The sequence below is a fragment of the Spermophilus citellus genome, assembly GCF_964194105.1.
Source record: "Spermophilus citellus genome assembly, chromosome: 6".
Classification (NCBI taxonomy): domain Eukaryota; kingdom Metazoa; phylum Chordata; class Mammalia; order Rodentia; family Sciuridae; genus Spermophilus; species Spermophilus citellus.
Genome location: NC_138187.1, coordinates 164,658,710 through 164,799,905, shown reverse-complemented (window position 1 = coordinate 164,799,905; position 141,196 = coordinate 164,658,710). Strand labels below are relative to the sequence as shown.

Genomic DNA, 141,196 nt, shown 5'->3' with positions numbered 1-141,196 from the left:
AGGAGACGTGCGATCAGGGGTATCGTCAAAAGAAAATTGTCCTGAATCTCAGTGATTCGTCCTGAGAGGCCGTCTCCGTCTCCTCGGGCTGCTAAGTTCTGAGAACACCGACCCAGCAGGAACTGGGAGGCCACAGAAAGACACGCTCCCAAGCCAACGTGGATCGGTCTAGAGTGTGGCCACCCTGAATTCCACGTTCTCCTTTAACCAGTGCAAATGATCAAAGCCAGCAATATCTGCAAAAGTCCTCACCATGATTCATCTTCCTCAAGAAAGAATCCAACCCACCATGGTAGGCTACACAATGAAAGAAATCAAACTCTCATCAAATTGTTGCCTAAAGGCCAAAGAAAAACAGGCTCCAGAGGCTGTTCCCCAGATCTTCCAGCGTGATCCACACCCGGGGGGTCCCCGGGGGCCTGGAGAGAACCCCTTCCCTCCGCCTGCTCCTGTGCCCAGCCGCTCACTCCGCTCCCCCCACGACTCCTGCCTGACCACGGTGAAGCCCCAGGAACTGCTGTATCCTGCTTGTGGTGCTAGTCACAGACTAGTTAATACCCGCAGAACTTTATACCCCACAAAGTGAATTTTACCATAAGTTTAAGAAAATAGAATTAAAAAAAATCTACCGCATGAAAACTTCATTGGAATTATAAACTGGGATCCATGGTCAACCTCCTTTTAGATCAGTGCACTTAATTAAAAATTCCTCTGAATTCAAAGAGGACACTCAGACCCAAACAGCCAAACCTAAAGTGCATTCTGCTGCCAAAATCCAGATGAATCCACAAAGATTGCCAGAGAGAGCTGCACCCCTGGTTCTGTCTCCATGGGTGCTCAAAGTGCAACCCAAGGCAGCTCTGGCAACCAACCCCTGGAGCATGTTCTAGAATCTCCAGTCCACAGTACCTTGCACTGAGGCTGACCCCCTCCACCAGAGAAATCATCAAGGTGGGAAAGACTACACAACCCTGCAGCCTTCAAAACATTCCCCAAGACTTGCGAACTTGAGGCCCTGGGGGACGGCCTGGTTTGTAACCAGGAGCTGTGTTCTAGCTTTGGTCAGGGGAGGGGAGTTTAGGAGAAGCAAGTACAGAGTGTCTGGGAGAGGGTGAACGGTGCTCCTGTGTCCCAAGGAGAAGCCATCGACAGCAGCGACACCCACTATTAGAAACGTGAGGGCTCCCTGGCCTGGGGAAGGTCCTCGAACAGAAAGAGGAACAGGAAACCTCTGGGGTTCAGACAGTCCTGGGCTCTGGACTGTGGGTCCTCAAGGCCCAGAGAATTCTGAGACTGTCACTAGCCACAAGTAAACAAAGTGCTGTCTGTCGATGTTCTCTGTGATTCGGTCTGTCTACAACACGGGGCTGAGAGCCTGCGGGCAGTACTGTCCCCTTGGGGCAGGCTGCCACTAAGCAGGCCATGCTGCCCAGCTGGATGTGGCTTGATGTAAGATCAAGAGACACCACTGAAAAACAGCCAGATCTAGGCCCTCTGTGCCAGGATCCCTGCTGTTCTCCAGCTGTGATCATTTCAGGAAACTCCTGCTGAAGCCACAGCTGCTCCCTGGTCCCATCCACCTACGACCTACCGCCCTCTCTACCCTCAGCTCCCGATGGTGCCCTGGGCCGTCCACCAAGGACAGGTCCACTCTCCCTCCCATGGGTAGGACACACACATTCACTTCAGAGGTGCGTTTGGCTGCTTCTCAGACGTCTGCTTTAATACGGATCTTGTGAAATTCTTATGCAACCTTCTGGGAGCCAGTCGATATCTTCTTAGGTCTCACTGCAGTATCTTCTCATCAACGGGAGAAAATGAGGATAAAGATGCATGAACCCGTCATGGCTGAAACGTCTCGAGATCTTTCACCTGACTGACTTGAGTCAATCAAGACCAACTCTGCCCCCTTCTGCAACACCTGACGCCTCCCATTGGGACTGGTCCTTAGGGGCGAGGCCAGGCTCCTCACCACCGTCCTGTGGCTTCCTGGGTGGTCCCGATGCTTCAGTTAGCATGGGTGCCTCCTCTCTGGGGAGGGGGGTAGAATGGAAGAAGCCACTTCAGGTCAGCATTAGCATCTCTTCCCGTCCCAAGATCCTGGGACGCTTTCACAGGTGCTAGCCAGCCTGTGTCCTGATGGCAAAAACAGGAGCTGTTGTGACTTCTGTTGGAGCCCCTGCATGCCCTGGAGCCCCAGGACAAAAGGTGATGATAAACAGGACTTTGTGAGGAAGTCAAATGCCCAGGTGGGTCCTGCTCCAGGCTGCAACCCTGCCCTCTGTCGCTCTGACGGAGGAGGGTCAACTCAAGTACTTTATTTATTTATATTTGCTGTGCTGGGGATCAAACATGGGACACTCACATGTGCTAGGCCAGCACTCTGCCGCTGAGCTAAATGAACTCTGGTAGGCACCACGTGTATGCACTGTGTGTATGCCAGGCTGCTGGGCATCCAGGGACTTGAAGGCTCCTAGGACCAGGGACTGCCTGTGTCAACTGGGACTAGTTCAGCAGCATGTGGGGGAAAGCCTAGAATAACTGAGACTCAAACACAAGAAATGTCGTTCTCCTGCACAAAAGGGATCTGTGGGGACCAAGTCTGTGTCCACGTGAGATCCACGGGGACCGAGACTCCCTCCAGGTTCCTGCTGTGCCTTCCCCAGGGTGTGGCTCCCACACCAATGGCTCAGAACGATCACAACAGTCTAGATGCTGCATAAACTCCAGGCCCCGGGAAGGAGAGGGAACAGGCACCCTGCTCTGCCAGCTGGTTACCGCTAAAGAGCCCCTTGGGGCCCCAGGCAAATGCTCACCTAGACTTTAAGGAGTCAAGGGGCATGGGAAGTGGGTAGGCTGAAGGGGGTGCACTGCTGCCCTCCACGACACAGGAGTTCTGTTGTTGGAATGAGAGGGACGCGGCTGGGTGGACGGCCTGCAGCCGGGGCCACATGTCCCACCCATCCTGTGGAGGAGGTCCTCAAGGGCTGCTGGTTTGACCGTCAGCCACAGGTGACCTGCTTACAAGTGGCTTTGCTTTTTGCATGGGTAAGAGGGCATCTCCACCATGGCAGATAAGAGGGCTGCTCCCAACTCTGTGAATTAGGAATTGCCAAAAGATAGTCTTCTCTTGATACTAAGGCTCTGCGTGAAAATGAAAACACGTCCCTTCAGTTTTCAGAACCATGACGTCTGGGTTTGATTAGAGATGGAACTCATGTCAGTGAATCTCCCGCACAGGGTCACATGGATGGAGACGGTGGCATCTGAGAGTGGGCCAGGGCAGGCTCCCCCCCACCCCCGGGCTACCTATCGCCCACTCTCTCCAGAGGGAGGCCGACTCTGACGTTCCCTCAGCTGAAGAAAGGTGGTCTGTGGACCATCTTCTTGTCCAGTCCCCATGTTGATAAAAATTCCTTGTCAGTAAGGCAAGGAAATGAGGGGCCAAGGGACTTCCTAATTCCAGAGGCAGACAGAGGTAAGACTAAAAATAGGGTCTCAACTCAGCAGAGCCAAACGACTGGGGGGCGGAGGACACCTACACTGCCAACCCAAAGCTGGAAATTCTGAACATCCTGAGTGCGTCTGCACGGATTCAGTTACCCACGAAGTCGGTTGTCTTTTTCTTACTGTGGTACTGAGGGTCACCCAGGGCTGGCAAAGATTCTCTGCATCTGGCCCAGCCTGAGCCTGGTGAGATCTATGAAGTCTCTAGGTTCACTCGACTGCTCGTTGGAAGCTGCTTGCTGATCAGGAACACACGGTGAGGGGAATAGGAAAGACCCTGAGGCACCCCAGGACGGTCTCCTCCCCAGGACATATCAGAGAACAGAGATGAAGTCCGTGACTGAGGGCTCACAGGAGTATCTCTGACGAGAGCTTGAGGCTTGCCCACACCCAGAGGATCAGCTTAAATTCCTCTACCCTCTCTGTCCTCCCTTTAGAGCTGGAACATGCAGGACCCGGAGATGCTCAGTGAAGTGCCCAGTGTGGCTCAGCGAATCCCAGGAGACATGTGCAGACCCCTCCAGAGGCTGTTGGTCACCTCCATCTGTTGACCAGGACTGTGATCCCCTCAAACAGGATGGAATGCAACGGGAGTGGGTCTGGTGTGCGTGAGCACACAGCGCCACGCAGGCCGCGTCCGCTCCCTTCCACCTAAGGGTTCCTGGGGCCAAAGAACTCTGAAAAAGTCAGACTGGGTCTATCAAAGGACATCCTGAAGTGACTTACACTCTGACTTTTATTCCTGCCAAGAGCCAAGTGATTAAGCTGTACAGGACCAAAATTCCAAAATACCCGTGTCTGTGTCCAGTGGGGTGCGCCGGGGCGGAGCCTACTCCAGCTCACCCCCCAGAGGTCCCAGCTGCCACCTCCTCAGCACAGGAGACAGCTGTGGTGGCTCTGAGGGGGAGGGCCAGGCGGGCACGGGCGGTGCAGGCAGGCTCGGCTCTGCCACCGAAGGAGCCTCACCGTGGTTGGCCTGCCTCGGTCTCAGCCTGGGCCTGGTTTACCTGCAGGCCATAGATGGGGTCAGTCTCACTTACGCTGCCCTCTAAAGGAGCGAGCTTTAGAAGCAGTTAAAACTAAGGAAAGAATCGGGTGATCCCACCCTCCCGCAGGTCAGCAGTAACCGTCTGAATGTTAAAATGTAAGTGCAAGATACTATGAAGGAGTCTAGGTAGACATGCGACTCCCATGTACGTGACCCTCCGAACTTCAGATGTTGGGACTGCGACCCCAATGTGACAGTGTGAAAAAGTGGAACTCCAGGGCTGGGGTGTGGTCAGTGGTAGCGCTCGCCTAGCACGTGTGAGGCACTGGGCGCGATCCTCAGCACCACATATAAATAAGTAAAGGTTCATGGAAAACTTAGGGAAAAAAAGTGGGACTTCCAGAGAGGTTCAGTTATGAATGGGATTGGGAACCTTTTGAGAAGTTTGGAGGCGCCAGCTAAGCCTTCTCCCCTCAGTCCATTCACCCCGTGAGGACTCAGTCTGCATCCACCCAGAGGTCACAGCCAGAGGTGCCATCTTGGAAGCCAAGTGCAGCCCTCACTAGACACCAAAACTGCCAGAGCCTTGTCCTGAGCTTCCCGCTCCAGAGCTGTGCAAAATAGAGACCTGCTCTTTATAACTGCCCAGCCCCAGGTGTTGTGTTGCAGTAGCACTAGGAGGAAGTCAGAGAAGAGAGCACTGGATAAAGTCGAAATGAGAAAATAACTCACTTAAAATGCAGTAGAACTTTATTTCTCAAAGTCTTTAGATGCCGTAGGAGGCCTAACTCAACCTGGGTCTCCTCGGTAACAGGTGTTAAGACCTACGTAGCCATGGGACAAAAGCTCTGAAGGTGCCCAAGTAGACAGACCACTTTTGCTGTAGACTCCCTTTGGGGTTTTTGTTGTTGTTCTTGTTCACACACACACACACACACACACACACACACACGTGTCGGGGAGCACCAGTCTTCCTCCCCTCGGCGGGGAAATAGTCCTCATTCTTAAGCTGTAGCAGCCGCCATCCCCAGCTGGGCACCATGTTGGCGGGGGCACGAGGGCAGAGCGGCTGGACGGGCATCCCCCCGCTCCTTAGTATGAAGTGCACTGTGTTTCCGTGTCTGCTCTTGGCCCCAAGCCCGTCCTTCCTCCGGCACCCCTGATGGCACTCATGGCTCCTGAGAAGCCGCCTGCAGTGAGGCGTTCACGTGGACAGAGAGGGAGGGGCGGCAGGAGGAGAGGCTGGGGCTCGGGAGGGCAGCGCGGGGAAGCCCGACTCCCGTGTGGTCTCTTCCTCTGGAACTGGCCAGGCTTCCTGTGGGCACCAGGACTGCGAGCCCCAATCTGGTGGCCTCTCGGTCCTGTTCATTCACTCTGCCCCACAGCACCCTGTCCGGCCACCACGCCGGGAAGTGGTTCACCACCCTGTGAAACACACGAGCTGGTCTCCATGCTGCTGGGTTACAGGCTGGGGTCAGCGTGGGGAGGAGCCCTGCAGAACCCAGGAGGGCAGCCAAAATCAGGCTGCTTCGGTTACCCGGCAGCTGGGTGGTCCGGCCACCCGTCCCCACAAGGCAACCCCTCCCTGCAAGGCTCAGGGAAGACCCCCAGGACTCAAGCCCAGTTGGCTCTGAGAGCAGGGAGAGTAGTGATACTGTCACACTGCCCGCTGGTCACCATGCCAACAGCAGGTCAGGGGTCAGCAGCGCGGAGAGGAGAGCACTGTGGACCACCACTCAGCAACTCAGGTTAGAATGAGATCGCGGCACACGCTGGAGACGGCGGGCCCTGTGCTTGGAGCTCTTCTGCTGTGCCCCTTCTGTCCAGCTCGCTGCGGCCCTGGGGACCTGGCAGCCCCACCAACACAGGCCGGGCCCAGGCAGCCCCGCTCCTTCCACCTGAGCCTCACACTAGGGCTTCCAGGCTCCAGATGGTGATCATGACTGTTAAAAAGCAGCCATTATGCCTGTTAATGAGGATAATAAAACCAAATGATTCCTAAGCACTGGAAACATATGGAGTGCCCTCAAAACACAGATTTACCCGGCATTATCAGGAAATGAAGTTTTCCACGTCAGTGAATATTCTGGAAAATTAGGGCCCACCTCTTTAGCTTCCATTTTTCCTAAAGATATTAACCATTTGGATGGAACTGTGTGTCCCATACATAACACGTTTTTCCATCTTGATGAACAGTTTGATAAATGCAAAAACTTTATTTTTTTCTGGATGTCTCCTTATCAACCATGAGGTGGCGGCTCCTCCAGAACACATTTGGGTCCTCACTAGGATCAGAGCCACTTGGCTGGGCGTGGTCTGCTACATGAGGGCTCCTGCACTCTACAGTAAGCTCCTTAAGCAAGAGCCAGGGCTTGTGGCTGTGTGACCTTGTGTATCTGAGCCCTTGCCCCTCAGCAGGCGGCCCTGGGAACAGCCCGTCCGCAGGCCCGGGAGCCTCTCAGGAGGCGCCTCTCTGGCCCACCCCAGGCCCACTGTGAGCTTCAGTCTAGATCTCACCTGCAGCTCCAGCGTGGCCTCTGCAGCGTAAGAGAAGCACTGCCCTCCAGCAGAGCTGGTCAGCAGGCCCCTGGCCAGCAGACCCCTGGCCACTGACATCCTGATCACCTGAAGAGTTCTTAGGTGTGCAGGACTCAGGGAGAGAACCCCACAAAGCTGCTGGTCCCACTCTGGGGTAACTGTGGTATGTACCGACCCTAGCAGAGGGCCCAGCTCTGGGCTGGCTCGTGGGACACTCTAAGTCCTGGTTAAGTGGGATGGAATGGTCATCCTGTCTCCTTCCTCATGAGCAAGCTGAACGGAGTTAGTCCTTTCATCCAAGTCGATAAAATTCCCATCCTAATGCAGTGGTTGAGGCCTCTGCCTTACTAGGTGGAAACGCCAGACACAGAAGTCCATGAACCACATGATGCATTGACCTGAGATGTCCTGTAGGGACATGCCCACATGACCAGCCTTCCAGGGACTGTAGGGGGCAGAACTGGGCAGCAGCTGCCAGTGGGCGTGGGGCTTGTTTTCAGGGCAGGGGAAGCGAAGCGTGGATTTGGTACACAGCCTCGAAAACATGCTAATGCCCTGAACAGCCTGTCGGGGATGGAGTCTAACCACGTGAATCTGACTCCGTTCTAGCACAGCCCTGGGATCCCCGTCAGGCCTCCTGAACTCAGTCCTCCTCCTGCCACATGGGAGCCTCGGACCCCCGGCAAGTCAGGACCTCTTCAAGACAAAACTCCTCTGTGAAGAGGATGCATGGTGTCTACTTGTGCGTTTATTATGAGATTTAAGGGGATTAGCAAAAAAAATGTCTATGGTAGGGCAAAACCTACCACCCCAAAGTATGACAGAGGAGACAGAGCATTCCACCCTAAAATCAACCTCCTCCGTATAGTGACTGTCTCCAGCTGGTTATTTTGAGAAACTGCAGACAAAGGAGCAGCTTGGCAAAGCTGCCCTTTTGTAAAGGAAGTCTTCCTGGGAAAGACGTGTACCAAGAAGAGTTTCTAAGCCTTGCTCTTTGGGCTGGAGGTGCAGGAGACCAGAGGGTGGGAGGTCAGAGAGACCTTGCTCCTGAGACCTTCCAGTGTCCCTCAGCCCAAAGTGCTCAACACCTTGGGGTATCAGCTCTGAGCCCCAACATGGCTCATTTGGAATCCAACAGTTTTCAAACTTGAAAATGCAGAAGTATCACTTTGCAAGCTTGATAAAATGAATGCCCCTTAGGTGTTCGGATTTGCAAGTCTGGGGTGAGGCTTCAGAATCCGCATTTTTAATAAGCTTAGCATTCTGATGACAGATGGCCTGGACATGACACTAGGAGAAAAACTGTCTGAAACTGGCAAACTAGGAAGAGAGTTAAACAATCTTTTAAGAATTACATGTTATTTTCCCACTTAGGATGTCGGAAACAAAGAACATTGCTCCTATCCTTACACCAAAAAAATACATAAAGCTGGACAATCTGAGCTTTCATGAGTCCCCCATAGAGCTGAGGCTGAAGGGCAACCCAGGGAGCCAAGACCTAAAACACAGCACCCCCACGGAGACAAAGGCACAGACACGTGGTCACCAGGGCAGAGGCCACCAGCCCCAGAGAGGAAAAATTCAGCTACAACTTTTAACAGATTGCTAAGGGCACAGCTCAGGCCAGGAAGAGACCATCAATCAAACTAGATGGAGACAAGTACCCAACTAGCAAGAGACTACCAAGCCACAGCACAGAGTTTGACACCCTCTCACGGGCTTTTTTCCATGGACCTCATTGGGTACACACAGGGCAGATGAGGAGCAAGTTGCAGCCCAGGCACTGCAGGCCTTGGGAAGAGGAGCCATGGCCGTGACAGATGCAGGGAGCAGCACTGGGTCCTGTCCTCCATCTCTCCTACAGAGAAAGACCTTGAAGTGTTGGTGGAGAACAGACACCCTCACTCCCGAGTGCGAGTGAAAGAGACATTGCAACTGAGAGAAGGGGGAGTGGAGGTGGCAAGTCTGCAGCCCGGGAAGAAGCAGGGATGTCCTCCAAGCCTCAGCCCAGAGCTAAGCTGAAAGGCAGCCACTGAGACCCAGAAGGACAATAGGCCGCCACAAGAAGGCTCACCCCGCTCTCTCCAGCACTAGGCCACAGCGAGCATCTGTGGACGGGTAACAGTGGTCTTCTGCTGAGACGTGTGAGGGCAGGGGAGACCCTGCTGCGGCATGGTGCACAGCCAGGCCTGAAGCAGAGGCCAGCAAGTCAGCACCGGTCCAAACACAAGAGGAACTTGAACCTGTGGATTTGCAAGTCTGGGGTGAGGCTTCAGAATCCGCATTGAGGATGACCACAGCCACAGAAACCCCCAAACTGGTTCAGCTCCCAAGTAGGTTGACTCATCCCCCACATTAAAATCCAGGAATAAGAAAACATGACGATTCTAGGCATAGCCACTATTTAACTCAGTCCCTACTGCCCTACATAAGATATTTGACTTTTGCAAAAAAAAAAAAAAAATGTAAGGTGTATAAAAAAAAAACTCACACAACAACAACAAGGAAAAAAATAACAGTGCTGAGATGTAAAGCAATGAGCACAACCAGTCACACAGCAGCAGTGGATAATGCATTCATCAGGCTCCTTAGACTTGAAATTGTCGAGGAAAGTTAAGACAGACCAATAGAAATTACCCAAACTGAAACCCAAACATAAAGGAGCAGGCGAACAGAACCAGAGAGCACAGCTCCAGGCGCCTGGGGCTGTGCTAGTTTAATGCCTACAGTGGAGTTTCAGAAAGAGCAGGAGCCAAAGGGGAAAATGAAGCAATGATGCATCTACGCTCCCCTTCCTTCACTCCACAGTGGGTGCTCTCTGCTGCTTCTCTAACTAGGTATCCAGTGTCATTTTTGTCTGCCTAATAAAACGCCTGGCACTTGGTAGGTGCAAGTCTTGTGGCAAGATTGCTGTTTCCATCCTGTTGTCTGATGAGGTTGAAAGCTCCCTCATTTTTACTGTTTTCTGGTTATATAATTCTGCGTGGACAGTAAGTGTGCACTCCATTGTCTTCTGGCCTGCATGGTTTCCAGCAAGAAGTCTGCCATATCTGTCACCTTGGATGGTCTTTTTCCTCCACTCGTCTTCCAGGATACCTCGTGTCTTTGCCTTTCAGTGGCTTGAGTGTGTGTGTGTGTGTGTGTGTGTGTGTGTGTGTGTGTGTACCTACCTTGCTTAGTGTTTTCTCAGTCCCTTGGATCAGTAGTTTAGTGTCTTAGCTTTGAACCTATCTTTGGCTTATATTAGGATATAATGTTTAGGCTGAGAACTGAAGAATAAGAAAATCTGAGTCAAGAAGGAAAGGGTTAGAAGTGTTTCAGAGAAGAGGGCCTAGGAGATGGAGGAACAGCATGATGAATAGCACGATGACAGATCCTCCCCTCTAGGCAAATTAAAAAGACCATCATAGCTGAGTAAAAAGCAAGTGGGAAGGCGAAGTACATAAGGTTGGTCAGACGGAGGACACATTTTAGAGGACTTAAGTTACAAACACTTAGCACTTATCCTTAAGGGTTCATCAAGGGTTTTTAAGCTCAAAAATGGGATTTAAATCTGACAAAACCAGATTTAAATTCTTAACTTGATAATTCACAATGATCATTCAGCCTGCTGGGCAGAGAACGTGCCGAGTATGTTCTAGAAATCAGGTCTACACATTTCCTTGGACACTCTCAAGCCGTGGCTCCTCTCCTCCACCTTCCTCCCTCCACAGATTGTCATCTAGTACGTACCTAGGCTGCCCAGGACTTACCCATGATGTGGCCCTTTCCTTTGATCAACAGTCATCACATAGCTAACTCTATTTCCAAGCCTTCCTGCTGTTAGATGTGGCCATGTGCCTGAGTTCTGGCCAAAATGAACAGGAAATAAACTTCTATTGTTTTGCATCACTAAGGTTTAAGGATACTTAGTCAGAGAACCTATCTTACCCTGAAAAATATACAGAGCAACCAACCATATAAAAATTAAACTTTTTTTCACTAAATTCCTTCAATTGACAATTGCATAAAAATATATTTTATAGGACTGCTGTGGATTTTATAAATAGGTTAAGAAAGATAAGTAAAAGTTTGCAAATTCTCCAACTCACACAACATGAATGGCCACACACTACCAATCTACCTCTACAGCGTTCCTGTCAAAATTCCTGGGACTCATGCTCATAATTAAGCATGATATGGAACAATGGAAAGTTCCTTGCATTTGTAGTAGGAAGACCAGTATTATTCTTTCTGAAATGCTACTGACCAGCCTTGTGGCCTTAGAAAACTTATTATTATTTTGATGTCCCTTTTATCTATAACAGGGAAGATAATAATGCCAGTCTTCAGGGACAAAGGATTATACAGAATGTGGCAATATCTGTGTGGTAAAGGGCTGCATGCACCAATGATTTTCCCTTCCCCTTACCCTCACCCTTTGCTAGGTGATTGGAACTTCATCAGCAAATGGAGTGAAGTGCATCTCCCCAAGCCTGGATGCTGAATGCAGCTACGTGACTTTCCTTGGCCAGCACATGAAGCCCTGGTGTTTCTGCTTGCTCTCTTAGGCCTCGTCCTCTTCCACCACCAGGAGAACACAGTTGAGTTAGCTCGATGAAAGATAAGAGATGCACAGGTCAGAGCTGAGTTTCCTAGGGCACTGAGTCAAGGCCATCCCAGGTCACCTGATAGATAGCCAACCCCCAGATATGTGAGCCCAGGCAAGGTCAGCAAAGCCACCTAACCAACCTCTGGACACAGGGGCAACAAACACATACTGTTGCACGCCACTGAGAGTCCGTGCTGTTTGTTACGCAGCATGATTTTTGTTGGTGTATTGCAGTTGTACGTGATGACAGGGCTCATTGCTACCTATTCATAGATGCACACGATATGACCATAAGATCTGCGCGATGCCATCCCCAGAATTTCCCCTTTCTTCCCCCTCCTCCCTTCCCTGGCCCCTTTCCTCTATGCTCTTCATTTTCATGAGATCCCCCACCCCCGCTTTCTTTTCCTTTTCCCTCTCTAGCTCCACATCTGAAAGGAAACATACAGCCCTTGACTTTCTGAGTTTGACTTATTTCATTTAACATCATGTTTTCAAGTTTCATCTATTTTCCTGCAAGTGAAATGATTTCATTCTTCTTTATGGCTGAATGGAAGAACTCTGTGGCATATATATCTCACATTTTCTTTATCCAGTCACCCACTGATGGACCCCTAGGTTGGTTCCAGGGTTCGACTACTGTGAATTATGCTGCTGTAAACACGGTATGCACGTTTCACTTACTATGACAACTTTAATCCTGTAGAATACCGAGGAGTGTTACAGCTGGGTCATGCAGAGATTCCATTCCTGGTCTTTTGAGGAACCTCCATTCTGATTTCCATAGTGACTGCACTAATTTACAATCCCACCAAGATTGTGTAAGTCTTCCTCTTTCCCCACATCCTCTTCAGCATTCCTTAGTGTCTGTATTCTTGATGACTGCCATTCCAGCTTGTATGAGGTGAAATCTCAATGTAGTTTTGATCTGCATTTCTCTAGTCGCAAATGATGTTGAACATTTTTTTATACATTTGTTGGCCACTTGTATTTCTTCTTTTGAGAAGTGTCTGTTTAATCCTTTTGCCCATTTAATAATTGGGCTATTTGGGTTTGGGGGTGTTAAGTGTTTTGAATTCTTTATTTATTCTGATATTAATCCTCTATATAGCATTATTTTGACAATACTGGGTTGCTGTAAACTATAAAGGACTAGACAAATGTAAGTTATTAAAACCCAGGAGAGACCTAGATGGAGATACACCGAGGAATCCCTTGGTCTAGGGTGTAGCAGGCCTTGAGAAAGAGCTCATTGCATCCTCTTCCAGAGGGTCCCAGGATCACAGAGCTGGAAAGGCCTTGGACATGCCCGGTCTAGCAGGGTACAAACACTCTTCTTTGTGCAGCCACATCCTCCTGTCTGTCTGTGCAGGCAGACGTGTGCTTTCTGGCACTTCCACACTCCAGGGGTCATAGAGGACCTCACCTTAGATCCTGCCCCCTCTCTCACAGTCCCTGGGCAGATAACCCAGGGGCTGGATCCCCCGTCCCCGATGGGCTGCGTCTAGGCCATGCTCTGATGGTGCTGGGGTCTGCAGTTTTCCAGGATCTTCCACGTCAGCCCTGCTCACAAGCTAGGTGCTGCCAACGCCATGTCACTCGCCGTCCTTCCCTGGGTGTCAGGCCCCCCAGGACTTCCTCTCTGGGCCGAGGGGCCCGTCCACACACACTCGTGGATAAGCGTCCTACTGCAATTCCCAGGATCAGAAGGCCACAGGAATAGGCCGGAAGGGAGAGTGGGCCAGAAGGGAGAGCGGGCCGGAAGGGAGAGCAGGCCGGAAGGGAGAGCGGGCCGGAAGGGAGAGCAGGCCGGAAGGGAGAGCAAGCCGGAAGGGAGAGCGGGCCGGCTGCGTTCATCCTCTGAGGAAGGAAGACTCACCCAGCTTGGTCAGGCTCTGAACGGCCTCACACGGTTCCTGCTGGAGGAAGGCTTTCTGTTCTTCTTAACAATGAGGCAACCTGAACAGACCTTCTCTTCCCTAAAAGGAATCAGGAGTGTTTATTCTGCGTCCTGAATGGTGTGTTCACCTTGGCAGCTGGGGAGCTTTTCTTCGTCTCTGCCCAGGGGAGGCAGGAGGCAGAGTGCCTGTCTAGAGAACTGACAGATGAGACACGGCACCATGCAGAACCGTCACTTCTGTCACATTTCTCCCCTTAACTTTTTGCAGCAATTAAGGTTTCCATGAGCCTCCCACTCCTTTTCAAATCCTGCTCGTGAGGCAGTTGTAATTAAATCTCCTGACTCCCAGGCTGCTGTGTGACATGACTTTCTCTTAGGAAAGTTGCTAAGTTCCCCGACTCTTCCTGGCTCAGACCCGAAGGTCAACAAGTCGCCTCCTCTGTCTCTTCTCCTGCTAAGTTCAGGGAGCGCAGCTGCCCCTCCAGAGGCCTTCCCTGGCCCCAACCCCGCCCCACTGGGTGCCCCGTCTTCCCTGCGCCCACCGTCCTGCGGTCAGAACACCCTGAGCCCTCCCGAGCTGGGCCTGGGGGCACAGAGGAGCCTCCTCCCCAGGAGCACAAGTGGCAGCTTCCACCCCCGCCGCAACCCTGGTCTCCCGGGGAGCGCCGCCTCCTCCCTGCCCGACAGCAGCACCAGGAGGCAGGACGCCCCGGTTCACCCCAAGACAGCAACTGGGAACCTCTGAAGTCTTCACCCCATCTGAGGAGGAAGCACGGCCCCTGATACGGCCGCCCTGGTGCCACGAGACCCAAGCAGCCAGGCGTGAGGCACCAAGTCTGCCTCACAGTGCACCAGCACCCGGTGAACCAGAGACCGTGCCACAGAGGGGCGTGCAGCCTGGGGAGGCGCTGGGCAGGGGTCGGGGCGGCCAGCAGCGGGTCTGGAGGGAGCAGGAGCTTGGAGGGAGAGGCGCAGGCGCAGCGCTTCCAGAGCACAGGTGAGCAAAGGTGGAACTGCAGCCTCCTCGGACCTGGACCCAGGCCGGCAGAGGAGCGGGGACGGTTCCCAAGCCTGACCTCCACACTTCTCCCCACAGCAAGCGCCATCACCTCTGGGCGCCCGACCTGAGCAGGGAGCCTGAGCTCAGGGAACCTGCACCAGGCCGCGCCCCTCAGCCCTCCAGAGACCAGACCAACTCCTGGCCAGCGAAGCCGTCCCCCAGCCTGGACCTCCTGCACCCCAGCCTTCATGCAGGTGCACCCTGTGGTCACCTCTGTGCTGAACCCCGGTCACTCAGAGACTGAGGGGACGGAATTCCCAGCGTGGAAGAAGGCGGGCCGCTGGTGGCTTCCCCCACGGCCCCAGCTCCTCCGCGTCCCAGAGGTGTTCTTCCTCCAGGTCCTCACACATGGACCTGCTGCCACCCCTCCTGCCCGGCGCCCTGTGTCAAGCTGGCAGCAGGAAACAGACAGGAAGGACAAGTCTGCACCCACGTGGCTTCAGGGACGGAAGGTCAAGTCGGAGCACCTTGGATTCGATGTCCCACCTTGGGCTACTCTCCCCTCGTGGCCAAGAGTGGCTTCTGCACATCCCTCTGACAAGAAGCAAGCTGCTGCGGTCTTCTCATCTAGGTGAAGAGTTGACCGGTGGCCACCCACCATCGAGCGCCCAGCTAGCCCCTGGGAGCATGCTGTGACCCAGCCTCTGGGCAGCCTCCAAAACAACGCAGAGCCTGGTGGCCCACCCCCCAGGCCAGCCCAGTGCCTCCCACCTTTAAATAACCCAAGACCCACCTCCCAGGGACCCCTCTCGACTTCCGAGGGGAGCGTGTCCCCTCCTACCAGGCCCTGCCTCCTCACACACCGCCCACCACTCCCCTGACCCCCTCCCAGCCCCAGTAGGGCACCAGGCTCCTTCTGCCCCTCACCCTGAAACTGGGTCTCAATAGCCGCCTCCTAACTCCTCTGTGGGTCACGGGGCTTCTGCCAGCGCACTCAGCCTCGCCTTGTGGGGACTGGGGAACGGGCCCTGTGGGCAGCTTCCTCTGCAGACGAGACGAGACGAGACTACCCTGAAGGAGCCGCTGTCCACCAGCACAGTGCGGGAGCCCAGCTCCCCGTCAGGGTGGCCCAGCGCTGGCTACAACCCGCGCCCCGCACTCTCAGTCTCTGCCGACTGCTCCTAGTGCTGTCCGCTGCCCTGAGAGTGCTGCTGTGTGGCTGTGCACCATGTTGTTCAGAAAACAGCAGCAAGGCGAGGTCTGCAGGTACCCCCGGCAGGGCCACGCTTTTCTCCAATGCTTCCAAACGGCAGCTGGTAGGACCTGCGGCTGCAGAACCCACGGTACCAACTGCACCTCCCACTGGGCCACGTGGTGATGACTCTAAGGAGCCACGTGTCCAGGGCACTGATAAAGGGAATCCATGGTCACACTTTTTCCTCCCACGTAACTCCGAAGCAGACTTACGTTTTCCTGTCTTAATAGGAAAATGGAGGCCAAGAGAGGCTGAATAACTTGCCTCCACTCAAGTAATAAACAGCACCAGGAAAATTACTTGGGAACAATTCCATGTAGATGTTTCACCTGACACCATAAGACAAATAAATCGCAGATGAATTAAAGGTCAAACATTTAAAAATTAACAAAAAAAAAAAAAAAAAAAAAAAACAGAGCTAAACGTTCTTCCTGGTCTGTAAATAGGGGAGGATTTTTTAGGAATAAAAGCACTGGAGGAAATTCTACAACAACCCCCAAAAATTAGCGCATTGGTCCATGTAAAAATAGGGAACTTTTATATGTCATGAAGCCAGATAAAAAGCCAACAGCAGCCCGACAGAAAGTTGCTAAGAAACAACTGCAGACGCCATGCAAACACCTATTGTGTGTCTGTCTTAGAGTAGGAGGAGATTTCAATGAACAGACAACTTGCAGGACGTCGACACAATTTCCTAATAAACATTTCTAAGAGTCAGCTTTTGAAAGAATCAAAGACGTGCAAAATGAACACTTGAACCTGTCTATGTGATTGCAATGGTGGTTCTCGGTGCAGGGAGGGTGGTGAAGTGGACACGGTCAGCACACAGCAGAAAGCATGAGCCATTGAGACCCACCGTCAGGAGCCGTGAGAACACCCAGACAGGTGATCAAGACGCTCCATCTGAACCCACACTGCAGAAGCCGCCAGGGACACTCAAAGATGACACTGCTATGTTCCTCAGTGATATTTTAAGTAGCAATTTGCTCAATGCGACATTCTATCATAGCCATATAATAAGGAAGCAGGTCGGGCAGGACAGCTTCCTTTTTATCTCCCTGATACACGGGACCCAGGTGGGGACGATGACACTCAAGTCTCTGCAGTCCTGACCCGGGCCATGCACCCTGATCTAGACACCCTGTCACTCCTGGATACGGGCTGACACGTGCCTCAGGGATCCTGAGTCCAACACACTCGGGCCAGAGCTTGGCTATCTCCTCCCCTGAAGGGGGAGGAAGGTCCAGGGGCTGGGACCCAAAGCGTAGGACAATTTTGATCCCTTTCCCCCACCTCCTACGTTCCAGAGGCCTTTGCCCCAACACAAACCTACGTCCCTTCGCTGGATCAAGGTGCGGCCCTGCCCCCTCATTGTGGCCACACAACAGACAGAGGGTGGTTTTAAACCACAGATGGCTACCATCCCCCGCTCGACTGTCCAGTGGCTTCCTACACCCCGAGAGCAAACCCAAACTCCTGGCCACAGCTGCAGGGCCCACAGGCCTGTCCCCTGCCTGCCTCCTCCCGGCTACACCCACTGGCTCTGCCCCAGCCACCCGGGCCCCCTTCCTGTCCTGCCGACTTACTGTCCACCTCCCCACCCAGGGCCTTTGACAACACTGCCCACGTCACGGTCACTCCAGCATGTCCCTGGTGGCCTTCCCCGCGCACACGCACCTCAAGCCTGCTGTTTTCTCCCCTGTCACAGAAGGCTGAGGGCTCAGGCCTGGCTTGGCTCCTCCACAGCTGGATCCTCAGCCCAGAGCAAGCAGAGCTGGCTCTCAGGAGGCAATCGAATATTTGTCGAGATGATTGATGGATGTATGTGCATCACAGAGCAATCTCCAAGATATACTGCTGCATAAAACCACGTGCAGATGGCGCCCAGAACACCTCTGGAGCCCGCGGAGGAGCTCTACCCAGCAATCGCCTCTGGGAATGGAGAACAATGGGCGCAAGAGGCGGATGTCACTTTCAGTGACAGGTTTTTTTTTATCATTGAGTTATTTCCATGAGCATGAATTACTTTTCAATTAAAAGAAGTCTTCTGCCTGGTCCCCTGTGTTGCTCTGATTGCCCCATCAACTGGCCCCATTGGCCTGGACCGTAAAACCCAGGCCTCCCGGCTGCCCTCCAGCCCCGTGAGCTTCTCCCGGTCTCTGAATGGTGCCCTCGGTCCCCTCTGGGGGCATGGAGCTGCACTGCTTGATGGCTCCAGGAACAGAGGCTCTTCTGTGGAAAGACACTTCCACTCCCCCCAACAACGCTGGGAGCTGGGCTGTGTCCTGCTCGCGTCCCCTGCTCACCCTGGGGCCACCGCTATCCCAGCCTCCAGGAAGCCAGTTCCAGATCCCCTCCCCGGGCCACTGGCTGGAGGGTGCTCTCTGTCCAGGACAGCTGGACGGCTCCCGCAGGGGTCAAGGCTGTGTCCTGCCCACTGCTGGCCTGGCCCGGCTCCGTGGACCCAGAGACCCAAAGGCAGTGTCTCTTCTCTCGGATGAGGACGGGCCACAGGTGAGGTTCTGAAGCACCGTCCCAGGCCCTGAACCCCACCAGTCACCCGCCCCTTCGCCTCTGGTTTTGAGAGGGGGAGGGGGAGGATGAGTTCACAGTGGGGTCTCTGAGAGGAGGCAGCTCTCCTGGCCCAGGCAAGCATGCTCAGGTGCGCACGTGCGACTCTTGGGGACACCCCAGGGCTGTCCTCAGACACTGGCACACCTTGATGGGCTCATAAGTCTCCACACTCCAGAATCAGGTGTACCCCAAGTCCACTGCGAAACCTTCTCCTTAAGCAAAGAGTGGGTTGGTAAGGACAAAAGTAGACATCAAATGATCCGATGAAGTGACTCTTCTCCTCCGTAATGCGTGACCACAGAAGAATGTCTGAGACACGAGGGGGTCCCTTCCTCAGGTGTCACACCCCCCCTTTCCTAGTCCAAATGAGAGGCAGGACTGGGGAGCCAGAGGTCTGAGGGGGAGTGAGGCAGGAGGCAGCCCTAGGTGTGGCCCTCCCAAGTCCCCAGAGTTCCATATCAGCAGGTGACACTCTCAGGAGGGTGTCTCTGGTGTCCACAGGCTGCGTCCTGACCTCCTCCAGTGGAGGGTCCAGAGACCTCGCTGCTGGTCTTGCTGAATGCTAGCAGGTGTTCAGAAGCACAGGTCAGAAGCACAGTCGGGGCAGCTTCTTTCTGAGAGACGGCTGAGCCAGGCAGCTTCAGAACTCTTCTGGAGGGGCTACAACCTCCGAGGGTCTCCACTACCTGTTAGAAACATTCCAACTCACCCACCAAGTGGCATCTGTGACAGCAACTGCTGTTTCTTTGGGAAAGCGTATTATTATTTTATTTTGTATTGTCGTCACGTATTTTAGGAATGACTCAGAACCACCATGAATTCAAAGAAAAGAGCTCCTTTCATTGAACACATTCTCGTCTCCAGGCACCGGGCTCACCAAGTGGCTTGAGCTTCTCACTCAATGCCCAAGCCAACCTCGGTGACACACTATGGTCACCCCCAGTCTACAGAAAGTAAACTGAGGAGAAGTTCAGCAGGCTGCCATGTCCCCTTCCAGGAAGCCACCACCAGCCACCAGGTCATGTCACCTGCCAGCATTTAGTACTGACGAGGTGCTGCTGCCATCAGGAAGGAAGCAGTTTTTGTAGACTCTAACTTCCAGCCTTCTGCTGTTAACCTTAGAGGTAGCCACGAACCCTCCATTTAGCTTTATATACTGCAGCCAGGTACCTGAAGAAAATCATCCTTCGATATGGAATTGCACAACTTTTGCACTTCATTCTTTGTAGGGCTGGGGATCAACCCCAGAGCCTCCCACACGCTAGGCAAGTGCTCTATCACTGAGCTATACTCCAGCGGCAAACTGCAGAACTTTACAGGCATCACCACGGATAAGACAAGACAATTGTTCCCTTAAAAAATCGTTATGGTGGGCAGGGGTTGTGGCTCAGTGGTATAGGGCTCACCTAGCACGTGCAAGGCCCTGGGTTCAATCCTCAGTACCACATAAAAGTAAATAAATAAAATAAAGGTATTGTGTCAAGCTACAACTAAAAATATTGATATATTTCTAAAAATAAAGTTTATTAAAAAATCATTATGGTATCACAAAGCATACTAACAGCCAAAGTGACATTGTTAACTTCATTTCTTCAACAGGAGGGATTCAGGAGCTGCAGGACCTAGTATGTAAATACGCAAATTAGTCAAGCCAGGTGCCTGCCCTCAAGGAGCCCAGCCAGGGGAGAAAGGCACAGCCAGGGGCACTGTGAGGAGAATGTCATGAAGGTACAAGGTCTGAGGACGCTTAGGGGCTCGGCAGGAGGAACCCCAGGATCTCACCCCCAAGTGGGTCTTACAGGGTGAGCAGGAGCTCGGAGAAGGAGGAGGCTGGGGTAACCCGAGTGACCCCAGAGCTCTCAGGCACCGACACAGTGGGCGTGGAGGGGAGCTGGGGTTCAGACCCGGAAGACTGGAGGACCCCGTGTCAACAAGGCTGCACACCCCCAGACCAGGGCAATGGGGAGCCAGTACAGGATCCTGGCAAAGAGCAGCACCATCGACACACTCCCCGATGAGGGGCCCCTCTGGAGCCGCAGCCGTCCACAGATTAATAGGTGCCTGGGTCTAGCAGATCTGAGTGCTCTGAATATTTAATTAAATGAATTTCCTAAACACAAAAAGCATGATACATTTTAATGTGCTCCTCTCTCCTTCTCTATGGCAACTAATCTTAATTATCTCTGAACGCTGAGCTCAAGAAGAAATCTCGCCAGCTCATCTTCAGAGAGAGCAAGTCAAGGGTTTACTTGGAGTATTAAATGTGCATTTTTATAGGTTTAGGGCTTAATTAAATAGCACGGAATCCATGTGCAGGTTATTGAAAGTGTAAGTACCTGGAATGATGGGAAAATATTTAGAAAATTGCCATGTTGAAGCGGTTTAATTAAAGAAGAGGAGAGTCCGTGGAAACTCACGTGGCCCCCACTCTGTTACCTGCAGGGAACGAGGCTTCAGAGCATCTCGGCACCAGGAAGTCAGCAAGGAAGCCACCCACACCTACCCCTCGTCCTCTCCCTCCTCACCCCGTGGCACACAGACTCTCTCCTACCACCGACACCAGCACCGTGACCCAGTTCTGCCTGTGTGGCATTCATGACCCCGAGTTCTTGCCTGGGCCTCAAGTTTCCTAATGCCTCTGGGGGGCTGCTAGACCCAGGCACCTATTAATCTGTGGACGGCTGTGGCTCCAGAGGGGCCCCTCATCGGGGAGTGTGTCGATGGTGCTGCTCTTTGCCAGGATCCTGTACTGGCTCCCCATTGCCCTGGTCTGGGGGTGCGCAGCCTGGTTGACACGGGGTCCTCCAGTCATCCCAAAGCACGATAAGTCGGGGTGACCCCCAGGAGAGGGGCAAATGAAATAGGGGAACCATTCTATTCAAGCAAGCAAAAGGGGCAAAGCTGCAGAACGTGGATCCAGGAGGTAGGTCCTGAGCTCACCAGCAACCACGGGGCACCTTCTCCTCACCGAGCTGCCTCTTACCGGGCCCCAGCTGCACCAACCGTTCAGAGGAAGAAACTGAGGGTCAGAGAAACTCATTCACTTCAAGACCAAGCATCCACCAACTCCCCAAGGGGAACTTGAAGTGAGGCAAAATAAACCACGGGGAGAGGTGAAGACCGAGCCACTGAAGGCTGAGCACAAGCTTCGGAGACCATGTGTCACGCAAGAAGCCCCTGTGTCACACAGACCCCAGTGAGGGCACCCCGCACCCCAAAGGCAGGCAGTCTAGCAGAGCAGGGTGTTTCCCAAGCCCACCTTCTCCCCAGAAGTGAGAAAGGCCCCACTGCCCGACCCCCACCAAGGTACCCCAGGGCCGGGGCGTGTGCTGGGAGGGTGCTGCGGACTCTCGGGCTGGCTGAGACCCTGCTCCCAGCCACTCCTGCTGGGGACGGGCCGAGAGACATCTACACCAGGATGACCCCGGCCAGCCACTGGCCCTCCTAGAAGTCAGTCAGAGACCCCAGACACAACCCCACCTGTCCCGCAAGGCCTGCTTCCTCAGCACCAGCTCCCGCCGCGGCCCAGGCCAGCAGCCGGGCCACTGCTGCCCCCCAGGCCACCGTGCCCCTCCCTCCACCACCCAGTCAGGCGACGGACACCTTGGTGCCTTTCTACCTCCAAAGACACTGAGCTGAGCACTTTCTGTACCTGGGCAGAAAAGCCCTAAGGAGGACCCTTCCACCATCCCCTCCACTTTGCATTGAAGAAAGTGAGACAGAGAGGTTAAGAAACTTTGCTAAGGTTGTCCAGCCTAGCAAGAGCCCTGATTTCAGAGACAAGCTGCATGTGAACCCATGCACTCAAACATGCACTGTGTGCCTCCGGCCCAAGGTCACTGCGCCAAGGCCTCTTTCCCACTCCTCCTGGCTCTGTCCCAGGCCCAGCCCCCCACCAGGACCTGCTCTGCATGCAGCAGGGCTGCGCTGGGCTTGGTCGGGTGGGTGGATGGGGGGCAAGCAGGGCTGTGAGGGCCAGGGAGGTGGGCGGTGGGGCTTTGTCCGGCGCGGCGTCTGAGCCTGAGGAAGGGTGTCGTTGAGCCGTGCAGCCCCGTGGGGAGCCCGCTCAGGTGGCAGGGCCGGAAGTCGGGCTGGGCACCAGGCGCAGGGTGGGAGTGGGGCGACAGGCAGGCTGCGCAGCAGACATTACCTCACCGCACAGCGAGACTGGAACTCAGCTAATGGTCCTGTTACCAGGGCAACAGCCGCAGCACCCATCCCAGGAAGCCCCTGCGGAGCGTTCTCCACGGCAGCACTAGAGGCAGCACTAGAGGCAGCACTAGAGGCTCTGAGGTGCGAGAGGGTGAAGGCTGCTGCCAGGCGAGGGGCGCTGCCCAGCACTGCCCAGGACAGCCTGACCTGCGCCCTCTCAGCCAGCTCTCCAGGGAGGGAGGCAGCCGGGGCCACTGAGGCCCATGACAGACTGTGGATGCTCAGGCCAGTCTGAGACACTAGCGGTGCTGGGGCCCCCACGTTGCATCACAGACTCATGGAGACTCGTGCAGGACGGCACGCATTTACCCAGAAGCCAACACACGCTCGCCTCCCTCCGTCCTGCCAGGACCCTCAGGATGAGCTAGGCCTGTCGTCCAACTGACCACTCTGAGTTGCCCAAAGGAGCAGCCCCCCAGAGGCATTAGGAAACTTGAGGCTCAGGCAAGAGGAACACAGGGTCTCACCTTCCAAACCAATGCCGGGCCAGCCCGTCCCTCCCTGGTGGAGCAGCCTGGCCAGCTGGCCAGCACCTGTATTGAAAGCCCTCACCTCTGCACCTCGCGTTTTCTCCAGACCCTTTCCATGAGATTGCCAAAGCAGAGAGGAAACAGGACTCAGTTTCCCTCGGTCTCCTCTGTGACCTCGCCAGCCCGCAAAACACAGATACAGGTTTCACTGCCTCCAAATTTGCGTTTAGACTACTGCTTGAGGAAGAGTGGGAGATGGGCAGCTGTCCCTGCTCACAGACAGACTTCCGCAGAGCACTGTGCACCCCTGGGCTTTGCTCTGCTTGTGCCAGTTTGCCCAGTGGGCACAGAGCACCCTGACTTCTTGGAAGGACTCCCTCCCAGCAGGAGTGACTTGGGGGGGGTCTGAGGCCCCCCCAGGCCTTGGAGGCCGACTGTGGCTGGCTCTAGCGTTCCTTTGCTGAGTGAGCTTAGGCACTGCTTTGCCTGTTGGTTTATTCTCCCTGCAAAAGGAAGAAATTTATACTGAACAACCTCAAAGCTCAGTGTAAGCATGTCAAGGCTGGAAAGCATCAGAAGCCTCTGAAAGACAAGGAGCCCCAATATGTAGACGATTGCATTAAAACAGTGGCCCGACCCCATGTGAAGTCAAGGTACCCTTGAGTGCAAAGAGGTTCCCTGCGAGGAGCTGAGAAGGATGACCGAGCCGTCTCCAGCACTGGCACGTGACTGGTGCCAAAGCTCAGCAGCGAGGGCCTGCGCCCGCCCAGGCCAGTCCTCCCCAGCCACTGTGCTTAGAGCTCCTGTTTCTGAATCCCTAAGATGGCCGGCTGGAAGGACCACTGCCCGACACAGGCGGTCACCATCGTTCCTCCAATCACAAGCCTCCTGTGCAGCAACCCAGGCACAGCTGCACTAGCACCCAGTTTACTAAAGAGGACACTAAGGCCCACAGAAGGCATCACGCTGGCCTGAAGCGCTGGGTGCGGCTTCTCGTTTCAGAGCCCCTGCCGCGCCACGCGCTGAGATCTGCAGGAGACCCACAGCAGAGCCCCTGTTGTCCCAGCCGCGGGTTCTGAGGGCCGCAGTCCTGCAGCACAGCCTGGCCCGGGGTTCACGCACACACAGGGCAACACACGCCTGAGCGGAGCGGATCCCATCCCTCCCGGGACCGTGCTCCAGCTGAGGCTGCCCTTGGAGCGCCCTGGAGAGAGGGCTGCAGAGGCGCTGCCTGGGGCCTGGAGACGGCGGCACCTGGGACCCGGGCTGCAGGCTTCCGCTGGCTCCCTCTTTCCAGTCCCCAGTGGAACCGCGCACCTCAGTGCTGGGGTAGACTGGGCTAGAACCTCCTCCAACAGGCTCCCACCCCCCCACACACACGTTCCCCCAGTTGGCCTCCTGTTCATCTCAACCGTCTGCGCTGGGAGTTGCCCCCTGCCCCGCCCACACCCCCTCAGAGTGCCCTGTCCAGGCAGGGTCAAAGTCTGGGTGAGTGGACCCCTATAGGCAGCTTATGCACAAAAGCCCTGGAGCTTTGACCTTCTTTAGACAGGAGTCCTATTTCCCTGTGCGGGAAGCAGAGAATGCGGACTCATGGCCCGGGTTGCTCAGCCCGTGGAAGTCCTGAGTTGAGCACACTGCAGTTTTCATAAATCCTCGGGTCCGGCAAGTATTCTACTATTTTCCTCCTGAGCCATAAAAGTGTGCCAAGATCAAATTCCCCTTGGCCCTGTGCCAGGCACCTGAGGGGCCCGCTCACTGGGCACAGACCTGGCAGCCCTCGACTCTGCCCTGTGGCCGGGGTCCTAACACTTGGCAGGTGTCCTCGGCGGCCACATCTGGATGCAGTCTTTAGCTGGGAGGGCCTGAGCGTCTGTCTTCTCTACAGACAGGAAGTCAAGCCCTGGGAGGCGGCAACGTCCCCACGGCCCTGTGTCTCTGCACTGCCCTTTCCTGCCCCTCAGGTCACCTGTGTGGAAGTTGCCAGCACCTTCCGGGGACGCCACAGACACAGCTGCCCCCACCCCCCAGCTGAGCTGCACCAGGAGGAGCCTGGGGCTCACCTGATACCCCACCTGTCCTGGGAGGGCCGTGGGCCAGCTGGGCTCAGGGGGCCACTGGCTAACTCCCTGGGAATAGCAGGACCTGCTGTTGCAGCCCCCTGATAAGTGGGGCGAGCTGGTGTGGTAAGGAGCAGGCTGGCTCTTCTCTTGGCCCCAAGATACTCCCCCCCCCCCGCCCCGCTGGTTTTCTGGGTAATGCCTGAGCCCTTGCCACAAGGGAACTGAAAATCCTAAGGAGACTCCCAAGTCATCTGGCTCTCTTCACCCAGACTTTGACCCTGCCTGGACACTGGGCACTCTGAGGGAGTGTGGGCAGGGCAGGGGCAAGTCCCAGGGAAGACGGGTAGATGATAAAATAAAGCCCAGAGAAGTTAAGCAACTCAACCAAGGGAAAACAGCCTGATTCAGACCCTCCCAGAGTAAGATTTCTGAAAAACAATAATCATGCAAGTTGCTCTCTGGGGGTAAAAAGTGTTTGTTTTTTGTTGTTGTTGTTGTTGTTTTTTAATTTCTGAGATCAGGGAATTTGGGAAATGGCACACTCCCATCCTCCTTCTTCTGTCTATTCATTCTTAATTTAACAGATATTTGTTCAGTCTGACGGAGGGACCCATTTCAGGGATCTGGTCCAGCCTGGCAAAGTGGAAGTGAATCCCACAGTGCTCAGGCTTCAGGACCATCGCTGCCCCGCTACCTCGAGCCACAGGAGCGTTGCTCGAGGCTGGCCGTCCACAACGCTTTGCTAGCACTCCGGGGTGAGGCACGGCCGCATCTTAAAACATTAGCCTGGACAAGAAGGCTGGAAATGGATGGACGCAGGCTGCAGGTGCGGGCTCTGTGCAGGAGAGAAGCAGGGAGAGAGCCCTCCAGGAGCCCCGGTCAGGCGGCCACCCTCTGTCCTGCAGAGGGAGAGGACGACGCACCCCTCCTAGCAGGGCCCTGCCACACCGGCCCACCCAGCCGCCTCCACCACGCTGACCTCCCTCGCCCTCCGGCTCCCCGGAGAGAACCCATTCTATTCTGCAGACTGACGTGTAAATTCCCCTCCTGGGCAATCACGGAGGATCCAGGCAGGATCTTGTTTTTTTAATAGGTTTTTTTAATTATGTGGAAAGGGTGGCTCCCTCTCAATTAAGTCATGGTTCAACCCGTACAGCTGTCACTGGGGTCGTTAGAGTGAGTGAGTGGGATTGCTGCTGAAGCAAGGTCACTTTCCATTAGGGAAACACTCCTGGTCGTCCCTGGGTCACGGCCGTCGCCCAGGAGTGCTGACTGAGCCGCTCCGTCAGCACCACCCACCAGTACCTCCCTCTTGGCAGAGAAGCCCGCAGGGAAGCAAACCACCAAGACGGGCACCTCTCTCCTTGGACAGCTGAGCACCCCGGGCCAGGGCCACGCACCCTGCAACGCCAAACATGGACTCCACGGTCGTTAATACTTACCACCAAGTTACATGTGAAAGTTTTAAGGAATAAAATCCCATTTCCCTAGAAATACGATTCTAACTCCTGAGACGCTCCGTCTTGGTCTCGTCCGGGTGTCCTCTCCCACAGGTGAGCATCCTGTGCTGACGCCGCAGACTCCGACCCTGCCTCCAAGCTCCCGTCATCCTCCAGGGAGTGGTGAGTAGGAACTCGTACTGGGAGGCGCTCAGGACCTCCCAGTCCTGGAGGAAACAGGTGTAAGGAACACGCAGGGTGTTTAGCACACCGGGTTTGTTTAAGGAAAGGAGGTCGTAGGTGATCAGGAGTCATGGAGAACACTAGATTCACAGCGGTTCCCCTGCAGACAGGCGAGAGTGCAAGCCAGGACTCTCACTCAAGGTCGTGTGATCAGAGGATGCCCCGGCTGGTCACAAAGGGGCACCCCTTTCTCATCTTCTGACAAATTGCACCCCTCCCAGTTCCAAGCCCAAGGAAAGACGGACTCCGAGCTGACCGTGATGTCGTCGCTGCCTGGCTGGGGGGAGGTCCCCACAGTCCCCATGCCTGCATGGCGGGGTCCGGCCTGGGTGGACCCTCCCTGTCCCTGCGTGAGGAGCTGGCAGGGACGCAGCACACGCTGACCTTCACACACGCACACACTGAACCCGTCGTGTCCCCGCCCTGCATGCTGCAGAAGCCACCGAGCCCCACTCCCCCAGGCCAGCAGCTTACCGAGGACACACACAGACCCACGGTGCCCAGAGGAGGTGCGCCTCTCCCTCAGCCGGGCAGTCCCCCGGGGCTGCTGACATCACAAAGGTGTCAACTGGCAACCTCACTGTCATGTGGCTCTCCCCTGGCTCCCCTTCACTTGCAAACGCAGGGAAAGGGTGAGACCTTTCAGAGCCGCCAAGTGGGCCAGCTTCCAGCAGCAGGCTGGGGCCGAGAGCCGCCGCGCTGGGCGGCAGGGCACCGGGCCTCGCATTTCAACTTCTGCTCAGCTCTCCTGTAATGGAAAATTGCTTTGCACAAAGCTAGAGTGTTACAGTTCTTTCCAGCATCCCTCCCCCACCCGCCCGGGGCAGCCTTCAGATCAGAGGACAGAGGGAGCCCAGGAAGTGGAACAAGGGCAGTCCTGGCTTCTTACTATGTCCCTGGCTTCGGGCGCGGGCCCCAGGTGGTTGCTCTTTTCCTTCGGAATGGGGCTGGTATCGGGGTCAAAGTGTCCAAATAACTGTCAGTGTCAAGCCCAGGAAGTGATCTGCACGGGCAGGCAGTTAACAGAATACCCCCTCAACATCCCCCTGGACACCCGGAGGCTGTACTTGAACAACAACAAGCTCGCTGACCTGCCAGCCATGCCCCTGGGACTCCTCAGCGACCTGGTCTACTTGGACTGCCAGAACAACCGGATCCGAGAGGTGATGGACTACACCTTCATCGGGGTCTTCAAGCTCATCTACCTTGACCTCAGCTCCAACAACCTGACCTCCATCTCCCCGTTCAGCTTCTCCGTGCTCAGCAACCTGGTGCAGCTGAGCATCGCCAACAACCCCCGTCTGCTGTCCCTCCACAAGTACACCTTCGCCAACACCAGCTCCCTGAGGCACCTGGACCTCAGGAACACCGGCCTGCAGACCTTGGACTACGAGGCCTTCCGCCACCTCGCAGTGCTGCAGACCCTGCACCTGAGCGGAAACCCCTGGAAGTGCAACTGCTCCTTCCTGGACTTCGCCATCTACCTCATAGTGTCCCATCTGGACCACCCAGGTGAGTGCTCGCGGGCGTGGGGGAGAAGTGAGGAGGAGCAGCGGCTGGTCTCAGGAAGACGGTCAGGGTGGCGAGTGCCGGACCTAGGGGCTGAGGCTCAGTGGGCAAGCTCTGGCAGGAGCCCAAGGAGCTGAGCTCTGGTCAACTTGCTCTCACTAGTTGGCTGCCCTGGGAAAAGTTCCCACCCCTCTGAGCCTCGGGCTCCTGATTCATAGAGGGGGTACGTGGCGTCCCCTAATATGCAGGGCTGTATCCTGGTGTGTGTGGAAAGTACCACAGGGACGCTGCGCCCTTGGTGGACAGTGCTAGTCTGCGTCCCTCCAGGCTCTGTCGGTCAGCTCCGTCATCATGGGCCACGGAGAGCCCAGTGGTGCAGGATGCGTAGAAGGAAAGTTCAGTGAGGAAGGAGGGGAGGCCTGGGGGAGGGAGGACGGAGTGGGCAGAAGAACCTCCTTCCGAGGGCTGCTGTCCTTCTTCCCGCTGTCCTCAAAGGCAGCAGCGAGGAAGCAGCCCTGTGCAGATCCATGGGGACGGGTCACAGTGCTCGCTCTCCAGCAGGGAGATCCCAGGCTCCAGGGGACCCTCAGGTCCTAGTGGGAGGTCTCCAAGCGGGCCGTGACCACTCTGCCCTTGCCATGGCCCCTGTGGCTGCCCAGGGCCTCGTGCCCTCTCCTTGGGGGCTTCACTCTCCTGTCCTTATCCTCCACCGTCCTCTCCACCAATAGCACGACAGTCCAGCGAAGTCAGAGCTCCCGAGAAGTGAGAGATAACTACCCACAGGAAGCCTGGAGCCACCTGTAGGAAGTCCCCCCCCCCCACTGTGGCCATGTGTTAGGAATGTCCCTAGCCAAGATGGCAGGCTTCAGAGGACGGGCAGAGGGAGCCTAGGGGGAGGGCAAGTATACCTGGCCCTCCTGCCCTCCAGGACATGTCACCAGATCTGCCGGCCAGGGCCTGGAGTAGCGGAGCAAGTGGGGACTCGGAGGTGAGCGTGTGGTGCCCAGGTGCCTGGCCCTGCTCCGGACACTCCAGCTTGAGCTGTAGAGTTCACCAGGAGACTCTTCAGACCACTTTCTGAACGGTCAGCCGTTGCCCTGGGCAGGCTGCCTGGCTTCTGTTCACCACCTCCTCCAAGAGCCAGAGACGGTCTCCTACTTCTGCCTACTGCTGTCTATGATGGTTTCTAGAAAGGGTTAGCGTCAGCCTCCTCCCACAGTCCTGGTAGTTCCTAAAGGGCCCCTGTGGGGAGCCACCTTTCAGCCACGTGAGGACTCCTCTCCCGCCCTCCCCACCATACACACGGGTCTCCAGGGGCCTTCTGCCCTAGCTGGACAGAGCAGAGCGGCTGGCCCCTGCCCCTCCCAAGCCTGCCGCTTTGGTCCGCGCACTTCCCTCTCAGACTGCGTGGTAGGCTGAGCCTTGGGACGTTGGGGTCGGCTACTCTGGCTACTCGACTGGGATTTGGTCCATGGCTGAGCAGGTGATAGACCAGGTCTGTCTCCTGATGTTTGCAAGGGAACCAGAAGGGATGCCCATCTCACCAAGCTCACAAGGCCACAGGAATAAGGAGTGTGTCTCTCGGGGTCAACAAACCCTCCGTCCCCTGGCCAGTGGGACCTGCACAGGCACCGGCAGCTGCTGCCGCTGGGTGGCCTGCAGGACCCCCCCAGCCCACTTCATGAAGAAGCACAGCCTCGTGGTCCCAGGCCCCGTGGCCCCAGGCCCCGTGGCTCCCATGCACCATTTTCAAGTCTGTAAGACATGGAGCCCTAGAGATAAACCCGAGAATAATTTACACGCTACACAGCTTTGCTGCTGGGACAGTTTTCTCACACACCACGTCACATTTCCTTTGAGTGTCACACTGACCCCTAAACTTTGTGCCCTCAGCCTTGGATGAGAAAGTAGACCAGCCCCCGATCACAGCCAGTAAGTGGCCATAAAGTGACTTGAGATTTCCGATTCAGTTCTTATTAGAGGCCATGCCCTACCACTGTGACAACATGCTGGAGATGATCTTCTGTAAAACAGGGAAGGTTTCTCTGGGTCACAGTTTTGGAGGGGCCAGTTCAGTCAGTTGGCCTGCTCTGGGCCTGGGGAGGTGGCACGGCACAGTGGGAGCATGTGGCCCAGGGAGCCTCACCTGAGGGCAGCCCAGGACCAAGGGAAAGGAGAGAGCCGGCGCCCCCACTCCCCTCCAAGGACAGCCCCAGGACCCTTTCCTGCCCCCAAGGCCCAGCTCCTACAGGTCCACCACCTCCCAAAAGCCCCAGGGGCTGGAGATGGAGCCTTTAACTCATGGCCTTGGGGACATCGGAGCCAACACAGCAGGGTCTCTCTGTGGAACTAGGCCAGCTGTGAAACCCACAGTCACCTCTTTCCATCAGTTGGTCCCGCAGTGACTGTGAGTCACGGTGCGGGCCGCAGCAGGCAGCGCAGGCTCGGCAGCCCAAACACCACGTCCTCTCCTCCACAGAGGCCCACACACCCAAGACAGCCTCGCTGGGGAAGACCAGCCACACGGACTGGCGGGCCTGCCACCCACCCGCAGGCCTCAGGGCTCAGTCTCGTGGGCCGCGTGCAGGCTGGCCCCCCCTCCCCCACATCCAATCCCACACACACGTGAACACACCAGCACACGGCATGGACTCACACCAAGTGCAAAGTCATGCCCCGTGTATGCACGCGTGCAAACCATACACATGACATACAATGTGAGGTACAGGTACACACACACTCACACACGTGCACAGACTGGAACACACAGCCAGATGTCCCCGGGGCCTCTCCGCCCCCCCCCCCCCCAGCCAGACCTTCACACACGGGAGATCTCATTCCCTTCAACCTCATGGTGCGGCTCCTGGGGAGTATCCACTCGGGCGCATCCTTGGTGACTCTGACCCTGGTGGTCTGAACGTCGCTTTCACACTGGCTCTCAAAGTGGTGACCTCTGCCTGGCTCTACAACAGAGCCGACCCCTCTCCCGGTACCCACGTTTCAGGATATAGGAAGAACCGTTATCAAATGCGCTGAGCAACCTGGCTGTTTACACAGCGAAAGCCAACTTAAGACGCGGGAGCTACTGCTCTGCAGCACGGGGAGCGCTAACCTGCGAGCGGCCTTGGGGGCAGCATAGTGGCCTGCCGTGTGCGCAGCCCTGGCAGAGCAAGGCAGGGAGAGCGAGCGGCTCCATGCCACCTGTTCCTCTGCTCACTGCCTACTGTGCTCCAAACATGTGCTCAGAGGTGTCACGAGCCAGAGTCCTGGGGCTGTGCAGGAGAGTCATAGAACTCCAGGTCACCACACGCATGTCCCAAGTTCCAGTCAGGCACAGCAGAGCGAAACAGAGCAAAAATGACCTGACTGTGCCTAGACACGCACCTGGGCCAGCCTCCGCTACAGCTGTGGAGGACGGCCATGCACGGGCAGCCGAGCCCAGGGCAGGACTCTGGTCCTGCAGGGAAAGACGTGGGTTAGAACTCTGGCCCTGCTGCTCACGACCTGAGAGGTCTCGGAGGAGTCACTCGACCTCTCTGAACTTCAGTGTCCTCATCTTTAAGACAGAGATAATAATAGAACCAACCCACCTAGGGCTGTCACAGTGAGAAATGAGTGTTCATGAGCCCCCGTCAGCTGTAGCCTGGCACAGCAGCAGCTCGTGCACAAACAGTGGTGGGACAAGGAGGTGCAGGGGACGAGGGAGCCAAGCAGCCGAGTGGCCCCTGGTCAAGGCTCAGCAAGCTAGGGACCGAGGACAGCGCGCTCTCCCAGGAGGCAGGACCACGTGCGGAAGGGGAGCAGCGGGAAATGTGGCACAGGAATCGTGGGGAGAGTTGGGGGTTAGATAATCACGAACACAGGGGTCCAGACCCAGTCAGCGCTGAGACTCGGGGCTGGACAGCCAGCAGGTGCTCCTGACTCCCCCGGTCTGAGCTCAGAGCTCACCTATGAAAGTCCCTAATCGTTAATGAACAAATAAGAAAACTTGTAAAGAACGTCCCACTTGCAGAGGCAGGTAGAGATGCCAGGCGGCCCTGGGAGATGGGGCAAGACGCCTTCCCGCTGTGGGGGCACTGTGACGTGACCTTGAGGGACAGAAGTCTCATGATTTAAGAATACTGAGAAAACCTCCCGACGCTGCCTGCCCCTGAGCTGAAATCACCCATCGGAGGTCCCCCTCTGAGCCCCAGAATGTGTCAAGGTTTTAAAGAGCACCCTGCAGAACCTCGGGGAGCCCTGGGAGACCCACAGAAGCCCCCTGGCCTTGATCAGCCCTGCCTCAGGGGGAGAAGCCCGCTCTCGGGACACCCGACCAGCGGAGGGTGACAGAGGCCTTGGAAGGAAAGGGAGAGGGTGGAGAAGACGGGGGCAACAACATGCCCCGTTCCATGTTGGCCCAGGGCGCCCCCTGCAGAGGGGTGAGAGAAAGTGAATGTTTGGTCCCCCTGTTCCAGCAAGAGGGTAGGGTACGCTGACACTTGCCCAAATCGGGCAGAGATATGGTGCTGTCGTTGAGGGTCTGAGTCAAAAGAGACCCCCAGTGTGCCCTCACCAGATGTGCCGAGAAGAGCCCGTCCCCAGGAGCCACATCCTCACTGTCACCAGCCGGGGCGGGGCAGAGCTCCCTGGGCCAAGCAGCACAGGGTTAAAACACACCCACACATCCATTTCCTTTTTAGCCCAGGTCAGCAAGTAGGGGAACAGATTCCTGGCCCCAGCTGTGATTTTCCAGTCCCTGATGCCGTCTGAAGGTGAGCGAGGCAATGAGTGTTCTCTAGCAGGACAGGGTCGGGTGCTTCTCAGCAGGCTCTTAAAAGCATCGGCGACTCTGAGCTCCTGGACTTCAGTGATCTGGCCTCCCACATCTGTGTCCCTCCATCCCCGAAGTCTGTCCAGCAGATGTTTCTGCACTAGTAGGAACCACTTACATATGTGGCCTCCCAAGCAGTAGCCACCGGCCACATGTGACTCTGGTGCTCTTGAAATTGACCTAGTACAACTGGGGGCATTTGTAATTCCACTTCATTTCAATTCCTGTAAATGCCACTCAAGGCGGTAGCTACCACGGTGGTCAGAGAAGCCCCTGCCATGGGGTGCCAAAGGTAAGTGGCTGGAGTGTAGCCCCACGTGGACAAGTCCTGACATACTCCATGTCTCTCCAGGGTCATGATGCTCCTTATTTCCTGAGGCGTCCCAGCCTATTCAGTGTGAGATGGTTTTGTAGCTCACCCTGTGTCCAGCATTGTCATATGACGCTGGGGAGGTCTGATCCCAGAGAAAGGCATGATCCTGTCTTCCTGTAGAACATACAGGGCTCCAAGAGATGTGACATTGGGGTGACAGCCAGGAAGCCCTGCCCTAGTCTCAGCAAAGCCATGGTGTGATTTGGGGAAAGTTATGTCCTGGTCAAGTCTCACTGTTCTTTAGAGTAAGGGAGCAGGATCCGATGTCTCTGAGTCTCCTTGTGCTGGTAGGTTAAGGACTTAGATATACAGGGAAGACACACGTGATGTAAGAGGAGAGCAGCAGTCAGCAGACAGGGTCCCAGAGAGTGTGCCGAGCTGGCGCCCAGGTGGAGGTCTCCTGGAAGAGGCTTTGGCTGCAGAGTTAGGAAGGGCACTTGGGAAGGAGAGGCCTCGGAGGCCTGCACTCTCCTCCTCCCGCCGTGAGCACCCTGGGGAGGTGGAACCCAGCCCCGTGGAGGGTCTCTGTGCCCCCGCCTGCTCCACTGCTCAGACATCGGTCCTCAACCTCCAGCGAACACGAGGACCCTGGCTCATCGCCTGTGGTTGGGATTCGGTGAGCGGCCAGTGCAAGTGCCCTTAGACCAGCTTCCAGAAACCCTGGGCCGTGTCCTGTGCTCCCCAGCTCAGGAGCAGCTCCCACTGCTGAGCAAATTGATTCTCACTGAGATGCTAATGGACGATCATGTTCTGAAACGTCTGCTCCGACAGTCACGGTTTGACCGGGAACAACAGCCAACGGTGACAATGCAGAAGCGTCAGGCTACCAGGGGTCAAGAGGGGCAGTGTGAGGACGGAGGGTCCCTCTGTGTCACTCCCTCTGTGTCACTCGTAAATCACAGTCCTGAGGCAGCCCTGTGGCGGGGCCCAAACAGCAAGGAGGGGCCTGGGCCCAGTGCCACAGAGGCAGGCGGGGGACAGAGCCACGCAGGGACATCTGCAGGGAGCAGATGGGCTGGGTCATGTGCTGCTGCGGGTCCAAGTCCTCTCAAGGGCATTTTGAGCAGGGAACATCCTAGTTTCACTCCAAGGCTACCACTTCCCATGCTCCAGACTGCTGTCATAGGACAATGGCCCCGTTTCAACCCACCAGGTACAAAGTCACCCACAACTGCCAAAACGCAGATTCCCAGAATGAATTCAGGTCCTCGCACGATTCCACCCATACTGCCAGCGTCTCCTCCATCAGGAAATTGAGATGCAGGCCAGAGGCCAACACACAGAGAACCACGGGCAGAAGCCGCTGCAGGCTGCCCGGGGCTCCGCCACCTGGCTCCTGTGCCCTCCCACCAACTCCCTGGCCCGGTGGCCCCTGCAAAAGGCCGGAGGGCAGCCTCCTGGGAGAGCCAGGAGCCCAGACATCCCAAACCCAGGAGGGGCGGGAGGGGCAGGGTGTGTGTTCAGGAGGGTCCCCGGCAGGCTGACACACTCCCAGGCAGGTCCCCGTGTGGCGGGGTCTGAGTTCCTCCAGCTCAGATTCCTCAGACCTACACACGGCCCCGGGGCGCCCAGCACTGCTGGGCCTGGGGAAAGCAGCAGAGTAAGGCTGAGGAGGAGCCAGCCTCACCCTCTGCCCCTCGAGGAGGAGGGCTCCGGCCTGGCGGACCTGGCAGAGAGTGGATGCCATGTAAGGGGAGCGGGTCGGCCTGGCCGGGTGTTGAGCGACTTCCTGGGTCACCTGCTCCGGGGTCTGGCAGGTCCAGCACTAGTGCCAGGAGGGGACTTCTGCAGGCCTCAGGTAGGAGTGGGAGGCCTCGACAGGTCCCAAGGAAGCTGTGCCAGGGGGTCCCTGTCCTCCCTGACTTAGGCACAAGCCCACGTCACCAAGAAGTCTGCATCACTTTCTCGGATGGACTCGAAGCTCTAGGAGAGCCTAGAGCCACCTCACTAACCCCTCGCAGGCACACTCCAACAGCCCGAGGACTGGTGGCACCCCCTAAGAACCCAGGCTCGAGCACACAGACCTCTGGGGACATGGGCCACTCTTGAGGCAGGGACAGTGAGGAGGTGGGGGAAGCTGAGCCCCACTGTGAGCTGTGGAGAGGGAGGGTCCTGCGGGTCAGCAACCATCCACACGTTCTGACCTGAAATGCAGAGTCGAGGACAGACGCAATGCGGTTCTCAGCTGGGGTCACCATCCGCAGGGAGTCCGGGGGAGGGGAGGGACCTCACAGTGACCACCTAGGCCACAGCACTTACCCGGTGCTGGCCAGGCACAGTGCCTTTGGTCGCCTCCAATTCATCCAATTAAAACTGCTAAGACGGGACTCGAGGCCCGTGGGACAAGCCCTTGTCATTTCCAGTGTGTCTTCTAACAGCCAAGAGGCTCTGGCCCGGGCATCTGGCAGGGCGGGGTCTGGGCATCATCACCCAGTGGGTATCAGTGTGGCCAAAGGCCCAGCCTGGCTCCCGAGTGCACTCATGGCTGACCGGTCACTGAGCCAGGAAGACGCTGACTGGGAGCAGGCGGGGGTCCAGGCGATGAGCGGGAAGGGAGGGCCCTCTGTGAAGGCGGGACTTTCATGTGTGATTCCAGCTGAAGGTGGGAGGCAGGCAAGGGGGGAGGGGACGCCCTGTTCTGCCTGGCCCTGGGGAGGGGACGCCCTGTTCTGCCTGGCCCCGGGGAGGGTGGCACTGCCGGGCAGCGAGGGTTCTGTGTGGCTTTTCAGAGCCTGTGGCTGGTCGTGGAGCATGTCCAGCTCTAAGCCACACTGACTGGCCGCTTGAGGTCTCTCTAGCTTCCAAGTTCCAGCCTGCCGCCGTGGCTCGCCTCACACCACCACACCTGCTCTCGAGGTGGCAGCAGAAGTGCCCTGGGTAGGACGAAGTCATCTCAAGGCTTCACACTGTGACCTTCTCTCCTGCTGAGATTCTAATACACCAGAAGGGGTCACAAGGAAAGGAGGACCCCCTGAACCTGCATGCCACAGGCCGGGCCCGGAGCCTAAATACCTGCGAGCAGGGAGCATCGGGGGAGCCTGGCCTCCAGGTCTCCTCTACGTGCCACGGACCACGAATCGTGTCCAACCTTCGAGACTTGGCGCTGCCCATCCAAAGGGGAATCCTGGGCCCCAGGCAAAGCTGGGTTTGTCCAGGTCCCGGCGACTTGGGCTTCTGCAAATACAGCTCTGCCTGGTAGGTTCCAAGACACCGGGGGTCTAGACAGCGCAGCGGTGTCGTGTCGAGGGCCAGTCGTGGATACTCCAGGCTCGTGGGTGTCGGCTTCAACCACTGGATTCTGTCACTGGCACAAAAGCAGCATTAAGAAGCCCACAAGAATGGCAGTGACGGTGCCCAGCAGAACTCCACAACGGAAGCAGGTGGCCCCTGGCTGCCCACGGGCGGGAGCTGAACCCTGGCGTTCACCAGCGTGGGACGATGGCCAGGGGTGAGGAGGGGCAGCTCCAGGTGGGCAGAGGTAGCGGCCCATCTGGACCAGAGGCGCCCGGAGGACCATGCACGAGGCTGGCCGGGTGGCCGGGTGTTGTTGGAGATAGGCTGCCAGCATAGGCCCCCCGCTGGGGAGCCCCTCCTCTGGAACACCCCAGAATAAACAACGCCTCCAAATTTCAGCTGGGACTCTGCCCTGACCAAAGACACGGAGGTTAAGCTGAAGGAGCTCTGACCATTGGACAGACATCCCTGGAGCACTGGCTGTGCACCAGGCCCTGGGACCAAAGGTGGCTGAAACGTCCTCTGCTGGCTAACAGCTCCGTGCAGTCATGGTGGGTAAGGACCCCTCTGCACCAGTGTGACAGTGGCTCTTCCACCCACACTTGCTCCTCCCCCACATCACAGAGGACAGAGGAGGTGTCCTTCCCATTTGGTCCTGGAGACCACCCACTCCCCCTGCTAGGAACTTCACACCCCTGGCTCACTGCGTCCTCCTCAGACTGCCATGACGCGGGTGGTGACTGGCGTTCGCCTGGTGTGGACTAACCCAAGGTGGTGGGAGGGGGGATGACCCACCTGGTCCCTTTCCTCCAGCTGAGCAGCATGTCAGCGGCAGGAGCCAAGGCTGGTGACGACAACTACGTTCAACGCCCCGAGCTCCGTCTCTGTTAGACACACACAGGACACACACAGGACACCACAGGGGGCAGAAGAGACAGAAGTGCACATCCTCAGAGCTCACGGCAAGAAGGCAGGTGAAGAGGCGGCAACCCCGTTCCTTTGATTGATCGGAGTAAGAAGGGGAGGAGCCTGCACCTCTGCTGGGCCTCCTGAGTGAGGCACCGGTCTCCTCTGGGTTCAGGGGGAAGCTGACAAAGGCTTAGCCAATAGAAAGTGGGGTCTGGAGAGGTCACCGCAGGTGAAAATCAGGGAGGCCTTCCCGTGGCATGCTCTCACTGTCCAGTGCCCCGGGTCAGCCCAGAGGGTTCCTGGGCAAGTGCAGGGGCAGGGACCCCCAGGAGGGCCTGTCTGCTCCAGGCACCCAGCCCTGGGGAACCCTCAGCAGATGCCTGCCCAGAACTGGGGTCCCTTCTGCAGGCCACGGAAAGCAGCAGCTCCTTCTCCACCTGGGGCTCCAGGCTGCACTCTGGAGGAGAGCCCCTGACTAGGCTGGTGGTGCGCCACAGAGACTTGTTCCTCCTGGCACCTTATCTCAGGAGCACGTGTTTTCTGCCTGTGAGCACCAGGCTGTGTGCAGAAATAAACAAAGCATCAGTCTGTGATTCCTTAGTAATATTCGCAAGAAGTTAGACATTGTAACATCTGTAATTGTGCCTGGAAACATTAACTGGGCAGATGCCCTGGACCTGCTGGAGAGAGGCTGCAGGAACAGAGCTCGCAGGGCCTGCGTGCAGGTCTCGTGTGAATGAAGCTCCTGGTGTTGTACAGTGCACTGTGTGCACAACAGTGCCTGGTGACCCTCTGTGACAGACAGGGAAGTCAAGAGTGTCAGAGAGGGAAGGGCTGGTCATAGTTCATTCATTCCACAGCGTGGGAATATTTAAACCTAGATGTGGGTGGTCCACAGTTCAACCTAGAGCTGAACATTTCATGATAACTAGCAATATCCAGGGCTCCAGGATCAGTAGAAGGGTGTTTGATCTCCAAAGCCGTCATCGGGATAGAAAAAGAATGTACGGCTAACAAGCTAAAGAAAAGGAAATGAAATCATAAACAAGAAGCCAAGAAGGGGAAGGGAGGGCAGGAAAACAAACCTGAGGAACGCGAGGCCAACCCAAGCACATCAGCAAAGTCACATTGAGGGTCAGAGTTTGCATCCTAAACAAAGCCCAGCTTCATGCTGCTTAAAATACGAGCTGAAGGCAGGACGTCGACAGAGTGAAGGGTGCAGAGGGTGCACAAGGCAGGTGCTGAGCAGCCTCCGTGCGGCCACACCAAGGTCCAATGCAGAACCCTCGATGGCAAGAAGCGTCACGGGAGAGGAGGGCGCTGCTCGGTGCTTGAAGGAAACCCCCAAGGAGACAGAAGCCCCAGTTCCCTGTGTCTCTGATGATATCGCTTCCAAATGTGCAAAGCTAAGAGGACAGAGTGTCCAGAAGAGACAGACGCACACACACTCATGGGACAACAGACGTCTGACAGGCACGGTGACCAAGAGACCGGAGACGTTCACAGGTGAAAGCCACAGATACAGGAGTTCTGTGCCCCGCACAGACACACAGACCCACGCACCCCACAGAGGCAGACCTGTGTTCAGAGCATAAGGAAAATCCACTAAAAGTGGCCTATGCTCACCCACAAAGCAAATTCCCACGAAATTTCAAAGGATCAAACAGAATTTAACTAGAATCCATTACTAGCAAATCCCCAAATATTTACAAATTAAGAACTTAGGCAACGCATGAGAGCTCTTATTAACAGGAACAAGAGCGTCCACGCGGTCCACGCCTTCAAGAGCTCAAGGTCTGTGGGAGAAAGACGCACGTGTGGAGAGCCATTGTGCTGGGTGGACAGGGCTGAGCGCGGACTGGGAAGCTAGGAGGCCTTGTGCATGCTGGGCAGGGGGACAGCTCAGGTCCTCGGAGCTGAGGATAGTGGCAGGAAAGACCTCGGAGGAGGAGACACGCTGAGGCTAAGCCTTGAGGAGTGGAGGAGCGTGTTGAGGCAGAGTCTGGAGAAAGCGGCTGGAGCAGAGGGCGGTGGGAGGAGGCCGTAGCAGGCGAGCTCACGAGGACGGAGCGATGGACGCACAGCCTGGGCAGAATGCAAAAGGGACAAGGGGCAGCTGAGGGCCCCACTGAAAGGCCAGGTGGTCTGGATGTCACTTTGAGCCCCACGGAGAGTCAGAGGAGGGTTGGAGCCAGGGTAAGCCCGGGGGAAAGCGAACTGGCAGGAGCATGGGGAACAGACCACGAGGCGGGAGAGAGCCCACACCCTGGCAGCAGGAAAACCCAGGCCTCCCTCCGGACAGAGCCACCCACACCCCCCTTAGCAGCAGCCTAACAATGCATTAAGTCAACGCCTGATCGCGCCCTTCAAAGTTAATGCTCCAAAATGGGAAATGTGTGTTGAATGTTTAGTCTCATCTCCGCCACCCAAGCCCCAATTTAAAAGCCAAATCTTTTTAAAATAGAATGAGACAAACCCCTTAGACACAGCTCAGACCCTCAGAGTCCCACGTTTTTCTTTTGCAAATACACCTTTTCTTGCATATCCTGTGTCTCTGGCAGTGTGGGCCCCTGACCTGAGCCTCTCTTGAAGGAATCCCAAGCAGTTCCCAAAGCTTCTGGCCCCTTCCCAAGCCTCCTGGGTAGAGCCCACCAGCCCTGGAGCCAGGTGGCTGGAAAGGGACCTGGGGCATGACTATGTCCCTTCCCCTCATGTCCCTTGCCCCTTCCCTCCCCTCAGATGCTCTCCCTGCTGGTCCATGCTCCTCCAGAGAGCACCCTCCCCTCCCCTCCCTCCCCTCCCCCCTCCCCTCCCCTTCCCTCCCCTCCCCTGCCCTCCCCTCCCCTCCCCTCCTCCCCTCCTCCCCTCCCCCCCTCCCCTCCCTCCCCTCCCCTCCCTCCCCTCCCCTCCCCTCCCCTCCCCTCCTCCCCTCCTCCCCTCCTCCCCTCCTCCCCTCCCCTCTCCTCTCCTCTGGGGTTGTGGCAAAGAGGGAGCATGTTGGGCTGTCCCGGGCTGGCTTCCCTCCACAGTGAGGCCCAACAACGTGGCTGGCCTCCCATGGTCATCCTGGGGGACGTCACTGAGGTACTGGCAGAGTCGAGGTCCCAGTGGAGCAGACCTGCTCTCTCCCCTCGCCCAAACCACTGCCCTCCCCAGACCACTCCTGTCCCCTCACATTTCTCTGATTCTCCCCTTCTGGCTCCCGCTGGGGTGTCCCCAAGTGGACCTGTTTCCCTCACTTCCTGGGTCACCAGGCACATCCATGCTCCCACAGGGCCAGCCCCTGCCCCAGCGTTTGGAGGCAGCTCCCCACTGCGGTGTCTTCTGATCCAAGCTCCCACTAAGCAGAGCAGCTTAGTGGGTTCTCGTCTTAGCCTCCTGCCTGTGTCCAGGGCTCTCTGGAGGCGGGTGAAACCTCCTGAGTCTCTATTTCTTTATTTGCAAAACAAGGGTGATTTGTGCCTCGAGGCTTCTAGAAGAATTCATGGGGGCTGGGCTGGGGCTCAGAGGCAGAGCTCGCCTAGCATGCACCAGGCCCTGGCTCCATCCTCAGCACCACATAAAATAAATAAAATAAAGATATTGTGTCCACCTATAACTAAAAAAATAAATCTTAAAAAAAAGAATTAAGTGAGATGACATTTGTAAATCACTCGGCAAGTGGTGAAGTTTAGGATATATTAGCTGCTATTATGATTTTGACTGTGGTTATCTCAGCCCGGGCCCAAACATGCACAGTTGAGCACCCACATAAGCACAGTTGGCATCAGCAGGGTGGACTGAGTGGGCTAGAAAGGCGCAGGGCTGGGACAGCGCTCCGGGGACTCTGCACAGAGCCTGCCTCTCCCTGCCTGTCAGTCCCGCACACTTTGCTCAGGTAGTATCCGTCTTTGCCTGGCAAGACAAGAAGTGGGATCCAGAGACATAGTCAAGAAGCCTTCAAAGTTTGCAGAACTAGCAGGTGACAGAGTCCAGACTGGAGCCCTGGGGTATCCAGCCCCAGAACCCCTTCTCCTTTCGCCACCTAGTGAGGTCTGCATGCTGGATGTGGGGAGGAGTACCAGGGAGGTGAGTGCACTGCTGGAAAGGACTGGAGACTCCTGCCGGGCCTGTGGGCGGCCAGCAAGTGTGAACACCACGGAGGGGGGGAGCTGCCTCTGCTGGGACCCTGTCTCCTGAGCCCCCCGACTTCCCCTGGGGAGACGCACTGAGACATTTCCAGGAATCTCGCCCCTCCTGGAGCTGAGGCAGTGGTTTGTGTTGCTCTTAGGTGGTGCTGACAGCCTCTGCTGGGCTCAGGCACAAGTCAAGAGAGGGACAGGTGACCTGGGGAAAGGAGGGGCAGGAAGAGAGACAGGGAGGAGAGGGAGACGGCAAGACTCACAGGGCTGGCGAGTTCCAGGTCCATGACAGCTGGTGCACTCATGGTCCCCGTCTGGCCCTGGGGTCTCTCCCTCCCTGAGGACCCTCGAAAGCCCCTCTTTGTGTCCTGAGTGCACCAACCTGGAAGAAGAAGTAGTCCAGGCACAGGCTTTGCAAACTGTGATGTGCCACCAAATGCCTGAGATTGTGTTGACATGCTGATTCCCAGTCCCAGGCCTGCCAGGGGCCTGAGGCTCTGCATTCCTGAGAGGGTCCACACTAAGTAGCCAGGGCCCAGCACCCCCGGGTCCTCTCAGGAATTTCTGCTCTTTCATCTCCCCCGCACCCTGTGCTTCTCTTCACAGATGACCAAAATGCCACGTGCATGAAGCCCACGGAGCTGCGAGGGTGGCCCATCTCGCAGGTGGGGAACCCGCTGCGGTACATGTGCCTCACCCACCTGGACCGCCGGGACTACATCTTCCTGCTGCTCATCGGCTTCTGCATCTTCGCTGCAGGCACCGTGGCCGCCTGGCTCACAGGCGTGTGTGCCGTGCTCTACCAGAATGCCCGCCGAAAGTCCAGCGAGGACGAGGCGGACGACGAGGCCGGGCACAAGGTGGAGGTCGGCCGGCGCATCTTCCAAACCAGTGTCACCTCGAGCCACACGGCGTTCCCTCACCTCATCTAGCTGCCGGGACCACCTCCCGCTGTGCCCAGGCCCCCTGACCCGCTCAGCCCCCTCTCTCTGCCGTGGAGCAGCCTCAGGGACTGAAGCTTTCTAGTAAAATAAATAGTTTGCTGGTCATTCCAGAGTGGTCCCTTCCTGCGCTGCCAACCCCAGCCACCTCCCTGAGCTCAGCAGGACAGGGTGGAACGCACAGAGAAACCGGGGCACGTGCCGGGGAAGCCCCCAGTCAGCGGGCCCATGTTCAGTGAGCACCTCCACATCCCAGACCAACTTCCCAAACCAGCTTCAGCAGGGAGGGCTACAAGAAGCACAAGATCTAGGCCCCTCCCCAAAGAGCCAGCAGCTAGCAGGGTCAGGATGTCCCCAAGGCCCAGCCCCGCACTCCACCTCTCCGTCATCACAGGACCCTACAGTCGTGACACGCTTGAACAGGGAAAATCCGAGACTGGGCATGTGAGGCCACTGGCCTTTGTCACCCCGTGGTGACTGGAAGGTAGCATAGCCCCCCAGAGACCCCTTCTCTCCTGTCGCAATCTGCCTCCCTGGGAAACACTCAGAACCAGGACCCAGGGATCATCACACAAGCCGTGGACAAACACAGTGTGGGCACACAGAGGTGGCCACCACTCGTCCACCCTTACCACACCCAGCACCGTGCCCAGCTTCAGACACATCCCTCTTCGGTGGCCAAGTTCGGTGGCCACGGCTTCTCTGGTGTCCTGAGGCTCAGATGCTGGCCACCAGCTGGAACCCACACAGGAAGTGGACCAGGCTGGAGTTGGGTGGCCAGCATCTCGGGCCTCCAGGAAGCACTCCAGGGAGCAGTGTGGACTCCAGCCTGGTCCAGCTCTCAGGGCAGCTCAAAGAAGGGCAGGGACAGAAGAGGGCATGGCTGAGCCGGCCACACACCCAGAGCAGGTCTCTTTTTCTCTTACCTGATCAATTGTTCTCATATCAGGCTCAGCGTGAAGTCCCCACCCATGCTGTCCGTAACCCCCAGACCTGTCGTGTCGTCTGGTTTTGTGTGAGGTGCTGTGTTGGAACCCAGGGCCTCGTGCCCGCTGGGCCACCTGCAGGCCAGTCTGCGCTCTCTCCAGCTCCACTGTGACAGCACACCCTCAGTCAGGACCCCATCCTGTGGCGCGTGCTTCCTAGATAGGTCTTGGGCAGGAGCCAGTTCCCAGCCCTACCTGCACTTACCACTGTGTGAACCTGGTCCTCTGCCTGTGGTGGTGGCCCTGCGGGCAGAGGCCATCTGTCCCGGTCTTCTCTCTCCACACAGCGCCTAGGTGATGGCTCCTGCCAAGGAGGCTTGGTGTTTACTCTGCAGTCTGCAAGTCCCTGCTCTGTGTCCTGAGGTGAGGGGCCCCGGGACAAGCATTTGCCTCTGTGTGGCTCGCCTTCTTCATCTTTCACGGCAGCCGTTACAGGCTCAAGTCACATGGGGAAATGGTGAGGAAGATGAATATGGCTTATAACAGGAATCATTTGAACGACTGACGGCATAATTCAGACGTACAGAAAAGTGACAGGTCAGCACAGAGGGTCCCCACAGCCCTCACCCAGTTTCCCCTAATACTACCCACACTCCAGTGTTACCTTAGCCAAAACTGACAGCTTGTAGGGAATGCCACTCTCAACCAACACTGGACACTTCTAAGCACATGTGTGTGCGTGTGTCTGCACGCATGTGTGCATGCCTGTGTGTGTGTGCCTCTGTCTGCCTACGTCATGTGTGCAAGTGTCCTGTGTGCACAGGTGTGTGCATGAGTCTGTGTGTGCATGAGCTCACTGAATCCTCGTAACCCAGGAGGAAGGTACTACCATATTCCCACCAGATTACGAAATGAGGGTTAAGAGGTTAAGTGACTTGCTAAGGATTCCACAGCTGGTAAGGCCAGGAGTCACCCAGCTATGGCCAGTCACACCTCGGGGGCGCTCTCCATGGGGAGTCTGAGCACCCAGGCGCCTTGACAAACGAACCTGGAGTGTGGTTCCTCACAGCAGCCAACGCCCGAGATTGAGCCTGGACCTTCCCCAGCGGCCTCCTCCCCGAGATTGAGCCTGGACCTTCCCCAGCGGCCTCCTCCCTGAGATTGTGCCTGGACCTTCCCCAGCGGCCTCCTCCCCGAGATTGAGCCTGGACCTTCCTGCAAGGACTCAAACCAAAGAACAAGGAGCATCCAACTGCCTGAGAAGCCACGGGAGCAGGGGGACAGAGCCACCGAGCTCAGGGGCCCGCCTGGCTTGTGGAGAGGTGAGGCAGGGTAGGCAGTGCGCTTGGAGCTGAGGGAACCCCGGAGGCCCCTCTCCAGGAGGCAGTGGGTCCTGGAAGGCTTCCCAGAGCAAGAGGCTTGAGGGGAGGTGGGTACCCAGCAGGTGGCTAAGAAGGGGGTGGCGGGGAGCCCCCTGAGCAATGCACACAGTCCTGGGGTGGGAAAGAGCCTGATCCTTTCTGTGGCTGGGAGGCTGGGCAGCCCTCCTGCACCCTGAGGCTGGGCCCAGGGCGTGGCCTCAGAGGTCCACCCCAGGGCAGAACTAACTGGCTGCAAGCTCCGGCTGCCTGGGCCTGGAAGCGTCCACGTCACTTCCTCGGGCAGTTCCGTGGCCCCACCTTGCTGTGAGGAAGGGGGTCTGTATTCCAGGCAAATAGAATGCTGTGGTGCACAGGGTCGCCTAACCCACCCCAGCAGGGAGCTCGACTGCCCGGAAACCCGTGCCAGCGTTCAGGCTTGGGAATGGTGTCATCCTCTCGCCTGGCAAGCTCACCGTGGGGTGGGGCGTGCTGAGCGCAAGGTGCTCGCCCAGCACACGTGAGGCCAGGGTGTGATCTCGGCACCACAAAGACAAGAAAGAACACAAGCAAGGTCCCTCTCGGCTGTACTGCGGAGGCAGAGGGAGACGAGACCAGATACCTCAGTGTCAATGAGGGCGATGGGCGGAGGCCCTGGTGGGGAACCAGGAGGCCAGGTGAATGCAGAGGTGGCGTCAGGGTGGTCGGCAGGAGCACCCGAGTGACCGGACCTGGGCAGGAGGATGACTGGGAGCGGGGCACACTCTGGTCTGTGCAGCAGTGGCTGGAGGCACAGGTCATGGGGGCAGAAGGCAGCAGGCTGGACACAGGGCCCAGCGGAGCGAGGAGGCCTGGGGAAGAGGAAGGCTCGGGGCGGGGTCAGCCCCTCCTCTGCAGTGGACTGTGCCTAACCAGACGGCCAGGTAGCAGCAGTGTGTGCAGATGCTCTGGCCATGGGCTGAGGGACAACAACCAGATGCATTTTAAGTGTTGCCTCTGGAGAGGGAAGAGTAAGGTCCCAAAGGACAGGGATGATGAGCTTCATGACAAAGCGGTGCAGCGGCGGCTCCACGTGACAGTGTGCGTTCCATGGAGTGATGCGGGAGGCCAAACTGGTGGAGGTGCCGCGGCTCCCTCCAGAAGCAGCCCAGGCCCGCGAGGGCCGCGTCCCCCACCACGGCCGCACCCCCCACCACAGACAGCGCCCCACCACAGGCAGCACCCCACCACGGGCAGCACCCCACCACGGCCGGGCCCCACCACAGCTCGGGCAGCGCTCATGCCCCTGCCACACCTCTTCACCGACACTCGCTCCTGACTTAGGTCCCAGGAGAATCCGGGAGGGCTTTCTAGGGGACACCATGCCTGGCCTCGATCCTGAGACATCCAGGTCACACAGGAAGACCTTTCAGAAGGAGGGGAGGACGGAGGCCTGGGGACAGGAGAGCTGGGGATAGCCATGGTCCCTCTGCAGCCTGAGAGATGACCGAAGTCACTGGAGGAGGGGGACAGACCTATCGGGCAGCTCCTGAAGCTGTCTGCTGAGGGTTTCTCCAGATAAGGTCCTTCCGCAGCAGGGTCCCGTGGGCTCTCAGTCCTCCGCACCCACAGGAGGAACAGGCCAGCAATCCTCTGCATGTTATAAGTTCTCCACTGAATCTCTTTGTTTTTTTAGTTGTAGTTGGACACATACCTTTATTTTACTTATTTATTTTTATGTGGTGCTGAGGACCCAACCTAGCACCTCGCATGTGCTAGGCGAGCGCTCTACCACTGAGCCACAGCCCAGCCACCCCCTGAATCTTATTCACCTGAAATTTGAGAAACGCTGGTTGAGCCAGAGGATAGTCCTAGATAAGGCAGGACTGTGTAAAAGGGAAGGAGGAATGGCCGTCAGACCCAGGGCCCCCAAGCTGCCTGGGCCAACAAGCCGGGTCAAGGGGCCTTGCAGGTGGTGGGGACGGCAGAGCCCTACAGCTCCTGCCACCTTCCTGTCTTTCCTGCCTTGGTAAAAGGCTCCCATGTCACCAGATACGGCGGAAAGTCCTGATTCAAGCTTCAACGTGGGATTGGAAGAAGTCAATTCCACACTTGGGTCCCAGTTTCCCCAACTGTAAAACAAGGTGGTTGGACTAGATCACCCCCAGAGCCACCTGTAAGTCTAACCTGCTAAAAACAGCAGCAGGCGATATCCAGAACACATGAGGAACTCCTGCAAATCAAGAAGAAAAACACAGAAGCCAGATAGAAAAACGGGCCTAAGAATATGAACAGGCGGTTTGTGGAAGGAGCCCCCAGACTGGCAAGCCCTCCGAGAGGCTCTCGTTTTCTTAGTGATGAGAGAAATACAAACTACAACAAGAGGTGCCCACTTAGTCCTGTACAGTCAGCAACAGGGGACCTGGGTGACGGTGGTGCGCTGGGCTGCAGGAAGCCCGAGTGGCTGAAGGACCCAGGCGGACACAGCAGCTGGAGAGAGCTCTGGCTTCCTAAGTCGCATTGGGGCCCTGTGGCCCGGCCAGTGCGCTCCACCCTGGGTGCCGCCCCCCACAGAAATGAGCACATGAGTCCCAGCGGAGCACACCTGGGGACATCCCCGGCAACAGGACTGGCCACAGCAGCTGGAAGAGCCAACCGTGAGACGTGGAGCGCCGGAGAGCAGTGAGAAGGGCCAGCTGGGTGCACCTCTCACCTGGATGGACTCAGGCTGGACAAAAGGAGAACTGAGGGGAACCCGAGAGCACTCTGCCCCAGTCGGCCCCTCCCTCACGCCCTGAGGCCTGCGCCACCTGCCTTCACCTAGTCATCAGCGGCTATTCCTGTGGCCATCGCTCACCCTGCCCTGGCCACAGCGGCCCTCACCCAGTCCCTCACCTGGTTACTCCAGTCCCTCCCCTGCTCATCTTTCAACCTGACAATCATCAGAAGAGACGCATGAGTCACACAGAGGCTCGAAGGTGACAGGTGTCCGCCCCTTCCCACTGGAAGGCAGCCCCTGAGCAGCAGCTGGGCCTGTTCACTGACGTCTCCCAGCGCCCAGAGCAGAGTCTGCCGCCAGGGCACTAATGCGCTTTTAGACATGCTACATCCGCAAGGGAGCGGCGATGACGAGGTGCAGGACTAAGTCCAGCAAGAGGGGGTGTGGGGCACCAGTGACCGCATGCCGTCTCGGAGGAGCAGGCGTGCCCAGCCTCCTGTAGTGTCCGCTCACCCTTCCCGGAGGCCACCTGTTGGGATTTCTGTCTCTGACAGGGCTGTGCCCAGTCAGACAAGGCTCTGGCCGAGGGCAGGAAACTCTGCTCCTCCCACAGAGCACGGCCGCTGGGGGGCTGGGCATGCCCAGGGAGACCTTCAGTGTGCACACCCACCACCGTCCGGGTCCTCACACGAGGCCCACCCGAGAGGAAGGCTCCGCTCAGAGCCGCGCCGCACTTCCCGAGTGAGGTACACTCACCGGCCAGAAGGACATCCCTGCCCCCGGGTGGGATGAGAAAGCCAGGGCTGGACAGGTCCCAGTGCCCTCCTTCACCCCTCGACCTGCCAGAGCTGAGGGTGCGCCACCCAGGCCACCTGGCGCCAGGCGCGTGTTTTCCCACCAGTTTCCTCTGCCTCTTGGCTCAGAAGAGACTTTCCTTTCTGGGAAACCAGTGAGATACGTGTTCCCATACCCAGTTTTGCTTCTGATGCTGTTCTCGGCTCTCTGTTTCCAACTGCTTCCTCCTTAAGATTCAACCCAAAACCTGTGGATTTGGCACCAGGGGTCGAAAAGCTAATGTTAGAAAACAAGGCCAAACAAACCTGGAGGACTATTAAGACTCTAAAGGGATTACTCGCTCTTTGTGGAGCCAGATGGTGGGGATGATGCACTGGAAACAGCTCTGGCAATGACAGTTCTGACGCCCCCCAGGGGCACCGAGGAACCCTGAGGATGGGGGCCTTGAGTTCAATCCCTAGAGTTGGACGGAGTCAGGTGACAGGGTGTGGCCGGGCTTCAGGCCGACCCAGTACCTAGGCCAATAGGCTACATGGAAGAACAAGCACCCGGGGTGCAGCCTGGGGACCGGTAGCCTGCCACCCCTGGACTCATGAAAGTGACTTGGGTGCATCTCCAGGCAGCAGGCTCTGAGCTGGCCTCAGAAATGACTGACAGTTCTTGGCCTCGGCTGAACTTGGCTCAGTGCAGGACACACAGTAGGAACTCCTGACACTCCTGGACTGCAGCCCTCCCAAACCAGCCTGTGCAGCCCCGCCCGGAGCCTGAAGCTGGCAGTCTCCTCCTGAGGAGCCTCCCAGGGATTACCAGGCCCAGGAAATCGCCTTAGGCTGATCCAGGCTTAACCCCTCATCCAACAAACAGACAGAGAGAAACTCAGCACCCTGAAGGGACACCGATGTTTCCCTGGGGACAGCACAGCCTGAACACATGGCCAGCTCTTCCCGCTCCGGCAAAGGGATGAAGCTCGGCATGTTAGCCCCAGGAGACTCCATACAGGGGACTCAATATGATCCTTGGCACAAAGGAGGCCCTCAAACATGTTGGTTTGGAAGGCAGCAGCCCCCATGGCACCCCACGCAGGGGAACTGTCCCCCTGAGACAGGCCTCAGGAGATGCTGGCTTTGTTTTTGAGGTCAGCACACCAGCTGCATGGCTTCAAGAGGGCAAGCCGTCCATCCACCTAGGTAAAGGCTGTGGCCGAGATCGCTGATGTCCCCTCGGCCTCCAAATTGTTATGCTTGTAAATAGGAGGGTTAGTCCAAAAGAGCTTGCGTACCAGAAAAAGGCTGCATTCTGTGTCCATCTCGGCCCACAGGCGACCGTCACCTGCTCCCTGTAGCCCACTGCGTGGTCCCTGGGAACCCAGCCCCGCGTTCCTCCCTACCCCGGGTGGTGGAGCCCTCACTGCCTTCTGCATCCTGGGAAGTTTAACTTTCAAACGTGGAGTGGCGGAGATAAGCAGGCTGCACCAATCCCTCGTCAGAGACCGGCGAGGCCGTGGGGTGGTGAGGGAGGAAGAAGAAGAAGTTTGAAGGTCCTGCTGTGCCCCTGGCCCCTCGGTGACTCGGAGAGCTTGACTCTTCCCTCCCAGCGTCAGTTCCTTGGTGTGAAATGCAGATGGTAACAGTTAACAGTGGGTTGTCTGGAGGTCAAATGGGAGGCAACCCTCACTCCTCCACTTCAAACAGCTGCCTGCTGATCAGGTGAGGTCTGCTGTCCCTTACAGAGCCGCCAGCTGCCCCAGAGTAGACACACTCTCTGCCTCGTGTCTCAAGTCCACTCGTGCCTGACCTCCAGAGTCACAGCCTCGGAGCTGAGTGAATTTCAGACCACCCACTCTAGAGAGCTGCCAACCCAAGTCGCAGGGTGGTTGACAGCCGAACTGGCCCTCCAACCCCAGGCCATGCCCACCCACTCTCTGGCTGTGCATCTCCCACCATGGCCTTCAGGAGACTCAGGAGGGAGGCACAAACTCTCAAAAAGATACTGATTATGAGAGTCATGCACCCAAAACTACAGACCATGGCTGAGAGAAATGAAGGAAAATCTGAGATAATGAAGAGTATTATGTACTCGTGGATTGAAGAGCTCAATATTGTTGCCATGGAAATTGTTTCCCCAAACTGATCTATGAGTGCAACAACACAAAAACAGATGTTGGGAAATTCAGCAGTCTATTCTGCAGAAATGGAAAAGCTGATCTTAATATTTACATGGATCACTTCTTGGCCTTTTGGCTGAGATCAAGTGTAGTGTCTTTTCTTATCAGTTTAATAACTACATGAAGATGCAAAGGACTCAGAGTCGGCCAAACAGTTTTAAAAACAAAACAAACAGAAGAGAGTTGGAGGATTACACTTTCTCATTACAAAACTTCACGTGTACTTAGTCATGCAGACAGTTGACAGTGACCATAAAGATACGCACACACATCTGAGAGACGAAGTGAGGCCACATTCACCCCTTGCATCCATGGTCGATTGATTTTAACAAAGGCATCAAGCAATTCAGAGGAAAGAATAACCTTTCCAAAAAATGGTGTGGGAACAATTGGGTAGCCCCAGGCCTGAAGACTGATGTAGAGCTCTACCTAGATCAGACACAAGAACGTACTCACAATTAATGAGATCCACACCCAGTACTGGTGTGTGCCAGTAACTGCAGGAACTTGGGAGGCTCAATTAGGAGGATCACAAGTTCAAGGCCAGCCTAGGCATTTTTGTGAGACCCTGAGGTCTCACAAAAGGCTATGGATACAGTTCTGTGGTAGAGCACCTTGGGTCTAGTCCTGGGTACTGAAAAAAAAATTAATCTTATCCCAACTATAAGAGCTAAACTATAAAAAGTTTTAGGAAAAAATTCTAAAATCTAGTGGGAAATCTTTGTGTTTTCTTGAGTAGGCAAAAATGTCTTAGATATAACATCAAAGTGTGATTCAAAAAAGACAGAATGTGCCTCATCAAAATTAAACATGAGCCAGGCGCAGTGGCACACGCCTGTAATCCCAGCAGCTTGGGAGGTTGAGGCAGGGGGACCACAATTCCAAAGCCAGCCTCAGCTACTTAGTGAGGCCCTAAGCAACTCAGCAAAACCCTGTGTCTAAATAAAATATTAAGACTTAAGATGGATATTGGGAGAAGATGGCGGCGAAGGGAGTGCATCACCCCAGTGCGCCGCGTCACTGTGCGGGAGAAAGACGAGGTGAAACAGCTGAAGGCTATCTTGTTGGGAATTTCCAGTGAAATTGAGGTGCTCCAGAATCTAGTGGAAGGATTTCCATCGCGCGAGGTTCGGCTGCGGGGGCTCAGACGCGGGCGATTTCTCCGCACGGAGGGTCGAGCCCCGCAGCTGGAGTCTGCGGCGCGCGCTGGGAAGCGGCGAGGTGCCGGAGCGGGGGTGCAGCGATGCGGATTCTGGGGGCTCCTGACAGTGGTGCAATGGCCGTGCTTAGTGCTGAGTTCCGGCTTTGAGACAGAGGAGAGAAGCGGTCCAGTTCCGTTCTCGACACCGGTCGGACCACGGAGGAGGACAGCAGCCGCCATCTTGGAGAGCTGATGTAATCATCCCTGTTTTCTACTGATCTCAGCTCATTCAGCTACGGAACAGGTGATTTCAGGCTGGTATTTGCCTGCGTCTCGCAGACAGATCGCTCAGGCTCGGGGCTGGAGAACCAGTGGAGAATACTCCTAGGGGCTCGCTCCTGGCAAGGCGTGCACCGGGCTCTGAGCGGCCGGAATCTGGTTCCCGGGGCTGCTTTGGCCCAGGGCTGGGTAACCTGTGGAGACTGCGTGTTGAGGCCAGCTCCAAGTGGAGCATGCGCTGAGCACGGGGCGGCTGGGTTCTGACTCCCAGAACAGTTTTGGCCCGGGGCTGGGGAGCCCGCGGGGACTGCGTCTTTGAGCCTGCTCCCAGTGGAGCGTGCACTGAGCTTGGAGAGCTTGGAGCGGCCGGGCTCTGGCTCCCGGAGTTGCTTTGGCCTGGGGCTGGGGAACCCTTGGGGGTCGCTCCTTGGAGCCTGCTCCTAGCGGAGCGTGAGCCGGGATCAGAGAGGCCGGGTTCTGGCTCCCGAAGCTGCTTTGGCCCAGGGTTGGGGAACCTGCGGTGACTGCTTCTCGGTCCGGGTCCTGCTGGGTGCTGTGGGGGCCAGGGGGGCAGAGTGGAGCTGCCGCCTGCGCCCAGAGCAGGCCAAGTGACCCGCCGGCGTGGTATCACGACACCCCAACTACAGCTGGGGCCGAAGAGAGTAGCCGCCCACGCCTAGAACAGGACCAGCGACCCGATGGCGTGGTAGCCAAGTCACCCCATTTGGAGTAGGGGCTGTGCAGAGCCGCCGTCTGAGCCTGCAAGGTAGGCAGACCTGCGTCCCACTGGCAGGACAGGCCTGGTAGCCTGCCAGCATGGTGGACACGTAGCACCGAGGCAGTCACGTCACACTGGTTGGAGCAGGGGTGGAGCAGAGCCGCCGCCCGTGTCCGGAAAAGGCCCAGCGCCCAGCGACCCGTTGGAGAGGCAGTCAGGTACCCCCATTGGGAGTGGGGGCTGAGCAGAACTGCCGCCCGAGCCCGCAAGGTAGGCAGACCTGCGACCCACCGGCGGAACAGGCCTAGAGGCCTGCCAGCGTGGTAGACACGTCACACCAATTGGAGTAGGGGCTGAGCAGAGCCGCCGCCCACATCCGGATCAGGACCAAAGACCCGAGGGCGTGATAGTTACGTCACCACAATTGGAGTGCGGGCAGAGCAGAGCCGCCACCCGCGCCCGCAGGGTGGGCAGACCTGCGACCGACCAGTGTGGTAGACAGATCACCCTAATTAGAGGAGGAGCACAGCCACTACCCGCCCTGCAAGGGAGATTTTCCAACTATACAAGAGCAATATAAATAAATAGGGGGTAAATTTCAAAAACACAACAGTTTCACCAAGCAGAAAGAAACGCGAGCAGTATGAAAAGACAAGGAAAGAAAGGACCACAAGCAATGCAGTTCAACTCAGCTTTAGAAGAGGTAATAGCTGCAACAGATGGAATGTCAGATAAAGAGTTCAGGATATACATGCTTCAGATGATCTGGAGTCTCAAGGAAGACATGAGACAGCAAAATCAGACAATGAAAGATCACTTTGACAAGGAACTACATAAACAAATCCAGGAAGTAAAAGATCAATTACACAGGGAGATAGAGGTAATAAAAAACAAACAAATAGAAATCCTAGAAATGCAGGAAGCAATAAACCAACTTAAAAACTCAATTGAGAATACTATCAGCAGAGTAGATCACTTAGAAGATAGAACATCAGACAATGAAGACAAAGTATTTCAACTTGAAAAGAACATAGACAGCTCAGCAAGACTGCTAAGAAACCATGAGCAGAACATCTAAGAAATATGGGATAACATTAAAAGACCAAACTTAAGAGTCATTGGGATACAGGAAGGCACAGAGCTCCAAACCAAAGGAATAAACAATCTATTCAATGAAATAATACGAGAAAACTTCCCAGACCTGAAGAATGAGACAGAATCCCAAATCCTAGAAGCATACAGGACGCCGAATGTGCAAAATCATAAGAGATCCACACCTAGACACATTATAATGAAAATGCCCAACATACAGAATAAGGAGAGAATTTTAAAAGCTACAAGAGAAAGGAAGCAGATTACATTTAGGGGTAAACCAATCAGGATAACAGCTGATCTCTCAACACAGACTCTGAAAGCTAGAAGATCCTGGAATAACATATTTCAAACACTGAAAGAAAATGGGTTCCAACCAAGAATCATGTATCCGGCGAAATTAAGCTTCAGGATGGAAGATGAAATTAAAACCTTCCACGATAAACAAAAGTTAAAAGAATTCGCAGCTAGAAAACCATCTCTTCAAAAAATCCTTGGCAAAACATTACAGGAAGAGGAAATGGAAAATAACATTGAAAACCAACAGTGGGAGGTAGGACAGTAAAGGGGGGAAAGTAATCAAAGAGGAAAACAAATCAGGTTTAGTAACATTAATAAACAAATATGGCTGGAAGAACAAACCATATCTCAATAATAACCCTAAATGTTAATAGCTTAAACTCACCAATTAAGAGACACAGGCTAGTTGAATGGATCACAAAACAAGACCCAACAATATGCTGTCTACAGGAGATGCATTTGATAGGAAAAGACATACATAGACTGAAGGTGAAAGGTTGGGAAAAATCATATCACTCATATGGACTGCGGAAACAAGCAGGAGTGTCCATACTCATATCTAATAAAATAGATTTCAAGCCAAAGTTAATCAAAAGGGATAAAGAGGGACACTACATACTGCTCAAGGGAACCATACACCAACAAGACATAACAATCATAAATATATATGCCCCAAACAATGGTGCAGCTATGTTCGTCAAGCAAACTCTTCTCAAGTTCAAGAGTCTAATAGACCACCATACAATAATCATGGGAGACTTCAACACACCTCTCTCACCACTGGACAGATCTTCCAAACAAAAGTTGAATAAGGAAACTATAGAACTCAATAACACAATTAACAACCTAGACTTAATGGACATATATAGAATATACCACCCAACATCAAGCAGTTACACTTTTTTCTCAGCAGCACATGGATCCTTCTCAAAAATAGATCATATATTATGTCACAGGGCAACTCTTAGACAATATAAAGGAGTAGAGATAATACCATGCATCCTATCTGATCATAATGGAATGAAACTGAAAATCAACGATAAAAGAAGGAAGGAAAAATCATGCATCACTTGGAGAATGAACAATAGGTTACTGAATGATCAATGGGTTTTAGAAGACATCAAGGAGGAAATTAAAAACTTCTTAGAGTTAAATGAAAACACAGACACAACATATTGGAATCTATGGGACACATTGAAAGCAGTTCTAAGAGGAAAATTCATTGCTTGGAGTTCATTCCTTAAAAAAAGAAAAAACCAACAAATAAATGATATCATACTTCATCTCAAAATTCTAGAAAAAGAAGAGCAAAACAATAGCAAAAGAAGTAGAAGGCAAGAAATAATTAAAATCAGAGCTGAAATTAATGAAATCGAAACAAAAGAAACAATTGAAAAAATTGACAAAACTAAAAGTTGGTTCTTTGAAAAAATAAATAAAATCGACAGACCCTTAGCCATGCTAACGAAGAGAAGAAGAGAGAGAACTCAAATTACTAGCATATGGGATGAAAAAGGCAATATCACAACAGACACTTCAGAAATACAGAAGACAATCAGACATTATTTTGAATCCTTATACTCCAATAAAATAGAAGATAGTGAAGGCATCGATAAATTTCTTAAGTCATATGATCTGCCCAGATTGAGTCAGGAGGATATAGACAACCTAAACAGACCAATAACAATAGAGGAAATAGAATAAACCATCAAAAGACTACCAACTAAGAAAAGCCCAGGACCGGATGGGTATACAGCAGAGTTTTACAAAACCTTTAAAGAGGAAATAACACCAATACTTTCAAGCTATTTCAGGAAATAGAAAAAGAGGGAGAACTTCCAAATACATTCTACGAGGCCAACAAATCCAGCGACAAATCCAGACAAAGACACTTCAAAGAAAGAAAACTACAGACCAATATCTCTAATGAACCTAGACGCAAAAATCCTCAATAAAATTCTGGCGAATCGGATACAAAATCATATCAAAAAAATTGTACACCATGATCAAGTAGGATTCATCCCTGGGATGCAAGGCTGGTTCAATATACGGAAATCAATAAATGTTATTCACCACATCAACAGACTTAAAAATAAGAACCATATGATCATCTCGATAGATGCAGAAAAAGCATTTGACAAAGTACAGCATCCCTTTATGTTCAAAACTCTAGAAAAATTAGGGATAACAGGATCATACCTCAACATTGTAAAAGCAATCTATGATAAGCCACAGGCCAGCATCATTCTGAATGGAGAAAAATTGAAGGCATTCCCTCTAAGATCTGGAACAAGACAGGGATGCCCTCTCTCACCACTTCTGTTCAACATAGTCCTCAAAACTCTGGCCAGAGCAATTAGACAGACAAAAGAAATTAAAGGCATAAAAATAGGAAAAGAAGAACTTAAATTATCACTATTTGCAGATGACATGATTCTATACCTAGCAGACCCAAAAGGGTCTACAAAGAAACTATTAGAGCTAATAAATGAATTCAGCAAAGTGGTGGGATATAAAATCAACACGCATAATCAAATGCATTCCTGTATATCAGCGACAAATCCTCTGAAACGGAAATGAGGACAACTACTCCATTCACAATATCCCCCCAAAAAATAAAATACTTGGGAATCAACCTAACAAAAGAGGTGAAAGACTTATACAATGAAAACTACAGAACCCTAAAGAGAGAAGTAGAAGAAGATCTTAGAAGATGGAAAAATATACCCTGTTCATGGATAGGCAGAACTAACATCATCAAAATGGCGATATTACCAAAAGTTCTCTATAAGTTCAATGCAATGCCAATCAAAATCCCAACAGCATTTCTTGTAGAAATAGATAAAACAATCATGAAATTCATATGGAAAAATAAAAGACCCAGAATAGCAAAAACAATGCTAAGCAGGAAGTGTGAATCAGGCGGTATAGTGATACCAGATTTCAAACTATACTACAGAGCAATAGTGACAAAAACAGCATGGTACTGGTACCAAAACAGGCGGGTGGACCAATGGTACAGAATAGAGGACACAGTAACCAATCCACAAAACTACAACTATCTTATATTTGATAAAGGGGCTAAACGCATGCAATGGAGGAAGGATAGCATCTTCAACAAATGGTGCTGGGAAAACTGGAAATCCATTTGCATCAAAATGAAACTGAATCCCTTTCTCTCGCCATGCACAAAAGTTAACTCAAAATGGATCAAGGAGCTTGATATTAAATCAGAGACTCTGCGTCTGATAGAATAAAAAGTTGGCCACGACCTACATACTGTGGGGTCGGGCTCCAAATTCCTCAATAGGACACCCATAGCACAAGAGTTAACAACTAGAATCAACAAATGGGACTTACTTAAACTAAAAAGTTTTTTCTCAGCAAAAGAAACAATAAGAGAGGTAAACAGGGAGCCTACATCCTGGGAACAAATCTTTACTCCACACACTTCAGATAGAGCCCTAATATCCAGAGTATACAAAGAACTCAAAAAATTAGACAATAAGATAACAAATAACCCAATCAACAAATGGGCCAAGGACCTGAACAGACACTTCTCAGAGGAGGACATACAATCAATTAATAAGTACATGAAAAAATGCTCACCATCGCTAGCAGTCAGAGAAATGCAAATCAAAACCACCCTAAGATACCATATCACTCCAGTAAGATTGGCAGCCATTATGAAGTCCAACAACAACAAGTGCTGGAGAGGATGCGGGGAAAAGGGCACACTTGTTCATTGTTGGTGGGACTGCAAATTGGTGCAGCCAATTTGGAAAGCAGTATGGAGATTTCTTGGAAAGCTGGGAATGGAACCACCATTTGACCCAGCTATTCCCCTTCTCGGTCTATTCCCTAAAGACCTAATAAGAGCATGCTACAGGGACACTGCTACATCGATGTTCATAGCAGCACAATTCACGATAGCAAGATTGTGGAACCAACCTAGATGCCCTTCAATAGATGAATGGATAAAAAAAAAAGTGGCATTTATACACAATGGAGTATTACTCTGCATTAAAAAATGACAAAATCATAGAATTTGGAGGGAAATGGATGGCATTAGAGCAGATTATGCTAAGTGAAGCTAGCCAATCCCTAAAAAAACAAATGCCAAATGACTGCTTTGATATAAGGGGAGTAACCAAGGACAGGGTAGGGACGAAGAGCTTGAGAAGAAGATTAAACAGGGATGAGAGGTGGGAGGGAAAGGGAGTGAGAAGGGAAATCGCATGGAAATGGAAGGTGATCCTCAGGGTTATACAAAATTACATATAAGAGGAAAGGAGGGGTAAGAGAAAAATAATACAAGTGGAAGAAATGATTTAAAGTAGAGGGGGTAGAGAGAGAAAAGGGGAGGGGAGAGGAGGGGAGGGGAGGGGAGGGGAGGGGGGATAGTAGAGAATAGGATAGACAGCAGAATACATCAGACACTAGAATGGCAATATGTAAATCAATGGAAGTGTAACTGATGTGATACAGCAATCTGTATACGGGGTAAAAATGGGAGTTCATAACCCACTTGAATCAAACTGTGAAATATGATATATCAAGAACTATGTAATGTTTTGAACGACCAACAATAAAAAAAAAAAAAAGACTTAAGATGGGCTGGGGATGTGACTAGTGATTAAGATGCCCTGAGCTCAATCCCTAGATCCAAAAATAAAATATAAATTAAACACAAGCTTCAAAATAAAGTAAAAAGAGCCAGGCACAGTGGGGATCACCTGTAATTCCAGATACTTGGGAGACTGAAGAGGAGGCTAGCAAGCTGGAGGTCAGCCTGGGCAACCTAGCAAGGCCCTGTCTCAAAATAAAATTTTATAAAAGGCTGGGGACTTAGCTTAGTGGTAGAGCACTCACCTAGTTCATGTGGGGCCCTGGGTTCAATACCTAGTATAGAAGGAAATATGGAGGGAGGGAAATGGGAGGGAGGGTAAGTGAAAAGACAAGTCACAGATAAAATATTTGCAAATCAGATAGCTAATAAGGGACTTATGGTCCTAAATACATAAATATTCTTAAGGTGGCACGTAACTATGATCTTAGCCACTTGGAAGACTGAAGCAGAGATTCATAAAGGCCGGCGTGGGCAATTTCGCAAGACCCTGCCTTGAAATAAAATAAAAAGCAAGGTTTAATCCCCAGTGCAAGAGATGGGGGCGGGGGGAGAATCATAAGAATAATAAGACAAGCAAACAAATTTGAAAATGGGCAAAAGATTTGAGGAGACGTGAAGCCAAACCTGAGGTCTGGAGGCAAACAGCACATGAAAAGATGCTCCTCGCCCTTGGCCACCCCGGAAAGCAGCCAAAACCAGGGACACACAGCTCCGCTCCCAGGATGGACGGGTGGCACTGTTGGAGAGTGTGGGGACGCTGGCACGGCTCGCTGCTGGTGGGATATAAGTCAATAAGGCTCCTTGGAGCATAAGTCAGCTGTGTCTTAAAACGCTCAGCATAAATGTACCCCAGAACGCCGTGAGTCCACCCCCAGCTAGTTACTCAAGAGAGACGAAGGCTCATGTGCGCCCAGCAAGCCAGGTGGGCTGTTCCTGGAGCAAACCCTCCCAGCAAGAGGCAAGGAGCTGGTGCCACCAGCTGAGAGCAGATAAGAAGAGGGAGCCGCACATCCCCTCGGTCAAGTGCCAGTCAGCAGAAGAACAAGAAACAAACGCTGGGGCAAGCTACGGCCCCCCGACGAGCCCGGAACTCCACAAGTGGGAGACGCCGACAGGCCACACTGGGGTTGGCCCCGCAGGTGGAAATGTCGGAGAAAGGAGAAGCTTCAGAGACAGGAGGAGGCCCCAGGCTGCTGGTGAGGGCTGGCGCAGGCCCGCACTGAGGCGGGCACCTGGTTTGGGGGATGATGAAAATTCTAACGCTGGATTGTGTGGCGGCTACAGGCTGCCGGCTCTGGCTGTCCAAGACTCATTGAGCGGTACACCTAAAACAGCCGAAGTGACAGTTTGTGAACTGTATCTCAACAAACACCGTCTTGTGAACGGTCTTGATTCCCCTGCAAAATACCATCACCAAGGTGGACGAGGAGCCTAAGTCCCCTCTGCCGCCTGCTTCAGTCCTCAGGGAGGGACAGAGTCCCAAGCAGCCGGTGGCAGCTGTGCCCTGCTCCTGGTGACTCACCTGGCAGAAACACTGTACGTGTCATAAATACTTTAGGACCTCCGGGAGCCCTGTCGTGCTCTAGCATGGCACCGGTGACCTGGGGCAAGGGAGCCTTGTTCCCGGGCACACCGCGTGTCAGGGAGCAGCGGGGCTTGGGTAGCCCCCAAGCTGTTCTGGCACAATCAACTGTGACTTTCCTGCCATAGTGGGAACCCTAAGAGACCATGGCCTCATAAAAGCTAATGCTACAAGCCTGGTGCGGCCAGCACACCCTGGGACACACAGAAGCCCACTCGCCAGGTGGAGGAGCGGGGAGACCTCCGTTAGAGGGGTTCCCGACCTCAGCCCAGGAAAGAACCCCCGGCAAGCTTTCAGACCCCGCAGCTGGATGCCAACCACAAAGAGCCGGGCTTTGCTGGCCCAGAGTGTGGTCTGGGCATCCGTACTTCTTAAGCTTCTGGTGATTCTGCCACATGCCCAGGGATGGGAATGGCCGGGGACAGTCAAAGTGGTCAGAGCGAGTCCCCCACTAGTGACTCACAGAGGCCTGAGCTGCCCTGCCCCAGCAGGAGGCATGTGGCAAGGCCCAGGACAGACAGGAGGCTGCACTGCCTCAGAGTGTCCCAGCAGGTCCAGGTTCAGGGTCGGGCCACACAGCCTCAGTGGAGACCAGAGGAGCAAGCACTGGACACTGCGGGTCAGTCTAGACCAGAGGAGCAAGCGCCGGACACTGCAGGTAGCCGAGAGGCTGAAAGTCTTTATCATCATCATTTCGGCACTTTTGTCTCCATCGGGGACCAAAATAAAACAAGGAGCACAGAGTGCGACAGAAGGGCAATGTCAAACATCAGAGGGCAGATCCAACACACGTCCCGGACACCAGGGGTCACGCTAGTTGACAACAGTGTTCCCTGCTGGCCTCAGTGACCGCAGCAGAGCCCCACCGAGCTGGGTGACAGAAGTCGAAGAGGGGGAGGGAGGAACTAAAACCACCACCAGGAGTGACCACAGGAGCCATCTGCACAAGCCAGGCACCGTCACTCTCACCTCAGAGCCACCAAGGTCTCTTCTGTACAGTGAGGAAATAGGGACTCAGAGAGGTCCAAACGCGGCCCAAGCTCCCAGTCCGCAGGCAGGATCAGAACCCAGGGCACCGAGTCCACCCAGGGCAGAGACAGGAGGCAGAGTGTAGATGGGGGCTGTGCTGGGTGGCAAGGCTGACATTTTTCAGAACACCTAGTGGTGGCCAGAAGGTACTAGGTGGGTTTTAGCCCCAGGGACATGGGCAGGGAGTCTGTGACAGGCACAGGGGAGACAGGGTCTCAGCCAGAAGAACACGCCGTGTGGAGACAGCAGGGACACGCACAGGGACAGAGGCGATCCTGGCAGAACCGACTCACAGAAGCCCAGTTGTCTGGGCTTTCCCAACACTACCACCTGGGAACAGAAAACCACTGAGACAGACAAAAGGGACTAACAGAGGAAACTGAGGAACAGAGGGAGAGGGAGAGGGAGAGGGCCAGGAAGAAACGCATCTCGGTGGTATTAGTGGGGTGTGAGCTCACTGAGCAAACACGTTGGAGGGTCGGGAGCCTCCTGACTAGACCCCTCTCAGCCGCGGAGCCGGGACTCTGGACGCTCCGTCCCTCAGGGGAGCTCAGGCCTGCTGAAGCCAGGACTCCCCGGGGCCCTGGCCTGGCACCTGCTGCTACACCGGCAGCTCCAGGCTGCACCGGACAACCTCACGCCCAGATGCTGTCCGAGGCGAAGTTCTGGCCCATCAGATGAGGACAACATGGGATTCAGAGTGCTTCGTGGGCTCGGGAGTCAGAGATGCCCATCCAGAGCCGTTCTGCTTCCTCCCTGCAGGAGGGCAGGCACATCTCTCGACCCCGGGGCGTGTATCCTTGTAGTCCTCAAGGATTGCTGGGGTGCGACTCAGGGGTGGAGGCATGCCCAGGCTGCGGGGGGCGGGGGGGGGGCTGGGCTCATCCCAGCACAAGAGAGTCTGGTTGGAGGGATGAGCAGGCAAGAGCCACGTCTTCCCCCAGCTGCCTTTTGAGACTGGACATCCTAGAGGGATTCAAGGGCAGCTCTAGGAACACACTGGAGTCAAACGCCTGTCCCAGCTGCACCATCGAGGGCCTCTGCCTTGAGTCCCCCTGACTCTAGTTCTCCCTGGCTCTAGTTCTCCCTGGCTCCTCGGAACACTGCGGCCCTCCAGGGCCTGCAGCCTCGGCGCGCACTTCTCTCTGGACCAAGGTGTCCACGCCACACACCCGAGACCCTCCTGGTTCTCTAGATTCCTGTCACCCTGCAACCTCCTGGTGAAGCACCTCCTCTAACACCTCCCAGACACCCACCAGGCCCCACCTCACCCACACCCGTCGCCAGGGACCCACAGGAACCTGGGCGCGTGCCGCCATGGGGTCACGTGGCAGCTGGTCGGGTCTCGCTCCCCCCAGGCCACGAGCCCCACAGAACGCCACCTGCTCCTCTGTGTCCCAGCGCTGACGTCGCAGCTGGCTGTGCTGAGCTTGTGGGACCCTTATGTAAAAGGTGGGTCGTGGAACTGACCTTTAAGTGCTTCAGCTCACACTGCTGTGTTCGAAAGCCAGCTTACGTCGGAGGAAAAGTGATCACCCGAGTTTTCTTTTTTAATTTGAATCAGAATTATTCAGCTTGGTCTACCTGATTCATGAATTTGGTTCAGATTTATACCATCCACCTCAGAAAAGAAATATTTACCACATGAAGGTCACTAAGACCATCTGACCCTCGAGGCAATCTGAGGCAGTGCCGCGAACACAGAGCCAGACCCTCCCCTCTACAAACTCCTGGAAAGCACCCAGGCAGCGCCAGAGCCCCCAGGTGCCTCCCCGGGGCAGGCTCGCGTGGTGTCCGTCCTTCATCACAGCTGTGGTGCAGGGAAGAGGACACTCCACACCAGGCCTGCCTTGCTGCCCAGAAAATCCCTACGGACCTTTCACATTCCAGGTCCTTTCCACCCACCAATGGCCTCTTTTAACAACCCTCTCAGTCAATAGCTGCTGTCCCCTGCGTGGCCCTAGGTGCCAGGCAGGCTATTCGAGGTTCTGTGTTCATGCTATCACCCTAAATCCCAAACAACCCACAATCAAGTGTCATAAGCACCTCAGACAGTGGCGGATCCAGGGGCCACTCCAAAGCCGGTGGTCTTTGTAGCAGCTTATTAAACCTCCACTTAATGCTCTGGTGAGGCAGATGAGGAAACCAAGGCTCCAGAAGGTCACAAGACTCCTCAGAGGGATTCCAGATCGGTTCAGCACCTGTCACTCAGGTCTCTGCAGGTCTGCTAACCGCCGTACTGCCAACCCTGCAACCTGCCGCAGACCAGGCGTGGGGCAGAGCTGAGTGATGGAAAGGTGGCCCCTCGACGGTCAGCCTGGCTAAGAAGTGTGGGCTTTTCAGTCAAAGCAGCTGGTAAATGGTGATTTTTTTTAGTCTGATTTTGTATGGTCTGAATGTTTATGTCCCCAAAATCCGTATTTTGAGTCTGAAATCCTGACCCAGGTGACGGTATCAGGAGGTGGATGCAGCAGGGTCATGGGGGGCAGTTTCACAAACAGAATTGGCACCTTATAAAAGAGAGCTAGGAGAGACTCCATGCCATGTCCACCACGTGAAGACACAGAGAAGGTGCCACCCAGGAGCCATGGCACGGGCCTCACCTTGGCTCTCCCAACCTCCAAAATGGCAGGACCGGGTCTGTGTTGACCCCAGCCACCCCTCTGTGGAGCGTTGCTGTGGCAGCCCAAGCAGACCCGACACCTTGACTGCCTACTGTTTCATGCAGCCCAAAGCGTCGTGTCTAATACAAAACTGAGCGCCCGCCAGGCCAGGTCACAGGTACGTGGGTGGCTTCTAGACTCGGTACCCAAGGTTGGTCGTCCAAATGATGCAGATCATTCCAGATGTCACCTAGGGTGAATGATGTAAGTCTGTGACCAGAGAAGGGGCTGTGGAGATCACAGGGCTGACCGCTGACCGAGCACTGGCCAGCCTTCTAGTCAGTGTCACACTTTGCCAGCGTGGTTACTGCTGCTGCTGGAGGAAGTAGCTCAAGGAAGAGAAGTATCTGCTTCTACTCACACTCAGCTGCGGCTCCTGCGATCAGTTACTACAAGAGAAGTCTGTTCTCAAGGTTGGTGCATAATTAATGAGCAACCCGCTTCCTGCCCCTGAACTAACGGGCTTCAGATAAAGTATCAGTGCCCAACAAAATCAGACCTCGGGTTCCCGGACGTTCAGACAGGCTTGTGCCAGGGTGACCTCTGGCCCCAGTTCTCCTGTTCCCCGCCCTGACTCTGCTGAGACCCAGCGTTCGCGGCCCAGGGGGGTCAGTCACAAGACCATGCTGGCCACGACGGGAGACAGTGGCCAAAAGGAAATCTCCCCGTGGAGCTGGGCCATCTCTGTCCCCGTGAAGGAGCTGCTCCTGGGAATCGGACAAGAGCAGAGTCCTGGACCTCAGGCCTAACGCAACCTCCTGGGCCTCAGGCCTCCAAAACGAGGACCTCCGAATGCAAATCTGAGACACCTGGAGGTGGCTGTCCCCGCACCAACAGAGCCACGGAGATGGGACAGCTGGCTTCCCCGGCCTGCTCCCCACAGTCCTCCTTGGCATTGCCTCGCATGGAGTTAACATGCAGTTGACCTCTCTGTCCCTGCCCAGCCGCTGGACAGAGTGGGAACTCGTGACAGCGAGCCATGTCCCCACACAGGGGGCCAGCTGCACTGAGTCCACAGGAAGAACGGGCAGCTCTCGGCGAGGTCTGGAACGCGACGGAGAGCTCTGCGCAGTTTCTTTCAACAGCACCAGGGAACCTCCATCATGAAATGAGCCGTCTCGCGACCCCCCCCCCACTCCCACAGGCACAGGCAGCCATCAGGTTCAGGCTCCCGAACACCCCAACTCCCCGCGGGCCTCAGCCTGCCCTCCGCGTCCTCCTACTCCTCTCTGCTCTCCCCAGCGCGGCTCTCGGGGTTCCCACTTCTCATTGTCAGACTTCACAGGACAGAAGCGGCTGGCCGTCCAGGAGAGAGGGAGGGCCCTAAATGTGCACGGCATTTGCCTTCTGTCTGCCACGTTTGCTCACCAAAACGAACCTTCAGTGTATGTAAGGAGGCTGAAAGCCGAGGTCAAGGTCACCGAAGGTGCTGTGCGTCACCTTGGAGCAACTGACCCAACTTCCTGGCCTCAGCTCCTTGACCTATGAATGAGCTGCCAGGAAGCCTTCTTCCGAATCAGAGGGACCAGGCCACTCAGGGTGCTATGGCCACGGACAGCAAGCCTTCTGCACGCACCGGGTGGTGGCTAAATGGAAACCCGTGTTGTTAAAACCATGAGGAGCCCCACGCCCTGGGCTCCCCGAGCTGCCGGCTGTCCTCCCTCCCTGGGTGAGGATGTTGTGTGTCCACCACTCGAGGTCATCCTGAAGATCTCATCCTCTACCAGAGACACGATTTGTTCTCCAGGAAGGTCACTCTCCAGGCTTAGCCAGTCTTAAAGGTCATCTGATCTGCTGACCTGCCTGGTGTACTCCATGAATTGAAATCCATCAACTCTAAACCTGAATTCCTCATTCTCAATCCCAGGCTCCGTATAAAATTCCTGATTTTGAGGGGGGGGGCAGTACTAGGGATCAAACCCAGGGCCTCACACATGCCAGGCAAGTGTTATGCCCCTGAGCTACACCCCAGCCCATCCATACAAAATGTCTGAACCTCAGTCTCCTTTTTAAAAGACCCCCGTCTAGTTTTCTGTTCTAGAAATCAAGATGCCTGCCAGCTCCAAGTTCCTTAGGAACAAGCAAAATCGTAAGACACGGGTTAAAGCAGGGCAGAAGATACAGAGGCTGACTTGAAGGGAAATCATGTAGAGCTCAGGACCACAGGAGCAGAGAGTCAAGGAAGGGTCTCTGTCGTGCTGACATAAAAATGCCAAAAGCCATCCTTCTAAACAGGGTGTAAAAAGAAGGTTGTGAGCACGATGGGCCAGTGCCTACCATCCCAGGGATTGGGAGGCTGAGGCAGGAGGATGTAGGTTGAGACCTGCTGGGGCAACGCCAGACCCTGTCTCAAAATAAAAGATGAAAAGGGCTGTAGGCGTGGCTCAGTGGCAGAGCACCCCTAGGCTCAATCCCCAGTACCGTATACACACTCACACACACACACACACACACACACACACACACACACTCACACACTCATACACACACTCACACACTCATACACACACACTCACTCACACACACACTCACACACACACTCACACACACTCACACACTCTCACACTCTCACACACTCACACACTCTCACACTCTCACACACTCACACACTCACACTGGGAGGGACCCCCCAGGCTGTGAGTTGCACATTGGGAATATGGTCATATGGTCCCTGAGGGCCACGAGGAGAAAGGAGCTGTGGCCCCTGCAGCACCTGCTCCAGAAACGCAGCAGGTGGGGGTCTTCTGTCACCCTCCACGTACAGCAGGACCGGGGTGCCTTGCATTTTAACAGAGAGGTGGCATTTGCCTTGGTTCACGACTGCCCACTAGCTAGCCCATCTCTGGACAGGAAGAAGGAGTGGGCAGGAAAGAGTGGGGAGGAGCAGCTGGGGGCCGGCCGTCTTGGCTGGAGATGGCCCAGGGAAGGAAACTTCTTACTGATCCTATGGCAGAGAGCGAGTCCCCGTCTCCCCTCTCCTGCAAGGCCAGCTCTAGCTCTGTCCAAACCGGTGGAAGTAAGAACTGCACTGCCCACACACTCACACGGTACGCTTGACGCTTGACGTGAAACCAAGTAAACGTCACACCAGAAGACAGTTTCCATGGGTCCCTCCCGCGGTTCCACTGCATCTTCTCAACATCCCTCAATGGCCAGAGGCGGCCAAGACCCAGGCAGAGCAGGCCCAGCCACGGAAACCCCACACTCCAGGTTGAATTTCACAGGCAGGACAGACAGGCACCACCAAACTGGATCCCGTGGCCTGGCTGTGGCTTCCAGTTCCCTAATCGGGTTCTATCTATGATTCAAGGGAAACCTGGAAACATAATACAGACTCCAAAATGAAGCTACTTCCAAGGGATCCATGCTCCATCTCCAAGATAAGCACCTCTTCCTGTCAGCTCTACACCCACCTGCTCCAAAGGATGACCAATAAACCCCTCCACAGCGGCCAGGCTGGGTGCTGAGCTGCTCCAAGTGCAGGTCACACAGTGCCGTTCTCTAGATGGCAGTGAGAAGCCCACGTCACCCCAAGCCCTTCTGTCACCACCTAGCTGAGGGGACACAGTACTAGGGAGGCTCCGATGAAGGGACCATCAAGAAGGAAATATCTAGGGTGGCAGAATCTGCTGGTGGCATCAGGAATCCACCCAGCCAGTTAATAAATCAACATACCTGCACGCCCAGCCCAGGTGTGGGCAGGGTGAGGGGTGGTGAGACGAGGTCAGGTCTGTTTCTTAACCCAGTGAGGTGGAGACTAGACACCCATCAGTAACAGCAGCAGTGGTAAAGCGGGGACCGGCTGCCCCGGGAGGCCGTGCAGGCCGTGACCCTGGACGATCTCCCTCAACTGTCCATGTGGCTAGAGGGATGCTAAGAGGGTTTAACCCAAGAATCAATCCAGAGTCTGTCCCACGGTAGGTCCTCAGCAAGCGGCAGTATCATCCAACAGGACGCAGCTGGAACCCACCTCTTTTCCTTCACAGTCGTTCCAAACAGCTGTCTCCTGGGCAGATCCCCTGAAGTCACCATCCCCAGCCCTGCCCTCCCTCTGTATCCCCAACAGTCACCCTGTGACCCAAGCCTGGAAATCATCCCACATGTCCCCGACTCCCTTAACCCCACATCTGTCTGTCATCGAACCCTAGAAGGTGACATTCAAAACTGCTCAGCGTGGCTCACCCCTGCCTCCCTGTGGACGCTCAACTCCCTCTACTCCCCGTCCACAAGACCCACGTGCGCGTCCAGCGTCATTCCAAGGCTCCTGCTGCTCCTCACAGCCCTCAGCAATCCGGGGTGAATGTCTCTCCTCTGCCTGCAGCATCCTGCTCCCAGCTTCCCAAGTCCAGCTGTGACGACTCCTATCTGTCTGCCCTCAAAGGCTCAGCTTGGGTCCTGAGGAGCCAGGGACTCCCTCCACCGCTGTCAGGAGGCGGGCTCCCCTGTGGTGACACTGAGCGCATCCCAAGTACCTCCTGGCCTGTCGGTCTTCTCCAGGGAGCTGTAAGGACGCAGGCGAGGACCGTGACTTACTCTCCCCTCAACGCCCCTCCCTTCAGCCAGCACAGAACTAGCACACGGCGGGTCCCTAAGACGTCAGTACAGAAATGGTGTGCAGATGGTTGAACAGAGAGCAGCCGCGGCGTCCTGGTCCTATGTTGGTGTGGCTACTCGCAGAATCCACAGGCCTTGACTCACCGGGCGGAAGCTGTTCTGATGCAGTCCTTGCCTCTAGAACAAGAGCCAGCAGTCTTTTATCCTAGTTTCCAAGATACACGTCTGTTATCACCAACAAGTGATTTTATTTTCTCAGTGGTGCTTTTCTGAATTCTGTAAATTTTCTCATGTCAGTCACTGGTCAGACCAAATCAGTTAACTGGGGCCATCTGACAAAAATCAGCAAAGTTAAAGGAAAGCCTAGCAGAACTTTAAATCAGCCAGTGCACATCGACAGAGAGAGACCAGCACTCAGAGCGCTGCACCACTGTGTCAGGTGTGGGAGAAATGCAGAGAAACCGAGGTGAGAAAGAGCGCACAGCCCTCCTCTAAAACACTTCCTTCCAGGTCAGAAAGCAGCTCTCAGGAGGGGACTTTGAGAGCGGGAGAGCCACTCCCAGTGATTACGGGAGCCCACAAGACCAGGCTTGGATGCCTCTCCACAGCCTCTGCTAGCCAGCCAGCCTCTCTGCCCCTCACTTCTCCCAGGACCTGCTGCCCCCTCTCAGAGGGCACCTTGATTCTGGGCCAGGCGGACTCTCAGTGTCTGATGGGCGGCAGCTCTGTTTCCTGGGTCCTTCTAGCATGCTGGCAGCTGACAATGTGGTCCAGCGTATTAGGCTCTTTTTTTTTTAATAACCTTACTTTATTTATGTACTTTTATGTGGTGCTGAGGATCTAACCCAGGGCCCCGCACATGCTAGGCAAGCGCGCTACCGCTGAGCCCCAGCCCCAGCCCCTATATTAGGCTCTCTGATGAAAAGTTCTCTTGCAGGTGGAGAGAATGAGCCACACAGACAATGACAAGGCACCACAAGGAGTTAACCAGGGAAAGCCCCAGCTCCGAGCCATGTCTTAGGCAATGCTGCCGCCCATGGGTCAAAAGCAGAAGTACAGCTGGTCAAACGGAAACAAAAGATGACGAAATGGAGAAGGACTTAAAGGAGTATTTCCCACGGTCTGGGAATGCCAACTGGACCGTTACTGCCATTATCACTGGTGCTTCAACAGTACTGAAGCCGGCCCACAAAAGGGCCTGGGGCAGAAATGGAGGTTCTGGGAATGGAGAATAAGGAACCAGTTCAGGCCCCGAGAAGGGAGTAGAGGAAAAGAAAGGCTAGACGGAGGACAATAGATGGGGTGCTTCCACCCCTGTGCTGACTCACGAGGACATGTCCCAGGAGGAATCTGATCCAACCCCTTCAGGCCCCGTGAGAGGAGCAGTCCTGTCCCATGATTAAATCTCTGGGGTCAGGGTGGCTACAGACGCTACAGATTTTCACAAGCTCCCAGCCTAGACGCAGCAGGGGTGGCTTGAACTCAGGTCTCTCCTGACCCCAAAGCCATCCTGTTCTACAGGACAAAAGCCACCTGCTCGGTCTCTCAAATTAGGGCAGGCAGAGCGCGTACAAGGGGGTTTTGATCACAGTTTCCTGGAGACCTGTGCATGAGGTTAAGGGGAGTGGAGAACAGAGGGATGGCTACTCTGGGAAACCTGGTGCTTTATCCATCAGGGGCATCCCCCACCCCCAAAAAATCTCCTGCCTAACTACAGAGTCAGTAAGAACTTCACCTATGGAGTCCCAAAGTTTTCAATTTGGCAAACATAATAAGTATTCAAGAATTACTTCAAAGTTAATGTAAGTGGTATATTTGTTGCTCAGTTTGAGTTCCTGTATGTGGACCACATCTGGGACGAAGGGACAAAATGGGTCAAAGCCGCGCTGCCCTGATCAGCTGCCATCTACCTGTGGCTGTCGAGCACTTGAAATGTGGCTAGTCCAAATCAATACTAAACTACACACTGGTTCTAAGGCCCCCACGGAAACAAAAGTGTAAACTATCTCCTTTTTATATTGCCAGCACAACACCACGATGGCATTTCGCCCTGGGATGTATCAGGTTAAATCAAGTAGAGTGTGAAAATCCTTCACCTGTTTATTTTCACATTTTAATGAGACTACCAGAGTCTTGACCAGCATGGACAGTAGTCTGTTTCCATCGCCTGGCCCAGGCTTAGGAACATGCAATCGTGCTTCTGTGTACAGGCCCCTCGGATGTGAATTCCACAGGTCTCTCTCGGGCCTGAAACAGAAATCCATCCCCTCAGGTGAGGGGCAGGAAACCTCCACCTGAGGTGGGGTCAGACAACTCTAATTATTAACCAGGAGTCTGACCATGGGAGGAAACCAACGAAGCTCGGTTTTCTCTGGCTGCCCTGGTGGGTGACTGCTTGGCTGCTCATTATCGAGAAGTTTTCATTTTGTAGATTGCATTAAAAACTGCACTTTCCCTACCAGAAGCATGTGGCCTACCAGGCTCCACAGGGAACCCCCTTTCTCACACTAACGAAAAGGGAGCTACTGCTATTCCGCTCAGAAGTGTGTTCCTAAGAAAGGCTGAGGGACCCTCTTCCCCCGCCTCGTCAGTGTCTCCGTGAGACAGAAATGCTAACCTGAGTAGACACAAGCCATGACCTGGGGTCACACCTCACAGACTCTTTCCCAACTCACAGAGGGTCTTGGCAGGTTTATCCTGAGTCATCAAAAGCCCTGGAAGTTTTGCCTTAAAGAAATCTATAGGTCAGGGCGGGGCTGTGGCCCAGCGGCAGAGCGTTTGCCTGGCATGTGTGAGGCACTGGACTTGATTCTCAGCACCACATATCAATAAATGGATAAAATAAAGGCCCATCAACATCTTTAAAAATATTTAAAATAAAGAAAGAAATCTAGAGGTCAATGGGCTCCTATAGACAAGATGAATCCAGAGTTCCTAAGCAGGGATTAAGACAGGTCTAGCGGATGACTCCCAAGGCTGTGAGCTAGTAGTCCATGGGCAGCGGCCTCTCCCGCACGCCCTCTGAGGGTAGCGACCTCTAGACCACACCAGGCAAGGGCTGCCCCGCCCCCCTCGGAATGTCCAAAAGGCTCCTTTTGCCCCTTGGACTCGGACTCTATGCCCCATGATGCTGACTCTCCAGGTGGGAGGAGGATGGACTAATTGTTTTCTCAAGTCCATCTTCAAAACCAGACTCTGATCCCTACTCCACACGCAAGGGAGCACATCCCACTGGTTAAATTGAAGTAATAATTACCCGGTCTGAGGTCCCCCGGGAGCCATCCCAACAGTACACAATGCAAGCTGCACAGATACCCTCTGCAGCTCTTTTCAATTTTCTTTGCTATGTGTGATATTTTCCATGGATGAGACCAGAGATGTTTGGTCGCAAATGATTGTCAGATGTTTAAACAATGTTGTTGCTGAAATGTGATAACTTCCAGAAGCCCCTTTCAGTACTTGGTATCTTTGGTGAGACCCACCACAAAGTAAGAGGGTTGTGCAAGAGGATGGCGGAAGAGCTGGAAATGAACCAGGAAACTGGACTGTGTAACGTGTCTCAGACAAACAAGACCCCAAAGCAGTAATAGGAAACAGGCGGCTTTCAAGGGTCACGGAAAGAATATGCACTGGCTCTCGGCAACTGGCCCTGTTTCAAAGTCAGTAACCTCCAACTTGTCAGGCAGGATTGTGGCTAATGCTGTGAGGGACGTGCTGAAAGGCTTCCAGCCGCCCTGGAATTCCTGGATTTCTGCTCAGGATACCCAGCCGCACATGTGCAAAACAGAGTCTGGTACGGTTGAGATGGTCCTGCTGTAGGGAGCCCAATATGTAAAATCTTAACTTGTAAAACCAATACTGAGGAGGTAACCTTTATATCAAAAAAGGATTTACTTTACAATCCTTCTAGTAAAATTTTCCCTTTTCACATATTGGGTTGAATTATAGGAAAATATCAATATTGGACTATTTTTGATGCCCCCCCCAAATTCTGGCAACTCCATGTGATTTAATATATCCCTTCATTAACTGCATAGGTGCTAGAAAAAAAATTTTAAAGAGCATTAGAAAATACTACAAATTACAATGTGGCAAAGTATTTTTTAAAAAATACTTCCCAAATTACAATTGAAAATCAACAGGAAAATGTTTTTTTCAATATGTTTTGTCCAATATTTTCCATTTCTATCTACATAGTTACAGCCTATTTTAATCTGGATATTGCTATGGGTAAGGATGACGTACTATGTTTTTAAAGCTAGAAAAAAGGATTTTGAATGTTTTCACTATAAAGAAAATGGTATGTACTTTAGGAGAAAAATACTTTTACCCTAAAAATAACGTTACACCATGTGTACATATATCAAAACATCATATACTCCCCCATAAATATACACCACTTGTATCTTTCTAATGCATCAGTTAAGATCAATTTAATTCAAATGCAAGGAAAAAATCAGTTGAATACCATGGGGTGCAGTCAGTAATGACTGAGAACTGGTGGTGAACCTGGCAATGTCCTCAGTTTATGCCTCTACATTTTTATATTTCAAAGCAACTTTAAATAAAGTGAATCTATGAAGCCACATCCTAAGATCCTGTTTTGAAAATGAGACAGAGAACAGGGAGAGAAAAAAGGAAAGATGGATGTTTAAGTTACTAGAATTTACACTTCCAAATGGGGATTGCTTTTCACAGGATCCTCTCCAGAGTTCCGTACCCAATGCAGGCGACTGGCCACATGGTGGGAGTGGTATGCAGTCCCTCCTGGGTTCGCCTCAAGGCTGTGTGAGAACAGTGCAGTCCCTACAGACACCAGTTTTCAATTCCAAAATGGCACCATTCTGAAAGTTTCTCATCTTTTGCTAAAGCACACATACACACTACATGAAATTTAAAACTCTTGGGCATGTGGGTGACAGCACAGAGGCCTAGGAACGCCTGTGCCCCTTGTTAGCCACCTCCAGCAGCAGCACCTCCACCTTCCAGGAGAGCCAGGCCTTGTCTCTGGAGCCCGAGCTTGGGAATGAGAAGGCGAGGGGGGCTGTCCCCCAGAGGCCACTGGAGGCCCCCTCACTTCAGCCTGCCCTACTCCACCTTCTAACGTGTCTGAAAGCACAAGGAGGGTGAACAGCCGCTACCTTGGGGGAGGCAGGAATCCAGGATATGGGACCCACATAGGAAACGTAGGGGCCACCTTGTCCTGGGAGACTGCGGGGACGCTCCTTCTCCTGGAAAGGGCCCAAGCCTGGAAGCGGGGAGGCTGGCTGCGCTCACAGAGGTCTCCCTCAGGCCCTGCTCAGGACGCGGGGCTTTTGCTTTGAGGCCGGTGACAGTGACAGTCGTGGGGTGCAGGATGGCAGTGAGGCCCCCGGCGCCCGAGGGGGACGCGGGAGCAGTGGCCGGAAGGGCAGGCCCACGGTGGTAAACAGCCAGGGCCTGGGCGCGCATCTTGCCCTGCTCGGCTGAGAGGGGAAAGCAAAAGTCACAGCGATCGTCCCTTAGAGGGGACAGTTGCTGCAGGTCATGTGATTGTGCAGGCTCTGGGAAGATTTGGGCCTGTGGGTGGAGCAAGGTTCTGAGTGCGGGAGGACACACCGCTTCCGGAGAAGAGGACCCTGCAGAGTGGTTTCTAATAAAGGCATCCGTGAGGCGATGGCCCTTCTGGCCTGGGCTCTGAAGACTAGAGGCGGGACAGGGACCAGAGATTCAGGAAGAAAGGGCAAAATTAGTGGGAGATCACAAGGGGAGCAGACAGAAATATTTGAAAAGTCTGAAAAAGGACAGGAAATGGCTGAGTCAGTGCAAAAAAGAAGAAAATCGGCGGTTGTCTGTGCTCTGGCCTTGTTCTCTGGCCCACTATCTGATACCCAGGAACAAAAAGCCAGTGTCCTTGAGCAGTCCTGGCTGGTTTGCTCCAGTCCTGCCCTGGAAATCCAAGGTCTGCTGTCAGTCTTGTTGTGGGGTCAGCTCAGGCCTGAACTCACAGAGGGGCAGAGGGCACAGCAGGGAGCCCTGGTCACTGGGAGGGACCTCACTGGGAGGGACCCTCCCACCTGCAGCACAGACCACAGAAAATGGTCCGTTCTGGCCTGGGTCCAGACTGAGCAGGCCTTCTCCTTGCCCGAAGGGGATACTAATGCCCTTCTAAAGCACCTCTGAGTCCCTGGCGTGTGGCTTACGATCCCAGGAACACTATTCTTAAAAGTGAGGGGTACACCATGCTGCTTACCTCATCTCTGATGGCCTCCTGGGCACTGTCTCATGAAACCAGATTCACTCTAATGATCTCTCTCTCTCTCTCTCTCTCTCTCTCTCTCTCTCTCTCTCACACACACACACACACACACACACACCAGCAGCTCTGCCCAGTCAGTCTCCCGTTTGTCCTCCGGTGTTTCTCTTGGTGCCCTGTTGAATCTTAACAGCTGGAATCGACACTCAGTGGGAGTCTGGCTCTGGGCTGGCACAGCCAAGTGAGGTACTGCAAGCAGCAGGTCGGTCTCGGGAACATTCCGGCAACAGAGTGGCAGTTGCTCAGCTCTTCCTTTCCTCTCTCCACCTTACTGATGTCTTCAGTCCCTGCCAATATTCCGATGAATGACAACTGCAGTCTTTCGGACCACTCGCGGAGCCAGCACGACTATCCACCTGTGCACCTCAGATCCACCAGCCTTGGGTGGATCCACAGTACCACTCCCCCAACTTGGCAGGCAGGTGTGTGTGTGGCTTTTGATGTCACCTTGCATCACTTACATGGCAATGGAAATCACCTGCCACAGCCCCTGCCCTGTTAACGCCCCCCCCCCCCCCCCCCGGTTCTCCTTTGTTCCTGCATCTCAAGGGTCTGAGTGGTTGGAACGCTTAGGAAAGAGGAGGAGCACCAAGATGCTCAAGTGAAGCCTCTTCTCAGAAGCACCAGTCGGGAGGGAGGACGGCGGGGCGAACTGCGCCAGGAACAGAGGGCACAGAGGGACGGGTCCCCAGGCAGGTCTGAACTACCCGCTCCGAGTAGAACCGGGGTGTGAGCAAGATGGAGCACAAGCTCCTGGCCAGGGGCCTGCTCGGGCACTCGTCCTGAGTTTCCTGCCTGTAAAGGGGGATAATAAGGTGCCGCCTCAGAGAGGGGCTGAGAGAACTGAGGGAATTAATAGAAGGCTTAGAACGGGACCTGGCAAGTGCTACGTAGGCACTGACTATTGTCTCCGGGGCCCATAACCCAAACCTACCACCCGTGCGTGTCTCTGGCTGAATCATTCTTCAGGTGGGGGGAGTGGGGCACCTTTCCCGCCCCACTTTCCTTTCCACCAGGGGCTTCACATGTGTCCAGGGGAATAATTAAGCGAATGAGCTCGTGAAAGCCTGCTTTTAGTAAAAGCAGCAGAGTCCAATTTCACTTCCATTACAAACCAGGGTGCATAGGGGTTATGACCCTGATGATGGATTTCCCAGCCACAGGCTGCTTCTCATGTGGCCTCAAACCTCTCGGGATCCCCCTGCAGACTCCTCAGTGCCATCCAGGGGAGGCCAGGAAGTCAGCGCCTGGAGACCCACCACAGGGTGGCATGGGGGACAGCAGAGTGCGCCCACTCTCCCAGGGGACTCCTCTTGCCTCTTGCCTGACTCTGCTGCGCTGACCCTCTTCCCCCTCTGCACAGCTTGCACCCGTCTTGAGGCACTGGCCCCTCCTCCGTGGCCCACCAGCTGTGGTCCTTCCTCCTTCCGCGGTCCACCGCAGCCCTGCTCTTCTTTTGGCACGTCCCGGTCCTCAGGAGTACAGCCACCAGCCCTGACTGCTGGTCCTGTGCTCAGCACTCCCGCTCCGAAAGGTGGGCTCCCCCCACGCTGCACCTCTACCTCTCACGCTCAGTGGGGTCTGAGGTCTGCTGGTTTCCACACTCACCATTGGGGTCAATGGGGCTGAGTCATGGGAGGCCACTGGTTTGCCTGTGTCACCTTCAAACACACCCCAAGCAGCGTCAGTCTGCTGCATTTTACGACCTGCAGAGGAAAGAGATGGGGCCATTGAAGCTCACTAAGTTTGGGCTAGAGGGTGGCTGCCCAAAGGCAAGCACCCAGGACTCAGGAGGCTGGGCTCCAGTCCCGCCCTGGTACCTGTGCCTCACAGCCAGCGACCCACTTTTTCTCAGGGGCATCTCCCTGTCCACGACCGGGGATAACATCCACCTTGCAGGCCTGATAGCATATGTCGTGTGAGTCAGCCTCTTGTCACTGTGACCAAAATACTTGGCTGGAACAACACAGAGAGGAAAAGTCTAATTAGCTCTGGTGTCAGAGGTTTAGTCCATCGGGGACTGACTCCATTACTCGGGACCAAGGTGAGGCCCGATGTCACAGCCTGAGAGCGCAGTGGAGGAAAGTTGTTCAGCTCTTGGAGGCCGGGAAGCAGAGAGGGAGGAAGAGGCTGCACCCTGCAGGCCTCTCCCCGAGACCCACCTCCCCGGCCACACCCCACCTGCCCACAGTCTCCACCCAGCCAGCCACTCCAGCTGGGATGGACTGATTAGGTCACAGCTCCCGCAGTCCAGCCATCTCACCTCTGAAGGGCCCTGCACTGACATAGAAGCTCTTAACCCTCACATATGTAAAATATCTCATCAGTAAGTGTGAATCCTCCCTTCCGCCTCAAATGCAAAATGAGGGGGGCTTGACAAGACCTAAGGTCCCTCCCAGGGTTAATGGCCTTTGTCGTGTCTTCCCATGACATTCTGTGTTCCATGAACTTTCATCATGAATGGGCAGGAGACGAGCGGCCAGTGCAAACTGAGCGGAGCAGGAGTCATCCAGAACTACTCTGGGTGGCTGCAGACTGCCCAGGGCCAGTTCTCTAGGAGCTTCACAGCAAAGTGCCCAGGCTGGGTGGCTCGCGCTGGGGAGCAAATGTGTCGTCTCCCAACGCTGGAGACCTGCAGCCGGGAGGAAAGTGTCGACAGGTGTGGGGTCTTCTCCATCCTCACTCCTGGTTGTGAAGACGACCGTTTCCTTCTGGAGTCCTCAGAAGGTCGCCCTCGTGCATGTCTGTGTCCTCATGCCCCCCTCTTAGGAGGACAGCAGCCATATGGGCCAAGTCTGCCGGAGTGACCTCCCTCAGGGCTCCTCTCCCACACGGCACGGTCCAAGGCACTGTTGTCTACTGAGTGGTAGATATCAGATTTGGGGGAGACACACGTCAGCCCATAATACTTCCCAACATTGAGAGCTCATGTTCTACCACATTAAATCCTGGAAACAACCACTCAAGGGCGGCCCTGAGTGTGAGTGTCCAGGCCCTGTGGTCATGAACTTGAGTCCTGGCCTTGTACAAAGCTAGCTCTCTGTTTAAGGCTGGGAAGCAGAGAGGGGGGAAGAGGTTGCACCCTCCAGGCCTCTCCCCAGCCACACCCCACCTGCCCAAGAGGGTTAGTGGGTTGAACCAGAAAGTTTAGGCTAGAGGGTCACTGCCCAAAGACAAGCACCCAGGGACCAGGAGGGCTGGGCTCCTGCCCTACCTGTGCCTCGCAGCCAGTGACCCACTTTTTCTCAGTTATCAAGGGGACGTTACCAAGACGGGCGCTGATTCTGCCTGTAAGGCTCCACCAGAGGCCTCTGCTCGCCCAGATCTGCTGGCTGCCCTGGAAGGAGCGTCCACTGTGAGGGGCCTTTCCTGGAGGTCTGCTGACTGGGCAGAGGCACCCTGAGGGCTGACCCTGAGTGTCCGCCTGAGACCCTGCTCGCTGCTGCCTGTGCTTAGTTCAAACACTCGCCGCGATCTGTTCTGTCCTCAGAGGAGCGGTGCCACTCGAGCCGAGTGGTCTTGGCCTTTGAACTCAGTATGCAGAACTGAGAAAAGAAGACTCCAAGGAAACAATACGGGGAAGCCAAAAACAGACCAGATCCACCGCTGCGCTAAGGGTGACACTTCGTACACAGAGGAAAAGAACGGATTCACTGGCCATCGGCTGGGGGCCAGCTACTGCCCACCCCCACTTAGGAGCCTCAAAGATCTCGACGTGAACTCACGAAGACTCACATACATTAGGGAGCTGAACACAAAACCAGGCACATTCCTAAAGTAAACCCAAGGGAAGGCAGACGGAGCCCTTCTCAAGAAGGCTACAGCCTAGGGCCAGAAAGCAAAAGGTCCGCAGAGGGCAACACAAACTATTTCCTCCTGAGAGTGAAAGCAGTCTGCGGGACGTCTACAGTCAGTGTCAAACATTCTCAGTAAGCAACAGAGAAGAGCTGGTTCCCTCAACTTAATAAAGCCTATGTAATTAACGAGAAAAACGATAAACCAAATGGGGAAAAGATGAGGACTGCGAGTCTCCAAAAAAAAAAGGCCATGAATAAGCGAGTCAGACTCACCCTTTGTGTGCTCTTCTAACCAGGTAAGCACAATCCATGTACCGCTAACTAGGACGGGCACACCAGGTCCGAGGGAACCTGTCGGGGGCCCTGGGAGGGTCGAGAAGCCTGATGGCGGCCAGGGTGGCAGTGACTGGCTGAGTGGGGGTGACTGAGGGAGCCACCAACGTCCCCAGTGCCTTCAAGTCAGCATGGCCACCACTTGGAGGAAACACACGACACACACACACTTACAGAAGTCACCAAGGCCATCTATGAGGTTGGATTTATGACAGTTTTGCAATAGCAAAAGCTTGTTAAAGGGAGACAGAGTGAACCAAATTGCTTATCAGCGTAAAATTTATGAAAAATAATTTGATAGTCTGGCCAAGTGCTGGCAAGGCTGCTGTGCAACCGACCGCCTGTTGGGAATGGGGCTAGGGGGCCAGGGACATTTGAAACAGTTTGGCACTTCCTGATGAGCTGCCCTACCTAGGGGCTAGCAACTCCAGGCCTTTGGGAAATGGTACACCGGGCACCAAAATACATCTGTAAGTACAAGTGTCCACAGGAGAATTTCCCACCCAGACCCAAGGGGAAGCCACCCAAAAGGCCACACACCTAGGATGCTTAGGTTTAAAGTGTGATTTCCTCACACGTGGCATGCTGTTGAGTCTGAAGGGAATGAGCGCAGCCCCGTGCACTCTCCAGATGCATCTCATGAACATAACCTTGGGGAAAAGAAGAAACAACATTCATAAAGCACACTTCACAGGAGCAATAACCCCCAAAATGAAGGGGACTCTGTAGACATTCACCCACAAATGGTTCTTAAAATTAACACAAAGAGATTATCACAAAGTCAGAGAAGAGTGAATATAGATCAGGGTACAGATGTGGTGGGTGGCGCCCTGGGCGAGGCCTGGGAGCCGGTGACCCTCTAGTTCCTGCCTTAGGTAGTATTCAAGTGTGCATGCACAGGGGTGTGTGTGTGGGGAGGGGGTAAGAGACAGAGTCGGTGGAGCCCTGGCTGTGGCTGGGGGCGTGCTCCTCTACTTCTGCTCTAAGTGGAACTCCTGGGAGGCGGGGGTAGCACTTTCTGCATGTTAGCTGGCACAACAGATAAGAAAGAAATACTAGATGTATTGTGGGAGGACGACGGATGAGGATGACATATAAAGAGAAGGGAAGGGGGGCTGGGGGTACAGCTCCGTTGGTAGAGTGCTGGCCTCACATGCACAAAGCCCTGGTTCAACCCCCAGCTCCAAAAAAAGAAAAAGAAAAAGAAAAGAAAGAAGAGGAAAAAGAGAAGAGGTGGAAGAGGTGGCTCCTGAGGTACACAGAAGACCTCTATAAAAGAGTCTCAAATAAAAGAAGCAAGACAGCAGAGCGTGCGTGGTAGGAAGTCTGCTGCCGCGTCTGTGGCCGCTGATCCAGGAACCGGAGCAGGGATGAGGGGATGAAGAAAAGACAGACAGACACATAGAGAAAGAGCTGGGCCGGGGGAGCCAACCCTGGTGAGGCTGACGACACCAGAGCTAGCTCAGCACGATGACTGTGTGGGCTGCCATCCTCAGAAGGTCATTTATGAGGAAATTTTAGCAAAGCGGGCAGTCTGAAGGACGCAGGGAAACTTGCAAGACATCAAGGTCATCCTGTGGCACCCAGAATTCTCTACCCCGGGAGCTGGCATCTAATCCAAGGTTCCGACTATTAGAGCTGCCTACCTTCAAAAGCAGCCACCCCGGCTGGCATCACCATACAACTGGGCATCCTGACCTGCATGTTTGCACAGTCAGCTCCCAGGGCAAATGCAGCCATCAGGCAATCAGAGATCAGGGTTCAAGTCACCACTCTCCACAGTCTCCTGAGTCAATAAAAAAGATGGCTACATGGATGACAGATACATGGGTACATACATTCATGGGTGAAGAGATGGTGAATGGAGACAGGTAGACATGTAGGCACAAAGAGAGATGAGATCAATGGGTAGAAACTTGATAGATACTTAGATGATACATGCACACATACCTGGACACCTGGGTAGACACATGCATAGAGGACAGAGACACTTACATCGAGGGTTAATAAATTGACAGGTGAATGCATACACAGTTATATAGAATTCACGGCACAAAGAGACATAGAAACACACGAGAGTTACATAGATGATAGGTACAGTAACTCACAGGCATATGGACACACAGACATACAGACCTACAGATCTGTAATGAGGATAGCAAAGGGGTGCCTCCCTACAATGTCACAACATCCATCCCTCCGTACAATGACGTAGTCTTCATTACTTGTGAGTATTTGCCATTTTGATGTTTAATTTGATGTCATTGTAAAATATATTTTCTTTTATGTTCATAGAAAAAGAGGTGGGAGGATGTGAACAGAGGATTGGGGTGAGCAATGCCTGGTGGCAGAACCGCGTGGTTTGCCCCATTCCCCCTTATTTAGCTGGGCCAAGCCTTCAACTATGAATACCTACTTTTTATTTTTAAATGTATCTGTCCCTAAAACCTGAGAGCCATCAGCAGGGAGTGGATGATGCACCCCACCAGGCCACCCGGGCCAGAGGCAGGGCGAACACACTTCCCTGCCGGGTGGGCATGGACCAGAGTGTGAGGCCACGTCACACCAGCCCCTCACCTGGCCTTCCCAAGACTGCAGCACAGTTTCCAGAAACCCCCTTCCCAGGTCCTGAGGCCCCCGCCAGCCCCCTGAGATGCCAGTGCTGGGGACCTGGAGCCCCAGGCCTGTCACGGAGAGGAGCAGGCCCTCTCGCCCGCGCCAAGAGGCAGTCAGGTCTGTGGCCCAACAGGAGCCTCTCTGCAGTCCCCAGGGGACTCAGGACACTTGGAAGATAATATTTGTTGTTTTCTGAGGAAGGTGACTGAGTAGCCAGTCAAATATGGGGTAGAGACCTTCCACTCCTGTAACTTTTGAATTCTAAATCATTTTATCAATGAAGTTACTATAAAGGGGGGGAAAAAGTCAAGACTTAAAAGCAAACAAAAAAGTCATCTTAGGACCCTGAGAGGAGAAGCAGAGTTGCCCGTGGGGAGGCTGATTCCCAAGGCAGGAAGGCCAGCTGCCCTCTGGCCCAGTGTGCCTGGTGGCAACTGAAGTAGCTGAACGCAATTATCTAAGTTCTATACAGGTGCCTCAGGCCCCGGAGCTTCCTCGACGGATGGATTTAAAACTGTTCCTAAACCAGCGCCGTGGCGCTCGCCTATGATCCCAGGGACTCAGGAGGCTGAGGCAGGTACAGCGCAAGTTTGAGGTCAGCTTCAGCAACATAGTGGGACCCTGTCTCAAAATAACAGTCAAAAGATAAAAAGGCTGGGAACACAGCTCAGTGGTTCAGCACCCCTGGGCCAGTTCCCCAGTATCACACACACACACACACACACACACAAAAAAAAAAGTTCTTTTGTTTTTATTTTTTTAAATAAAAAGAGCTCTGGTTATGGTTTAGATGCGAGGTGTTCCCCAACAGTTCATTTGTGAGACAAATTCTCAGAGGTGAAATGATTAGATTATGGGAGGGTGACCTCACCGGTGGATTAATTCTCGGACACAGGTTACCTGGGCAGCAGCTGTGGGCAGGTAGGGTGTGGCTGGAGGAAGGGGGTCCCTGGGCCTTTGGGGTTGCTTCCTCCTTGGTGGGAGGGGCTCTCCCTCTGCTTCCCAGGTGCCATGTCCTGGGCTCCTGTCCTCTGCCACCCTCTCTGCCACAGTGTTCCACCTTATCTCTGGCTCAGAGCTGTGGAGTCCGCCGACTGTGAACGAACCTCTGAAATCATGCGCCAAAATAAACCTTCCGCTTTACTTGTTCTGGTCAGATCTTTTGGTCACAGTGACCAAAACAGCTCCCAACTCAGACAATCCATCAGCAAATGAGGTAATGATGGCCGAAGACCAGCAAAGCCCAAGCCACGGAAATGGTCATCACTGTTATCATTATCACCTTTTTAAAAAGAGAGGGATACGGAGGCTGGACTTGCAAAGTGACCAAGAATTCTGGCTTGTCCAAGACTGAGGGGACTCCCAGGGTGCAGGACTCTCAGTGCTAAACCCGGTGATGGTCAGGCAAACCCCAACGTGACGCCAGTCTTCATCCAAATGAAGCTGTCCCAGCTCACTCACTCACGTTTCTCATCTGTGCGAGTGGGAGTGACACAGGGTTGTTGCTGGGATAAAACAAGCAAGTAGCCCATCAAAGTCCTGACACTCACGGGGAGCTCCATACACAATACTGTTAACCACCACGGCTCCACTGGGTCACGGCAAGAGACACCCAAGGATTTGGGGTCCACAATCTGATCCTGAGCTACCAAGGAACATTAAACTGTGAACATTGTTCCTGATGTGCACCATCAGCCACGTGGAGCGTGCATTATGATGTCAGGCATCAAATAGGGAGAGGGCCCCCACCACAATACTTCATGCCACTGTAAAAGCACACATTGTTGTGGTGTTCACACTAGCTATTAAACTCATAGAATTGACGTACAAATTATGAAAGATTAACCATAGTTTCAGGACAAAGTACAAATATTAATCAGGATATTGTTGAGGTATTTTAATGGTCAGAGGCAGGAAAGCAGAAGCAGGGTAGAGGGGCAAAGGCTGAGATCCAACGAGGAAAGTTAGGAAACCCTGTGTCTTGCCGTGGAGTAAGAAGTTGAGGTCAAAGGGCTGGGCGCAGCCCAGGGGTGGAGCTCTTGCCAATCTGCCCGAGGTTCAAACCTCAGCACTGAGAAGGAAGTTCAAGTGGAGATTCAGTGTGTTACTTAATGAGGCCCTGATTCCAAGTGGAAGAATGGAGAAGGGCCACATTGCTGTTTCTAAGGGTGGGAAAGAGACTGATGGGAGTGAGCTAAATCCCCCGTCAGAGAATGGCAAGGGTGAAGCTGGTGAATCAAGACTGGGAGGCTGTTAGCCACCGTGTGGAGACGGCCATGAATGGGGGGGGGGGGGGCGGGGATCAGGAACAGCCAGACAGAATCTGGGGGAGAGCCAGAGTCAGGCAAGAGATGGCTGCTTTTCATGGTTCACATTCTCTCTCCCTCCGTCTCTTTTCCTCCCTCAATTTAAAACATATTCTTTAATTCTAACTATTGAAGACTAGGAGGCTGTGAAACGGCTGCCCATTCAAATTGACGGGAAGAGCACTTGGGTGCCTACGGGCTCAGCCTGGCAGCAAACAGCCCTTGAGCTGAGTCATTCCTGCCATCTGACTCCGTCCAGCACCCTGCCTTCTGTACTCTCCTCGCAGGACCAAAACCTGGGCTCCTGGACCTGGGTGGATTGAGCTGTGGACGGAGTGACTAAGGAACTAGTCACTAGCAGCCACCCTTTGTAAGACATGAGCTTGCTCCCAGGGCAACAGCTCTGCAGCGCCTGTTGCCCACCCCAGGAGGCCGTGCATCATCCTGTGCGCAGGGCTCGCCCTCCAAGAACTTCAACGTATCTGGGGCACCAGGTTTCAGAGGGTCGGTGCCTCTCCCACTGACCCCAAACCTTCCCAGGGCTCATCTGCGTTCCAAGTGGCTGCATGCACATTTTTTGCTACATAACAAATTACCACGAACTTAACAGCTTACAACACCATTTACACTCTCACAATTTCTGTAGGTCAGAAGACTGGACACAGCACAACTGGATTCTCTGCTCAGAGTCTCATCTGGCTAAAATCAAAGCCCTGGCCAGACTGCATGCCCATCTGGAACTTGGGGTCCTCTGCCAAGGTGACAGCCACATTCCAACGCTGTCTCCTGTCTTCAGAGCGTCTATAATAGGGCCAGGGTCTCGCTCGGGATTGCGCACCACATGGGTTGTCCTGTCTGCTTGGTCTCCTTCAGTCTGGACCAGGTCCTTAGTCTTTCCCTGCCTTTTATGACTGACATATTTAAAGTGAGCAGACAGTTGCTTTGTAGAAGGACCTTATTTGGGGTTCGTTTCTCACAATTACATGTAAATCAAACTTCTTTGGAAGTGACTCATGTTCTTCTAACAGCACCCAATCAGGAAGCACAGTGTTCATTTGTCCTATGACTAGTGATGTTTTAACTTATATGAGATATGGGCTGTCTGATTTCTCTACTGTAAATCCACTAAGCATTTGGTATTAAAATGTAGTCTATGGAAATAACTGTGAAATGATGTGAACATCCTACTCCTTATCAGACATCACCCACCAGCATGACTGTCCATTGAGGGTCTTGCCTCAACCAGTGATAACTGGAATCACTGAACATGCCCTGATCCTGTCACCCTCAGACGGCACCACCTGGGTCCCGTCATCCCTCAAATCCCAGCCACCCTCTGGTCCCATCACCCTCGGAGCCCGTCACCCTCTTTGGGGACCCGTGTAGGAGGAGATACCTCCCGTGCTAGTTCTGCACTTGTTTGCTCTGCATCTGGAGTGAGCATTTATTCGAGGACTCCTGTTCCTTTAGTGGCAAATAGCATTTGCCAAACATCTCAAAGGGGTCTCTGCACACTTATCTCAAATTCCTCCTCTCCAGTTCCTTCTCCAAGCCACCTCCAGTCAGGGTCCCTCCCCATCACTCCTGGGAAACTGCTCTTGTCCACATGACTTCCTTTCCAAGTCTTACCCGACCTTCCAACAGCACTTACCCTCACTTTCCTCTTCCGCCCTGGCCTCTGTACCTCTCTTCCTCCGCCCTGGCCCTATACCAGCACCTTCTGCTTATTGTCTTCTGCTGGCTCCTCCTTTACCAACTCCAAATGCCAAGAGCCTCATAGTGGGGCCTTTGTCCTTACCTCACCCCGTCACACTGCAGGTGACTCCAAACACCATCTCTGGGTCTTGATTTCCAAATGTGTATCTCGAGGCCGACCAAGGTCCAGACCCCACCTCCCTCACAACCCTGTCTTCTCCTGGACACCCAGGAGGCGCCTTAAAATGAGATACAGGGGCACAGACTCAGAGCTGCACCTTGATAAACTGGCTGTGTGCTGCCAGCTTCCGGTGAGTATTCAGTGGAGGATGTTTTGTGCACTTACTGGTGAATCCAGCTCCATCTTGTGGCCTCCACTGAATACCCACATTTCACTGTTCTATGAACAAGAAAAGTCTAATGTGTTCAGCTGTTGCTATTGTGTGGTTATTGGTTCAACAGCAGTTAAGTCACCGTCTCAGGCTTTCTGTTGGAGCTGCCCAAAGTGAGCGGAGATTCAGAATCTGCCATTAGCTTCTTTTTATCGACAGTTTCCCCTGTTCAAAAGGCACGTTCCATCAGAGCCGGCATCCCATAGACACGGAACAAACGTCTGCTCATGTCAAACGAGAGGATTCTGAAGTGACTGGGAGCCACACTGGTGAGGTCTTGAAATGTCACGTCCGAGAGTCTGCAGTTCACCCACCGGCACTGGTCACGGCCATTAAAGAGACCTGCTTTAGGGAGACAGCCGTGGTGGCAATGATGGTGAAATTTGAAAGGAGGACCAGTTGGAAGACTTCTGTACTTGAGCAAAGCAGAGGAGGCTTAAGGTGGAACTAGGCAGAGGACCCACAGGAACTGTCCTGAGGTGCCATCAACATGAATTGGTGATAATAAAGCCACCACGTGTTAACTGCCTCCAGGAGGCCCAGACTCTGTGCTCCCTTCCCGAGAACCCAGCAGTATTGGTCTTAATATACTAATTTCACAGATAAAAACTCAAACATGTTCAGAAAACACGTGATTTTCCCCAAAGTCACACAGCTCAGCCATGGCCATGCTGTGGCAGAGCAGTGGGGTTCCCAAGTCCAGGAGCAAAGGTCAAGGGGTGGTGCGGGTTTCTGCCTGGGTACTTTCTTAGATGATGCCCTCGGCTGCAGGTGACTCCAAACACCATCTCTGGGTCTTGATTTCCAAATGTGTATCTCGAGGCCGACCAAGGTCCAGACCCCACCTTCCTCGCAACCCTGTCTTCTTTGTGGATGCCCACAAAGTCTGACTGCACAGTAACAAATGTGACCTTGACCAAGGGCATCCTGGGGAGGAGCCAATGCAGTCAGCACCTGCAGGAAGCAGAGACTGGCTGCTGGCTAGCTCACAGGCAGAACTCCCAGGTGACTGTCAGGGCCCACAGCGTTGGCTGCAGGCACAGGCTTCATCAAAACCCAGGGAGGTGCAGAGGGCTAGTCATTCATTCATTCCCTTAACAAGTAGTTACCGCATGCCCACCCTGTGCCAGGCACTCAGTGATACAGTGGCTACTGCCTTCAGTGAGTGGACAGACTGGGTACATTTGTGTCATGTACATCTGAGTAGGGAAGTCAGATGATAAGCAAATAAGTTAACTAAATAAAAAATACCTAAGATGGTGGAAAATTAACAAGAAAAGGGATTAAGGAGTGCCTTGGGAAGAGGGAGGCTGCAACTCCTAATGGAGTGGTCAGGAAGGACTGTCAGAGAAGCCTGGTCCCCACTGCTCATCACTGATGAGTCCTCCCAATGTCTGCGTTTTGCTGTTGATTCTCTTGAGGGGCGAGTCCTGGAATTGAGCAGCTGATCGGCAAACCCCAAGGCCCACGCCCACCCCCTTACCTCCTCTGAGGGTGGGAAGAGGGAGAACTGGCCCTTTAACCTCAGAGATTCAGTGGCTACTGCCTTCAAAGAAGACGCAGAAATAAGGGATTCTCCCAAAGGAGGAGGGAATCTGGGCTCTAGACCACCAACGAGTCCCAGCAGTAGATGCGGTCAGTAAGGGAGCGCCCTGCAGCTACCGAAGGAGAAGGGCGCACAGAACCGGAGGGCAGTGCCTCGGAGAGTCTCAAACAGGTTTCAAGAGGCAGGGAAGGGAAGAGGAGCCAGTGAAGGAGAGCAGAAAGGACCAGGAGGGAGCAGAGCCTGAAAGCCCACGGAGAGTTCAGAGGCAAGTGGTGACTGTACAAGAGCAGTCTGGAGAGGTTCCAAGCAGAGCCGGACTGTGACTGAGAAGGAACTAACGGTGGGTGGAGTCTCAAGTCGGACAGAGCAGCTGCGGAGCCCCAGCCAAGCCCTGCTTCCGTCGTTAATGGACCGCTGTCTCTCCACCTCCCTTGCACTGGAACTTCCCAACAGCTTGCGGAAAAGGTCTTATTCCCACTTGGAAATACATGAAAACTGATTCCATACCCAGGATCAGGGGAGATTTTCTTTTCCAGGAATACATGTTGTCAGTAGATATCAAAATGCATTTCCTGGCCCAGAAATTGCTCTTTAAAGAAACTGAGGCAAAAGAAATCGCCAGAAGTATGCACGCAGACTTTCCTGCACAGTTGTACCCCGTAGTGGGAAAGAATAGGGGTTCACCCTGGCCAGGAAGAGACCTGCAGCCACTGCTAAGCCCTGCTTCGGAATGAAACACTCAAGAAAGGAAAGGGATTCTCTGCCTCTGGCAGTGCAGACGACAGTACAGAGAGTATGACTCCGTTGTGTGTGTGTGTGTGTGTGTGTGTGAACTTCTTGGTTTATTTTCCCCTATATTTTCCAAAATCTCTACAATAAACAAAGACAACTTTTATAATGAGACTTAAAAGAAGGTCCTTGTTTGTGGTCCAACAGGCCTATCTGGGAAAAGGAGGCTGGGATTCTCCTAATTCTCCAACCTGCCTTCCACTGCTCTGCGATTTTTCTTTGTGCCACAGTCAGCAGGGGAATAAGATCTCCCTGGATGACGCAGCAGTTTTCCGGTTTGCTTACTTTGTGGGGTGCCAGGGGTTGAACCCAGGAGTGCTAAGCACTGAGCCAAAGTCCCAGTTCTTTTTGTATTTTATTTTGAGACAGGGTCTTGCTAAATTGCTGAGGCTGGTCTCCAACTTGCGATCCTCCTGCCTCAGCCTCCCCAGTGGCTGAGACCACAGGCCTGCGCCACGCACCCATCCTCTCTCTTGCGTCCAACATTCAACTAGAGCAAGCCCTCTAACCCTCGCCGGCACCCTGAACACAAGCTCTCGCTCGGGGAGGAGAAAGCACACAAAGCTGGAACCGCGGAACAGCAGGGCAGGCGCTCGGGGCCCTCGTTCGCGCCCGACTCGGGAGCCCAGGGGCGCGCCCCGCACGCAGCCCGGCCGGGGGGCGGCGGGGACAGGCTCGGAACCGCCTCCCCGAGGTGGCGCCAGCTCCCGCGCACGCGCCCTGCGTCCCCCGGCGCCCCGCGGGTGGCCGGCGCCCAGCTACGGTGGCCCTGCGGGGCGAAACCACGGACGCGCCACCGCTCTGCACACCCGACCCGCGAAGACGGCGCGCGGAGCAGCGGGCCGCGAAGGCGCGGGGAACCGAGCGGACACACGGACGTCGGACGGAGGGGCCGTCCGTGGGCAGCCAGGGGCAGGAGGGAGCTCCGCCGCCGGGTCCAGACCCGGGCGCGACCTCGGGGGCGTGGTCGCGGGGCGGGGCCTGCTCGAGGCCCCGCCCCTCGCCCCGCCCGGCGCCGCCGAGAGCCGGAGCCGCGCCCTGACGCGCTGCGCAGCTCGGGTCTGCACCAGAGCTCCGGAGGTGACCCAGGTGAGTGCCAGCACCTGGGGCTGCGGGAGGCCGGCCCTCGGGACCCTTGGGGGTCTGCACTGGGCGCAGCCTGCGTCCCCGCCGCTGGGGCTGAGCGGGGCTCTCCGCCCGCTTCCTGACCAGATCTGAGCTCCGCGTCTCCTTGCCTTTTGCTCTCCACCCCCTGATCTCTCCTGATGGAGTGCTTGGGAGCATCCAAGCGACGCCCGGCCTCTAAGTCAGGGGGAGTCTCAAGGTCAACCCTTCCCCCGCTCCGTCGTTTCCTCGCCGGCTCTCCTCGGCCGCGCAGCCTTCTGGAGCCCCCTCCCACCTTGCCAAATGCAGCTCTGGTACCGATGGGCGGGCGCAGCACCGCAGAGGAGCTGGCCGTGATGCCTGAGAGGTAGCGCTGGTTTCTAAAGGGCCTGCGAGCGCGGCGCCAGCCCGAGGTCTTGCCAGGAGCCTTGGGGACAGCCCCCAGGGAATTGCCTTCCGTCCGACTCTGGAACATTTGTATTGGAACCTGTAGGTGGGTCATTTCCTACTGCTGCCCTAGAGCAGGAGACCCCTCTAGGTGAGTGGGGGATCTGCGTTCCTCTCCTTTGAAGTTCAGAAACGTGTCCTGCTTAACTGGTGCCACCGCCGGGAGGCCGGGAGCCACAGAGGTGGGGCGCTGGGAGGGACTGGAGACTAGTTCATGAATCATTGCCTGAAGTTGTGGCTTCTGCTGATTCTTTCCCTGGGAGTCACGAATTTACGAATAGCCTGGGAGACAGTGAGGGTGGAAAGGGAGAAGAAGAAAAGCAGACAGAAGGCAGAGGGGGTGAAGGAGTACTGGGCCCTGGGACTTAGTCCCCTAGCCCAGGGTGAAGGGCGCTTCTGGCAGTGTATGCCCTCGGCCTAGGTGTGGTTTGCAGAATTGCTGCAGATTTGGGGGTGGGAGCTGGAACGAGGTGTCTTGGGAAGTCTGCAGGTCACCTGGCACCTTCTGGAAAGCACCCAAGGTTTTTAGTCAGAGTTACAGGCATGTTTTACTTTAGTGAACTTAGACATGCAACAATATTGTCTCTCTCAGAATTAAGAATGTTTATACTTACAGAAGTTAAATAAGGAATTAAACATTCGGGAAGACATTTTGTTAAGCTTCCCTCCTGACACAGTGTTACAGAAATAGAAAACTTTGTCAAGTGATTTTTTTTTCTTTTACCAATGTTACTATATATAAAATGACAGTGATACTGTGACCAGCATAGAAACTGCACTCCAGGGGCTTCTGTAGATTAGGGAACAAAATCAGAGAAAGGCAGACTTCCCCCATGTTTGGTTTCCTCCTGCTGGCCTGGAGTTGGAGAAATCGTCCTGAGGGGGGACCTCTTCACCTGGAGGTTAGCACTCTACCCATTATCCAGAGATGCTGAGAAGCCCCTGGCCACCTGAGTAAGGGGGTGAGATCAGCAGGAAGAGCAGTTCACTGCATGCGGCACATCTCACTGTACAGAAACGTCTCAGTCCCTATATTTACTTACACATTCTGACTATTCAGAGCACCATTGCTGGCCACAATTGACCAAGAACCATTAGGCATTTTAAAGCAATATTTGTCTAGAAGAATATGCTGCTACTATTTTTGCAATAGAATTTATTAGTATTATTTATGAGCATGCCATCCTCCTGAACAAGAAGCCAGCAGTTATCAGGTAGATTATTTCTATGTAAAACAAAATCTCTTGCAGCACTGACTTCCCTGCCTGCCTGTGGGGAGGAATGCAGCAATGAGGGGACAAAAGAACTGTGCCACCTCCCAGACGTGATTGCAGAAACCTTTCAGGATCTCACAGGTCTCCCTGTTGTCCTCCGAGCGCCTCCTAGACTTGACCTGTTCGTTGACTGGAACATGGATTTTAAGATTTTGATGCCTTAGTCCCACTTATTATTTTTTTTTAAGAAGTGACATATTCTTCAGAAATGCAAATGATTGTGCCCAAGCTTGTTCCTAGTGGAGTCAGGTGTGAAGATGTGGAGGCTGCGGTAGGCAGGGGCCAGCAGCTAGGCGGGTTCTTCCCTGGGGGGCTGGTACCCCAGCGGGGATGCAGTATCTGCTAAGAATTAACTGCACTCTGCCTGCACTTCTAGTGGGAAAACCCAAGTGTGTCACTGTGACTCATTCAAGACTTCCTCCTGGCTGGAAGTCGCTGCTTAGCGCCCCCCAGGACTCCTGAGTTGTGACAGTTAAGGGAATCCTGATGTCACAATGGAGTGCCAGCTTCTGGGCGTTCTGCTTCACGCAGACCTGTGCTTTCCCGCCTCTGATCTCCGCTCCTTTTGTCACGCAGCCGCAGGGCTGACAGACAATAAAATGGAAGTGTCCCTTTCTCAGTCCTTCCCAAGGTTTCCAATGAGAAACATCTCAGGCTTTAATCAGTCATAGGCTTGGAGTTAATTATTAGCTTTCTTCTTATTAATTTATTTTATGCTTAGGAGAGGGTCAGGGGAGGTGGAGATATTTCAAAGAGGTCAGATGTTGTCAGACTTGCTCTTCAACCTCATTGAAAAGCTGTGGAACATAGACTCTGCAGCCAGGTTGCCAGGGACTGTGGATCCAGGCTGTGCTTGTAATAGCTGTGTGATCTTGAGTTAATTATTTAACCTCTCGGATGCTCAGTTTCTCATCTGCGAAATAGAGGTAGTAATGTGTCACAGAGATGCTGTGAGAGGGATCCTTCCCTCCCGCCGCCCAGCGGAGCATCAGTGGGTTTGACCCATCCTGAATAATGTGCTGATTGGTGTCTATAGTAATGGATTTTCCTCCTGTGCTTCCTCTGACCTGTCCCTTCCCTTCACTCACACAGTCTCCCTCTCTCCCGTATAAAGCCAAGCCCTTTCTGGGTGCACCTGCTGTTGTCCTTACACATGTCCCGACATGGCACTGTCGGTGTCCTTCAGGGCTCTCTTCCCTATCTGTCACGTTCGTTTTATGATCCCATGTCGTCACCTCTGCACCCACACCGGCCTGGAGTGTCACGAGGACCTCAGTCTTGGTGACCGTCACAGCAGATGGGCGTTGACACCCTGCATTCCTAGAGTGAGTACTGGAAACAGTCATTCTGAGAAAATGCTAAAGAAGGTGTTAGGCTGGGACACTGGGCTCAGCGTCCACTGGGTAAAGTGTGTCCTGCACCATGTTGATCCAGTCACCTTCATTTAATGAAATTTGTGATAATGGTGCTTTTTTTTTCCTTTTTTGCCTGCATGTCCTGCAGTCTCTCTCCTCTCCCCCCCCTCCCCGCCCTCTGAGGTTGCACCTTTGACCTTGAGGAGCACCCAGTGGGCTGTCTCTGGGAGCCCATCCCATGGGCGGCTCAGCTAGCCTGGCCCAGGGCTTCTAGGTTAGGTGTCACAGGGCCCTAAGCATGGACACCTGTTGGGGAAACTGTCCTCACGCCTGCAGGGAAGCTGGGTTTCACTCTGCGTTCCCACAAATCCCATGTTCCTGAACCCCTGAAGAGCAGACCTGCCCGCGGGTCCCAGGGGAGACGTGGCTCCCTTCAGCTTGTGTCCCGAGCCCTGTCACAGCCGAGCTCCAGAGGCCCTCGATGAGGCTGTGCCGGTGCAAGCTTGTCCCACGTAACCAGAGCCACTCCCTGGCCCTGATCCTTCCCTCCCGCTGCCCAGCAGAGAAACAAACAGTCGTCCCCAGTCCCGAAGGCTCACCACTGGGCTGGGGTTCCAGCGCCATCTGAACCGGATTCTACAGCCAGGCTGTGGCTGTGTAACTGAGCACACGGGACAGCAGCGTGTTCACCGCCCGAGGGACAGGTCTCCAGCCTCCTCACTCACAGTCCATGGGAGGTGTTCTGCCTGCCATGCTGATGAGGAACCACAGGGTACGGGGGCGGAGGACCACTGCATGACCTGCGCCCGCTGTTGGCCTGCCTGCTGGCTGAGTGATGGTGCCTGCTCAGAGGACTGACCGGCTCTCGGAGAACTGTCTTCGGGATACGCGAAGCCACCGCAGGAGAAGAGTTCGTTTTTATCACCAGGTTTTTATTCCTTTTCAGTCTAACAGTCATTTGAAGGTTTGACACTGAAACAAACTCCATCTGTGTCGTGTGGAAGTGAGCCAGAGCTGCATTTTGAAGATGTAGGGAGAATCGGAGAAATCCCAGGGACAGCCGGCTTCTGGGCCACTTCCCTCCGACTTCCTGCGTTTCTCTTTGAGCTCCACCTGGGCTTGGGAGGGTCAGCTGCCCTACCCGGAGGTCACTTGGAGACCTGTTGCTTTGTGGGCTTGAAGTGGACTGGTGGGATCCCGAGTCCCCTCGGAGTTCCTTGAACCAGCCGGAGTCAGGGACTGGGGGAAGGCCGTCTCTCGTGGTCAGCCAGCCAGCCCTTGAATGGCCGTTCTTACGGGGAACTCACAGGGATGTCGACTCTGCCGTGTAAAATAGGTGCCCTACATGAAAACAGTGGGACACAGCACAGGCACCAGACGAGGACACACTGAAACGTGGGGACAGCAGAGGTGATGTGTCCTCGTCCCCTTCCCACCAGGTACCTTAGGATAAGAGACACCGGCTGAAAACCTGCAGCACAGTTTGAGGAGACAAGATCACAAAGGGAGAAGAAGTCACTGGTGTCCACGCTGGTGTCTGTGTGTGGCCTGAAGGCTCCAGTGATGTTTAGTACGAGGTCTGTGCCGGAACCGGACTTGTGGGGACAATTGTTGAGGCAAGTCCCTAAATCCACAAAGCCTGCTTTTTCTTCCGGGTGCCACCCGGGCGGTGCCCTGGGAGTTCCTGCTGGGCAGGCAGAGGGACGCGGGTGAACTGGAGGGTGCCTGGCCCCGGGCAGTGTTCCCACAGGGGAGTTCAGGAAGCCTTGTGGGTTCGCCCTGCTGCGCCCAAAGGAAGCCTGCCCCAGGAGATAAGGCCAGCAGTGGCCCAGGAATTATGGGTCAGGCCGAGCAGAGCCCCAGAAGAGTCAGGTCCCCGGGAGAATCAGCGGATTCCCAGAGGAGCAGCCTCGGCCTCATTGAAACCCGCGACCCTCCGTACTGGGTGAGGGGACTGGGGCACACCAGCACTGCCTCCCTGTCAGCCTGGATCCCATCCTTTTCGGGCCTTGCCAGGGTGCCTGTGGCTCACGGCCCCATGTGCTGTGGCCTCACAAGAGCTGCTGCCCTGGGTTCCACCCCACGCAGACCTCCAGGCCCCGCTGGGCACCGGGCAGCTGCCCCAGCACCTGTGCCCCACCTGGTTTCCTTCCCCCAGCCTGGAATGTTTGGAAGTAATAAATACTTTGACAGGCGTTAAAAGTTTTAAAATAGAAGTGCTGCTGTTTTAAGTATTCTGTCGTGATAATCAGTTTCTAAAGTGACCTCTCTGCCTTCTTTACATCACGGTTGATGGTGGAAAGCGAAAGCTTCTCCCTAAGATGGGATCAGGCAGGGAGGCTGCTCTTGGTCTTGGTCGACAGCCAGGGCCATCCATCAGGAGGAGGACACTTCTACTGAAAAAGTGCTTCCTGCTGCAGGGACGCAGCAGACCTGGCCCTGCCGCAGATCCCGTCCCGCGTGTGAAGTACCCCGACCCCCGGCCAGCTCTGGCCTCCCCTGGGCTGCCACCGAGGCTGTGTCCCTCTCCTTTTGCTCTGGGAGTAGCTGCCCAGGACCAGGTGGCAGGACTGTCCTGGAGCTGAAGCCCACACAGGGGCCCTCCCGTGCTCCTGGTCGGGGAGGAGCCATCCAGCCTGTGGGCGGGGGCCAGCCCAGCGGTCTGGTCCAGGCACCAAGAGCGTGAACACTGGTGTCCATCTGCGCTCGACACCGGCTGACTCCCCAGCCACGGGACTGCCTTCAGCCTCGGCGCCCCCCGTGTAAGGGGGTGAGGGCAGTAACTGCCACACAGGACGTCTGAGGGCGAGGAGCACTAGTAAGTCTGTTGAGCGCCCGGCGCGTGGGGAGCCCTCTAGGGACTGTCTCATACTTAGGCATTGAGCACACATTGGGATGTTCTATCCCGTTTCACTATTTCTGCCAGGTGGGAGGAAATTCCATGAGAGGTTCCTTGGTGACCCCATTAAATCCTTACATCGCCTCCCACTTGACATCAGGAGAAGTCGAGGCACCCCCCATCCTTGGTTTTGGATGGAGTGGGCCCCCCAGGTCAGCTCAGCATAATGAGCATGGGGGCCCTTCATCTCCTGTTCCTTTGACTGTGGAGAGTCTGGTCTGGTGACGGTGGCCATGACCATGGGAGAGGTCCGGGAACCCAGTGGCTATTACAAGTTAGGCTCCAAAACGAGTCTCGGAAGAAACTGAGCCATCGAACCGCCTGCTCAGCCTTGAGCCCTCGAGCGCTCAGTAGAATGTGATCACCAAGATGAGGCTCTGCTTCTGGTTGAATCAGATAAATAGAGTCACCACCTATTGTGTCCAAAATAGTGACAGAAATTTGCCACATGAGATGTGGAGCCTGACCCAAATCATCAGCATCACCTAGGAACTTGTTAGGAATGCACAGTCTTCAGGACACCCCTGGGAGCGGGGTGCATTCAAACAAGGCCCAGGTGATTCGATGCCACCGAGGTTTGAGAAACATGGATCTAGAAGACAGAGTAGCAGCACTCTATGGTTTCTGTCTTTGTGCAAGTTACTACTAAAAAGAAGAAAGAAAAGAAATAAGAGCCATCATCCCTGTTCTCTGTGTCGGCGAGTGGCCAGCCACGGGAGAGGTGCCGCAGGGCTGGCCGCAGGTACTGCAGCCGCCCTTCAGTGTTCAGGAGCCTGTGATCTGTAGGAAGCAAAGCTGCAGGTGTCGGAGACGCAGCCTCTGCACTGTGTCCAGCGCTGGGTAGAGGTCAAGGTCTGACCCTGGTTCCACCTGGAGAACCTTATCTTGTTGCGTCTATAAAAGGACTACAGGTGGGTGAGAAGAGGTGGTCAGCACGCGGGCACCTCCAGCCAGGCTTCTGGAGGCACACGTTTGTGGGTTCCCCACCTGGAAGCGCCTTGCCCGCAGGACATCCATGCAAACCTGAAGAAAAAGCAGTCTCTTCCTCCTGAGCCACGGCATTTCAGTTATACCGAAACTCCAACAGTCGTCATCAGAGAGCCTGGGTGAGCTCACACAGCCTCAGCAGGTCACCCCGCAACTTCCCCTCAAGTTCTTCTTGAGTTTGATAAGGCTATAAATTCAGCATTGGCGCAGAGGGTCAGGAACAGAGTCAATTTCAGGGGCTCTCTACATACAAACAGATTCTGCGATGCTGTGTGGGCTTTTGCATCGAATGATGTTGAATTCAGAGACATGACAGAACTTATTAAAGTGGATAAAGTGAAAATTGTAGCCTGTGATGGTAAAATTACTGGCTCCAATACTACAGACTGAATAGAAAAAAGTTGACTTTTTCAGGCCATCTTCTGTTATTATCACTATTTGAAGAGAAGCAAAGAAGAAACTTTAAAAATTTATTCTAGCATTACATAAATGACTACACTGTACTGTACTATCAGAGAATTCCAGCAAAAAAGAAGCTTATAACTGTATTCTCTTACATTACCTTTATTATACAGGGTGAAGAAACATACCTTTTCTTTAATGACACATCAAAAATTTATGCCTTCTTAAGAACATTCTTTAATAAACTCATTTTAAAACTCAAAAAAGGGTGGGGGGGGCTGCAGATGACACAGAGCAGGAATGTCATCAACACAATGCCATCAGTGACATGCATGTGTTCCACATGATGCTCAGGGTAGAAGCTGTGTGTCTGTTGTCTGTCCCTCAAGCCTTCCCTGAAGCTGTCTGCTAGGTCAGGGCCCACACATCCCAGGGTGTGGCTGGGGCTGCCTGGGTGGGCACCCTGCACTGGGCTGCCCTCCCCTTCCTTTGCGTGCTGACACACTCAGGCACTCTGAGGGCTGGGGACCTCCACTCCATGCCCTGGAGCCTGAGAAATCAGGGTTAGCACGTGGCTGCTGTCCTAAGTGCAGGCTACCAAGGAATTCAAGCAGGAAGTCGTGTGGTAGGCAGGAGTGCAGGGTCCTTCCAGGCCTGGCTCCTGGGCAGGGTCTCCCGCAGCTCCAGTAGAGGAGCCCCTGCAGGGAGAGCAGGTCCTTTGCTGCCCCGAGCCCTTCCCTGTCCCCACCCCTAATGGCACAGTCCTCTGCAAACCGTCCATGCTGGCCCTAGCTGGACTCCCCCTTCCTGCCGATCCCCTGCCTTTGAAGGTGCCTCTTGACTCTGTGCGTACACCACCAGCTCATGCTCCACACATGTACCTTCCTGCAGGGAGCAGAGTGACTTCTGCCAGGAGTGAGCACCTAGCAGACTGCATTTGCAGTTGTGAACATTCGTTTTTAATTCCTTATGAGTCTCTTGCTGCTGGGTGCAGTGGCACACCCGGGAGGAAGCAAGTTCAAGGCCAGTCTCAGCAACTCAGCAAGAAATAAGAAGGGCTGGGGATGTGGCTCACCCTGGGCTCAGTACCCAAAAAATAAAAAAGTCAAAGGACTCAGAACACTTTCTGGGGCTAGTTCTGAAGTGGTGATCTGATGGCAGCCTGGTTCCCAGGAGCTGCCAAGCCCATATTCTAGGCAGCTTCATAGGCTGGGGAGCGCGGCCCTGACTTCAGAGTCCTGGACCGGGGCCTTCAGGTGCGACTTCGGCTGCAGCTGTGTCCGGGCACGCAGTGGGTGGTGCTCTGGTGGCCTCTCGAGTGTCTCCTGGGCCTGTGTGTGTGCGTGGCTGTGAGGCCTGTGCTGACGGGGCCTCGTGTGCATACCCCTCCACAGAGCCACGATGGCCGTCCTGTCCAAGGAGTACGGTTTCGTGCTCCTGACTGGTGCTGCCAGCTTTGTCATGGTGCTTCACCTGGCCGTCAACGTTGGCAAGGCCCGCAAGAAGTACAAGGTGGAGGTGAGTGGCGAGCCGGCGCTGGGGGTCCCCGAGACTCGCCTTCAGGCACAGGGGAAGGGGGGGGGGCGGCCAGGGGCAGCTGGGGGCTGTTTCAGGAGACCCAGCTCCTCAGTGTCAGGAGAGAGGCTGGAGCTGCTGGGGAGGCAGTCTCCACTAGTACTGTTGGTCTTCTCTGTAGCAGGACCAGGGCGCAGGTGTCCCAGGGTGTTTCGCTGCAGCCGTGCTGGGCAGACTGTGTCTCCTAAACAGGGCTCCAGGCAGCACTGCGGGACCATGTCTCAAGGGACTGCCTGTTTCCCAAGGGGGAAGGAGGCCGCTGTGCCCAGGCTCACTGTCAGGCACAGCAGGGGGTGTGTTAAACACCTCCTTTGGTTCTGGCTCATCTACAAGGGATAATGTCTGAAGTTGTCCCTGATGAGCAATTAGATGTCTGTCTCTGTTTATAGTTGGACTCCCTAACTGGAGCTTCTTTTAAACTTTCCATATCTAGTTTCTTCCATTTCCTCCAGTGGACATTGCATGAAAACTCTCACACCCCACTGGGGGACATCTTAAAGATGTGGTGTTTGACGATCTCGGGAGAAGCATCCCCAGGGCGTCTGTAATGCACCTGAGACCTACACTGATGCAGACACCCATGTGAAGCACGAGTCTGCTACGTGCTGCTCCTGTCCCCTGTCCCTGTGCAAGCTTAGCTCTGAGGTGCACTCCTGGAGGGTTAATAGACACATGGAATGTACTTTCGAGATTGGGACTCTGTTGCTGAGAATAGTTAAGTAGAAATCCAGCGGTCGTCCATCAGTAGGTGATGATTAGGAGGCATTATTTTTAAGTTGATCTTAACTCTCAGAACTTCATCTCCCCGTGGCCATGTGTGCTTTTCTCCGCAGTACCCTGTCATGTACAGCACAGACCCTGAAAACGGGCACCTCTTCAACTGCATCCAGAGAGCCCACCAGAACACGTGAGTGTGGCCCTGCGGGGTGCCAGAGCCCGGGCAGGGTGGGCGTCTGAGCCGGACACCTCCACCCTCGGAGCTCGGTATTTGCTGAGCGATAGCCGTGATCATGGTCATGGGCACTGCATGCCCAGTACTGTTAAGAAACCGTGTGTGAATGGACTGGCCAGGAAGCAGAGTCCAGAGCTCTGCCAACAGCGAGGTTTCTGGAGTCTTTCCAGCAGCAGCTCTGCACCCGTCCACACAGAGCTCGGCCCTCCCTGCCCCAGACAGCGGGGAGAGGAGCCCACTCTGACCTGCAGACCTTCCTCAGAGTGTGCTGCAAGAGAAGTCCTTCCGCCCATGTGTTCTGAGTCACCTCTGCTCCTGTCCAGCACAGAAGAGGGTGGGGTCTGTGGCTGGGCCTCTCCCTCTTTCAGTGTTCATGTCTACTCTGATTTCTGACCTGCGAACAAGAATGGAAATGTCTCTTGGTTGTGTGTGGCATATTTACACAGGGCATTTTTTTTAAGTGAGAGAGAGTTTTTTAATATTTATTTTTTAGTTTTAAGTGGACACAGCATCTTTATTTTATTTTTATGTGGTGCTAAGGATCAAACCCAGAGCCCCGCACATGCCAGGCGAGTGCGCTGCCACTGAGCCACATCCCCAGCCCCACACGGGGCAATTTTTAAAAGTTCTCTCTGTGTCTTCCAGGTTGGAAATGTACCCTCCCTTCCTGTTTTTTCTAGCAGTTGGAGGTGTTTACCACCCGGTAAGTTTCACGGACTTGGGTTTAGCCTCCTTTGCTTCCTTCCCTGGATGAGTCTCAGTCCCCAGGCACCATGCACTTAAAAGGAATTCAACTATTTCTTAAAAGTTCTTTAAAGTACATGGTCTTTCCCCCATTTTTATAGATAGGGAAAAGACTCTTGGACACTATTTAACTTTTATGAGCTCAGCCACCAAATAGAAGAATAAGACTTTGAACTCAAGCCTGATTCTAGGAGGTCTGCGAGCGTGAGCGTTTCCACGTCCACGTTCACCCATGCCCACAGCGAGTTGCCCACCACCCAGGGTATGGCGGTGAAGGACACAGAGCCAGTCTCACTGGGGTGTAGACAGCAGCCTAAGTGGATTACCTGGCATGCTAGAAGGTGCTAAAAGGTGGTGGTTAGTGCACAGATCCAAAGCAGGGAGGTAAGAGGGAGCATGGCAGGCTGTCCTGAATGGGCGGTCAGGAAGGAGGGTCTTGCAGAGGTGGCCATGGTGAAGCAGAGCTCAGTGAGGGACCGGACTCTGTGTCTTCTCCAGGGTGAGACCAAGGCTGTTCCCCAGTCTGAGCCTGCTTGTGCTCTTTGGGGAGCTGCATGAGGCCCCGGGAGCAGGGAGAGGAGCAGGGATTGGCGGCAGAGCCGCGGTGAGAGCGGACACCGCCGTGGAGGCCTTGGCCACACCCCTGCCTCCGGAAGTTGACGTGAACCCAGTTAGTTGCCATTTGGGCTTTGCCTTCCAGGGGTCAGCTTCTCTGAGCTGTGGCCCCCACATCCTGGTTCCAGGCCCTCCTAGCCCTCCATCTGTGGACGGCCTGGTTGTCCACGGGTTGCCAGAGGCACTGCTGCAGTGCGTGAGCGGAGGGCCTGTTGTTTCTTATTTTTAAAAGAAACATCAGCTGCTCTTGTATCTCCTAGGGAGGGTGCGTCTTTCTGGTCCCCATTCCTAGGAAGCGGCTGGACTGGACGTCTGGACAGCCCTGTCTCTCCAGCCTGACCTCACCTGGTGTCCCCTCGGCCCATCCCTGTTCCAAGTCCCTAAATCCCACTCCTAGTGCTCAGTTCTTAAGGACGCTCCTAGATCTGCTCCCCGCACAGCGTCGACCTTGTGACGACCCTGTTTGCAATCATGGAGGTTCCAGTGAGGCCTGGCCCGGCAGAGGCTGAGAGCTTGCGGGCACTGACCTGGGAGGCTGAGGCCTTTATCGCAGTGTCCATCCTCCTGCTGGTATTTGACTCTGTCCAAAATCCGCTCCAACTAACAATGACCCTGACATCATAGGCTGCCACCACGGACGGTGCTGGCTGCCAGTCGGAAAGGTGCCTGAGCGTCTGCCCACACCCTGGGACCCCTTCTGGTTGGCGCCAGACGGAAGGTCCTCCTCGTGCATGTTTCTCTCTCTCCTCAAGGGCACTGGGGGCAGGGAGGCCTTTCCCTGCAGGGCCCCTGTTCAGGTCGTAACCCAAACCCTCTCCCCCCTCCTGGGAGCCCGCCCCTCGTGTGCTGCTGCCGTTTCCCCACGGCCCCTTCCTGTGGTGGCGGCACTGGAGATGACACAGCACGCTGCAGGTGGAGTGCTGGGGACCACGGGGCTGCCCTCTGGTCAGTCCCCTCTCTGGCTCCCCTGGGCCTGCGTGTCCTCCCCTGAGCTGTGACCCCAGGTTTCCAGGCTGGGACAGTGACTCCTTTGCAGAAGGCTGGTCCTCAACTGCAGGCCACCAGCAGGTCACAGAAGAACTGAGGTCGAGGGGTGGGGGGATACCTTGGCAACCCAGAGTCATCATGGCCCAGTGTTTCTTCAGCACAAACCCTGACTCTGCTCTCTCTCAGCGGGTAGCTTCTGGCTTGGGCCTGGTCTGGATCATCGGACGAGTTCTCTATGCCTATGGCTACTACACGGGAGGTGAGTGCCCGAGTCCTGTGCTCTTGGGGTTTTCCTCCTAGCAGGGCTTTTTTTTCGTGGGGGGTGGTGGGTGGCGGGGGAGGGGGAGGGAGCCTGGGTATGGAACCCAGGATAGAGACAAGCTCTCTACAGTGCCACACCCCAGCCTTATCAGGACCCAAGAAAAGGGGAAGTAGCTGGGTAGTTAAGGTGAAGGCCTCTTCTAATTTTTACCAACCTTGGAATCATTAAGACCACTTTTTTTTCTTTTTTGAGCTGGGGTCTGTGTTGTCTAGGCTGGTCTCAAGTGACCCTCCTGCCTTGGCCCCCTGAGTATCTGACACTAGAGTGCACACCACTGTGCCGGCTACAAACATCTGTGTGTGTGTGGTGCTGGGGATGGAACTGAGATCCTAGCACGTGCTAGGCAAGTGCTCTGCTACTAAGCTGATCCCCAGCCCCTTTGCAGTTTTATTCTGAAACAGGGCCCAAGTCACTCAGGCCAGCTTTCATCGTGATCCTTCTGCCTCAGACTTCCCAGTACTGGGACTACGGGTGTGCATCTCCATATCTAGTGCTAAACTTACTTTTAATTATTTTCCATACGCCAGTTGCTATTTTGCATGTTATTTAACTTTATAGCAACTCTGTGTTTGACAGTATCTCATTCTGCAGAAGAAAAACGGAGGCTTAGAAAGAGTGGGACTGTGAGTCACCCAGCTGCTAAGCACAGACCATAGGACCAACCCAGCTGGTGACTGCAGAACCTGCCTCTGCTCTCACACTGCAGGAGGCAGGTGGCCCTCCGGGACGGGAGGATGTGGGCTGCACTTACTCTTTAAGAGGGAGATTCTCCCAGAGCCCTGGAGCACAGCTGCTTCCCTCCCCCCACTCTCCTGAGTCCCCTGGCTCCTCTTGCAGCATCTCACAGACCCACAGCCTGGGGCTGGCCGACCTCAGGCCAGGCTGTCCAGGGGATCGTCTCGGATGCCGTCACTGAGTGGCCTGTGGACATCCTGGAAACTCTCTTCTCTTCTTTTTCAGACCCCAGCAAGCGGAATCGCGGTGCAGTGGGCTCCTTCGCGCTCCTTGCCTTGATGGGCACCACTGTGTGCTCTGCGTTCCAGCATCTGGGCTGGGTTAGAACTGGCTTGGGTGGGGGGTCCAAATGCTGCCACTGAAGAGCTACAGGAACCTAAAGACTCATTCGTTTGAGTGACTTACCTTCACTTCCAGTTACTTTTTTTTTAATATAATAAAAACTTATCTGGCTTCGGCCTCAGACCTCAGCCTCCTGACTTGCCGTTTCTTCTTGAGCCTCTCAACAGGATCAGCCTGTGCTTCCTAGATGAGAAGAGCCCCAGGCATTGAGGATCCCCCTCCCCTGCCAGCAGACTCCTAAGCAGCTTGTAAAGCTGAGGAAAAGCCCGACCGTGGTAATGTGTTCATAGTCACGCACAGCAGTGAGAAAACAACGAACTCTCTCCTAGCTCCATTAGGACACATGATCTCATCACTCTGAACTAATAATTAAAAGTAAGGTCTTTAGAAACTCTGTTGAAGAGTGCTTCTAGAGCCTGGGGTTGTGTAGAGCACTCACCTAGCTCTGCGAGGCACTGGGTTCCATCCTCAGCACCACATAAAAATAAAGATAGATATTAAGCCAAACTGCAACTAAAAAATATTTTTAAAAAGAGTGCTTCTATTTGCTCAAGAATAACTGAAGCAATAGACTAGATCTAAGGTGGGACTTAATAGGGAGAATGTCACCTTACGTGTTGGAGTACTGAGACCTGACTGCACAGGTACAGTGGGGAAGACTGCACGGGTAGCAGCTGACCTAGAGGACGATGCGAGTGGGCAGAGTGCGACTACTGACCCGAGAACTCACGGGGCCACTGACACAACACAGCCTCCAGACCTGCTGTCCGGCTCAGGCCCCAGCAGCCTGCTGGAGTATGGGGGAGGCGGGCAGTTCTTCATTCGCACAGGCCACATCCCGAGTGTTCAGAACCTGTGAGGGCTCAGGGAGAGTGTGGACACAGGCCTGACGCTGGGGTCCAGGAGATGTCCAGCCCACCGCCCTACTGCTTACGTTTTGGGGTCAAGTTGGTGACGGAGTGCTGTGGTCAGCCTTGGCCTGGTGACCACGTGGGGCCCTTACCACTGAATTAGGCGTTGGACCAGGTCAGTGTGTGCTCTAGTGTCAGTTCCTAAGAAATTTTCACCAGCAAAGAAAAAAATGAGTTTGCCACACTTCAGTCTACCCTTTTTTACATCAAACGTTCCTGTATGTGGTGAATGGTAGGTGGGGGTGGGGGTCCTCACTGGAAAAGGTGAGGCAGACAAGCCCGAGCTGCTCCTGCCTTGTACGAAGCGCACCTCGGGAGGCTGGAGAGCGCCCGCTGACGCCAGGCCTCGGCAGGGAGGCCAGAGAAGGTGTGTGTTTCCAAAGCACCCTCCTTGGTCCACCTTGGTCACTTTGGCTGTTGCAGAAAGGACGCAGATGGGGTTCCATAAGGAACAGAGCCTGCCGTGGTTAAAGCGCCCCCAGTGAAAGCTCTTCTAGGGAGCCCCAAGGCCTGGCAGAAACCAGCAGCAGAGGGCCGCAATAGGGAGCAGCCCTGTCTGCAAAGCTGTCCCTCACGTTACCGAGAAGACGACGAAAAAGACCCTGCGACCACCTGATCACTCCACCGTCAGCAGCTGAGCTGTTGGCACTGCACATCCCAAAGTCAACTTACTTCTATAGGGACACATTCTGAGCTTTCTAGATGGAAAAAACCAACCACAGCAGTCTAGAAAAGCCTGATTAATTTACCTATGGGTAGCTGTGTGCCTGCGGACAAGTTGCTCAACTTCTCTGAGGTTCAGCGTGCCCGGCTCTAAGTTGGTATGCTAGTAATACTTAATGGCTACAATTCATTTTTTAATTTTTAAACTGAGAACAGAACCAGGAACATTTTACCACTAAGCTACATCCCCAGTCCTTTTTGAGACAGGGCCTCGCTAAGTTGCTCAGGCAGGCCTTGAACTTGCCTCCCTTCTGCTGCAGCTGGGCTTGTGGCTGTGTGCACCGGGCCTGGCACCTGGCTAGGACTAAACTTGAAGCCAGATCAGTAAGGCCTGCGCCCTTTGTAGTGGGAGAGGGAGGGTCATGTGACCAGGGGCTGGGCTCTAGCCCAGTCAGGCGTGGAAACACGGGAGCCACCTGCTGGCGAACTCAGCAAAAGCCAGCAGCTGTGCCATCCTGGGAGTGCTTTTTTTCTCTTTTTTAATTTTTTAAACTTATACATGACAGCAGAATGCATTACAATTCCTATTACTCATATAGAGCACAGTTTTTCGTATCTTTGTATAAAGTATGTTCATGCCAATCCATGTCGTTATACATGTACTTTGGGTTTTTTGTTGTTTTTGCATTGCAATTCTCATTACACATATAGAACACAGTTTTTCATATCTCCTTGTATATAAGTATGTGGACACTCAATGCGTGTCTTCACACATGTACTTTGGATACAGGATTGCCAAAGTGCCCACTTCCCTCTCACCTATAAGGTGCCCTCCTCCTTCATCAGGACGGAGCCATCTCTGAGCTCAGCCCTCTTGAGCAACACTGTGCACTAGGACTTTCCAACATGATGGAAATAATTTGACCTGTGCACTGTCTAATAAACAGTAGCCACAGGTGGCTACTGAGGACTTGAAATGTGGCCAGAACAACTGACAATTTTTTGGGGGGGGATACTAGAGATTAAACTCAGAGGCACTTTACCCATGAGCTACCTCCCCAGCTCTTTTTATTTTGAGGATCTAAGTGGCCCAGACTGGCCTCAAACTTGCAATCCTCCTGCCTCAGCCTCCCAAGTCACTAGGATCACAGGTGTGCACCACCACATCCGGCTAACAAGGTGAATCTTTTATTTAGTCTAAATTTAAGTAGCTGTATGTGGCTGGTGGCTACGTACTTGGAGAAAACAGCTCTGACACCAGCGGTCCTCAGCCTCTCAGTTCACCTGGGAGCATTTTAGGAACTCAGACTCCCAGATTAATTAAACTACATCTTGGTGTGTTCAGAGCTCTCTGGGCAATTCTCACATGCAAAGCTGAGAACCCCTGTTCTAAAGCACCATGTGGAGAACTCCATGCTCCTTAGATCAGGTTCAGACCCACAGGCTGAGCCGGGACGGCGGAGTGCACACATATGGGGAGGAGCCTGTGCTCAGGACGCCCTGAGCAGCACCCAGGCAGACGTGCACGTTTCCTCTGATCCCAGGACAGGGCAGCTCTCGCCTTCGGTACACTCTCAGTGTCCACAGGTCGCTGGTGCTGGTGCCTTCAGCAAAGGGCACAGACCTCTCCTGTGACCTGCGCGCTTCCTCCCGTGATGCACTTCACCCCCACGTACAGCACCGTGGGTGTCCTCACACTGCGTTGTTTATGGCTATGACAAGGAAACAACCTGGACGTGGCTGGCAGAGATGCAGGTCTGTGAGGTGCTGGGACCAAACCCAGGGCCCTGCACTGCTAGGCACACGCTGCACCACTGTGCCGCACCCCCAAGCCACAGACGCAGTTTTCATGGGTTCAATCCACAGGTGTGAAGCCCATGAGTCTTCACTGGGTTGGAGGCTCGGCTCCGAGGGGCTGGCTGCACTGTCCTGGGCCTGTGCCAAGGCAGCTGTCCCAGAAGAGAGTGTAGCTGGGAGGCAGAAGAGGAAGTGGCCAGATCCCCGGGTCCCTGAGAACACACCCCGTGACCCAAGGACCTCTACCAGCCCCCTCAACTGAAGTCCTGTGGCTTCCCTGGGGACCACGTCTTTAACACATGCCCTCTGGGGGATGTTCCACATCCCAACCCTGGAGTCTCCGAGAGGCTCCGGAGGGAGGGCAGCCCCACCGACTCCTTGGTTTCCAGCAAGTGAGACCATTCTGAACTGACCGCTGGAGCTGAAAGGTGACACACTGGTGTTGCTTGAAGCCACTGCGTGTGTGATAGCTTGTCACGGAAGACACGGGAACCAGGGAGGGGCACAGGAAGCACAAGGACTGGAGCCCACACCTGGCCTGCACCCATGCTCACTTAGGGCCCACCTGGGACCAAGACGTCTCCGACGGTTTCTCCTCCTCAAGGTCAGGCGTGGGCCTGTGTTGGCTGAGTGTGTTAAACAGAAGGGGCAGCAGCAAGCACCCAGGGCGCTCAAACCTTGGCCCCCGCCCCACTGTTTCTCCGTAGGACCATCAGGAACATGTGCCTTCCTGGGGGGTCCCTATTGCCTATGTTGAACAAGCATTCCAAGACACGGTGGGGGACCTCTGTGGCCTGGCAGGGTGTCCCGTGTGACCTCGGTGCAAACAGGACATGGTCAGGTCCAGCCCTGTGACGAGCACCTTTCCTTATCTCCGTCCCTATCTGTGACGCTATGCAGGCTGTCACTCATTACCCGTCTGGAAACAGAGAAGGGGGCAGGGAAGACGTGGCTGGAAGATCACCAGTCTCTCTCCAGGACATCTCTGCTCATGGGCAGCAGGGACGGATGGACTCACAGCCTGGGAGTGCCTCGCAGCAGCTCCATCTGCCCCTGCGCTTCCCAAGAGCAGACCCCGAGCCCTCTGCCTGAGCCCAGCGTCCCAGCGTCCCCGGGTGGGGTGGCGTCCAAAGCAAAGCACAAGGACCAACAGCAGATGCACTTTAATTTCACTGTTGCGCTCCCGCCCACAAAGAGGGAGTGGAACCCCCCGCCCCCCAAGCTACCGGCCAGAGCCGGGTCCCCTCATCAGCAGCTTCCTCGCTGGAATGACGGGACGGGACTAAAACCGTGAACACACAGGTGTCGCCTCTGCTGACCCCACTGGGAGCGGCCAGAGCACGTTCTCCAGGCCAAAGGACCAACGTGCTCGCGGGTGCAGCACGGAGCGTCCGGGTCCCTCTGCCTGCTCTCTGGAAGTGTGCTGCTGGCTTTGAAGATTTCACAGAAATTTTCATTGAGGAAAATCAAAACCATCTGGATTCGTGACTAAGTGGCACTTGCAACACATTTTCGATTAGGAAGGTAACTGAAAGGTGAAGAATAAGGCACAACCATTCCCTTACCCTCAATGGCCCCAAGTTGGACCTGGAATGGGTTCAGGAGGCTGGGCACACTAGTGGCAGAATGCCCACCCTGGCTGGGGAGGACCTGGTTCCAACCCCGCGCTGCCTGGTCCAGAGAGCCCCACCCGCGGACGGCCTCACTGTGGCTGTTCAAAACGCAGTTTCCACATCGCCCATCTCCACGTACACGGTCTTGAGCTGTGAATAATACTCAATTGTCACCCGGCCGTTCTCTCTGCCAAACCCTGAAAGGAAGAGAAAGGGCCAGGATGAGCCAGCAGTGCGACTGTCTGAAAGGCCCCCGCTGCCCAGAGCCAGGACTCGGGATTTGAAGCCTGGGGCTGACATCCTCAACCCACGGATCAGCCTTGGCTCTAGGACAGGAGGCAGGTCCACGGGTCTTTGGGGGTAAGGACAGGAACATGCACAGGTCTGTTTCTCACCAAAAAGAATCTTAATGCTGGGTGCCTACTATTCTGGGTAAAGGTCCAAAAATGTTCAGGTTTTGTATTAAGAAAACCTGCTAAAAATGTTAAAGCAGTCTCCACAACAATCAACCTGTTGTCTCAAAAGGTACTAATTTAAAACTTAACTCCATATAGCAGGTCTGTCAGCCTCTCGCAATCCTCCCTAAGAGAACCCGCTGCCTGCACCCTGCCTGCTCCCACGGGGAAGGGCCTGCTGCTGATTCCTCTGAGGACTCGGAGTCGAAGACACCGCCCAGTCCCTCGTGGACAAGGTTACTGTGTTCAGAGGACAGTACCCCATGCCCTAGATGGACAGGCAAGGACCAGGTACCCCCAAAACCACATGCTTCCATGAGCACCATTCACAGGATGCCACACACAAAGGTTCCGGCAAGTCCCAGCTATCCTGCGTCCCGTGTCCTCGGAGCACATGGCTGGTGGGACCAGCACTGCTCGGCAGACCCTGCTACCCCCTCACTCCCACAGGCATGCCTGGGACAAAGAAAGCAAACCCTGGCCTAGGACCCCAGGGGCCTAAGTGGCAGAGCCCGTGCAGATGTCCCGCACTAAGGTTCTGCGTTCCTGGAACAGCGCTTGGCTCCTGCTTGCCCTTGCAGCTAGTGTTCAGACCTTCTGCTGTTCCCCAAGGACCGCAGGGACCAGGGAGCACAATCAGGGAAAGCCCAACACCAACAAGAGTCAGGTCAACACCCAGCTGAGCAGAGTTCACGGGTCGCACGTCACCAACGCTGTGGTGGCCGTGAACACTGCCAGAAACCAGGGCTCAGACTCTTAGAGTGGCGCCTGGGCAAGACCCAAGCCCATTTTCAGTCTAAATGAAGAGGAGTGTGGGAATCAGTAGATGTTTACAGGCAACAATTTCCAAAAGAAAGAAGCTCTAAGAAACGGCTACACTCCTGCAGCCTCAAACCCATGACCCTGAGACCTCGGCATCTCTCAGGTGTAGGAGCCAGTCCACAGCCACGGAGCGGGACGAGAGTCACCGTACCTGACTGCTGAATAGCCAAGGGAGAGGTTTTTGTAAACTTCCCGGGGTTTATTTCAGAGGCACTTGGCCTGAACCCACAGTGGGCAGAGCTGGTCAGGTAGCCCTAGAGGAGGGTTTAGCAATCGCAGACCACAAAGAAAAAGAAACTCTGCCCCGACGGCAAGCCTTTCCGGGATGTGCACAGCAGTCCGCCAGCCGGCTGCACAGCAGAGCCTCCTGGAGACGCCTGGCCTCCAGAGATGTGGTGCGCGGGGAGGGCCAGGAGCCTCCACCCTGCCTGCGATCTGCTCTCACGAGGCGGAGGAGCCCCCGTCTGCAGAGGGGACGATGGCCCACCTGAGCCAGTGCTCTGCACTCGCCAGCACCCACCTGACTTCTTGTAGCCCCCGAAGGGCAGCTCCACCGGGCTGACGTTGTAGTTGTTTATGAAGCAGGACCCCGCCTGAAGCTCAGCCGCCACTCTGTGAGCCCGCTGGATGTCCCTACCAAGAAGAAGTGCTGGTCACTACAGCGTCCTGTGCTACACTTTACAGGAAAAGTCAAACTGCTGATCCTAAGGGCCCTAACGCCTTGCCACATTTTTCTTTTTTCAAAATGTTTTAAAAACTTTTATCAACAAGGCAAAACAGGCAGAAATTAAGAATTTATAGTTTCATCCCAAAGACATCCACAAAGTAAACAGCAACAGGGCTGCCAGAGGAATTCCACGAGAAAACCGTCTTCAACAAAGGGCGCAGGAACTAGAGAGCCGCGAGCAGCGCTCACTCACGGGCTCGGGCACAGGTCACAGACCTGACATCTGAGCAAACCCGGGAATAAACCTGCATGACCTTGGGTCCCCCTAAGCTGCATGAATTGACACCAAGTTACAGACAAAATTGACTTTGTCAAAATAAAGATTTGGGCTGCAAATAGGACTAACAAGAGAGTGAAAAGAGGGGCTGGGGTTGTGGCTCAGCGGTGGAGAGCTCGCCTAGCACTTGCGAGACCCTGGGTTCAATCCTCAGCACCACCTAAAAATAAATAAAACAAAGGTATTGCGTCCAACTGCAACAAAAAATAAATATTAAAAAAAAAAAAGAAAGCGAAAAGAAAACCCACAGATATGCAAATCAAAACCACCAGACAGCTCTCCACTCCGGGGTCGGTAAACTCAGGACAGACAACACGGGCTGATGACGGTGTACAGAGCTGGGACCTTCGTACATCCTCAGGGGAACGTAAAATGGTGCCTTCCCTCTGGAAAACAGGTTGGCTGTTCCTCAGAGAGCTGAACGTGAAGTTACCAGTGATGGGCACGTTCGCTACCAGGCGCACAGCCAAGAGAGTGCACGTGCCCGCACCAGCCAAGACGTGAGCAGCAGCACTTCCTAACAGCCCGAGGCTGTCATGGGAGTTGGCGGGCTGTGCGAGGTCACCGAGCAGCAGCAGAAACAGCCCAAAGCCAAAGGCGGCGAATCGGTACAATGGAATATCGTTCAGCAGGGGAGAGGAGCAGCCAGCCCATGTCAACACGCTTCATCACACGTGAAGCTTCGAACACTGAGGAGTGGAAGAAGCCCGTCCCAAAAGACACACGTCCTATGAGCCCATTTACACGGAATGTTTTCAGAACAGGCAAATCCACAGGACAGAAAGTGGATCAGCGTCACCAGGGTCTGGGGAGGACCTGGGGGGCGACTGCGAACCGGCAGGCAGCTCCTCCTGGGATGAAGACCACGGCGAGGGCACTGGGAGCCCGGGGAGTGGACGGGCTGTGCGAGGCCGCGGAGCAGCAGCAGGAGCAGCAGCAGGCGGGGCCGGGCCTGCCCAGAGCTCAAGGGTCACTACTTCGTGGGCCAAAAGGGAGCCTGGCTTTCCTTCCAGGCTCTGCCCACGAAGCCACCAAATGCTGAGCGCGGGTGTCAACAGACAAGCAGCCCCTGTGTAAAGCAGCCTCAGAAAATGGCGTTCCTACCGCCAAGGACAAATCAGATTCCCGTGTGTCACAGAACCCCGCAGGAGTCTTCACAGACCCCTGGCTCCCAATCTCCCTACCTCTATCACTGGGGCTGGACTTCGTACAGATTACAAGCTCCTCCTGGGATGAAGATTACTTCATCACAAGATCCCTCACGGTGGTCACACTGAAGAGCAGCCCAGGAACCCACAGCACAGAGACCCCAGGGGAGCTCCTGTGCGCTCCAGTTAGGAACTGCCAAGACACCAGAGACGGTGATCCTGAGGGCTACTGACCAGCAGTCACATGCACACGGGCATTTAAATTCCTTTACAGGTATGTTTTCAAAAGCCACCTAACTGAATGCTTTACACAGATCAGAACCCTAAAGGCTTTATTCAAGGACAGACCAAAGAGGACAGAATCTTCATCAACAAAGTGTAGAACTCAATTCACACCGGGTCGCGGGCCTTCACAGCAAACCACTCAACACTGCTTTGGCATCTTCTGACTTAAACTGAAGCAAACAGAAAGTGCTGCCTGGTGAGGGCAGCGGGCAGCGACAGATTTAAGCAGGCTGCAGCCCCACCCTCCACCCTCCACCCTCCCCTCTGCCTGGGCGTCCTGCACACACCTCGTGAAGACGCCAGCTGCCAGTCCAAAGGTGGTGTCATTGGCTCGTTCCAGAACCTCGGCTTCAGTGTCGAAGGGCAGGATGGACATGACGGGTCCGAAGATCTCTTCCCTCACACAGCTCATGTCGTCTCGGCAATCAGCTGCAGACATTCACAACAAAGCCCGCGTCACCGGAGCCAGCGTCCACGGTCAACAGGAGAACACTCAGCGTGCACTGCCAGTGGACACAAACTGCAGCATCCTTTCCACCTGGCAATGTCACAGGACTCACCACGGACTCGCAGCCAGGTGTAATCCTCAGTCCACATTCTGTCACTCACCATAAGGAACTAGCTAATGAGGACGGGGCCCAGGCAAAGCCAACAATGCTAGCGGCCCAGGAGGCTGAGGCAGGAGTGTTCAAGGCCAGCCTCAGAAACTTAGCAAGAACCTGTATCTAAGTGAAAAATAAAAAGTCATAGACCAACTCTGGGTTCAATCCCCAATACAAAAAAAAAACCCAGGAAGCAACAAACTAAGCATCTAAAGTAGAGGAAATGATCCTAATGATTAAAAAAAAAAAAAACTTCATAAAAGTTTTTTGGTTTTGGTTTTGGTTTTGGTTTTGGTACTAGGGACTTAACCCAGGGGCACTGAACCACTGAGCCACAACTCCAGTCCTTTTTTTTTTTTTTAATTTTGAAACAGGGTCTCAACCAAATTGCAAAGTTGCTCAGGCTGGCCTCAAACTTTCAATCCTCCTGCCTCAGCCTTTCAAATCCCTGGGAAGATGGGTGTGCACCACCCCTCCCAGAACACTTCTATGAAGCTTCTAAAAGCAAAGTATTTTTTGTTTTTGTGATGCTGGAGAGTGAGCACACACTTGGGCCTTGCACACACTAGGCACTGCCCCTGAGCTACGGTCTCAGCCCTAAAAGCAAAGTTTCTGAAGAAAACTTAGTTGAGTAATGTCATGATAAAACATTCACTAAAAATGATATGAAACTGTATACAGTATCATCCAAATTTCTCTTAAAATGTTACACATAGTTGGGTGTAGTAGCTGGCACACACCTAGCTAAAAGGAGGGGAGTTAGGAGGGTCACAAGTTCAAGCCCAGTCTCAGCAACTTAGTGAGGCCCTAAATAATTTAGTGAGGTTCTGTCTTAAAATGAAAACTAAAGGGCTGGGGATGTGGCTCAAGCAGTAGCACACTCGCCTGGCGTGCACAGGGTGCTGGGTTCCATCCTCAGCACCACATAAAAATAAAATGATGATGCTGTGTCCATTGAAAAACTAAAAAATAAATAAATAAATAAAAACTAAAAAGCGCTAGGGATGTAGCTCAGTGGTAAAGTGTCCCTAGGTCAGTCTCTAATGCCAAAAATAACTAACTAACTATATACATAAAAGGTTATGTATTTTTTCACGTCTTCTTAATGACTGTGATGTAATTAGAAATAAAAACAATGTCATCAAAACCCAGTATAAAAATATAAACCAGAAGTAAATAATTGAGGAGGTGTTCACTTTGCACAGAAATGCATTTAAGATCCTTTATGTGGCCCAGCCCAGTGGCATTCACCTGGAATCCCAGTGACTTGGAAATCTGAGATAGGAAAACTGCAAGTGTGAGGCCAGCCTCAGCAACTTCAGAGGTTCTGTTTCAAAAAAAGAGGGCTGGGGGAGGTGGCTCAGTGGTTAAACGCCCGTGGGTTCAATTGCCAGGACCATAAAAAAAAAAAAAAAGAAGAAGCAGCTTTACACGGCTGATTCCCTAAAGAGACCTGACTCACACTGGACATCTAAAATACGCACATCTAAAGAAGTTCCTGTATCCGGATGTCCACTACTAAACCTGAACCCCCGAGACTCAGGGGGCAGGGCGCTCTCCAACACTCACCTGCGACCGGCCCACCTGGCATAACCACCAGAGCAAGAACTGCTGGCTGAAAGGCTGTTATACCTGCAAAAAGGGCTCAGGGCAAACAGAGCTTGGGAGCCGCCTGGAAACACCAGCTTTCAGTCCCCAGGCCACTGTCCACAGATCTGCAAAGACGGCCATCCCACAGCCTCTCAAGAGACAGGCTGCTGGGGCTGGGGATGTGGCTCAAGCGGTAGCGCGCTCGCCTGGCATGCATGTGGCCTGGGTTCGATCCTCAGCACCACATACCAACAAAGATGTTCTGTCCGCAGAAAACTAAAAAATAAATTTTAAAATTCTCTCTCAAAAAAAAAAAAAAAAAAAGAGACAGGCTGGACCCTTACACAGTACACTGGACACCTGAAAGTCACTCTGTACTCTGGGGACACCTGAACTATCCTCAAAGACACTGTATTTAAGGGTAGTTTGTTAGGTTCTAACTCTTCAGAAACTAGTGGTCTGTTTACCATTGTTAGGAAAACCATTAGCCAGGATAGACAAGTACTCAAGACAGTTAAGTCATCACTCAATAGTCCCCGAAGATATTTTACCACCTTATACAGGCTGACGACACAGCAGGGCGGTGGGCAGCGAGTTCTGTACTGGGAATCAAGAAAGAGGGTATGAAAAGGAGCTGCTGACATGTAAGGACTGGAGAGGCTTCTGCCGGAAACCTGTAACTCACCATGTGTCAGTCCCTCCACCCCTGGGGGGGAATTGAAAGAGTGAGGCTCTGGAATGAGCCATTCCCAAGGTCTGACGTACATAAACATGAGTGTGGGTCTATTAAAGGCAGATTCTAATTACCCTAAGTACATGTATGAAGACATGAATGGTGTGAAAATACTTTGTGTACAACCAGTGACTTGAAAAATTGTGCTTAATATGTGTAATATGAAATGAATTGCATTCTACCATCATATATAACAAATCAGAATAAATGAATAATTTCAAAAAATCAGTTTGGATTATGCAATACCTGGATCCAATGCCCCAGAAATCATTTATTCCAAATGACTTAACTGCAAATTGTTCCCACATCTCTGCCTTTTTTAATTTACTCGGGTAAATTTAATATAGTACACTTTGATAATCTAATAAATGACTCTAGGCCCCATTGCAAAAAAAAAAAAAAAAAAATGCAGATTCTAGGCCTCAGCCCCTGAGAGTGACATTTAGGGGTCCACAGCAAGAAACTGAAATCTGCTTTTTCAACAAGTTTTCCAAGTAACATTGATGCAGCAAACACAACCAGGCTTTCAGAGTCACTGGATAAGATCAAGAGCTTCCAGCTCCCTGCTTAGGGGCACAGCCTGTTTACTTTTGTTCTAACTGGAAAATATACGTTCTGCATAAAATATTCAGAAATGCACATTAAACAACCCAAATCACCTTTAATCCCAGCACGCAGAGAAATCCACACTAATACAGTGGTATGTACAGTCCACTCCTTCTTTTGCCTCGGTAGACATTTTGCTTTTAACAGATTTGGGATAATCCCATGCACACTACTATAGAATCTACACTTGTTATTAAATAGTGTCCAAGGTTTTCCTATTCACTATTCACTTACTAACGCAAGCTGATCCATGATATGCATGCAAGGTTCACAGCTTTTAAACATTAATGATTCCGCCTATAGTAACAGTTAAAGGTTAAGCCACATCAAACATCAAGTATTAAAAACTGACACCACAGTCAACCTCGGGAATCAGCTTAGTTTATCAGATAAAGTGTTAGGAATTATACAACATGACTCAACCTCTATAGAATTTTCTAAAGCCTAAACTTACATTTTCATAGGAGATCCTAACATATTGTAAATGATAGAGACTGGTAGGAGCAGCGTTTAGAATAGTGGCTCCCTCTGAGGCAGGAGGAAAGAAGGGGGTTTCAGCAGGATGACCATATGGACTGGACAGTCAGGCCAAGAGGTTTTTAAGATTAAAAGGAGGGGCTGGGGATGTGGCTCAAGCGGTAGCGCGCTCGCCTGGCATGCGTGCGGCCCGGGTTCGATCCTCAGCACCACATACCAACAAAGATGTTGTGTCCGCCGAAAACTAAAAAATAAAAGTATTAAAAAATTCTCTCTCTCTCTCTCTCTCTCTCTCTCTCTCTCCTCTCTCAATCTCTCTTTAAAAAAAAAAAAAGTAAAGTAAAGATTAAAAGGAGGTGCTAATATTATTAAAGTAACATATTTTTTAAAAGATTAACACACCATCTGACATATTGGTTTCATCCACTGATGCTCTAAATTCAAATACTAAACAGTCTTCACTGAGGAAGTGAACTCATGGCCTAATTTTTCATCAAACATGCACTTCCATTTTGTTTCTCCCTTTCACCTTTTTGGGCTCTGTATTTGCAGAACAGCAGGTGCCGTCCCAGGCAAACCAGGCGGAGGCTCCCCTGAGACCCCAGAGGGCTTGGCAGCAGTGCAGGGATCCGCTCCTGCCCGGGGGGAGATACATGGCTTGCCAGCTCCTGCTCCACACCAGACACACAGCTTACAAATATGAGTTTCTCTCCATTCACTGTTTAAGTCAGACCATGTAAAAGCAAATGAGAAGACGTACTTAACACACAAGGTCTCATGTAATATCCATCTTTCAGTTTGGGATCCTGGGGTACATACGGATCTCCGCCACACAACACTCTGGCACCCTGCCCAAGGAGAGAAGAAAGCACCTGGGTCATCCACAGGCACCCCTGGAGGCCGAAGCCACCCCCCCACCAAGGAGCAGACGCAGCCAGCACCCAACCCCATCCCATGCCCCACCCTGCAGTGCCACACTGCTCAGGACACCCACAGCTCTGGACACAACCCAGAGAAGGGCACCCAGCCCCTCACCCAGCAGCCTCCTCACTGTCACCTGCTGCTTTGCCGACTTAACAAACCCCAGGACCCGCTCCAGGTGTGGCCGGTTGATGAGCGGGCCCATCCTCGTATCTTCCAGAAGGGGATCTCCAATTTTTATCTTCTGGGTCTGTTCCACCACTTCTTCCGTGAATTTATCAAGAATCGCCCTTTGCACAAACACTCTTGTGCCATTGCAGCAAACCTAAGGGACAGATGTAAGACAAAACGTGCGTAAGGGGGAAGGGCAAGCAAAAACCCCACAGCTTTAAACTTAAAAGAGGCACAACAAGGTTTTTAAAGGATATTTTCATCTCTAAAAATCGTCCCTGTGCTGAATAAGGACGGTCTGTGTGACGATGCTCACACCACTCTGCAAACACGAGTTCACTTTTATCCCGTTCATCTGGACTTCCCAAGTCCACTGCCGCCGTGCCCGTGAGGCCTGGACCTCCTGCATTCTTCTCGTGTGCAACCTGCTGTGTGTCTCAAGGAGGGGACCAGGTGACTGGGAGGCTGAGGCAGGAGGATCACGAGTTCAAAGCCAGCCTCGTCGACTCAGCAAGTCCCTGTCTCTAAAAACAGGGGAGAAGGGATATGGCTCAGTAGTTAAGTACCCCTGGGTTCAACCCCCAGTATCAAAAAAAGGGTGGGGTGGGGAGGATTGGCCAGTTAAGGAAGAACGAACAAACGAACAAATAAAAACACCAAATATTAGTAAGGATGTAGAGAAACTGAAAAGGGGGGCTCTGCTGGCAGGAATATGGGCTGGTACAGCCGCTGTGGAAAACAGGAGGGAGGCTCCTTCAGGAACGACCACACGACATGTGAATCCTCCTCCGGATTCACATCTGAGACTGAGGGCAGGGACTTCTACAGATTGGACATGCGCACATCAGTGCTCTTTCTCACAACAGCCAGAAGATGGAAACGACCCATGTTCCTCAGTCAAAGGCAGGAGGGACAACCTGGCGCATACACACCACGGAATACTATTTAGCCTGTTAAAGGGGAAGAAGTTCTGACACACAGTGCCACACAGATGAACCCTGGAGACACTTAGGTGAAACAAGCCACAAGTAAAAGAAGAAATACTGTACAGTCCCGTTTGTAAGGGACCTGGAACAGCCACGTCACAGAGCAGCAACCAGGGAACAGAGTTGTTACCTAATGATTTCAGAATTTCCGTGTGGAGGGATGAGTCAGCTCTGGAGATGGATGGGTGACAGCGCTAACTGCACACAACACACATGTGCTCAATGCCGCCGGGTACTGGAGAATGGTTCCAGTGGCAAACTCTGTTTGTTGTTGTTGTTGTTGTTTTTAGTTGTACATGGGCACAATATCTTTATTTTGTTTATTTATTTTTATGTGGTGCTGAGGATCAAACCCAGGGTCTCACACGTGAGAGGTGAGTGCTCTACCGCTGAGCCACAGCCCCAGAGCCTCTGTTATGTTTTACTGAAAAAAATAACAGTGTGTAAGGAACTCACACAACCGCCCAAATAACCAAACAGCCCTGATTAGAAAGTGAGCAAAGGACCTGAACAGACATGTTTCCAAAGATATAAACTGACGGGCAGGGCTGGGGATGTGGCTCAAGCGGTAGCGCGCTTGCCTGGCATGCGTGCGGCCTGGGTTCCATCCTCAGCACCACATACCAACAAAGATGTTGTGTCCGCCGAGAACTAAAAATAAATATTAAAATTCTCTCTCTCTCTCTCTCTCTCTCCTGTCTCTCTCTCTCTCTCTCTCTCTCTCTCTCTCTCCTCTCTCACTCTCTCTTTAAAAAAAAAAAAAATTTTTTTTAAATAAATAAATAAACTGATGGGCAGGTATGTGAAAGGTGCTCGGCAGCCCTAGCTGCTGGGAAAAAGCAAATCAAAATCTCAGTGCCCTCGCCTGGCGCCTGTCAGGATGGTTACCGTTGGAAGATAGAAGACAGGAGCGTGTTCAGGGACGTGGAGGAGGGGAGCCCCGCCCTCTCTCAGGGGACGTGACTTAGTGAGCCACTGTGGAAACAGTGTGGAGGCTCCTCCAAAACCTGCAGCACAGCCACACGAACCCCTGCGAGAACGTCCAAGAGTAAAGAGCTCGGCAGCCACAGAGCACGGCGCGCACCAGCCCATCTGCAACCCCAAGCACCAAGACAAAGACACCGTGGAGCAGGACACGGGGTGAAGCCTAGTCCTCGACCGTGATGCCCAGCGGAGGGCGAGCTGCGCCTGCAGAGGAGCTGGCAAGGGGAGGCACGCGGAGGGAAACCCCTCACCAGGCGTCAGCGAGAATCAGTGTTGGTGACAGGCTGCGAGAGCCTGACGAGGACAGGTGGCTCAAGATGTCCCCAGGAGGCTAGCTCCCCCGAGGCACAGGTGAGGCTTCAGTGAGGGCCGCCCTGACTGCAGGCTCACGGCCAGACCACATCACACACCGTGCTATCCCCACCATAAGGGCACAAACTGACGCGAAGCTGATTAACAAGAACGTCAGACCACCCCAAGGGAGGGACCTCTACAGAGCAAACGTCCAGGTCCCCAAAGATGATCACCTGAGGAGCTACTCCAGCAAAAAGAGATGAGAGACAGACGGCCGTGATCACTGCGCGTCACACAGAGGGCAACGACTGTCACGCCCAGGTCTGTGTACAATTTTAAAAAACTGGTAATTTGGAAGGAGGAAAAAGAAAAGCAGTCAACCGAATGCAGCACCGTGTCTGAACCCTGAATGAGAACATTTTTTTCTTTTGCTAAGAGCACATCGATCAAACGAATGGCAGAATTCTACTGATAATGCACATTAGTACCACCCTGTCAGGTGAATCTTCTGATTTTACCAGGTGTGCTGTGCTTATATGAAATAAGGCACTTGTTCTTAGGAACACTGAGGGGCGTGGAGCTTCGGGGCCAGCGCCCACAACTTCCTGTCAAGTAGTTGGAGAAACTTAGTAAGTACTCGGAGGTGCACACCCACGAGGAGCCATGAAGTCAGAGTTGACACCTCAGCGGCTCATGGGGAGTCTCCGTATTATGTAGGCAACTCTCTTGTCTCAAAGGTCTTCAGGAGCAAGTAGGAGATGCTGCAGACGGAGCGGCTCCCCCCAGCCTCCTCCAGTGACTACGCACCTGGCCTTGCGTGAGGAAGTTGGCCATCATCGCCCCCCTCACGGCATTCTCCAAGTTGCAGTCGGAGAAGATGATGAGTGGAGATTTGCCCCCGAGTTCCAAGGTCACAGGTTTGATCCCTTTAGCTGACAGTTCCATGATCTTGGAAAAGAAAGACAGAGCATTCAGAAGTAGGACTCCAATCAGACTGCACTCTACAGAGCTCAGCCCGAATCAACAAAGCCGCCTGACTACACAACCCGCAGCCTCTTTCTCCTCAACATACGGTGCCCTTGGCCTATTTACTTTTCCAGAGCCAGGTGTGATGGCATGTGCCTATAAGCCTAGCTGAGGCAGGAGGATTACAAATTTGAGGCCAGCCTCAGCAACTTAGCAAGGTCCTGTCTCAAAATTATAAAAAGGGGTGGGAGGTAGCTCAGTGGGAGAGTGCCCCTGGGTTCAACCCCAGTACTATAAAATACCTAGCTGATTAAAATATTCTCTTCCAGAAAACTGAAGAGAATCCACAGAGGCCCCCTGAAACTCTGAGGGGCTTTCCCTGGGACCACTACAGTCAGAATGGCCGCGTTACTGCCACAGTGTTGAGGCAGCAAGCCCAGAACGCAAACTCGACAGATGTGAAATACCAGGGAAAACACCCTTCCTCTGTGGGAGGCACAAGACCACCAGGCCTCCCCCGAGACACGTCACCTCCCCAGGCAGGAGCAGGGGCTGCACCCACCTGCCTAACCAGGACCCCACGCGAGCGAGCTCCCCTCCACGCTCCTACGGGGAACTCCAGAGGTTGGCCCCAAGGAACCCCCTGCCCCTTCCAACTGGTTAGGTAGAAGCCAAAGAGAGTCCCATACAGCCTGGGCAGGCTCTCCGGCCACGTCCAGAAGCCACCTCACCTTCACACCAGTGGGCACGCTTCCAGTGAAGGAGACCTTAGCCACATCGGGATGCTGACACAGAAACTGGCCCGTGGCGGCCCCTCCCTGCACCACATTAAAGAGCCCAGGAGGCACTCCGGCCTCCGCATAGATCTCAGCCAGGAGCAGGGCGGAAACGGGCGTGAAGGGAGACGGTTTAAAGACCATAGCGTTACCTGTGTGAACCCAAAACACAAAGACTCGAGACCTGGTCTCTACGAAACCAGAATAATCCCAGTGTTTCCTGTCCCCCCTCAGATCCCACAATTGCTGTTGTAATAGACATACCTTGTCCTTCATTTTGGCTTCTATCATTAAACACACCTGAAAACACACCTGCCCAGTCTCAAACCCCTTACACCTGCACAGCTGGCCGTGCACGTAACGATCCCATTAACACCCTCGGCAGCACCAAGACGTAGGTACGGTTAGTCCCATTTTATAAAAGCTGACACTGAAGACCTGCAGGGTTCACTTGACTAGAGTCCCCAGAGCTGCTGGCTTGATTCTGACACTCTTTCTCCTCTATCACACTGTCTCTCAAAATAGGAGTATGGACTCCTGTAATCCCAGCAGCTTGGGAGGCTGAAGCAGGAGGATCGATCGAAAGTTTAAGGCTCTAAGCAACTTAACAAGACCAAGTCTCTAAAAAATAAATAAAAAGGGCTGGGGATGTGGCTCAGTGGTGGTTAAGTACACTAAAGAGAATCCACTAAAACAAAGAGCCCCCATGGCAACAGGACACGAGAAATTCTCTAACGTGGCATCCTAACAGGCTTTTATCACTGGGTTTTTAAGTTAAACAAACTTTTTCCCTACAGACTCTTTATTTTCATACAGTACAAGGAAACTGCTTCCTGGCCACCTCCTTGGCCACCAGAGCCCTTCTATCATTTCTCAAGACCCTTCAAGAAGGGGCTTTGCCTTCTGCTCCCAAATCGAGTCACACTCCTGCTAGTGTCAGGAGCTGCCACGTAAGAACCAAGTGCCCCTTAGCTCTAAGCAATGAGAGTGTGGAGATGTGGCAAGCCAGCCATGGGCTGTGTGTGTGTGTGCACTATGAGCACTGAGCTCACAGGGTGGACTGAACCCACGCTGGCCCTCTGTTTGGGAGGGGGACGTATGTGTCTTTTTGTGTCTTTTTGCTAGCTCTGCCTATGATCCCCTGCAACATGAGATGGGCGTGTCCTTCCTAGATGTCAGTCAACCTGCTGACCGCAGACATCAGAAGCTAGACTCAACCCCCTGAAACATGACCCCTTGCCTCATCTGAATGGCTTCTCCCCAATAAAAGGGTTCAGCACCTGCTCCTCACTCTCTTTATTGCTTGCCTTGCCCCCCTTGTGGGAGCTGTGGTTCATGAGTGGTCACTGAACCCAAAGAAAAGGTACTTTCTGTGTCAGTGTTTTTATTTAGTCCCCAAATTCACTTGGAGTGACCCTGACCAGTCTAGTTGTGTGATGCGACATGCTAGAAATTCTTATCCAGAAAAGACAAATCTAATTCGATTAAAGAACAAAAATTAGGTTTCTTTCTCCCATATACAAAAATTAGCTGGGCTAATAAAAAGTGGGACCCCGTAGATGTGATCCAGTGTGGGACCTGAACATCAGCTCCCTGGGGGCCAGGCAGGGCAGGTGGGGACACGTCCTCTGAGGCCGCTGTGCTCTGAATTGTGCGAATGTGGAGAGGTGAGGGGGAGAAGACAGGGGAATGGACGCTCCTGGAACAGGAACAGGTGCCTCTTACCGCAGGCCAAAGCAGGAGCAGACTTCCAACAGGCGATCTGAAAGGGGTAGTTCCAGGCTCCTATCCCCACACATACCCCAAGTGGCTCTCTTCTGGTGTAACCAAAGGATCCTCCTGGGAGCTGGACGTGTTCACCTAAGGGGAAGGCAGAGGTCAGAGAGGAATGCAGGCCGGTGCTCCCAAGCTTCTCCAACAGCACCTCCAGGGCCTGGTCTGCCCACACTCCAGGCAGGCCAGCCTCCTTCTGCCCCAAGACACTGCTCACCGTGCCCACTCTTTCTCTCTTTGTTTTTTTGTTGTTGTTGGGGGTGGGGGGAGTTGGACCCAGGGCCAGGGCCTGGCACATGCTAGGGTAGTGCTCTACCACTGAGCTACAGGACCGGGTTTTTTATAAAATTTTATTTTAAGACAGGGTCTCACCAAGTTGCCTAGGCTGGCATCAGGCTCACAACATGCACTCATCCTACTTAATCCTCTAAAAATTCCTCTACCAAGATAACTTTGATGAAATAAAATGGTAATGTGGAGAAGCTTGGAATAGGGGAGAGTCTGAGGACCCAAAAACCTCAGACTGTGGCTCCCCATGCTCAGGTGGGCCTTACCAACTGCCCAATATGAATTGTTGCCAACTTCATAACTTGTCAAAGAGTTTTTTGCTCAACAGGTGACACTGGTAAATATGACAAGCTAACGTTTACAAAAATTGTTTTTTCAGCAACCTGGTCCAAAGCTCAAGCACCATGCCCGGCGCGTTACTTGCAGCGTGTCATCTAATCCTAAAGACAACCCAAGAAGCTAAGCTGGAGGTTACAGCTCCAGCTCTGATAAGGAAAACCAGTGAACATACCCCCTCCCGGCCCCGGAGAAGACTGTGAACCCGGACTTCAGCCCCGACCTAGCTTCACTCAAAACCTCTGCTCTTCGGCCCTCTGTTGGCTTACCAGCCAAGGACCCAGCCAGGCCCGCAAAGTACTCCAGGCACTGCCAGCAAGAGGCCACGTCCAAGCGGGCCTCAAAGACAGACTTGCCATTGTTGATGGTCTCCACAGTGGCAATGTCCTCTGTTCGCTCCTGAGGGTAGAACACAAGAGGAGCCCTAAGACACGTACATCTGGAGGCACTCAGGGCCTGTACGACATGCACTACTTGGTTTTTTAAAATAGCAACAGCTTTCACTTTCAATGAAAATGAAAGGAATGGCCCCGTGGCATTTGGCAGAGAGATGCTTCCTGCCCTCCTCTCCAGTTCGCCAAGCGACAGACACGTAAGCCCACAACCTCTTTACAAGCTCAGTCAAAAAACAGTTCCGTGAAGAGTGATGCTACGTTTCTGTGTCTTCCTGTGTGCATATGTGGGCCTGAGCATATGGTGAGAGAGAACAGTCCTTAGGGAAATGTACAAAAAGAAAAGGCATTATTCCCAGAGTAGATTTCAGAGCAAAAGATATTACTAGATACTATTTAGGACTCATAGAAATCATTTTAATTCCAATTCTTTTTTTTTTTTTTTTGGTACCAGGAATTGAACCCAGGGGCACCAGACCACCGATCCACATCCCCTGTCCTTTTTTTATATTTTATTAGAGACAGGGTCTCACCCAGTAGCTTTGGGCCTTGCTAAATTGCTGAGACTGGCTTTGAACTTGTGATCCTCCTACCTCAGCCTCCCAAGCTAATAGAATTATAGGCTTTTTTTTATGTTTATTTTTTAGCTTTAGGTGGACACAATATCTTTATTTTACACTTATGTGGTGTTGAGGATCGAACCCAATGCCTTGTGCATGCTAGGCGAGCGCTCTACCACTGAGCCACACCCCAGCCCCTACAGACATTTTTAAGAAGACATAACCACATATGTTCATGAATTGTTAAAAAGAAAAAAAGGACAAACCAAAATAATTATCAGCTTAGAATGATAAAATTAAATTCTTTTTTTTAAATATTTTTTCAGTTGTAGTTGACACCATACCTTTATTATTTATTTTTATGTGGTGCTGAGGAGCGAGCCCAGGGCCTCGCACGTGCTAGGTGAGCACTCTACCACTGAGCCACAACCCCAGCCCCAAATTAAATTCTTAACAGGAGGAATTTTTTTTTGTCAAGAAAAAGTTCTCCATGACTGTTTTGACATTTCTGCATGGTCCAGGCTTCTGCGCCAAGAACTCGGGCAGGTGATATAAACGGCAAAGGCTTGGGAGGCAGAGACCACGTCTCTGTCAGGCAGAGAACTCTGGAGCAATATGGACATACAAAGCTCTCCGCTGCATGCTCCTGGTGACATGCGCTTACATTTCAGAGTAAAAATCTCAGTGACCCTTCCCTCTGTACCCCAAAAATGGGCTTAATGATAATCTCTCTCCAGAGGACAGGAAGGGCAAGATGTGCCAGCAGCCCAAGACAGGCTGTCTCATAGGTTTAGGGTTCCCCTGGGGTACAACCCATGTACAAATGGACAGGCATCACCTGAGGGGAGGAGCCTTGGAAAGCCGCGTTCAAGTCGGCTCTGCCTGCTACACTGTGCTCTGACACACCATCTTCTTCTCCGACCCCAGAGCCTCATGTGTTGTCAGAAATGCATACACACTCTTGCAAGTAGGGCAACTCTCAAACCCTGTTACTTAACACATTTAGACCAAGCTGGGTGTAGTACACCTACCTGGGGCAAAATATGAAAAAACAAACAAACAAAAAAAAAAAAAAAACAATTTCTTCCCAATTACTTAGTGGGCTAAGGCAGGAGGATCACAAGTTTAAAGCTAGCCTCCAAAACTTAGTGAGGCCCTAAGCAACTTAATGAGAATCTGCTTGCTCCTCAATCCAATCCCCAGTATCCCCCCCAAAAAAAAGAAGAATCCCCACAGTCCTACTACTCGGCTATGCATGATCCATATTTCAATGTGTATTCTTCTGAATTTTACAACTTTACTTGATGAATACCCATTAGTTTCCATTTATAAGATTCTAAAAATTTATGTGTTTTTTTTTTCTTTTCTCTCTCTTTTTTTTTTTTTAAGGGAGCATGTATGAAACTATTACATCTTTCCAGGCAATTAAAGTAAAAAACCAAACTAAAAAAGGAAGATACAATTAAGTATTAGAAGAAGAAATATAAAAAGGAACTAACATACAAAATGCATTAAAAAAAAAAAAGGAGACAAGCCACATAAAGTACATTATAATTCAAAACAAATACAGAAGAGAAAATCTGCCAAGGGAGACGGCCAAAAGCCAAGATCCAGTAAGAAATGAAAGCTTGTTTTTCATACCAAAGGGAACATGTGGCAATGTTTTTCCACTTCAACAAACATTATATAACCTGGAGCTGTAGATGTGGGAGAGCTTGTGTGAGGCCCAGGCTCCAATCCCCAGCACCAAAAAGAAAAGTTAAACCTAGTGTTATACCAAATTTAACTACAAAGAACCCTTGAAGCAATGTGTGAGGAGCCTTCTGGAGAGGAATATATTAATACACACCCTTATTATCTTGGCAGAGGGGAATATATTAATACACACCCTTATTATCTTGGCAGCCTCCAAGAGGATTCGGCACCGCTCCAAGCCAGATTTCTTACTCCATAGTTTAAAAGCAGCCTTTGCATTTTGAACAGCCAAATCTACTTCCTTTTCACCAGAACATGTGAAAGTAGCTATTATTCGGCCTATAAAAAAGGGGAAAGTCAGCTTCATCTCAAATTGTTGCAACATATTAAAATAAAATTGTGTATAAATGTGTTTTTCGGGATCCCCTTCCTGTTTTTAAGTATGGTCTGATTTAGTGACCACTGCTATACAAGTATTTTTTTTTTTTTGGTAGTCATTGACCCCTTTGGAATCTAATAAAAGTTGCAGACCTCTCTCCAGAAAAAAGCACTTAACCACATTTCAGACTGAGAAAGATCATGTCCCTTGTTGTAAACTAACCATGTTTGGGCTGATAACCCCTGTCCTGTATTCAGAGTTGAGTTCACTAACATTAACTTTTTAAAAAATCCGTGCAACACTCCTTACTACTTCTCACAATAGGGGGGATGGGGGAGTTGTAGCTCACGGGTAGAGCTCTTGCCTAGCACATGTGAGGCACTAGGTTCCATCCTCAGCACAACACAAAATAAAATAATTTTTAAAAAATAAGAATCTCAGGGTCTTGCGAAATCAGAATTGAAAGGAATCAGTCTTCTGGATGTAAACTCTTACTTTCAAATCCCTTTCTATTCTCTAACTGTCATACCACTGACACTGGATAAATATGGTTAATAAGCAAGAAATGTTTTTCCCCAAAAAGAAAACAGTCTTTCTTACTCCAACTTTATTCCCTATCCCTACCTGGGGCAAAATACGAAAAAAAAAATCAATTTCTTTAGACCCATAGCCCAAGGATTGTAACCAAATCCAACTAAATCAACAAAAATTCTTTAAGAATAGCAACTCAACATTTCCTTTTCACAAGAGTTCCTGGGACTCCCCTTTTTGCGGAGATATTAAAGCCTGCAATCTCTGTAACACACTTGAGCAGCTGTAAAGGCTGCAAAGGCAGCGAGGCAGACTGCAGATAAGGTCCCAGAGCCGTGTTCGTCCACTCTCCAGGCCCGAGGGGCGGAGCCATGCTCCCGCCCAGCCGAGGCCAGCGGCGCTCCGCGGCCCTCCCTGTCCCCGGGGGGCCGAGCTACCTCAACGCCCAGCCCCTCCGCCACCCCTGCCCCCTGCCCCTGGCCCTCGGTCCCTTGCCCCTTGCCCCAGCACTTCCTGAGCACCCGGCCTGCCTGCCCGCGGCTCTGCCCGCGCGCCGACGGTGCGGAGGAGGTCGGCCGCCGGCCCGGCCGGCTCTGCGGGGCGCCGCCCCAGGGTGACCGCCGCGAGTTACCGGTGGCGGGCTCGAAGGCCGTCTCGGTGCCGGAGGCGTCCACCGGCTCCACGCGGGCCCCGCTGCGATAGTTGAGGGGCTGCGACACTGTGAAGGTGCCAGTGCTCATGGCGGCGACGCAAGCAGGCCGAGGGGCGCGGAGCAGCGTGGGCAGCGCGGCTAGCAGGGCTCGGAGGACCATCTATCTGCGCGGAGGTGGGCGCCCGGCCGCGGGGCGGGGCGGGGCCTGCGGGGGCGTGTCGCAGGGTTCTGGGCGTGGCCGAGGGCGGGTGGTGTGAGAGAGAGGCCTGATTGGCGAGTCGTAGCATGCGGGGCGGGGCAGAGGGGCGGGGCCTCACTGCCGCGGGGTCCGGGGCGGACGGGTCCCAGGAAGAGCGGCGGGCGGGGGCAGAGAGGGCGGGACCGGGGGAGAGGAGGCCCCCTAGAGGGCGGGGCCGCGGAAGACTGGTCCCTGGGAGAGCGGCACGTCCAGGGGCCGGGGCGCTGGGGAGGCGCTGGCCTGGGCACAAAAAGTGGGCGGTGGAGCAGGGCCTTGTGGCGTGGTGAGATCAGAGTTGGGGGAGAGCGCGGCCTCGGGGGGCCGAGCTAGGACACTGGGGGGTCGAGGTCCTGCCCCGACTGCACCAGGAGGGTGGAGCTGCACCTTCGGCTCCTCCACCTCCAACCCCAACCGCTGAGAGGACACCCTTTTCCTGGTCCGTATTTGCATAGCACTTTTGTGAGTGTGTGTGTGTGTGTGTTCGCGCGCGCGGCCCGGAGGTCCCAGAGCCTCCAAGCATGCTAGACCCGGGCTACACACAGCCTGGCAGGACACCGTCAAAGTATTTTTGGAGCGTGTCATCGCTTGCAGTCTTCCCAGGATCTCACTCTTGATCTTATCGCCCAGAGAAAGCAGAAGATTGGCCTGCCAGGGGTCCTACTTTAGTCGTTATTTCACCCTTAACCTGTTTTGTCCCGTCGACCAGATGGGGAACACCAATAAAAACTTAAATTTAGTATATAATCTATAATAATAAAATTAAATAATTATAATGTATACAAGCTCTAGATTATGACGTCCGACCTGTCTTAATGCACCTGCATCAATTTCACTGAAGTGTTCCCAGATTTGAAAATTTGGGACTTGGGGTTTTTTAAAACGTATAATTCTTGTTTAAGCATTACTGTGAAGGCCAGCGAAGGTGCTGCCAAGGAGATACACAGTACTATGATGTGAAATGCTTTTAAATTCTAAAAGCAATGTAAATGCTGATGGTGACAAACAGTGACACAAACAAGCCTGGTGTACAGGGCACAAAGGGCGAAGGCCACATGTAAAGGTGTGGGGTGAGGGAAATCTTCCACCTGCTGCCGCAGCTCACCCAAGGTCTCAGACAGCAAAGGGATTTTGCACAAAGGCAGTCTTGTGCATTCTTACTCAACTTCTGTGCATCTGCATAGAGACCTTCATGAAGAGAAATCAGTCCATGATGCATGTGGAAGTTCTCTTGCAGCTTGTTTCTCCTCCAGAGGATGCAGTCGTCGTAGTCTCTTCTTCTTCTTCTCCTCCTTCTTCCTTCTTCCTTCTTCCTCCTTCTTCCTCTTTCTTCCTCCTTCTTCCTCCTTCTTCCTTCTTCCTTCTTCCTCCTTCCTTCTTCTTCCTTCTTCTTCCTTCTTCTTCTTCCTCCTTCTTCTCTTCTCTTTTCTTCTCTTTTTCCCCCTGCCTGCCTTTAGCTACCAGCACATCTGCACAATATTAGAAGTGTGGTTTTTAGGTTTAGAGCAGAAAATAACTATTCTGGTGAATTTTTCCAACACCATACCAATTCGTTAATCCTTTCAATGCTACTGATAGGTGCAGGTTTTTGTCTTCAAATGGAAATGGTAGTGCACAAACTCAGAACACCTGGGCCAAACTCAGAGGACCACCTTTGTTATTATGTTATAGTTAAAGCTCCTTCCTGGGGTTTCATGAACTGACATCCAGACCACTCACGTATAATCGAATCAAGCCCTTATTGAAGCACACCGGTGGCGGCTGACCAGAACATAAAGCTGTTCCCCTGTCAGCCCCGAACAATTGCAAGGGCACTCCTTCTAAGCCTGAAAACGGCAAAAGGGATGTTCGGGGGTCCAGCCAATGCAACCAAGCCAGGTTACAGAAGCGGGACAGTGCAGTCAAACGGCGGGAAGCTTAACCAATCACAGCCCAGTCACCCCAGTTACAGAAACAGAGCCCCATTATCCTAGTTACAGAAACAACGCCCCATTAGGTAGTTCCATGTTCTTAAAGGTTTCTATAGCAAATGGAAAAGAACATTTTGCTCCAGTCATGACCCTTCTACATGGCATGGTTGTTTTACAGGATGAAGTCATAAAACAAAATGGAGTCACATTTGCTTCTCCTATCACAACTACTGTCCATCAGAAGCAGACGGTGACACCAGGATTTGGTGATGTGCACCGCAGGCCTCCAGGATTACTGCAGCAAGGACAGGCGATTTATGTGTACAAACACTCTAAGTTCTGTTTGCTTGTTTTTTACTTTTGCTAGTGGGGACCGAACCCAGAGGTGCTTTACCACTGAGCTACACCCCCAGTGTTTTTAATCTTTGAGACAAGGTCTTGCTCAGTTGCTGAAACTGGCCTGAAACTTTTCTATCCTCCTGCCTACACCTCCTGAATCACTGGGATTACTGGCATGTGTTGGTGGTGCCTGGCTGTATCTCAAATTTTATGGGACAATACCTATTTAAAATATTCTGCCCAACAAATAAATTTTGACTTGTCATGATTTCTGATGTTTACTTTCAAAATGTAATCATGATGTCTGTTGATCTAATTCATAGATCATAAAAATTGTAAGAAAAGCTGAGTATGGTGGCACACACCTGTACTCCCAGCAACTTGGGAGGCGGAGGCTAGAGGATCACAAGTTCAAGGCCAGGTTGGGCAACTTAGAGAGGCCCAAAGCTACTTAGCAAGACCCCGTCTCAAATTTAAAAACAAAAAAATTTAAAGGGTGAGGGCTGATGATGTTGCTCAGTGGTAACTGGGTTCAATCAACAGTACCAAAAATATATATATATTATATTTCCAAATTTTGATCTGCACACAGATAATAAGGCTTACATTTCATGTGGGTAGCACAGATTCTGTAGTAAAATCCCCTTTTTAAAAATATATTTTATCATTGTATTGATTGTTGTAGTTCATAATTTTTTACTTCCAATTTTGGAAAAAAATTGCTATTTTTATGATTGTGTTTAGTCCCTAACAAGTGATATTTATTGTCTTTATATATCACTGAAATATATATATTTTTTTATAAATATATATATATTATATATTTATATAAATATATTTTATTTATATAAATATATTATATATATTTATATAAATATATATTTTTTAATAAAATATATTATCTTTTTATTTATTTATTTATTTTTAGTTTGAGTATCCAAATATATTTTCACATATATATTCATATATTTTCATATACATTCATTTATATATGAATATACCCTAATAGCAACCAAATTTCTGCTTATACATTTTCATATATATTCAGTTACATAACTATAAACTATAACTAAAGCAAATTGTAAACATTCATCTCAAAAGAAAAATAACTATATACAAGTTTATATCCATTTCAATATTTTCATGTGTATTTTTACATATATATATTCATATTTGTATTCCTGTATATGGATAAAAATGTTCCATCTCTAAACTAGCCCTAACTATTTTTCTACATTAGCTCTATACCTACCAATGCACCTCAGAGAAACCTCTATACATATAAACCATAACGTTATATGAATGTACCTATAATATTTGGGGATATAAGATCATAAATTTACATAAAACCCATATATACACACACACACACACACACACACACACACACATACTCATTTCCATAGGCAAAACCCAGATTTCACACATAATATGACAATATTGCTTATCTTAAAAAAATCCATAAAATGTGTATATATATTTAATATATAATATTACCTCTATATTCATATTTCTATTCATATATACTGATACATATGTTCCAAAGGTAACCCGTCCCTTAAACCAAAGTAGTAGCTCAGAACTAAACCTAACCCTACCATAATCATAAGCCTTTTAAACAAAAGTTGTAAATATTACTGAATATCCGTATGTATTTTCACATACATATTCCATATGTTTATATGCATTCATATTTATGTGTATGTACCCTAATGACAACCCAAATCCTACCCATAAGTTTTCATATATATTCAGTTGCATAATCATATCCTATATCTTACCAAAACTGTAAACATCCATCTCAAAAGAAAAATAACTGCACACAAATCCATATCCATTTAGATATTTTCATGTCTATTTTTACATATATGTTCATGTCTGTATTAATATGTGTGGTTAAAAATGTTTGAACCCAGTACTACTGTGTTGTGGTCTATTTGACTCTTGAGGTTGAGAAGGGTTTTTGACGTACATAGATACCCCGTTGTTTGGGGCATACATTTTTTTTTTTGGTTCACCCACCTGCAGAGAAGCTGCCTGTCTGCTTTCTTGGTTTCATGCCATGGAGCAGCCAGTAAAATCACTTTGAAAAGAGATCTTTTGTATTTGATAAAGAACAGAAAACACGGGCTGGGATTGTGGCTCAGTGGCAGAGAGCTTGCCTCTCACACGTGAGGCACTGGGTTCAATTCTCAGCACCACATAAAAATGAATAAACAAAATAAAGATATTGTGTCCGTGTGTAATTAAAAATTAAAAAAAAAGAACAGAAAACACTTAATCCACCTCAGTATACATAATCAGTCAACAGTAGGTTCGTCTCTGAGTCAGTCAGCTTTCAGGTCAGCTGCATTGTCCAAGGCTAAAATGGCAGTGGCTCGCACAAGAAGCTGATGGATTTCTCCGCCACACTGAGCAGTTGCAAAGGGTTAGGCCTTCAGGCACCTGGTCTTGCTTCTCTGCCGTCCTGTATGCCTCAGCGTCCCCGGAGCCCTGGAAAGCCAGTCCACTGAGCTCCTGACAGAAGCGCTCTGGCACAGCAACACAGCGAGGTCTTTCATGTCAGCAACGAGCATCCAAAGTGACTCTGCCACAAGCATCTCAACCATGCTCAAAACAAGGCGTTGTCTTCCAAACTCTGACCCAGAGCACTGATTCTGTGGGGTGTGCATCTAAACAGGGTTCTGTTGATACGTCAGTGTGATGACAGCACTTATGGACCCTCCTCTCAGAGATCACAGTGCCCACTACACATGTGGAGCTTGAGCAGATGCTGCAGGAAGCAATCTGCTTGGTGTCTCCACACCCAGTCTCCCAGACTTCTGGAGCACATCACTGTGTGGCAGGTGACAACTATTAAACCCTCTCTGGGAGGGCTGGGGATGTGGCTCCAGCGGTAGCGCGCTCGCCTGGCATGCGTGCGGCCCGGGTTCGATCCTCAGCACCACATACCAACAAAGATGTTGTGTCCGCCGAGAACTAAAAAATAAATATTAAAAATTCTCTCTCTCTCTCTCTCTCTCTCTCTCTCTCTCTCTCTCTCTCTCTCTCTTCTCTCACTCTCTCTTAAAAAAAATTTATAAAAAAAAAACCCTCTCTGGGAAATGCTGCTTTAGGATCACGTGCCAAAAAAATAACAAAAACACAGTGTGGACATAGTTTGAAAGTAAAGGGACATAGCATAAAGGGAGTCGTTTTTCTCTGAAGCAGGAAAAACATCACCTGCTGGAAAGAAGGTGGAGCTGAGATGGCGCTCTGTCACCACATCTCCCGCCTGCTCCTCCAGCTGCGTGGGTCCTGACCTCTGGGACGCAGCCTACCTCCAGCCCAGGCTGCTCTCAGTTCCCATGAACGCACCTCACCACCTCCTGGACCAGCCAAGCTCTGAAGCCGCGCGGAGTGACAGGCACTGTTGAGAACCGGGGCGGAAAACACCTCACCCCGTCAGCCCCAGGGTGCAGCAGGCGACTGGTTCATCCAGGTCAAGGATGCTTCCTGCGGATGAGGGAAACAATGGAACTGAATGAGGGCTCTGGGCAGGGTGTCCCTGAATGGTGGCTTTATTAAGGGTTGATAATAAAATGAGAAAAAGAGAGGAAAAGGGACTCCCAGGACATGGGGGGGGGGAGGCGAGAGGGAGGGACAACAGATGCTGTCTAGAGATTTCTGGGTTCAGCATTGCAAAGTCCAGGTGGTGGTGAGACGCGTTCATGGGAACTGAGAGCAGCTGGGCTGGAGGCAAGCTGTGTCCCAGAGGAGAGGAACCACGCAGCTGGAGGAGCAGGCGGGAGATGTGGTGACGGAGCCACATCTTAGCTCCGGCCCTTAACACATGAGCCATCTTCAGGAGCCATGTAAAAAGACGGGAAGGGTGGAAGTGGTTCAGTGAGCAGCACTTAGTCACATTGGACTGGCCTTCTACGCAGGTGTCACCTGAGAAGGAGCCAGAAGAAAGGCTGGGAGGGAAAAGAGCAGGCCGGTCGGTTAGGCCTGACAAGTCTGAGGGACGGGCCTGTGTGTTGCCGCAGCAGAGCCAAGGTCTGAGAGAAGCCTGCCACAGCCTTCTGCAAGGGGCCTTGGCGTCCACCGCGCTCGAGTCCTCCTGGGTCCTCAGCTGTGAGAGCCTCCTGCTCTCAACCACGAGGCGACAAGGGCACCTGCTCACATGGCTGCCTTAAGCAATGAGAAAACTGGACAAAGGACAGGGAACAATGCACGGACACCGGACAACAGGAAGCACAGGACGGTGCTCTCTGAGAAGGGAGCTGAGGGGACCCTTGAGTTCCCCGCTCTCTGCCTAGAAGGTGTTAGAAGGTGTTTCCAGGCCACAGTGAGGAAGGGCAATGTCAAGAGTTGAGAAGGCCACGGGGCAGAGTTTGTGGGGGCAGTTCCAGAAAGGAGGGAACTGTCCACAGAGTTTTAGGGATCCGTAGAGTCCCCCCATTGACCTCCCTCGTTTTACCAAGATATAACCAGCATAAAAATCATGTGTACTTAAGGTTACAGTGGGATGCTCTGATACACCTGCTCAGTCTCAGTGATCACCAAGATAAGCTATCCATCACCCTGCCAGGTTTCCACGGGGTGAGAGCGTGTGGGAGAACACTTGGGACCTACTCTCCCAGCCCATCTCAAGTGCGTGGTATTGTAAGTTCAGTCACCATGCTGTGCTTTAGACCTTCAGAGCTTGTGCATCCTGTGTGACTGAGCTGCTGGCCCTGTGACCAACACCTGCCACTTCTCCCACTGCCAACCACTGGAAACCACTACTCTCCTTGCAAAGCCCCTCAATCTGAGGTGGAAACTACCCAGAGCCAAGGGAAAGCCACCAGAAAGGAATGGGTAGAAAAACCCCTTGAGCTCATGTGGGAAATGGAACACCTTGGGTTCCCTCCAGAGGAGAAAGACATCTAGGGTGCCAGGTGAGTCCTCAAAAGGGGAGCGCCTCAACAGAGGGACCAAAACCCAGGCTGATGGCTGCCCTGCGCTGCCCATCAAAGCTCAAAGGCAGGCCTCAGAAGGACCCACCAACCCAAACAGCCTACTTCTGAACCGGAAAAAAATAATTCCAGGTTATTGAAAGGAACACACACAAAAAGCCCAACACCTAGCAAAGTAAAAACCACAGTGTCCTGGAGCCAACAAGTAATTATCGGGTATGACTGGGACAGCACTGGCTTAGCATCCCCAGCACCTCAGAAGGAAAAATGCAAAGAAACAGAAAAGGACAACCGGTAGCCAGTTGGCAAACCCGTCAAGAGAAACAGACCTGGAGACCACACAGTTGGCAGATGGTGTTAAGCCCATTGTCACACTTTGTGTGCTTAAGAAGGTAAAGTGTAAGCCAGGTGCAGGGTGCATGCCTGTAGTCCCAGCAGGTTCCAGAGGCAGAGGGAGGAGGCGGGAGGATCCCAAGTGTGAGGCCAGCCTGGGCATTTTGGTGAGATCATGTCTCAAAATAAAACATAGAAAGGGCTGAGGATGTAGCTCAGGGGTGAAACATGCCTGGGTCAGTCCATGGTACAAAAAATAAAAGAAGATAAAAAATAAAAGAGGGTAAATTATAAACATGAGGAGGAAAGTGGGAGACAAATAAAAGACCTGTATCAAATTTGTAAGATGAAAAACATATTTTCTGCAATAAAAAATACACTGGGTGGCATGAGCAGATTAGATAATGCAGAAGGAAAAATCAGTGGATTCAAAGACAGCGGCAGAAACTCTGAAGGAAACAGAGAAACGGGAAAGCAAGCGGACACATGTCAGTGGGCTGTGGGCTGTCTGTGACCCAGCCCGACGTCCCTCAGAAGGGACAGGCGGAATCACAGGCTTGCTGATCTAAGAAGTTCAAGGAGCCTCAAGCAGAAGAAACATCAAGAAAACCCTCCAAGGCACATCCCAGTCGAGAGGCCAAAAGCCTGTGGCAGAGGGGACTCTGAAGCAGGCCCGGGGAGTAGGCTTCACTTGTACATCCTGATTGCTGCAAGGAGCCCGAGGTTTGTTTCCTGTTGAAGTTGGTGGGGTTCCTGGGGCAGCATGGGGAGAGCATCTCACTTTGTTGCCTGCTGGTCTCCAGTTGGTGAGCTCAAGAGCGGCTCCCGCCTCAGCCTCCCGATGAGCTGGGACTGCAGGCCCAGGCCACACGCCCCTGCTGGTGACCCGGAGCTCCAGGCCGGGTTTCCTGTGGTCTCTCGGCTTTGCTTCAGAACTTGAAACACACTTAGTCCACTTTTCCCATTCGGTGCTAACGGCCTCCCCCAGGGTGCTCTTCCAGACAGCCCTCGAGTCCTGCTCCATCTCTGCTCCCTTCCCCAAAGCCTCTCTCTCACTGTCGTGGCCTCGGAACTGTAGGGACAAGCAGGTGGGATGGAGACGAACTCGGGCCTTCCCGACAGGCCTGCACTCTGCGACTCAGCCCTTGCTCTTAGGGCGAGGGCAGGCGGCTTTTCTGAGTGGACATGGTCCAGATGTCCTTTGTTTGTCCTTCCTTTGTTTACACACGAGTGGCCTCATCTTTCTTGTAGTACCTGGCTCAAGAGCAAGCGGCCAATTCAGGCTTACACTGGCTCGTCCTACCCCTTCCCAGAAGCACAGTAGGATGTCTGCCTTTCAGGTTACCATAGCAACGTTTTACCAGACTTTTTGCCACACATAGGAGGACACCATCTTTTTAGCCAAGGGCATCTGTTCCTAGCCTTCTGCTGAACATAATAAAAACATTTTTAATTTATTTAGTGGTGCAGGGGATCAAACTCGGGGCCTTAAACATGCTAGGCAAGTGTCCCACCACTGTGATATGGCCCCAGCTCCTAGAAATGTATCTGCAATCAGAGCCTCAAGATCTGTGGACATGGGGAGGGCAGAGGAAACCCTGCCCACAAAGTTACCAAAGGACTCAGGACGCATCTTCAATACATGGCCACCAAGGATGCTTTCAGATCCCCCTGCAGGTCACGTTCAGTGGTCAGGCATGGAAGTGTTCCTGTCACTTGTCTTCCCAGGCCAGCAGAGAGAACTCAGACACGCTGAATGTCAGCCTAGGTAGTTAGCTACAGAGGAGCAGGAATGAGGGAAGGGACCCCAACCAGGCACTGACCAACCCAGAGGTACCAGTCTTCTTCCACACTCCAGGAAAAGGCCCAGCACACTCTCCTATAGATTTATGCATCCTGTACCCTAGGCCATGGGCACACCCACAAGCTGGTCTGGAGGTCAGCTGACCATCACATGACCTTCCACCAGTGGCACGAGGCCAGAGAGGACAAAGCGACCCAGGCACACAGGTGCAAGCCTCCACTTTTCACAAAGCATGGTGAAGACTCCTCCCACCCAACAGCAGCTACAGAGCACATGGCCGTACAGGCGTGGCCAAGGCCTCCCACCACCAAAGAAGCCAAAGCCTAGGGTCCTGGACCACCTGCAACTCTCTCCAGGGGACTTGCGTGAACCTGCCCTAACTTCCACCCGCCTCGTGTGCTTCCATCTCTGTGCAAGGGTCACTGTCTAATCAGACAGTTGCACCCAAGGACCAAGACATCACCAAGTTGCCCAGTCGACTCTGAGCCTCTGGTCACAGGACTTACAGGGAACTGGGGAGACAGTGGCCCACCTACATCATGGACACGTGTCAGTGAGCATGCTCCGGAGAAGAGGAACCAGTCAGGCGTGGACAGAGGGAGACTACGGAACTGGCTGACTGTGGGGGCTGGCAAGTCTGCAACTTGCAGGGCAGTCCAGGAGGCTGGAGATTCAGGTGGGAGCTGACCTTGAAGTCTTGAGTTGGAATTCTGCTGGGCGGTGAGCTGGGAACCAAGCAGGGCTTCTCTGTTGCAAGCTTTTTTTTTTTTTTTTTTTAAAGAGAGAGAGAGAGAGAGAGAGAGAGAGAGAGAGAGAGAGAGAGAGAGAGAGAATTTTTTAATATTTTTTTTTTTAGTTCTCGGCGGACACAACATCTTTGTTGGTATGTGGTGCTGAGGATCGAACCCGGGCCGCACACACGCCAGGCGCGCTACCCCTTGAGCCACATCCCCAGCCCCTCTGTTGCACTCTTGAGAGTTCTTTCACTTTTGAGAAACCATAGTCTTTGCTGTAAGGCCTTTGGTTGACCAGCTGAGTCCCACATAGACTATGCAGGTTGCCCATTCTACCTGGTCTACTGATTGCAAATGTTTATCATGCCTAAAACGTACGTGCACAACGACATTTAGACTGATGTCTGACCAAACTGGGCCCCACGGCCTCGCCATCACACATACCCAAGTATTCTCAGTGGCTAAATTTTGGAATGGAAGTCAGGGGAAGGGCGGAGATTTTTCTTTTCGTTTTACATCTACTTAAATATTTACATTTTTGCCATGTGTATATGTTTCTTTCTTAAAAGTGTTATTCTTTTAAAAAATTTTTTTAGTTGTAGATGGACACAATACCTTTATTTTATTTGTTTACTTATTTATTTTTTTATGTGGTGCTGGGGATCGAACCCAGTGCCTCATGCATCCTAGGCAAGCACTCTACCACTGAGCCACAACTCCAGCCCCTCTAAAAGTGTTATTCTTAAGAAGGGAAGTAAGGGGGCTGGGGTTGCGGCTCAAGAGGTAGAGCACTCGCCTAGCATCCGAGAGCGCTGGGTTTGATCCTCAGTGCCACATAAAAAATAAAGATATTGTGTCTACCTATAACTAAAAAATAAATATTAAAAAAGAAGGCAAAATGTCAGGGGCTAGAAGGAAATTCTCCTTCAAAGAATAGCCTGACATTTACAAGAAACAGCCCCCTGGGAGACATCCTGCCTGGGAGACATCCTGCAGCTACCTATCTTCCTGAAACATCCTGTGGTTATCAGGACCATCAGACATCCTGCAGCTGGTAGTTTTACCACCCATATCCAGCAACTGCTGATTAGAGAGCTTCCCCATCCCCAGCATATAAATACCCCTGTGTGAACAATAAATATTTGCAGCTTGATCAGAACTTTTGTCTTGCTGTCACCTTTCACGTCTCTTGTCCCTTCATTCCTCCCCACCTAGGTTCGCAAGTAAGATGTTATAGACCAATAATATGAGTCTGAAAAGAAGAAAGGATTTTTGAAAAGTAGAGGACAGGGCAATGGGTAACCTTGAGACGTTAGGGAGGTGGGCTGGCCTTCTTTTCCCAGGACACTCACCCAGGGCAGTTCCGTGGCCCCGGTGGACCTGCCAGGCACGGAGAGGGTAGCAGGAGGGAGGGCACTGTGAGGGGCAAGTGCTGCCAGATGTGCCTGAACCTCCTGGGTCCACCCATGCTCGCTCTCTCCTAGGGTTAAGGTTCTGTCAAACATTCGTGTGTGTGTGTGTGTGTGTGTGTGTGTGTTGTACTGGGGATGGAACCTAGGCCTTCTGTACATGCTAGCTAACACTGGCATCCCCAGGCTTGTTCCTTTACACACACACACACACACACTCATATATCACATATATATATATGTGTGTGTGTGTGTGTGTATACAGTGGACCTTTATTTTATTTATTTATTTACACATGGTGCTGAGAGTCGAACCCAGTGCCTCACACATGCTAGGCAAGTGCTCCACCACTGAGCCACAACCCCAGACCCCCAACCCTTTTCTTAAATTTTATTTTGAGAGTCTTGTTAAGTTGCTGGGACTGGCCTTGAACTTGCAATCCTCCTGCCTCAGCTTCCCGAATTACTAGGATCACAGGTGTGCACCACTGTGCCCTGCTCACAGACCTCTTTTAGTGTTTTTGTTGCTTTGATTTTTCACAGAAGGACATGGAGAAGCTTGTGCATGGCAAGAGGGGAGTGTAGCAGTGGAAGACTCCAATAGCTGCCATGCATGCGCAGGGTCTTGTCTCCATGCTCAGCCCCAGGGAGCCTCCGCTTGGGCCCACCCGAGTACCCACCCAAGAATCTGGTCAGCGCCTGATGCACTCTACCTACCTCCCTTTTGTTTTAGTGGATACCAAGCACTTCCTGCCCTGAAAAACAGGCAAGGCAGCTGCCGCCACTAGGTGGCACCTGCACATAGCAGGAAGTTGAGCCCCAGGAAAGATGGAGATCAGGAAGCTAGGAGAAGAAGAAGGGCTTTGAGGTGGGGCAGGCACTCAGCAGCTGGGAAGGATGAGGCAGGAGGATTGCAACTCGAAGGCCAACCTCAGCAGCTTATCAAGAGCCTGTCTCAAAAATAATACAAAAGACTGGGGATGTAGCTCAGTGGCAAAGTGCCCCTGGGTTTAATTTCCAGTACCAAAAGGGTGGGGGGTGGGGTACTCTAAAAATGAGGGAAGCGTCATTCCAACGTCCACTGCACTTCTGAAATCTTTACTGCCAGGTTGCTTTTTGGGTGCCTGAGAACTTGAAGCGGGGTGCTTGGCCACAGTAAAAAGAAATACCCCTGCACCAGGTGGCACCAGCATTTGGCAAGATGTGGGGTAAGTCACAAACTCCAGGGCCTGACCACCCTGTGCTGAGCAGCCTCACAGAATCACTGTCCATGCCCCTTGGTCCTTGTATCCTACCCTAAGCCACTCCTGCCCCGTCCAGGTTGGCAGCCCCACTTTGCTCCCATATCTAGTCCACCTGAGCAGAGCACATCCCGGTGGACTGAGCTAATCAGGGCTGCTGGGTTTGCCTTGGCTTTGATGGGTTAGGGTGTCAAACTTGGGTTTATAATTGTGATTATAATTTCTGTACTGTAGTCATGTAACTTTTTAAGAGTAGTATTATCGTATGTCATGTTATTTGAAGTCTTCTGGGTGTATGGATCATTATTGTGTGTAAGCAAGGGATGGGTTTTGTTTTTATTTTTCACTGGAGGACAAGATAAGGTTTTAATTAAATGGAATACCTTAAATGATCTGGTGAACACGGAGTGCAACCAAGACTGGGAGGAAATGAGACTTATACACCATAAGTCTAGCACTTGGTTATCGAGACTTCACGAGATGAAGCTTTCAGACAAATGAACTTTAGAAACATGATCTAGATGCAGCCTAGATTGGTTTGAACCTGTGCTCTGAGTGGCAGGCCACCGTGGGGGCTGTTGTCCTCTTTCATTGGCTGAGGAAAGACTGCTCTTCAGCGGCCCTTACAGCAGCCACTGGTGAGACTGGAGCCCAGGTCCCGGCTCGGCTCACTGTGTCCACAACGCTCCCAGCACCAAGGTGGTACTGATGTGCTTGTTCATGG

The 141,196-nt window shown here is 53.1% G+C and overlaps 4 protein-coding genes across 7 annotated transcripts; 2 read left to right on the top strand and 2 right to left on the bottom strand.

Annotated features, from left to right (window-relative positions):
* Positions 1 to 27,490: 27,490 nt before the first annotated feature.
* Positions 27,491 to 42,769, top strand: LRRC52 (leucine rich repeat containing 52). The gene is made up of 2 exons (XM_081299525.1): positions 27,491 to 28,292; positions 42,346 to 42,769. Exons 1-2 carry the CDS (start codon positions 27,671 to 27,673, stop codon positions 42,669 to 42,671), a joined length of 948 nt encoding a protein of 315 aa, XP_081155651.1. The 5' UTR covers positions 27,491 to 27,670; the 3' UTR covers positions 42,672 to 42,769.
* Positions 42,770 to 73,709: 30,940 nt separating this feature from the next.
* On the bottom strand, positions 73,710 to 89,984 carry LOC308651336 (uncharacterized protein; the record flags this gene model as incomplete). Its single annotated transcript, XM_081298248.1, has 5 exons — positions 73,710 to 73,718; positions 73,887 to 74,074; positions 75,558 to 75,699; positions 76,513 to 76,610; positions 89,588 to 89,984. 5 exons carry the CDS (start codon positions 89,982 to 89,984, stop codon positions 73,710 to 73,712), a joined length of 834 nt encoding a protein of 277 aa, XP_081154374.1.
* MGST3 (microsomal glutathione S-transferase 3) lies at positions 89,153 to 103,241 on the top strand. 2 transcript variants are annotated; one of them, XM_081298489.1, is made up of 6 exons: positions 89,153 to 89,467; positions 98,241 to 98,364; positions 99,255 to 99,328; positions 100,019 to 100,076; positions 101,906 to 101,978; positions 103,002 to 103,241. In XM_081298489.1, the coding sequence occupies exons 2-6, from the start codon at positions 98,248 to 98,250 to the stop codon at positions 103,136 to 103,138; spliced, it is 459 nt and encodes a 152-aa protein (XP_081154615.1). In that variant the 5' UTR covers positions 89,153 to 89,467; positions 98,241 to 98,247; the 3' UTR covers positions 103,139 to 103,241. The 2 variants fall into 2 exon arrangements, with proteins under 2 accessions (XP_081154615.1, XP_081154616.1); XM_081298490.1 differs by lacking the exon at positions 89,153 to 89,467 and adding an exon at positions 89,885 to 90,020.
* Positions 103,242 to 107,637: 4,396 nt separating this feature from the next.
* ALDH9A1 (aldehyde dehydrogenase 9 family member A1) lies at positions 107,638 to 127,735 on the bottom strand. 3 transcript variants are annotated; one of them, XM_081298485.1, is made up of 11 exons: positions 127,508 to 127,735; positions 126,121 to 126,305; positions 123,589 to 123,718; positions 122,648 to 122,782; positions 120,878 to 121,074; positions 119,988 to 120,128; positions 116,882 to 117,070; positions 116,585 to 116,672; positions 112,104 to 112,245; positions 109,900 to 110,012; positions 107,638 to 108,299 (listed from the first exon to the last, which is right to left on the bottom strand). In XM_081298485.1, exons 1-11 carry the CDS (start codon positions 127,686 to 127,688, stop codon positions 108,205 to 108,207), a joined length of 1,596 nt encoding a protein of 531 aa, XP_081154611.1. In that variant the 5' UTR covers positions 127,689 to 127,735; the 3' UTR covers positions 107,638 to 108,204. The 3 variants fall into 3 exon arrangements, with proteins under 3 accessions (XP_081154611.1, XP_081154612.1, XP_081154613.1); XM_081298486.1 differs by having other exon boundaries at positions 126,160 to 126,305; positions 127,508 to 127,734; XM_081298487.1 differs by lacking the exons at positions 123,589 to 123,718; positions 126,121 to 126,305.
* Between the last annotated feature and the right edge of the window lie 13,461 nt (positions 127,736 to 141,196).

Excerpts from the sequence above, each read along its gene's own strand:
- LRRC52 (XM_081299525.1), top strand. The coding sequence starts at position 27,671 with ATGTCCCTGGCTTCGGGCGCGGGCCCCAGGTGGTTGCTCTTTTCCTTC. Across the intron at positions 28,293-42,345 it reads GTCCCATCTGGACCACCCAG|ATGACCAAAATGCCACGTGC; the intron begins GTGAGTGCTCGC and ends TTCTCTTCACAG.
- MGST3 (XM_081298489.1), top strand. The coding sequence starts at position 98,248 with ATGGCCGTCCTGTCCAAGGAGTACGGTTTCGTGCTCCTGACTGGTGCT. Across the intron at positions 100,077-101,905 it reads TTGGAGGTGTTTACCACCCG|CGGGTAGCTTCTGGCTTGGG; the intron begins GTAAGTTTCACG and ends GCTCTCTCTCAG. Across the intron at positions 101,979-103,001 it reads CTATGGCTACTACACGGGAG|ACCCCAGCAAGCGGAATCGC; the intron begins GTGAGTGCCCGA and ends CTTCTTTTTCAG.
- ALDH9A1 (XM_081298485.1), bottom strand. The coding sequence starts at position 127,688 with ATGGTCCTCCGAGCCCTGCTAGCCGCGCTGCCCACGCTGCTCCGCGCC. Across the intron at positions 120,129-120,877 it reads GCGTGCCCACTGGTGTGAAG|ATCATGGAACTGTCAGCTAA; the intron begins GTGAGGTGGCTT and ends TTCTTTTCCAAG. Across the intron at positions 112,246-116,584 it reads CATGAGACCTTGTGTGTTAA|CTGATTGCCGAGACGACATG; the intron begins GTACGTCTTCTC and ends GAATGTCTGCAG.